Source organism: Camelus dromedarius, chromosome 3, assembly GCF_036321535.1.
Source record: "Camelus dromedarius isolate mCamDro1 chromosome 3, mCamDro1.pat, whole genome shotgun sequence".
Taxonomy (NCBI): Eukaryota; Metazoa; Chordata; class Mammalia; order Artiodactyla; family Camelidae; genus Camelus; species Camelus dromedarius.
In genome coordinates this window covers 115,367,497-115,511,675 of record NC_087438.1, presented here as the reverse complement: position 1 = coordinate 115,511,675, position 144,179 = coordinate 115,367,497, and the positions used below count along the sequence as shown (strand labels likewise).

General features: G+C 46.3%; 2 protein-coding genes across 5 annotated transcripts; one reads left to right on the top strand and one right to left on the bottom strand.

Moving 5' to 3' along the window:
* Positions 1-45,663: 45,663 nt before the first annotated feature.
* Positions 45,664-131,372, bottom strand: SNAP47 (synaptosome associated protein 47). Of its 4 annotated transcripts, none has more exons than XM_010985378.3 (6): positions 131,024-131,217; positions 119,971-120,515; positions 88,650-89,140; positions 81,170-81,294; positions 61,448-61,614; positions 45,664-45,779 (listed from the first exon to the last, which is right to left on the bottom strand). In XM_010985378.3, exons 2-5 carry the CDS (start codon positions 120,468-120,470, stop codon positions 61,468-61,470), a joined length of 1,263 nt encoding a protein of 420 aa, XP_010983680.2. In that variant the 5' UTR covers positions 120,471-120,515; positions 131,024-131,217; the 3' UTR covers positions 45,664-45,779; positions 61,448-61,467. The 4 variants fall into 4 exon arrangements, 3 of the variants coding, with proteins under 3 accessions (XP_010983680.2, XP_010983679.2, XP_031305336.1); XM_010985377.3 differs by lacking the exon at positions 45,664-45,779 and adding an exon at positions 56,916-60,915 and having other exon boundaries at positions 131,024-131,216; XR_004135992.2 differs by lacking the exons at positions 45,664-45,779; positions 81,170-81,294 and adding an exon at positions 56,916-60,915 and having other exon boundaries at positions 131,024-131,372.
* Positions 131,373-131,507: 135 nt separating this feature from the next.
* On the top strand, positions 131,508-136,679 carry JMJD4 (jumonji domain containing 4). The gene is made up of 6 exons (XM_010985374.3): positions 131,508-131,975; positions 132,264-132,429; positions 134,380-134,505; positions 134,849-135,116; positions 135,677-135,823; positions 136,254-136,679. The coding sequence occupies exons 1-6, from the start codon at positions 131,711-131,713 to the stop codon at positions 136,554-136,556; spliced, it is 1,275 nt and encodes a 424-aa protein (XP_010983676.3). The 5' UTR covers positions 131,508-131,710; the 3' UTR covers positions 136,557-136,679.
* Positions 136,680-144,179: the final 7,500 nt, after the last annotated feature.

Here is a 144,179-nt window from a genome sequence, read left to right as displayed (position 1 = left end):
TTAAGGAATGTTTTCTCCTCTTCTGTTTTTTGGAAGAGTTTATGAAGTATTGGTATTGATTTTTTCTTCAAATATCAGATATAATTTATCATTGAAGCCATCGGGACCTACACATTTATTAGTGAGAGTTTTCTAAATTACTAATTCAGTCTCTCTACTTGTTGTACATATATTCGTATTTTATATTTCTTCTTGAGTCAATTTTAAGAAATTGTTCAGTTCATACATGCTATCTCATTTGTTGGTGTGGTTGTTCTTGGTTTCCCATATAATCCTTCTTATCCTGAGTTTAGTAATCTGAGTCTTCTCTCTTTATCTTTCTTGGTCAGTCTAGCTAAATAACATTGATTCTTAATGGATGACCTATATATTTAAATTACAGCCTAAATGTCCATCAACAGGTGACTGAATAAAGAAGATGTGGTATATTTATGCAATGGAATACTACTCAGCCATAAAAACTGACAACATAATGCCATTTGCAGCAACATGGATGCTCCTGGAGAATGTCATTCTAAGTGAAGTAAGCCAGAAAGAGAAAGAAAAATACCATATGAGATCACTCATATGTAGAATCTAAACAAACAAAAACAAAAACAAACAAACAAACAAAAACAAAGCATAAATGCAGGACAGAAATAGACTCATAGACAGAGAATACAGACTTGTGGTTGCCAGGGGGGCGGAGGGTGGGAAGGGATAGACTGGGATTTCAAAATTGTAGAATAGATAAACAAGATTATACTGTATAGCACAGGGAAATATACACAAAATGTTATGGTCGCTCACAGAGAAAAAAAAATGTGACAATGAGTGTGTATATGTCCATGTATGACTGAAAAATTGTGCTGAACACTGGAATTCGACACAACATTGTAAAATGATTATAAATCAATAAAAAATGTTAAAAAAATTATCAGCAAGAGACAGCTTATAACCATTTTTCCCAATTCCTCAGATTATTCTCTTCTGTTTAATGTTGGGCTATTAATTTCATAACAGGGTTATACAGTGGAATTACTTCATGGAGAACGCATCTGGAATTTTCTCTTAACAATATGATGAATATTATGCATCCATTAATTCCCATTTTAAAGTGTTTTAATGAGAAATACATTGTACATTTAATGTAGCAGCAATTTCTATGGTGATGCAATTTTGATTCTTCTTTCATCCTTTCAATGAGAGGAGAAAATGCATCTGTGTTTCACCTTTTAAGTTTAGAGGGAAATCAGTTCTGTCATTTCAACACACTAGTGGTGTAATTTAAAAGGTTTGCTGCACAGACCTCCTCTTCTCATTTCAAGCTGCGTTACTGAGTTCTCACAAGGTTCCTGTGGATACATGTATAGACCCTATTCATGCGTATGCTAAGGAATCATGGAGTCCTGGTCGTATAAAGTCACATACAGAAATCCTAGTGTCTCTCATTTTGTAAAACTTTAAGGAATCTAGCAGTACCTCAGGGGTAATTATCATGAAGTAAAAACTCTTCTCTCTTACTTCCAGTCCCACCAGTGGGCTTCAGGACCGCTGCCCTTTAAGGCTTTCCAGACCCATACCCTACTTTCAGGTGTGTCTGAAACCTTGAACTCTCTCTCTCTCTCTCTCAATCCCTCCCCAGACCCCAAGGCTGGAACACTCACTCTTATGGATGGCCCTGACCCCTCAGACAGTCCATGAGATTGACAGAAAACAAACAACAATTTGGAAAAGAAAGCCAATATTATTTGAAAAGACAAGGGCAAGAAAGGGATAGGGAAGAAACCTGGGAAGGAAGGTCTTGTGAAAGGTAAATGAGCCCTTCACATCGTGGTGAAGAGACAAATGCAGTCACTGGGTGTTGAATTTGCCTGCAGGGCCAAGGCCTGCATTTTTAGTGGGTTGGGTGGAACAGGTGGGTAGGGCCACAACCCTTGCAGTCACACTGACCCATTCAATGTGGCTGGCAGCATTGAAGAAACATATGGATATAGCATGTTTCCATTTAATCCTTGAGCAATTTGGCCCAGATTTTCATTCCAATTTGTACTTATTTTCTATAGGTACAGCACCCAGAGGAGAAAGAAGGAGTTTGCTTTGAGCTGGAAAAGAATTGGGCTTTCCTATCTCCCACACCCACAGCTCAGTCTCCAGGATTTCATGGCCAAGTGCTCAGTGATGCTGTGCTGGAAACCAACCAAGGTCTGGATCTGGCCAGTGTATGAGGTGTCACTTTCCATATATTCCTGTCCTAGATACATGTCTCACCTCTCCTCACCTCATCTAACCGGCCCACAGAGTCTAGGGGTTATGTTTCTCTGCATGCAGTGTTCACCAACACTATCCTGCAGAGCTAGAAATCCCAAAGGAGAACTGAGGAAGAGAGGACACTTGGAAGCCCTTTTGCCACAGAACAACAGGCCAGGGTTGCCCATGGCTGCAGTTCCCACACCCTTGGGTCATCGTGATTTTGTAGCCTAGGCTGCTCTCATTAGCTCTAGGCCTCAGGACAGTGGCCTTTCTGCTTGTGCTTCCTTGCTCCAGGTAAATCCCTCCAGAGGCTTTTCCATAATCCAGACCAGAGTGTGGAGTTGTATTCCTGGGGCCAATGACCAGCGTCCCATACTTAGACCCCAAAGCAAGCTACTATCTGGAGAAAACAGTCCCTTAAGAGCTAACCCTCTTCACGATCACTAGCTTTCACCTCTCATTTCTGACACAAAACATCTGTACTATTTGGTGGCACTCACTTCACAAGAAATCCTTTCCCTGTTATCTTGGGACATAGCATGTTACCTTGGACTCTTCTTAGGTGAAGACTATAAAAACTGCTAAAAAGAGCAACAGGATACATGTGAATTTCAATCTCCTAGAAAAATTCTGAATTTATGCCTGTTGGAAAAAGGGCTCAGGGCTAACAGACAAGATAACACTTCCTTTTATTTCTCCAAGCCCCTGTGGAAAACATGAGGTGCAACCAACAAACCAGGAGTACTCATCATTGAGAGCGAAGGACGTAAGGCACGCTAAGGCGACACGCATTCATGTGCCAAGGCTTATCCACGCACTCATGTTTCATGGTGGAGACGAAGGTGCTTAAATCCTCACTTCTCAAAAATGAACGCGCTATCAAGCACAGCAGCAATCATGGCTGAAGCTGACAGGGATCAGTGCTGAGTAGAGTCAGCTGAGGCGCTCCAAAGCAATGTGAGATAGACTGGTGACAGCACCCATTCCTAGTGCCAATTTCAGAGTGAATGCCCTAGCTTCTTCCCAATGTCAAATAGAACGGGGTGATAGAATCCTTTTCCATTTTCAATTTTAAAGTGAATGTTCCTAGCTTCTCCTCAAAGTCAAATAAAACAATGATAGCATTCTTCCTATTCTTGATTTAAGAGTGAATGCTCCTAGTTTCTCCTCCATTGTCCTATGTGGTGATACTACCCTTTCCTATTCCTGATTTTAGAGTGAATCACTTTGAGCTTCTCCCCAGTGTCAGATAGAATAGTGGCAGCACCCTCACTATCCCTGATTTTAGAGTGAAGACCTTAGCATCTTCCCAGTGTTAAATAGAGCTATGAAAGCATACTTTCCCATCCTGCTTTTATAATGAATGCTCAGAACTCCTCCTCAATTATAATAATGTTTGCTGCAGGCTTTGTTGTTGGTTTTGGGGGGGATACTCTCCATCAAATTAGGAAATTTCCCTTCTGTTTCCACTTTACTAAGATTTTTAGTCATGTATTTATAATGACCATTATTAAATGTCTTCTCTATTGAAATGAGCTGCTTCTTTTTATTCTATTAATGGGATTATTATTCTAATAATGGTTCTATAATTTCTATCATTCCATTCCTGCAATAAATTAACTAAGAAAATCAAAGGCAAAGGAGTGGAAGAGAGTGTCATATGACAAATAAGTGTGTCATGGCCTAGTTTTCCACACTGAAAACCCAGAAGAATCTAAAGACAAGTTATTCTAGTGGTAGAAGAATTTAGAAAATTGGCTGAATTGAAGAACAAATATAAACAATCTTGTGTATATATATATAGAAGCAACAAACATCTGGGACACAAATTTTAAAAGTTGACAACATTTAACACACAACAAAAACATTCAAGTATTTTGAATAAACCAACAAAGGAAAGATAAATTATAAAAAATTTTGAGATGTTAAAAACAAATAAATGGTGAGATATCCAGTGTTCATGGATATGAAAGCTTGATGTCATAAATATAATTATCTTCAAAACAATCTACAGATTTAATAAAATTCTAATCCAAATTCTGGCATAATTTTAAAATGTACATTATAAATTTGTTTTAAAAGTACAATTCATGTGGAAGGATAAGGCCCAAGAATAATTTGGCAAATAAATTTCCCCCTTAAATACCAAATCTTATTATGATGCTATAATAATTAAAATTCAGTGGTGCATATACAGGAAAAAAATAGATTGGTAATGGATAATTGATAACTGAGCCCAAGATTAAAGCCTATGAATATGGACCTTTGATACATAACTGAGATAGCACAGGAAATCAGTAGGGAGAGGAAGAGTTATTCAATAAGAAGTTCTTGGAAAAGTGGCTATCCACAAGAGGAAGAGTAAAATAAGAACTCTACTTTATACCTTGTACAAAAAATAAATGTAGAAGACAAGGAAAAGACTTTAAAACGTTTGGTTTAAAATGTGGATGTTTCCAATAATAGCAGACAATGGAGGCAACTTGATGGAGAGAACTAAAATTCATGGCAAAATAGAAAAGATATCTTCATAGAAGCTGAAAATACTTAAAACATGGTGATGAACCACCAGATCCAGGGGCACAAGGAGATTCAGTAAGTTAGGCATTCAAGGCTATTTATGCCTTCAGAAATGGCAGCTAAGTGATTTTGTGTCATTTCTGACAGTAATTTGCAATTAGGGAAACAAAAGTGGGAGACCAGGATTCACCAAGGGTGTAGACCATGGCAAACCACACCTGCTTTGGGCTGAAATAAGAAGGGATTCACCCTAGGAGTGAATCAGCAATAGGACAGCTGCCCAGCCTTGAATCACACAGGTGGTTCAGGAAACCTCAAAACTGAACTTCACGTAAGTTAGCTCCAGACTGACAGTGCACCCTGTACCTAGCAGAAGCAAGCAAAATTCCAATTAGAATAATGATAATATCACTTTTAGCCTTAAATAATTTCTAAAAGTAACATTTAAATATCTTTCCAGCACATAAACAAAGATGATCCGAAACTTGAGACCATATACTATGACTGAGAACCAGAAGAAAAAGAGCCCTGAAGAGAACCCAGGATGGCAGAGTAGGAGGACATGGAACTCACTTCCCCCCATGGACACATCAAAAAATACACCTACATGGGGGAAAATCCTTACTGAAAATTAACTGGAGACAAGCAGAAAAACTCCTGTATAACGAAGGCTGTAAGAAAGATTCATATGGAATTAGATCAGAAGGGAAGAGAATGATCAGGTCAGGACCTGTAACCCTGGGAAGGACTTAGAAGAAAAGGTGGAGACTCTCCCTGGGGAGTGAAGTGTTTGAGCCACAAATTGGGTACCTGAGCCCAGGGGTACAACAAAGGGAAGATGAACCCCCTTGGCTGGTTGGAGGGCTGGTAGGACTAACCGGAGGGCAGTGGGAAGCCAGGACTCCATTTATGAAGGTTGTACAGACACTTACTTGCTCCCAAAGCAGGGCAGAGAAGGAAGATTGAGACAGAAAGTGTGCATCTGGATAACTTGTTACCTGCAACCACCCCCATGCATGCCCCAGCCTGAGCCAAATGAATGTTCCAGCACTGAGTTCCTCATGTCACAGCTCCACACTAGAGCAAGGGCTACTATGACCAAGGAAAGAGTTCAGTCAGCTGTAAGATGCTGAGGTAGCTGAAACCCTAAACAGTGTCCGAACAGGGAGAGGGCAATCATTACTAGTGATTACATAGATGGATTTCTAAGGGTGCCCAGACCACCACAGCATATACCTTGGCCTTTGCTAAATACCTACATCTACCCTTCTTGCTCCAGCAGTGCTCCCCTCTGTGGCAAGAGTACTGGTGTGGGGAGGGGAAAGGTCACACACTTAAAAGAAACTGAGCCAGCTAGGACCCAACCCTCAGGTCTTCTGCTCTCGCAACTTGAGACCTGATCCATTCCTGATATGGTGGTGACAGCCACTGAGCAGAGGGGAAGACCCGCCTCACACTTGGCTTCAGCCCTAACGCCTCCAACTTGAGCCAAATCTCCTGCTAAGGTGATAGCTTTAAGCACACCCTGTGGGAAGACATGGCTTGTGTTCATGTCAAATCCAGCTCTCCCACTAAAGACAACGGGCACACACAGACTGTATAGGGATCCTACAAGACCACCATAGGTAACTGTGTCACTTAATTTCATAGAGACAGAGAAAAAAAAAAACAAAAAAACAAAATGAGGAGACAGAGGAACAAATTTGTCTCAATTGGAAGAGCAACAGAAAACCCCTGAAAAAGCAACTAATGCACAGAAAAAAAATTTTTACCAGATAAAGATTCACAGCATTAGTAATAAGAATGATGACTGAGTTAAGGAAAAATAAATTAACACAGTGAGAACTTTAATAAGGAATAGAAAATATAAAAAAAGAACCAAACAGAACTGAAAAATACAGTAACTGAAATAAAAACAAAACACATTAGAAGGAATGAACAGCAGACTAGGTGACAGAGAAGAATGTACAAGTGATCTGGAAGACAGAATAATGAAAATCACCCAGTAAGAACAGCAAAAAGAAAAGCAAATAAAAATGAAGGCAGTTTAAGGAATCTTTGGGATAACACCAAGCATAGTAACATTCACATTATGGGGGTCTCAGAAAGAGAAGAGAGAGAGAAGACATCAGACAATGTACTTATAAAATTATGAAATATTCCCAAGCCTGAAGAAAGAAACACATATTTTAGGTACAGGGTGTACAGAGAGTCTTAAAGAGGATGAACTCAAACAGAACCACACCGAGAAAAATCATAATTAAATTGGCAAAAGTGAAAGAGAGAGTTTTAAAGGCAGCAAGAGAAAAATAGGATCATATACAAGGGAATTACAATAAGGCTGTAAGATGATTTTTCTGCAGAAACTTTGCAGGCTAGAGGGGAGAGGCATGATATATTCAAAGGCCTGGAAGGGGGAAAATTGCAACCTAGGATACTCTATTCAGCAAGACTAACATTTAAATTGAAAAAAAGATAAAGAACTTCTCAGACAAGCAAACACTAAAAGAGTTCATTAATACTAAACCAACCCTAAAACAAACATTAAAGGGTCTTCTCTAAGTAGAAAAGAAAAGACTGTAAAAATAATTAAGTATCCATAGGAAAGGAAAAATCCCACTAGTAAAGTCTGAAGATCAACCACTTAAATAATTTAGTACAAAGATTAATAGATGAAAAGTTGTAAAATCAGATATAAATACAGTGGGATAAACATGAAGATGTAAAATATAACATCAAAAACACAAAGCATGGGGGAAAGATGTTCTCTTCTGAACTAAAGACACATACACATTGAATATAAGGGGATGGAAAAAGACATTGCATGCAAATAGAAATAAAAAAGTGGGTGTAGCAATATTCAGACAAAATAAACTTTAAAACAAAGAAGGGCATTACATAAGGATAAAGAGATTAACACAAGAAGAAGATATTATACCCAATACAGCAGCACCTAAATATATAAAGCAAATATTAACAGATATAAAGGGAGAAACTGACAGGAATGCACTCATAGTAGAGAACTTTAACACCCCACTTACATCAACAGACAGATCATCCAGATAGAAAATCAGTAAGGTAATAGTGGTCTTAAATGACACAATAGGCCAGTTGGACTTAATAGATATCTGCAGGACATTCCATCCAAAAAGATACATTTTTTCCAAGTATACCCAGAATATTCTCTTCTCCAAGATAGATCACATGCTAGGCTACAAAACACATCCAACAAATTTAAGAGGATAGAAATTATATAAAGCATTTTTTTCCAACCACAAACTGAATTCTAATATAAAACCAGAAATCAGTTACAGAAGACAAATAGGAAAAGCACAAATACATGGAGACTAAACAACGTGCTATTAAAAAAAAAAACCAGTGGGTCAATGAAGAAATCAACAAGGACATCAGAAAATATCTTGAAACAAATGGAGGGGACAGACAACTTTCCAAAATCTATGGGATGCGGCAAAATCTGTTCTAATAGGTGAGTTTTAGCAATGCAGGCCTTCTTCGAGAAACAAGTAAAATCTCCAATGAACAATGTAACTGAGATCTATACAACACTTCATTCAACAACAGAAGAATGCACATTCTTCTCTAGAACACAAGGCATGATCTCTAGAATAGACCACATGCTAAATCAAAAAATAAGCCTCAATAAATTTAAAGAATTGAAATCATACATTTTATGTTTTTTAGCCAAAATGGAATAAAATCTGAAATGAATAATAGAACAAAATCTGAGAAATTCACAAATATGTGGAAAGTAAATAACACACCTGTAAATAACAAATAGATCAAAGAAAATATGACAAGGTAAGTTAGAAAACTTTGAGATGTTTTGAGGTGAATGAAAATAAAGTACAACATCACAACATATCAAAACATGACAAGTAGCTAAAGCAGCTCTTAAAAGTAACTTCATAGAGATTTTTCCAGTCAAGATGGTGGAATGGTAAGACCACAAACTCACCTTTCCTTGTGACTACAATGAAACCACAACTGAATGCTAAACAACCATCCAAAAAAGAAAAAGACTGAAAACTAGCAAAACAGATCTTCTGCAACTGGAATATAAAGAGGGAATCACAGCAGGATGGTAGGAAGGGTGTGCTCAAGATATAATTGGACCCCATACCCCCTAGGTGGGCGACCCACAAGCTGAAGAATAGTTAAGTTGCAGGGGCCCTCCCACAGAAGTGAGAGATCTGAGCCCCACATCAGGCTCCCCAGCCCAGGGTCCAAGCATTGGGAGGAGGAGACCCCAGGACATCTGGCTTTGAAGGCCAGTGGGGTTTGGCTCTGGGACCCCCATGGGGCTGGGGGAACTAGAGACTTCATTCACTTGGGAAGCATACACAGAAACTTGTATGCACCAGGTCCAAGGGCAGAAGCAGTGATTTCATAGGAACCTGGGCCAGGCCTGCGTGTTGATTTTGGGTCTTTTGGGAACATGGGGGAACGGCTGTGGCTCACCTAGGGGACATAAAAGCTGGTGGCAGACACTCCAGAAGTGTTCATCTACATGAGCTTTCCTGGAGGCTGACATCTAATTGGATCATTAGCACCAAAACCTAGCATCATCCAACAACCTGTAGGAAAGCCTCAGGCCAAACAACATACAGAGTGGGAACACAGCCCTACCCATCATCGACTTCCTAAGCCACAAAGGCCTCTAGACACAGCCCTACCCACCAGAGGTCCAGGACCAAACTTCACCCAGCAGTGGGCAGGCACGGGCTCCTCCTGCCAGGAAACCTGCGTAAGCCTCTAGTCCAGCCTCATCCAGCAGGGGCAGATACTAGAAATAAGAAAACAATAATCCCAAAGCCTGCGGAAGGAATCTACAAACACAGGTCAGACTCTACACTGGGACTGGCTGGACCCTGGCCCTTGGGTGACAAGAGAGAAGTGTACTGCTGGGACACATAAGACGTCTCCCACAGAGGGACAGCCACCTCTCCAAGGTTGAGAAACATAACTAACCTACTTAAAAACACAAATAGAAAAATAGATGATATGAGAGGGCAGAGGAATATCTCCCAGGCCAAGGCACAAGATAAAACCCCAGAAGAAGAAATAAGCGATGAGGAGATCGACAATTTATCTGAGAAAGAGTTTAAAGTAATGATGGCCAGGATGTTCAGAGAACTCAAGAGGGGTACAGATGCACAGAGTGAAGTTTTTAGCAAAGAGTTGGAAAATATAAAGAACACCCAAACAGAGTTGAAGAATAAAATCACTGAAATGAATAAAACACTAGAAGGAACCAGGAAGTGACTAAATGAAGCAGAAGAACAGATCAGTGAGCTAGAAGACAGATTAGTGGAAATCACTTCTTCAGAACAGAAAAAAGAAAAAAAGAATGAAAAGAAGTGAGAATAGTTTAAGACAACTTTGGGACAACAAGAAGCACTCTAATATTCGCATTATAAGGATCCCAGAAAGAGAAAGGACCTGAGAAAATTTTGGGAGAGATAATAACTGAAAACTTCCCCAACTTGGGGAAGGAAACAGTCACCCAAGTCCAGGAAGCACAGAGAGTTCCACACAGGATCAACCCACAGAGGAACACACCAAGGCACACAGTCATCAAATTGACAATTAAGGATAAGAAGAAAGCATTAAAATTAGTAAGAGAAAAGCAATAAATAATATACAAGGGAACTCCCATACGGTTATCAGCTGATTTTTTTCAGAAGAAACTCTACAGGCTAGAAGGGAGTGGCATGATATATTTAAAGTGATTAAAGGGAAAAACTTACAACCAAGAATACGCTATCCAGAAAGGCTCTCATTCAGATTTGATGGAGAAATCAAAAGCTTCACAGATAAACAGAAGCTAAAAGAATTCAGCACCACCAAACCAGCTTTACAACAAATGTTAAAGGACCTTCTCTAGTCATCAAACTGTAAGAAAAGAGAACAAAAAGAAGAAAAGACCTACAAAAGAATGTTTTGGCTGTTTGGGGTCTTTTGTGGTTCCTTATAAATTTTGGAATTGTTTGTTCTAGTTCTGTGAGGAATGCCATGAGTATTCTGATAGCAGTTGTATTGGATCTGTGGATCGCTTTGGGTAGTATGGCCATTTTGATAGTGTTGATTTTTCCAGTCCAAGAGCACAAGAAATCTTTCCATTTCTTTGTGTCATTTTGGTTTTTGGTTTTCAGAGTATAGGTAACCTCCTTGGATAAGTTTATTTCTAGGTATCTTGTTGTTTTTGATGCAATGGAAATGTTTATTCCAATTATAAAATTCTGGTTTTTGAAGTGGAAAAAAAAAAGTGAATGAAGGGCTGCAGATGGCAACATACCCTTCTTTCTTATGGGTGAGCTATATTCCATTACATATGTATGTGCTGCATTTCTTTATCCATTCATCTGTTGATGTGTACTTGAGATGCTTCCATGTCTTGGCAATTGTAAATAGTGTTGCTGTTAATAGCGGGGTGTATGTATCTTTCTGAATTAATTCTTATTTTGTGGTTGGCTTTATTCCTTTGATAACTATGTAAGTTTAAAAAGGTAAAGCTCTAAACGTTCTTAGAAACAATGAACAGTACATACATGTAAATTTTTTAAAATATGTGCAGTAAAAAATGTCATATTAGTTTCTGGTGTACAGTATGAATGGACTTGGAGGGCATTATGCTAAGTGAAATAAGTCAGACAGAGAAAGACAAATACTGTAAGATATCACTTATATGTGGAATCTAAAAAAATACAATAAACTAGTGAATATAACAGAAAACAAACCAACTCACAGATGTAGAGAAGGAGCTAATGGTACCATTGGGAAGAGGGAAGGGGGAGGGGCAGTATGGAGGTGGAGGGATTAAGAGGTAAAAATTATCAGGTATAAAATAAGCTACAAGGATGTATTGTGCAACATGGGGAATATAGCCAATATTTTATAATAACTATAAATGGAGTATAACTTTTAAAAATTTGTGACATTACATTGTATACCTGTAACATATAATATTGTACATCAACTATACTGCAATTTTTTAAAAATATGAATAGTAAAAAAATAAACAAAAAGGTAACTTTATAGCTTTAAATGCCTGCATGAAAAAAGCTCTCAAATCAATAATGACCTTAAGCAACAAGAAAGAACAGAAACTAAAACCAAAGCAAACAAAAGGAAGGATATGATAAAGATTAGAGGGAACCAATGAAATAAAAATAGAATATAAAATTGAGACAATCAACAAAACCAAACGTTTGTTCTTTGAAAAGATCAACAAAATTGACAAATCTTTAGCCACAGTGAAAAAGAAAAAAAAGGACTCACATTACTATAATCAGGAATGATTTACCAAAAAAGGTTCATGGGGAGATATTATGAACAACTGTATGCCAACAAATGAGATAATTCAGATAAAATGGACAGGTTTATCTAAAGACTTTCCACAAAGAAAAGCCCAGGACTAGATAGCTCCAATGGTGAATTCTACCATCATTTAAAGAAGTATTAATATCACTCATTTACAAACTCTTCCAAATATAGATTTAGAAGGAACACTTCTCAACTCATTCTTTGAAGCCAGTATTTCCCTGATACCAAATACAGACAACACCAACACAAGAAAACCATAGACTGTTATCTCTTATAATACAGACACAAAAACCCTTGGTAAAATAGTGTCAAACTGAATCCAGCAACAAATGAAATGAATTATATACCATGACCAAGTGGGATTTATGCCAGAAATTGGTTAATAGCCCCAAATCAATTAATGTAATAAACCATATTAATAGATTAAGAAAAAAGTCCACATAATAATCTCAGATACAAAAAAAGAATTTCAAAAAATTCAACACCCTTTCATAATAAAATACTCCACAAAGTAGGAATATGAAGGACTTTCTCAACCTGATAAAGAGTGTCTGCAAAAACCTCACAGCTAACATCATACTTAATGGTGAATGACTGGATGATATAAGATTAGGAACACAACAAAGATGTCTGCTCTCACCACTTCTGTTCAGCATTTTGCTGGAGGCTCCAGCCAGGGAAATTAGGCAAGAAAAGAAATAAAAAGCATCAAGATTGGAAAATAAGAAGTACTGAACAATTAAAAAGAAAATTAATATAACAATTCCATTTACAATATTACCAAAAAGAACAAAACACTTAGGAATAAATTAAATAGGAGAAGTGGCTGCTTTGTACATTGAAAGTCATAAAGCCTTCTAGAAAGAATATTTTAAATATCTAAATAAATAGAAAGAAATTCAATGTTCATGGGTCAGAAGACTTAATGTTGTTATGATGCTCCCCAAACTGATCTACAGAGTCAATGAAATTCCTATCAAAATCTCAGCTGCCTATTTTTTTTTTTGCAGAATTCAGCAAAATGATCCTAAAATTTATATAAAACTGAAGGATTCAGATTTGCCAAAACAATTTTGAAAACAAAAAGAGCCCCAAAGTTGGAAGACTCATACTTTCTGATTTTGAGGCTACAAAATTACACAAAGACAGTGTGGTGTTGGCATAAGGATACCACACACAAAAATTAGCTCAAAACGATCATAAAAACCTGAATGTAAGAGCTAAAACTGTAAAACTCTTAGAAGAAAACATGAGAGTAAATCTCCATGATTTTGAGTTAGCCAGTATTTTCTTAAATATGATATAAATCCCACCTCATTTACGGTGTATAATCCTTTTCATGTATTTTCCTTTATTAAATGCTCTTTGGGCTGTGGCAAACTTTTGATTAGTTTCCAGAGTTCTGAGAAAGTTGATTTTGACAACTTTTGATATTGCTTTATAGAGAAGTGGGTTTTCAGGGAGGTATGAGTATAAAGGGGCAGTATTAGAGCTCCTTTGTGGTGATGGAACAGTTCTATACCATGATGGTGGTTATGCGAATCTATTCATGAAATCCAGTTGCAAAGAACTACACACACACACACACGTAGGTTTTTAAAAAGGTGAAAATTGACTAAGGTCTGTAATTTAGTTCTCTGTATTGCATCAGTGTCAATTTTCTGGTTTTGACATTATACTACAATTGTAAAAGATGTCACTCTTATATGAAAGGTAGCTGAGTTACTTTGCACTATAACTGCAGCTTCCCATTAAGTCTATAATCACTTCACAATAAAAAATTAAAAAGTAAACAAATATCTTTCCCAAAAAAGCATTTTAAAATTCCTATATTATCAGAAAACAAGAAAAGTATTTTTTAAAAAAGAAAGAAAAAAAAAAGAACAGAAAAGTAAAAAAGTAAACAAAAAAGAGATAATTTTTAAATTTCCAAAATATTTAAAGTGTATAAAGTGGCAAAAATTAAAGCACACACTATTGATGGGATTGAAATAGGATTTGGTTGGACTACAGAGAAAAAAGTGATCTGCCATTTCATTACTCAGGCCTGCATGTTACCTACATGTGTGCATAAAATACATAAAATGATTAGTTTTGACTTTGTTTTTGGTTCTTCTCTGTGGGTCATAAACATATAGGCTAATCATTATAGGGAAAAAGTTTAACCTGAATTATGTAAAAACTTGTGCTTAATTTCAAGAACTAAATTAATCCTCCCAAATTAGAAAAAAATATTATTAGGAATGAGGTACCAATAATAACAGAAATCATGAAATGTTGGGGTATAAAGAATGTTGAGCCATAAATGTCATCAGAGATGGCAAATGTTTTTAGCTTTCCTCTTTAATGTTCAATGCCCCACTGCATGCTTTTCAGAGTTCATTGATTGATATACATTTATTTTAATATTTCATTACTACAAATGATGTTTTAGTGAATTTTCTTATTACATCTTCTTATTGTAATAAAATATACATAAAATAAATTTTACCATTTCAGCCATTTATAAGTGTACAATTCAGTGGCGTTAAGTACGTTCACAATGCTGTGTAACTATCACCACCATTTGTTTCCAGAAATTTTTCATCACACCAAGTAGAAACTGAGTATCCATTAAATTATTTCTTGTTACTCACTCCCACCCGCTGGTGACCTCTATTCTACTTTTATGTCTATGAATTTGCCTGTTCTGGGAAGCTCATGTAAGTAGGAGATGATATTTGTCCTTTTGTGTCTGGCTTAATTCACTTAGCATAATGTTTGCAAGATTTATCCATGCTGTAGTATGTGTCAGAATTTCATTTCTATTTAAGGCTGAATAATATTCTATTGAATGGATATACCACATCTTGTTTATCCATTCATCCACTGATGAGCAGTTGGGTTGTTTCCACCTTTTGGCTCTTGTGAATAGTGCTACTGTGAATGAACACAGATGTGCAAATATCTGTCTGTTCCCCTGCTTTCAATTCTGGGCTTATACCTAGAACAGAATTGCTGAATCACAATTCTAAGTTTAGCCTTTTGAGGAACCACCAGACCGTTTTCCACATCAGCTGCACTATTTTATATTCTCACCAGCAATGCACAAGGGTCCCAGGTTTTCCATATCCTCACCAGCACTTGTTATTTTCTGTTTTGTTTTGTTTTGCTTTATTTTTACTTTTTATAATATCCATCCCGATGGGTGTGAAGTGATATCTCACTGTGGTTTGGGTTTGCATTTCCCTAATGACTAGTGATGTTGAGCATCTTTTTCATGTGCTTGTTGGCCATTCGTGTGTCTTCTTTGGAGAAATGTCTCTTCAAGTCCTTTACTAGTTTTTCAATTGGGTTTTTGTCTTTTGTTGTTGAGTTTTAGGAGGTCCTCTGTATATTCCGGATATTAATTCCTAATCAGATATGTGATTTACAAATATTTTCTTCCACTCTCTCTTAAAGAGTCTTTTCGCTCTTTTGATAGTGTCCTTTGATGCACAAATTTTTAAAATTTTGATAAAGTCTGGCAAATGATTCTTTTGAATTTGGATTCTTAGGAAACTTCCATTGCTTCCCACATCCCAGATATATTCCTCAGCCTGACGCACCCTCCTGACTCTGGACTCCTTTCTCCAGCCCACATCCAGGCCTGACTATGTCATTTCTCCCAGTCTCACCCACCACCTCTCCTTCCTCAACTGTTCTCTTTAGCCTACCTCTCCTGTCCACATCTGGGCTATGCCATCCTTGAGGGACTCCAAGGAGACTTCCAAGCCGCTGGCCACTCTGGGTCTCACCTCAGTGGCTTGGACCCCAGCCCTACCCCTGAGTTCCCACCTAGGACTGCACCCCTCACTCCTCTGTGTCCTGGGTTGAGCACATTCCCTCCTGTGGCCCTCATCATCCTGGTGGAGGCTCATCTTTGCAACTGAACCCTGAGCTCTCTGAGGGTAGCAACCTTGGCCTGAGATCCAGGTGTTCTGCAGGACCTCACCCTCTGCTCTGCTTTGTCCCACTGCAAAACACCATGCAGTAAGACCAGCCTTATCAATGGAATGGGGAGATGGCTGGCAGCCGGGCACAGAGAGGGGCATTGCTGAAGATGTCCTACCTTGACAGTGACCAAGTCACCTCCAAAGTCTTCCAGAAAGTTAGGTGCATGCAGCCTGTTGTCATCTGTCATCTCTGAAGGATCTGCAGCAACCTCCCATCTGATTTATTAAAGTTATACAGCTGGCCAGCAAGAGAGCTGCCCCACAAGGACTCATGAGGACCTAATGTAGCATTAGCAGAGAACTTGGGGATCTCAAAGAGCAGGAAACCCTCCATCACAGGTTCTGAGGACTGAAACCCAGCTTTGAATCTCAGGATCTAGGGGTCTAGGAGAATCACACAGGCTTTGAGTCTGAAGTGACTCCCCACTGCCAAGTAGGGAAGCCACCCAGCAGTCCGAGGCACAGGGCTGTCACCAGGCCCATGGTTAGCAACGTAGAGCATCCTTGATTGCTCTCGACCATCAGAGCAGGAGTTGCCTAGCATCTGCACCCATGGAGATCAGCAAAATCCATGAGACCACGTCCTCCTGCAGCCGACACAAAGCAGGAAATACTGCAGTCACATGGCCTGACCCATCTAGAGGGGCAGGGAGTTTCTAGGACAGGACTGCAAGAGGCAGGGAAGGGCAAGGAGTCTAGGAGAGGCCTGGGGAGGCAGAGACTTCTAGAATAGGCCTGGGGGAAGGCAGAAAGTTCTAGAACAGGACTTCAGAAAGCAAGGAGTTCTAGGACAGGCCGGGGAAGGGAGACAGGATGTTCTGGACAGGCATGATTGATACGAAGAGTTCCTGGATAGCCTGGGGTTGGCAGGGAGTTCTGAATTTGCCTGGGAGGGAGTAAGGGAGAGAGAGTTAAGGAAAGAGGTGGGAATTTAGGCCACTTAAGCTCAAAGGATGGTAGGTCCTCTTTGTAACTGCCATGTGGCGACACCTCATAATATTCTTTTATGGGTGAGGGGACCATGGTGAACAGGACTGTGGAGGCTTGAACTCTGAATTTTAGGTTAGCACAGAGGTCTGGGAGGATCTGCTGAGAAGCTCTGAGAGCCGGGAGGCCCTAAGTGTGGGTCAGCCAGGAGCTGAGTCAGTACAGAGCACCATGTGCTGGCATCCAGCTGAGCCAGAGCTGCTCCAAGCTGCCCGGCACCTAAAGCAAGTCTGCTGCTGAGGCCGCTGTTGGAGGGCTCCTGCTGCACGTTCGTGGGTCAGGGCCCTTCAGCGGGAGCAGAGCAATGGGCAGACAGCACAGAGCAGAGCTCCTCTCCTCTCAGGCCAGTACACTGAGACCCGGGATCCAGGAGCAGCAGGGGACGGGCACACCCACATCAGCCATCTGCCTTTGAACTTGGGAAAATGGGAGGCAGATTCCTGTGGTCAGAGAAGCGTCGGTCAGTGGACGAGTGGAGACGGCGGCTGGCCCAGCTGACCGCTCCTGGCGCCTTCACCACCGGTGTCCGCCAGGCCTCTGTGTGTCCTGGGAGGTTGGGACCTGGACTGCGGTGATAACAAAACCCCACGACCACAGAGTGATTGTGAGGGCATCTCCTACCCCGAGGGCTGGCAGCGGGACCCGAGAGGCTTGCCGAGGCGCCAGACTGGGTTCTGCACGCTGCTCTGGTCTATGTCCTCTCACCCAGGACACCTGCCAGCGATTCAAGGGAGCCGTCAGTGACCACTGTCCCTAGGGGACTACAGTAGAGCTGTGCTGGTGACCTGTCCCCGGCTGCCCTCCGACCCCTCACCCCGGGACTGGGGAGCTCCTCTGGGCAGGGTCTTACTCCCCTCGCTGCGCTGGCCCCTCCCCGAGGGCGTTCCCGGGATGAGCATCCACTTGGTTGCGGGCAGGGGCCTGGCCAGGTGCACGCAGATGGGAATTCCGGGCTGCCTTCCGGGAGGAGCTGGGTCAGCCAGAGGTCTCAGAAGGCTGCCGCCAGCCCGGCCAGGAAGGCCGGGCAGCAGAGTTCATGGAATGTTCTCTAATCCGCCTCCCGGCCCAGCCAGGGCGGCCACGGATGAGGCACCCCCTCCCCGTGCCTCTCCATCTCCACAGCCTTGCAACTAAGACTGTCCCAGCGTCTCCACGATGAGGGAGAGGCCCCAGCCCTTGCGCCCACCAGGAGGGGAGTATGTGCAGCTACAGGCGGAAATGGATGTGAACCCACTTAGTATACAGAAGGATGCACCACACAACCAACACATCCTTTCACAGATGCTAACTATCCCAGCAACCCCCAAATAAAATCAGTTTTCCACTCTTACAAATAATGCTGCATTCTGGCACTCTCAACACGTATTCCTATGGGATGGATTTTTTTTTTTTTTTAATGCAATTGCTGGTTGGAAGGTCAGCGTGTTTAAAATTTGAAGGGCACTGTCAAATTCCCCTAAAAAGACTTTACTAGCTTAAACTCTCACCATTACACTGCCAAGGAGTTTCCTAGAAGAATCTGGGGTGCCTGACAGCACTTGCCAGCAGTGCACACAGTTGCCCATCTCAATGGCCAGCTGATTATCGCATATTATTTTATTTGCACGTTATTATTTTTAAAAAGCTTCATCACTCTAGCTCAAGAGTCAGCCCTCTGGTTTACATCTGCTTTGGGATTGCCTGCCATCTAAGAATGGTTTTATGCTTTTCAGTGAATGGGGGGGGGGAAGTAGATTATATCATGACATGTGAAAATTATATGAAATTTCAAATTTCAGTATGCATGAAAAGAGTTTTATTGAAATTTAGTCAGGCTCAATCATTTATGGATCATCCTGGCTGCTTTTCTGAGCCAACCATAGAGATGAGGGTTGTTTCTCTGCCCAGGCCTCTGGCCCTTCAGAGAAAATGTTTGCTGGCTTCTGCCACAGCTCATGAAAACCATGGGAATTTACTGTTGTTTGTAAAGGTGGATCCTTGTGTAAAGGCTGCTTCTTCCATCCCCCATGTCCCTCTCTTGTCCCCTCATCCGTTCCCCATAGGCCTGCTCATTCTAGCCCCACTGACTGTTCGCCACAGGCTTATGCCCCCCTCTCACCCCATCCCAAGTCCCTTCTTGCATCCTTTGTCTTCCTTGGCCATGTTCCCTCCTGCATCCTTCATGTCTCCTTCTGTCCTCCCATGGGCTGCCTCTTCCAATGCCATGACCCGTCTTGCACCCCTGGGCTGCCCCCCCCAGGCCCTCTCCTCTTACCATCATGTCCCCTTCTACACCCACAGATGTCCCCCATAGGCCTGCTTCTTTCATCCTCTATGTCCCTTCCTCCTCTTCCCACTTGTCCCCCATCGACCTGCTCCTTCCATCCCCCCAAGTTCCCTCCTACATCTCGGGCTGTCCCCACTAGTACTTCACACCCCCTGCATTTATGCCTCTTCCTCTGTTCATCTTGGCCCAGAGTCCCCTGTGGCCCCACAGAACCCCCTTGACTGTTCTTTCCATTTCATGGGCCTGGGTGGGTGGGGCCTCACCCTTGTTTCTGCAGAGCCACCTGGCCCCCAGCTGGCATGGACAGTGCCCCTGGGTGGGGGGACTCAGGCCGTCCCCAGGGATCTGCCTTGTGGGGGCTTTCTCTGCCCCCAGCCCTGTGTTCTGCAGGATATCCTCTCCCAGGAGCCATTCTGAGGATTCCCCACCCCACATGCAGGGCAGTGTGGGCCTCTGTCAGGGTCCATGCGGTGGATAAGCCACGAGGTAGGCTCAGATCAGGCTACCTATAATCCCCTGGAGTTGCTATCTGAGGCCAGCATAGCAGGAAAATGTCGGCAACAGTACTGGGCTTCTGCCCAGGGACCAGCCTACTCACATTTTGGACCATGCCCTCAGTGTCCCCTATCCACCCTTAGCCCCCATAAGCTCCATGCCAGACAGACAGACCCAGGACACACCTAGGAGTCCAGGAAGGAGAAGCCTGGCCCTGCAACAGACCCAGAGTGACTGCAAGTGGCTATGGGGTCCTGGGGCCAGGCGTCAGCCCCAGGTGTGGTCATCATTGCCCCTCGGGTCTGATCCATGCCCCTAAGCTCAGAGCCTGGGCCTAGCAGCTCAGTCCTGTCCCCTGCCTAAAGCCTCTGTCAGGCCTAAACCAGGCCATGGGCAGCCTTTCCCTACCTCTCACCGCACCACTGTCCCTCATCACAGGCCCCAACCCTTTCCAGGAAAGCTTGGCCAAACTTGAAGCCCCACTGAACTGTAACTCCATTACCATCCAGGCCCCTGACCCCTGTCCTGGCCCTGTCTAGACACCTGAGTGAGGCCATCCTAATAACTCAGCTCCAGTCAAGCCACATAGGAAACCAAAGATTTGTGAGAAATGAGACATATCTGACCTAAACCACCAAGTTTGGGGATGTTTTGTTATGCGGCAAATTTAACTGATACATAGTTAGTACAAGGTAGTCAGAGCTGGATTTGAGGATGTGTAGGGCTAAAGATCGTGTGGTAGGGTTAGATCAGGCAGCTGGGATAAGCCTGCATTCTTCTACTGCCGGTGGCAGGCTGCTGGGGTTACACTCCCCACACCAAGGCTACCATCTTTCCCAGAAACAATTGTAGCCTGACAGACATGTGAATTATTCCCAATATACAAGGCCTGTGTGCCCCCAAGACCTGGCATGGGAAGAAACACTCCTCACTCCTGAGTGCCCTGGCCAGAGGGGAAGCTATGACTGTACTAAAGGGAAGGGAAGCAAATGAGGGCAAGCCAGAACATCAGGTCTTACCCCAGGGTTCATGGAGACCAGACTGGTAGGTTCTGGGCAAGGAGGGCTGGGTGGGAAGCACACAGATCAGGAGCTGGGTCAGCCTTGTTGAGTGAGGAGCTTTGCCTGGACCTGAGGACAGTTACTCTGGGCAGTGACCTAAAGGAGTAGCTGTCTGCATGCCCAAGGATCCCCAGTTGCTGTCTGTGTGGAGGAGCCCTGGACATGGGTCTGCTGTGGCCCACCTCCCTGGGTCTGAGTTTCCCCAGCTCTAGAAGGAGGGCTACACTGGGACTTCCCTGGGAGATGACTTGAGGATGGAGTACGTGGCCTATGCTCCTTCCAGACGCAGCTTCCCCCTCCCACAGCTGGTTCCCATTAGAGCAGGGCTCAGCTCCCACTGGTTAAGTGAACTTGTCAAGCAAATGAGGAAACCTGATCCTTTGCTCATTCCACATTCCAGCCCTGGGAGCAGGCGGAGCAGCATGCTCCTGTCTCCTCAGCCCTGCCCTCCTGGGTCTTTATTCTCAACCAGATCCAGAGGGCAGGCGGGGACTCCCAGGAAGAGGAGACTTGGATGTGGCCCATTCCAACCAGAGAGCTATTTGGTGAACCCCCCGTCTCATGGCCCGTCTTCTAAGGCCACTGACTTTTGGCTGGAGTCCTGCTGACCTAAAACAAATGGACTGCCAGTTATTTCTCCAGCAAAGATGAGTTTATTTGGGATCAGCAAAGAATTGAAAGTCAGGGTCTGCAACCATGGCAAGCCACGTGCAAGTTCCTGCACAGCCGAGGGAAAGGAAATTGGGAGAGCTATGGTAAACAAGAAGTCTATAGCTTTCCTTTGGCTGAGTCCTTGCCAGGAAAGAAGAGGAGTCTTTCTTCTTCCTATTGGGCTGCGCTATTGTCACAAGGCATGAGAGCCCCCCTTTCTGATCTCCCAGCTCTGTTTGGTTGATATTTCTGTTTATTAATTTTTTTTACATTTCTCCCCCTTTGATCAAGATCCTTCTCTGAAAGCATTCCAGATCAAGAGTCAAGTTTTCCGGTATCAGGAGCTTTTTTTCCCTAAGTGCCAGGAAGGACCTTTCCTGGGTGTAATGTTTCACACTGGAGGGAAAGGGCACTGATTGGAAACCTACTGAGGTCACGTTCAAGTAATAAGGAGCTGTAGAAAGGAGAAATCTTGAGCAATTTTTATCAAGATAACAGACCTTGGAGATTATCTGAGTCATTATGTCATCATCAAAGGTTTGGTGACAAACTCCAAACAGACCTGGTCCAGATATCTTAGAAAAGCTGTCTCATCATATATTATCTGCTTCAGTTCCAGGAACTCTTTACTTTCAGGTCACCAGATGATGTGCGGTTCAAGTTAGTGTTTGATGCTTTCTTTCTTTGTTATATGAATCCAAGGGTCTATTCCCTGGAATTTGGTGGCACAGAGTTGGTTACAAGTGCCTGATGGGGCCTTTTTAGTGAGGCTAATGTGAGTCTTTCTGGAGGTACATTTTCCAATAGACAGAGTCTCCCTGTTCCAAGGTATGATACTTGAGGTAGTCATCTCTTGAGAATGCAGTGGGAAAAGACTGTGCTACCAGAACATGGTTATTTTTAATAGAAGCAATTAGGTCTTTGCAATATTGAAGTAGCTCTCCTTTTATCAGTAGTGGGTCAAAAGAGGCAGGAGGCGAGTACATTGGGCATCCTGTGACTATCTTAATGGGTGAGAGTTTATGAATTCCAAAAGGAGTGGGTATGAGATTTAAAAGAACCAACAGCAATGCTTTTGGCCAAGGTGTTTGGAAGGCCTCTACAAATTTTCCCTCCTGAGTCTTAATAATGCCATTAGTGTGTTCAACTAAACCAGAGGCCTGAGGGTGGTAAGCATAGTAAAATCCAACCAGTATAGACCTGTCAAAGTACCTGAGCAGTAAGATGGGCTCCTTGATCACTGTGGGTTCCAGAGGAGTTCCCCAGGTAGGGGTAATTTTTTCCAAAAGGGCTTTAGCCACAGAAGAGGCTGTAGCCGGTCTGCAAGGGAAGGCTTCAGTCCACTGTGCAAACATACAGACCATGACTAAAACATATTTATATCCACTAGATGGAGGAAGTCATATGAAATCCATTTTCCAGACCTCAAATTGTCCATTAGGTAGTTTAAAATGTCCAGGAGCGGTACCAACAGGCTTTCCTGGGTTGTGTTTTGGACAAGCAGGGCAAGTGAGGTAGGCAATTTTTGCAGCCCTGTTAATGTTTCCCCACCAACATCGACTCCTGAAGGCTATCATTTTGTCAGTAGACAGATGGTTTCATGCATGTACAGTGGTGACGAGTGGGAATTTTAGAGCCTCTGGTAGGACTGGGCTGTTATTTGGTCGGAACCAGAGTTTTCTCTTTTTATTGAACCAATAATTGTTGGATTTCCAATCTTGTTTTTCCTCTTCTGAGCCCAATTGTTGGGATTCTCTGGCCAGTTTTTCAAAGTTATCATTTGGCGCAATATTCCTTTGGACCACAGCAGAGGTTTGGCTGCAGTTTGTTCCTTTAAGTACAACATTCCTTGCAGGAGTGTCAGTAAGGTGCTTTCCCTTAGCTTCCAGAGAGTGAAGTTTAGTATGCTCCAGAATCTTAATAATAGCTAAAGCATCAGGTAAAATTGTTGTATCCAATAATTCCTAAACATAGGGGCCATTTTAAGTTTTATTTCTACTGGAAGTAAGGAAGCCACATTGCTTCCACCAATATTTCAAAGTCATGGGCTACTCTGGAAGTGTTGCTGAAAATCTGCCTCCCTACCCTGATTACTGAATTGAGACTCAAGGATAGGGTTTTGTACGAAGCAGAAAGAACAGCTTTATTTCTTTGCCAGGCAAAGGAGGTCACTGTGGCCTAATGCCTCTAAGACTATGAGTCTGCTGGGGAGAAAAGGAAGGAGGTTTTATAACAAAATTTCAAGGGATGGTGCTGGTTTCCATAGAGATCACACACAGGGTAACAAATTGTTGCAATGTTGTTCTTGATTTTGCAGATGCAATGATCTCCTTCTGGTCCCCTTCCTTCAGCTGGGCATGTTGTTTATCTCTGGACTTGGGAATCAATGACCTGTATCTCTTAATATTCTTGTGCCTGGGACAGAGGGTGCTTAGGAAGGGGGCCTGTGGAAAAGTGCTCTGAAGAAAAACTTGTGCAGATTAAAGTCAGGCTGATATATGTTTCTAGTACCAAGGCAGGCTGAGACCTGGGATCTCTTGCTGCAAAGCTTGCACAGGCTGGGACCTGCATCTCAAGCAAAAAATACAAGGAAACTATAAGGGACTAAAAAATGACTGCATGCATGCACAGCTGGGACGAATTATGGACAACAAGATACAGAAACCAGAAATCCAACTTCCACTTGGGAGGTGTCAGGAGTGAAATCAGGGTATGGCACCTGGTCCCTGCATGTAGCACCATGAAGGCGTTGGGCAAACCACCCAAGCTCCCCACTCCAGCCCAACCCTGGTTGGCAACAGCATGAGAAAAGCCACCTAAACTATTAGACAGGTAAGCAGTTACAATTACAATATGGTCACCAATGACAGAAGCATATCTACCGTCAGCATAAATACTGGCAGTTTCATCGTTGGCTAGAGCGCAAGCCCATGTAAGGGTGTGTTGGGCTGAGGTCGCCATAGGTAAAGATGCTGTCTCAATAATGTAAAAACGAGTTGCAATAGCAGATCCAGCACAATATGTACCATCGTCACCTTTTAAAGAAGAACCATCAACCATGGACCGTGAGACTCAGCTTTACATGGGGGAGCTTCAGGCAGGTCTTCATGAGGAGTTAGGATGTGGTCCACCAGCATTAAGCCATGGAGGACTTTGTTGGTGATGGAAGAAGAGTAGCAGGGTTAAAGTTATTACAATGTAAAGGTACTATGTGAGGAGAAGCTAACAGAAGGACTTCACAGGTGTGATGAGAATTCGGGAGGACTTCTACTCTATCAGGTACGAAAATGGTTAAAGGGGATCCACAATGACTTTTCTCAGTGGCCTTACCCAAAAGGGCGTTGGCAGTTTGGGCTCTAAGGCAAAGTGGGTTATCCCCATGCCACAGGGTCCAGCTGCTGACTACAATACTTTGTGAGTTGATGGTGGTCCCCTTGTTTTTTGGGTGAGAACTCCAAGGGATTGCCTTCCTTTTCATATACAAAAAAGAGAGGGAGATTCTGATAATTATGATGCCTAAGGGCAGGTGGGTTTATCAGACTTTCCTTTAGGGCCTTAAAGGTTATGTTGTTCAGTTCTCCCCCATAAAATTGGGTTGGGGTTGATATTGTTTAGTAAAACATACAGAGGTTTGGCATAAGTGAGAAATTTGGAATCCAGCTTCACCAATAACTAACTAGCCCGAGAAAACCTTGCAGTTGACCCTTAATTTTGGGTTTGGGGAAACTCAGGATACCATGAAGCCTATTAGGATCTAGGTGTACCCCTTATTCTGATGTCAGATGCCCTAAATATCAAAGCTGGGTTTGGTCAAACCGTAATTTTTCTTTGGTGACCTTACATCTCTTTAAGGCTAAAAGCTTTAATTAATGAGTGGATGCTGTCTCTCTGCGAGGAGGCTTGAGAAAAGCAATAAAGCAGATCATCCACACATTGCAATTTAGTAGAATCCCTACAGAATTTTATATCATCCAGATCAGCCTTCAGGATTCATGAGAAATAAGGACCCTCAGTAAAACCCTGAGGCATTACTGACCAGGTGAATTGTTTTTCTTCCCAAGAGAAGGCAAAAAGGTATTGGATAGCTTTATCAACTGGAGTACTAAAGAATGCACTGTAAAAATCAGTTACAGTAAAGAATTTGCTCCTGGTGGGAATGGATGCTAGTATGAGGATTAGGAACAAAAGGGTGTCAAGGGATTTAACAATGCGGTTTATTGCTCAGAGGTCCTGGACAAACCTCCACCCTTGGCTCTTAGATTTTATCAATAAAACAGGAGTGCTACAGGGGCTAGTAAAAGGAGCAATAAGGTCTTGAGTTTGTAATCTTCTATTACGGACTTTGTGCCTTAAAGAGCTTCTTTATTTATATTACTACATGTGTACATTCTGGGAAGAGATTTTGAAGGATATATTTGATCTTGATATGAATTTTGCCAAAATCTGTTGGAGATTTTACCCAAAAGTGGATGATAGTTGACTCAATAAGGACAACTGATCACTATTTCCAGTTCTACCATCAGAGACACCAAATAAAAAGTGTCAGAAGGTCATTCAACTCACCTGGTTGGTTTCTTTTATGACCACTATTTAATTCCAGAATTATTTCATCCTTTTTGGAGAAAGAAATTCCAGCATGATACTTCTTTAAGAAGTCTTTGCCTAATAAATGGGTGGGGGCTGAGGAACTAAAGAGAAAAGGGTGTGGCCCTCCCAGAAGACCTAAACAAAAGGGGATAGGTTCAGAAATAGGAACCTGATGAGGTTCAGAAGAGATCTCCACTATGTGAGCTGTTTTGTTGCTCCAAGTCAAGGGCTGCTTTATAGTAGTGGGTTAGCAGTGAAAGCGTGGCTCTGTTGTCAGTTAGAACTGGAGGAGATTCATCCCTAATCTGGAGAAGTGTTTCTCCAAGCTGATTAGGAGAGAAGATCGGGAGGAACCCTCTGTAGTTCCTTGGAGCCTCATCACTGAGAACTGGAGGGACGTTGGAAATGTTGGTTAAAGGGCTAAAGGTGCCTGAAGCACTTAAATTTGTAACAGTCTCTTTTCCAATATTATTGCTTTGCAATAACAGCAGAAATTAGGAGGGTTTTGATTTCCTTTAGGGGCCTTTATTTGCTGGAGTTGAAAATGAAGAATTTTAGCAATCTTCCTTTTTGGCGACTCATCTAGAGTGTGAAAAAATGTGTTTGCATATTAACTAAATGTGGAGTACACATAGTTTCCCATTCCATCCTGGCCTTTTTTAACTAGAAGGGAAAGGCCCTGATTCAGTCATAAATAAACGGAGTTAAAAGCTACCCCGGTGGAATCAACATCTGAAAGAAGACCAGAATTTTTTTTTAAATAATCTGAAGTCAATTATAAAAGTCATGAATATGTTCGTTAGATTTCGGTGTATAAGCCTGAATTTTGTTACAATCAACAGGCTTTGGACAAGCCCTAGGAATTGTCCAATAAAGTTGCCGAGTGATTGCCTGAGCCTGATCATATAATAGGTTAGTAGGCCGATCTTCTAGTTGTAATATTAGAGACCTTTCAAGGTTTTCCCAGTTAGCAGTATTCATCTAATACTGGGCCTGGGCTTTACTGACGAGCATATGAATTAGCTGGTGTCAGAGAAGCCAAGTTGGTAAAGTTGAATGACTATATTAACTTCCTCAGAAAATATGTGAGGATCTTTCATTGCTTTGGGAGATTCTTTGACCATGGCTTGTAGTTCAGCTTTAGTCCAGAGAATATAAAAAAAAATTAAGAATTTAGCCTGTGGATCCTCAGAAGGCTTAATTTTAAAGAAATGGACTCCAATAAATTCAGAGGAAAAGGGAGTGGAGAGAGTTTCAGAGCAAAATGAAATTCTTTGAGAGAATGAAGCTAAGGGAACTTATTTAAGGGAATCGCCTTAAAATACCAATCGAAATAGGCATTCCATTCAGTTTTGGGAATTTTAGAGCTATGGTAGTCTAATTCAGTTTTAAGAAAATTAAATTTGGGGATTTCAAAATTTCCCATAATGGTCATTGAAATTCTAAATTGCCTTTGGTTAGGTTGATTCACTTATTCAGAACTGTACATGAGGGAGGACTGTGGGGTTTTTTGTTTTTTTGTTTTTAAGTACAAAATCAGCCAAAGTCCTTGTGTGCAGGGGACAACCTCAAAATGTTTAGTTAACTGGGATCCCATTTATCAGAGTTTCTTCTCTAGAGGGAAAGAATAATTTTCAAATGGCCTACACAGATAACAGTTCAAACAGTTTAAACAGATCTGATAGCTCAGACAGCTTGCAACTCAAACAGCCTGCAGGCTTAACACCAGCCACTTCTAAGGGAACAGCTTGGTACTGGAGAAGCCAGGCTTAAGGCTCAGAAAGGACTGGGCTGAAGGCTGAATTGGCATAGTTCCAATGAACCAGCCCTCTTCAACCACCGCCACCCCTACTTCCAAAGGAATGGGTTGAAGACTAGCCAGTTCCAGGAGAAATAGTCCCCGTTCCAAAGGGAATGGATTGGAGGTTAGCACAGTTCCAGCGCAACACTCTGATTTCAAAATCAGACTGAAGTGCCAAATGAATACTCACATACAGAACAAAGCCTTAACCAGAAAGGACCAAACCTTAAAATAGATCCCAAATAAAACCTGGAGAGCTGCAAAATGCAAAGAGAGCATAAGCTCAGATCCAGGAGAAGGATGTACCTTCAAACCCCAGTGTCAGCAGGAAAAGTAGTGAACTACAATGAAGTCCCACACCTGTTTCCTTACCAACCTCAGAGCCTTCAGGGGACTTTTCTGATCCCCATGTGGGCCACCAAAATGTTGACCTAAAATAGACTGCCAGTTATTTCTCCAGCAAAAATGTGTTTGTTCAGGATCAGCAGAGAATTGGAATTTGAGGTCTGCAACCATGATGAGCCACGTGCCAGCCCCCGCAAGGCTGGGTAGGGGAATGCTTTTATAGAAGGGAAAAGGAAGTTGGGAGGGCTACAGTAAACAAAGAGTCTATGCCTTTTCATTGGCTGAGCCCTTGCCAGGAAAGAAGAGCAGTAGCAGGTCATTAGAGCTCCCTCTTCTGGTCTTCTGACTCTATTTAGTTGGGGTTTCTTCTTTTTTAAAAATTTGGTTTATTTTTTGTTGTTGTTGAAGTATGGTCAGTTTACAATGCTGTGTCAACTTTTGGCATACAGTATAATCTTTCAGTTATACATATACACACATATATTCCTCTCCATATTTTTTTTCATCATACATTACTATAAGATATTAAATAAAGTTCCCTGTGCTATACAGTAAAAACTTGTTTATTTCATATATAGTAGTATCTGCAAATTTGAACTCCCAATTTATCCCTTTTCACCTGCATCCCCCCGGTAACAAGTTTATCTGTGAGTCTGTTTCTGTATTGTAAGTAAGTTCATTTCTGCCTTTAAAAAACACCTCTTAAATATATATATTTTATTGACATATTGTCAGTTTACAATGTTGTGTCAATTTCTGGTGTACAGAACAATGCTTCAGTCATACATGAACATACACATTCATTTTCATATTCTTTTTTGCCATGTTACTACAAGATATCAAATATAGTTTCCTGAGCTATACAGCATGAACTAAGTTGTTTATTCTATATATATTAGTTAATACCTGCAAATCTCAAACTCCCAATTTATCCCTTCCCACCCCCTTTTCCACCCCTGGAACCATAACTTTTTCTATGTCCGTGAGTTAGTTTCTCTTTTGTAAATAAGTTCGTTTGTCTTTTGTCTTTCTTTTTTTTTAGATTCCACATATAATGAAATTCCACCATCATATGGTATTTTTCTGGTTTGATAATTTTCTTTTGTATTAGCTTGGTTTCTTTTTGGGTATTGTGGTTACCTTGTTTTTCAAGTATGTTAACCCCTTTCTATATCTGTTTGCTTTAGGTTGGTAGTCATGTAGCCTCAAACACATCCTAAAAAGAGTTAAGAAAAAAAAGGGAAAGAATAGAGAGAAAAAAAATCTATATTTTCTTGCTCTCCTCTCTGAATTTTTATGATTTTGATGTCTTTGTTTTTTTTTTTTTAACATCTTCATGTTTATTCTCCTGCCACTCATTGTAGTTATCGCATTTCCACTTACGTTTTTCTCATTTCTATAGCTTCCTGCTTCTTTTCTATTTAGAGATGACCTTTCAATATTTCTTTCAGAATAGGTTTACTATTGCTGAACTCTTTTAGTTTTTTCTTGTCTCTGAAATTCTTTATCTCTCCTTCTATTCTAAAGGATAGTCTTGCTGGGTAGAGTATCACAGGCTGCTGCTTTTTCTCATTCGGGACTTTGAATATGTCTCACCACTCCCTTCTGGCCAGCAATGTTGTGTAGAGAAATCAGCTGATAGCCTTTTAGGGGGTTCCCTTGTAACTAACTCTTTGTTTTTCTTTTGCTGCCTTTAGAATCATTTCTTTAACTTTGGCCATTTTAATTATAATATGTCTTGGTGTGGGTCCGTTTGGGCTTATCTTATTTGGGACCCTCTATGCTTCCTGTATTTGGATATCTGTTTCCTTCTTTAGGTTTGGGAAGTTTTCCATCATGATTTCTTCAAATACCTTTTTGATCCCCCTTTCTCTTTCTTCTCCTTCTGGGAGCCCTATTATGCATAGAATGGCACAAATTATATTATCCCATAGGTCCCTTATATTGCTTTCATTTGTTTTCATTTGCTTTTCTGTCTGCTGTTCTGATTGGGTGATTTCCATTATCTTGTCTTCTAAATCATTTATTTGTTCTTCTGCATTATTTAGTCTATTGACTTCTTTTAGTTCAGCTTTTACCTCAACAATTGAGTTTTCTTCTCCTAATTGGCTCCTCTTTATAGTTTCTTTTCCCTTTTTATATTATTCTGCATTTGTATTGATAGACTCATTTCCTTCACTGCTTTTATCACCTCCTTTTTGAGCTTAGGATCTAATAGACTGTATGGTCTATTTCATTTTTTTTTTTATTTCAGGGGACTTCTCTTGATCTTTTAATTGGGAGGGGTTCCTCTGATTCTTCATTTTATTTATATTTCTCTGACTCTATGAATTTAGGAGTAATAGTTATCTACTGTGGTCTTGAATGGCTTTTTTTTTTTTTTTCATGTGGGAGCATCCCTGTGTAGACTGTTCATGTCTAATACTTTTGTTGCAAGGGCTGTTTTTTCAGCATGGGTGGTTCCCACAGCATGTGTGCTGGCTATTACCCTTTGATTCAGGGTACGGTTGGTGTTGTGGTGACCAGAGCCTGCCCTGGTTGTTGAGCGGGACCTCCTCTTTTCTCTTTGGTTGTCACAGCCCTGACAGGGGATGGGTCTGTTTCCCTGTTATTAGAATAGAGGCTTCCAGACCCATTTCTGACCTGCATATGGTGTGTGGTAGGTGGGATTGGAAGAGGAGCTGCAGAGTCTTCCTCTGCTGGAGATGTCCACCAGCAAGTGCCCTTGGTGGTGTCATCTGTCACTTGTTATGGGGGCTTACAAAGTACACTTTGTGGATGCTGCCCTTGTCCCTGCTCAGCTGCAGGAATGTTGGCAACCTACCCTGGTGACTTCCAGACTCTGCATCTGCAGATCCACCAGGGCTGATCTACATATGTCAAGAACTAGGACCTGCTATAGTGCACGTGCATTCACAAACTTGGATACACTGTGTGCCACAGTGTCAGCCCAGACCCCAGCCCCATACACAGGCCTGCTGTTAACCCCAGACCTGCCCCCACCATGCACCAGGACTCTGTTCATTTGTCTCAGAGTTGTGGGTCCACAAATGCTCCAGCAGTGCAAATCTGCCACTGCCACCTGGGGCTTGAAGCAAATCTCAGTCCTGCCTGAGAAGTCGTGGGACCCCTGGATATGGATTCAAGTTTCAGCCTCATCTCCACCTGGGAGCTGTGCACCAGCTATTTGGCCCCTCCAGAGTAAGCCGAGAAGACCACTGTGTCTGAACCCTGCCCTTCTGCTTGTGAGAACATGCGCCAACAATGATGCTGAGCAATGCCCTCTGAACTAGTGGAGAGGGTTGTTATGTCTAGGCTGCTTTGAACGCCTCCCACTACATGCACCAGTAATGGTGCTCTTTTGGGGGGCATGTAGGCTGTTCTGTTCTGCACACACTTCCAGCCCCAGCTCACACCACACTCCAGCCATCTGAGGCTGCCTCTGCATAGTCAGCCCCAGCCCTCTCCCCAGGCTCATCCACAGAAGCCCAAGCTCCAGCACCTTGTCCCAACCCACTCCCACCTGCTCGCGTCTCAGTCCAGTGATTGCAGGGACCCTCTGTGCTAGTCTCTCTCAGTTCTGCCTGCCAGGTGGCCACTGCTTTCTATCTGAGCTCCCTTTCTGTCCCTGTTGACCTCCCCACTGGAAAGAGGAGGGGGCTCCCCAGAGTGAGGGCAATTTTCCTCCTTTGCTGCTCCTTCCCCATGGACAGGTCCTACAGCAATTTCCTTTTTTTTTTTTTTCCTACTTGGTTTTGTGAGAATTTCCTTGTATTTCTAACTGCAAGAGATGTTCTGCCAAAGTTCAGTACATATTCTGTGAGACTTGTTCCATGTGTAAAAGTAGTCTTCGCTGTATTCATCGGAGAGGGTGAGCACAGTGTCCTTCTACTCGGCCATCTTGGTGATCTCCCCCTGGGTTTTCTGTTTATTAATTTTTTAAAATTGAGTTATAGTCAGTTTACAATGTTGTGTCAATTTCCAGTGTAGAGCACAATTTTTCAGTTATACATGAACATACATATATTAATTGTCACACTCTTTTTTGCTGTGAGCTACCACAAGATCTTGTATATATTTCCCTGTGCTATACAGTATAATCTTGTTTATCTTTTCTACATATGCCTGTCAGTATCTACAAATTTCAAACTCCCAGTTGTTTATTAACTTTTTATAGCCCTGAGAGAGGTGGGGCTGCCTTCCCCCCACCTTCCAGGACCAAAGACTACCCTGTCCTCTGATCCTGACTCTGTAGATGGGGCTTCAAGTGATGTGAGAGATATATATCCATCCCCTCATCTTGTGAGGGCTCACCCAGTGAGAAGCTGCCCCAGGACCCCCAAAAGCCCAACCTACTTCTGCCTCTGGAGTTGTAACTCTGAGTGCTGCACACACCCCAAATTTTCACCTGCCCCAGCCTTTCTTTCCTCATTCTGCCAGGCTGGCCTGTGTCTGCCCCTAGCCTGGCCAAACATGAGGCATCATCTCTTTTCCAGGAGATCCAAGCTGTAATGAGCCAGGACCAAGTGTCCTTGCTTCCTGTAGAGCTCCCTGCCCAATCAACCTGGGGGTTGCTGAGTCCTCCCTCCACCACTGTGGCTGCTTGGCATTGCAGAGATGAAAATTAAAGGGACAGAGAAGGTCTGACGCTAGGAAGGCTAGTCCTCAGGTCATGTCCTGCATGCATAGCAGGGATTGTAGCCATGTTCTTCACTCATGTATGGACTGTGTATGGATACCGTGAGTGGGTGGAAAGATTGTGCCTTATAATCTTTGGGGGGGGGGCACCACAAAGGAGCCATTGGTGCCTATATGCTGGTTCTCAGTCCCCAGACTATCCCTGGAGAAGGGGGAGGCTTACACTCATGTCCCTCCAGAGTGCAGGGTCCTCGATCCACTCCCTCTGAGGCCCATGAAGAAAGCCGCCATGAGTCTTCATTCTTTAGAACAGGAAATTAAGCTTGCACCTGGCCAGACATGTTGCCCATCCTCTCAGACCTGGCCTCACTCCTCACTCTGCGACCTCTTAGTGAGGCCTGCTGGGAGAAGAGGGGGTGGGAGCAGAGGGTATTGAGCTCCTTTTCCAAGCTGGGCCTCATGCCCACTGTACACTTCTCCTCATTCCCCACCTGCCCTGGGGCACACCCCTTAGGGCTTCCTCAGCCCAGGGCCTCCTGTGGCTGACTTGGTCTGGCTGAGGAGGAAGCTGGAGACTGCTCCAGATGCTGAGGACACTTCTCCTCCATGACCAAGGGCTCTTGTAGCTGTAAGGGAGGCCCCGAGGCAGCACAGTTGGGTGGCTGGTGGCCCTGGGAGGTCCTGATCATGAGACTCAGGACCCTGGGACAAGAGCCAGGCAGGTTGTGCTGGAGGAGTGGCCCAAACCTTAGCTGAGACCGACAGGGATCCAGGAGGCAGGGCTAGCCTCAGTCCGCCCTGCCCCACACTCTGGAGCCAGCCAGGACCCCTCCTTGAGTGGGACTCTCATGGAGTCTCAGGCCAGCCATGGGGTTCTGTGGTTCTAGGTTACCTGGAACCTGGCAGGGCAGAGTCTCTTGCTCCCAAGTCCCGAGAACTCTTGATTCTCAGCTAAGGGTCACCACTGCCTAGGGATTCTGCTCAAATATCCATCTTTCCTTGGGTACCCACCTGTCTGTCGATTTCATCTGTGCTCTTGGCTTGTCCCTGTTACTGCTAAGACCAATGCCCTCAGACTCCATCTGACCCTGGTCCCATCACCTGGCTCCTAGGAGCCTACCTGCACCAATCCATAGGAATTCTGCTCCACACCCTAGGAGGCCTCACGGATGCTTTAGGATGCCCACCTTGAGGGCTGCTGGAGCCCCTGCCCTTGATCAAACATCTAGGGCATTGGTCCATTCTGGACACCCAAGTAGGCACTCAGGAGTGCACACATGCACACACACTCATACATATGCCCTCACACACTTAAACTCACACACGTGCGCACATACAAATGAACACTTGCATATGCACACACATGCACTTGTATGTGGACTTGCCCAATACACTCACACACTTGTATTCCCACCCTCATACACACGCACTCCCTTGCTCACGCTGGCATACGTGCAGTCACCTGCACACAATACACACATAAGCATTTGTACACATGCATTCATATACATGAACACATACACATTGCACACACACTAGTGTGCTTGCACAATGCAATCACATGCATACGATGCACCCGCACACACGCACAGACACTTGCATATGTGTGCATGTGTACACATATGCACAGATATGCACATGCACTTGCACCCTTGCACACATGTGATGACACTCACAGGAACTCATAAGAATCCAGGTTCAAATGGGCTCTGGCCACACCAGCTGTGCCCACCTTCACCCACACAAGCCATCCTCTTTCCTTCTCTGGACTTTGAGTTTCAGCTCCCACTATACCCTCCCTGTCCCCTCTATACGGTCAGCTGGTGGCAGCCCTTAGGGTCCAGGGCTTTGCAATGCCAAGCCCCTGATGTGATCCCCCATGGCCTTAGCAGTGGTCATTGTCTTCATATGCCTCTTGAGGGCAGGACTGTTCCAGACATATAACCCCACCCAGAAAACGCCTTCCCAGCTCAATCAGCAGTGACTCACCCTGGTTGCAATCTTCCCAGGGTCTCTGTGGGTTTGGGCCCAGGTGGGGCAGGAAAGATGGGCTCAGCCTCAGCCTAGGTCACCCTACACCACAAGCGTGGGCGGCCAGCTCAGGGTCAGACCACGGAAGTGGTCGAGTTGGGAGCTGAGCCCGCGGAGGTGGGTTTCAGAACTGGGTCTTCACACAGGCATACACAGGCTCACCAGTAAGTGCTTCATTCCTAGAGCTGGGGCCACCCCACAGCCCCAGGGCTTTGATGGGGACACACTCCTGACCAAGGTGGCTCACAAATGAGGGATGCTGGGCCTGCGCTCTGGGTCGTGAACATGGAAAAAGGACCCGAGCTTAGCCACACTCAGGAAAGGACCAGCAGCATGGAGATGGGAAGAGGGCAGGAGGATGAGAAGGAACCGGTGCTCCCCCCATTAGTGGGGCATCACCCAGGATGGACACAGGTAACACTGTGGTGGTGAAGGGCCGTCATGGATACCTGCCAGCTGCAGCTGGAGTGGACTTAGAGTGAAGCATCTTGCAGATGGGAAGAATGAGAGTCCTGGTGAGGCTGAGGGAACAGTGGTAGTTCAAACACAGGGCAGTCCCTGGCATAGGGACAGACATAGGACCAATGGGATGGAACCGGGAGTCCAAGGACTCACCAAGCATTGATGGCCGATGGATTTCACCAGGAGTGCAAAGGCCATTTGGGAGAAAGAAGAGTCTCAACAACAAATGGTGCTGGGACAACTGGATAGCCACACAGAAAATGGAGCTGGATCCCTATCGCATACCAACCTCCCCCAGTTAACCAAAATGGACTGTAGACTTAAAACTATAAAACTCATAGAAGAAAACGCAGGGGAGAACCTTCATGATCTGGGATTTGACAATGGCTTCTCAGATATGACGCCAAAAGCACAAGCAATAAAAGAAAAACAGACTTCATCAAAATTAAAAATGTTTGTGCATCAGAGGACATTAATAAGGTGAAAAGATAATGTCCAGAATGTGAAAAACTTGCAAGTCCTATATCTGAAAAGAGTCTAGCATACAGAATATATAAGGAATTCTTTCAATTCACCAGCAAAAGGAGAAACAACCCGGCTAAAAAATGGGCAAAGGACTTCAATAGATATTTTAAAGAAGATACACAAATGACCAGCAAGCATATGAAAGACTGTCCATCATTATCAGTCATTAAGGGTGTGTAAATGAAGACCACAACCAAATACTACTTTGTAACTGCTGAGACGCAGAAAGGAAGCAGAAAATAACAAGTGTCAGCGAGGATGTTCAGAAATGGGAATCTGTGTGCACTGCTGGTGAAAATGTGAAGCGGTGCATCCACTATGGGAAACAGAAGGATGGTTTCTCAAAAAGTGAAGTATAGAATTACCATATGATTCAGCCGCTTGACTCCTAGGGGACGGAGTCCCTAGGGTTGAAAACAGGGACTTGGAGAGGGCAGGTTAAAGGAGGCGATGGGTATGTCAGTCCCAGCCAGCTCAGGGGTTACCCGAGCACAAGGAAAATCCTGACTGCAGAGCCCAGGCCCGACTGCCCTGGAGACAGCGTATCTCCTCGGGCCCAAAACACCCAGAAACCCAAGGCCGGGACTGACTGTGAGCCTTGAGTCCTCCTGTGAGTCATCTCTGGTGGCCCCAGTGGTCCTGAATTACCCTCACGGGGAAAAGAGGGCAAATCCACCCTTCCGGGAAGCAGCAGTCCAGTCCAGTTTGGTGACGCCATGAGGATTTTCTAAATTATGTTTCTCGGTCCACCACGTGGGTCAGAGGAGGCCACATGACAGGCCAGGAGCTGGTCCCTGCCCTCTATTCTCCTGTCTGCCGCCCAGCCTCCAGCCTCCGGCATCTCACCTCTGCTACTCTGCCCCATGGAGCCTACCAAGTGCCCCTCTAGCATCTAGGGACCTGGGCTGGATTCTGCCAAGAGGAACTGGAATTCAGGGCAGCTTCCTGGACCCGGGGCCTGGCCTTCTCTGCCACCTCTGACCAGAGAAGCTCCAACATGTCCTCCTGAGCCAAGGCCCTCTGCCACCCACTGCCAGCCCTGTCACATCCCAGCAGTTTGTCAACACTCTGGGCATCCAGGGTTTCATGGCATGTGAATCAGATCACCCCTTGGTCAGCACCCAGAGTCCGCCCTGGTCAGGAGACCCCAGGTCTCCCTTTTCTCACTGCAAAGAACCTGACTGTGAGTGTGCACAGAGCTCCCACTTCCCATGGGCCTCTGTGCACGGGTGAGTCTGCCCTTCATCCTGTTGTTCGGGCCCCTCCCAGGACATCGCAGGTAGAATGATATGTAGGTGGAAGCCTCCAAGGACCGCACAGGCAGATCTCAGGTGTCAGCGAGTAGCAGGGACAGGAGTCTGTCTGGAGGGAGAGATTCCTGGGTGGTGGTTGGGGGGCAATCACAGGGGAGAGTTTAGAGCCTCTTGGAGAAGCAGTAAGTGGAGAGGACTGTGGGGAGGGGGTTTGTCTGTTTTAAGGTGGTCTTAGAGCACATGTGCAAACTGATGAGCTGATCCAGGACAGGGGCTGGTAAACCATGGCCCACAGGCCAAGGCTGGCTGCCCCCTGCTTTATAAATGAAGTCATATTGAAACAGCCACATTCCAGCAATTCCACTCCTGGGCATATATCCAGAGAAAAATAAAATTCAAAAAGACACCTGTACCCCAATGTTCATAGCAGCACTATTTACAATAGCCAAGACATGGAAACAACCTAAATATCCATCAACAGGTGACTGGATAAAGGAAAATGGAATACTACTCGGGCATAAAAAAGAATAATATAACGCCATTTGCAGCAATGTGGATGGACCTGAAGGTTGTCATTCTAAGTGAAGTGGGCCAGAAAGAGAAAGAAAAATGCCATATGACATCATTTATATGAGGAATCTAAAAATTAATAACAGTAATAATAAGGACAAAATGAACTAATTATTTTCATTTCTTGAATATGTGTAAGCACATTTGACTGTCTTTTATGGCTGGATTACCATGTTCTGTTGATTCTTATTTTGTAGTTGGCTTTATTCCTTTGGTAGCTATGTAAGTTTGAAAAGCTAAAGCTCTAATCTGTTCTTAGAAACAATGACCAGTACATATATGAAAACTAAAAAAAAATGTGCAGTGTACTGTTTATATGTATTTACATGCGATATAATGTGTGTGTGCAGTCGAACTGTAATAATTCTACATAATAAAACTGAAAAAGGGGTGTAAAAAGAAACAGCCACACCTTTTCATTTCTGAATTGTCGCTGGCTGCTTCTACTCTATAACGGCAGAGTTGAGTATGTACTTGTAACAGAGACCATAATCAGCTGGATTAAAATCACCAGAGCCACTGGGGAGGCTGGGAAAGATTTATACAATCTGCACTGTTCTCATTAAAGGAAACTCGTGGTTGATGGGGCTTGGATGGAAACAACCAAGTGTGACAGCTCAACAGCCTTCAAATTGTCCCTTGGGAGGCCATAGCTGTGACCCAAATCCAGCATGCTGTTTCTCGGAGAATGATGTGTACATTACTTCTCCACCTCACCTGGGCTGCTCCACCTCATCTGAGCTGCTCCACCTCATCTGGGCTGCTCCACCTCATCTGAGCTGCTCCACCTCATCTGGGCTGCTCCACCTCATCTGGGCTACTCCACCTCATCTGGGCTGCTCCACCTCATCTAGGCTGCTCCACCTCATCTGGGCTACTCCACCTCATCTGGGCTGCTCCACCTTATCTAGGCTGCTCCACCTCATCTGGGCTACTCCACCTCACCCGGGCTACTCCACCTCACCCAGGCTGCTCCCTCTCACTTTTGCTGCTCCATCTTATTTGGGCTGTTCCACCTCACTCAGGCTGCCAAATGAGGCCCTTACATGCACCTGAGATGAAGCCTCCAGCTCAATCATCAATAATTTTGGAGAAAGTCCTAGATTTTATGGCTTTTACACCCCAGTTGCTGGGTGGGGACAGACAGGCAAGGATTTAAACAAACAGGAGACCCTCAGACAGTATGAGTCCTACAAAGGCTGGCAGGATCCTGATCATGCATCTGTCCCATAAGGATCCTGTTTTACCTGAGTTTTTGCTTCTCTTCCACTCTAGCTCTTCCAGGCTGCCAGATGGCATCTAATCAGTTGAGAATTTGCACCTGTTCTGCTCTGACGTCCCAGCTGTGGTTTCTGTCCCTATCATGTGAATGCAGAGGCTGCCTGACCAGAAAAAAACAAACTCACTTAAATGACCCAAGACGCAGCGGCCCTTACTGACTTGAGAGCCAAGCTGGAAAGGCCCGGAGAGGGAAGGAACTGTCTGGGACCCCATGGCCACAGCTGGGACAGGTCTCTTGGCTGCCAGTCCTTTCTCGGAACAAACAAAGGGCAGAGATGGTGATACAGGGGGTGTCCAGACATGAGCTTCCCAAACCCTCCTCAGAGTACCCTCTCTGATTTCCAAACTGTATCTGGCCCCAAGAGAACAGCCCACAATGATTCAGCTATGGCCCTTGTAAATGCCAAAGCCATAGCATTCATCTGGGGTGTGATAGACACCAGACACGGGCTGTGGGAGCAGAGCACAGCCACAGAGGCCTCAGGAGGGAAGCCTGTTCTGTCACGCAGAGGCACTGACGTGCGCCAGGCATTGCCTGTTGCTGGTCATAGATGCAGCTCCGAGGGGTTCCTGACGGGGGGAGGTTCCTGGTGGAGGGTTCTGTGCCTCACATGGTGATGCCATGCAAAGATCCCAGAACAGGCAACCGGGCATGCAACCTCTCACCTGTGCAATGCAGGATGATCATACAGCCCTCAGCCTCGGCACATGCTGAGTGATGTCAGAGCTTTCACTGCATTATCATCATTATGCTTTCTGTTAGCTTTTATCCCTACTTCCACTGATATCACTGTCCTTTTCCCAAATTTTCCTTCTTGTAACTAATCTATTTTCTGAAATATTTTATGCAGCCTTTAGAAGCTGTTCTAAAACCTTTTGGAACAAGGTGCATTGAGTGTAGCCTGTGTACGTGTGCCTGTCTGCATGTGCCTGCATGTTTCCATGTGTCTTCATGGTTCCATGTGTCCGTGTGTTTCCATGTGTCTGCGTGTTTCTGCGTGGGACTGCAGGTCTCCACGTGTGTGTGTCTCCAAGTGCATTGCTTGTGCTTCAGTCTGTCTGCACCTGTATGTCTGTCTGCCCATGTGTGTGCACACACACTCACATATGAATAAATAACTGCATAATTACATCTGAGTTGGTGGGGGACGAAGTCCCAGAGCAACTTTCCCACATTGGTTTTAGTGGGTTGGCACATGCTTCAGGAGCCCAGCCACGCTGCCATGGAGTGGCCACCAAAGGTGACTGAGACACGACCTCCTCCTCCTGGGCCCAGTTCCATGGGAAAGAAGTTTGTGGGACAAATTCCTGAACATATAGAAATGTTGCACAACATTACAAACACACCTGACTTCATAGAAAGCCATGAAACTGGCCAGCAGCCCAGGGCAGGCATTGCTCCGCAGGGCGAGCGTGGCCAAAGTTCTCCTGATGGTTCTTGCAGTGTGGGCTTTCAGACCCACAAACCCTGTGTCTGCAATCAGAGTTTTGCCTGCAAATAACCTCCTTTTCCTTCTGTAGATTAAAAAATAACTAGAGAAGAAAACAATTTTTCCAATGTTAATTTCTCCTCTTCCTTCCCTTCACAAAGAATATCTACTAACATAGGTTTGAGAATATCACCCCAGGGCGTACTAAAAAGGAAAGTTCCAGAGGGGAGGCACACAGGCTCCCAACCCGTTGGGCACCTGGTGAACACGTGTCTGCATAGTGACCACTGCAAATGGTTCTCCAGGACCAGTTATTATTATAGGAATTGGTGTTCAACGGTCAACTCATGAATAAGATAAAAATTACGACTGAAGAAGAATCCCAGAGAGGAGATCACGGCTTTCCAGCTTGATTTCAAATCAGTCTAATGATACATTTGCTACAGTGGATGAAAAATACTGCCTGCCATATGAGTGAACAAAGTGCGCAGCCACCAAGACTTCAGCCCCTGTGGCCGCCCTGCCGCTCCCCGCTCCCCGCCTCCGGCGGTGGGGGGGGGGGGGAGCTCAGGATGGAGACGAGCAGGCTGCCCTCTGACAAGTCCTCAGCCACGGCAGCCACCTGCAGCGATGCCCCCTGAAAAGATGCAGGCTGGAAAGCATGGGATGCTGGCCCTAGACGGCTAAGGTGCTTATCAAAGGAATGGTTTCGGTGAGCCCAGATTTTTGGATCTTCCTGTACCTAGAAAAGTACTAAATTACTTAACTTGAGCTATCTGGTTTTCTTTAATTAACAGTAATCTTTTGATGTTCTGACTACCTGGTCTTTGTTACAATGACTCTTACGTATCCTGGCTCCTCCCCTGCCTCTTTGGAGCAGCCTCTACCATCCCAATCTTTAAGTTCACCAAATAAAACATAACTCTCTCTATATAAAATAAACAACAAGTTTAGCATACTGTTTAGCAGATGGAACTATATTTAATATCTTATAGTAACCTATAATGAAAAATAATATGAAAAATAATATAAGCAAAACCGAATCACTATGCTGTACACCAGAAACTAATAACATTGTAAATTGGCTATGCCTCAATTAAAAATTAAAAAAAAATAACTCTCAACTTTTCGGTTGTGCAATTTTTTACAGAGGACACTACTACGTATTTAAACTGTGACTTTTACGAAGGTAATCAAGGAAGAGGCTGTTTTACAGTCAGTATCAGCTACCATTTATTTTGTTGGTTGTGCAGCAAATTCAATATTTTGTTTTTAAGCTTGCTTTGCAATATCAAGACACCTTTAAATTAAATTGATCCAGAAGCTCCAGAGAAGGAAAACTTGGCTTGCAAAGCTCAATACAGCTGCTTGCATTTTTAATTATAAATAATAAAAGTCAGCAAGAAGCACCCATCACTTGCAAGGAATCTGGAGCCATCCCTAATCTATGCAGACATTTAGTTCCACTGGTTGTGGGTCATGGAAACACCAGAAGGGTCTAGAATTGCAGGCTGCAGTTAGCACCTGCCCTGCCCCTGCCTCAGAGAAGGACCCCAGACAGCTCTATGTGGAAGGTGGTGCATGGAAAAAAACTGGTTTCTCCTGTGAACTCAGCCTGCCCACATTCATCTGGAAATATGACACAAGCACATATTTACAGGGCCATTTGGCATTGGCCCAGCCTCCCGAGGTGACGCCACCCAGTTTCCTAGTTTGTTCCCTCCTCCACAAAATGGTTAGAGTTCCCTAAGCATTTTTTCTAGTTTTAAGCATTCCATATCCATGTATTTTTTTCTCTGTGTGTATATGTATTTTATTGAAGTATAGTCAGTTTACAGTGCTGTGTCAATTTCTGGTGTACAGCACGATGCTTCAGTCATACATGAACATACGTATATTCATTTTCATATTCTTTTTCACCACAAGTTACTACAAGATATCAAATATAGTTTCCTGTGCTCTACAGTACGAACTCTTTGTTTATCTATTCTATATATATCAGTATCTGCAAATCTCAGCCTCCCAGTTTATCCCCTCCCGCCCTCCTCCCCCTCTGGTAACCACAAGTCTGTTCTCTATGTCTGAGAGTCTGTTTCTGTTTTGCAAATAAGTTTGTCATTTTTTTAGATTCCACATGTAAGTGATATCAAATGGTATTTTTCTTTCTCTTTCTGGCTTATTTCACTTAGAATGACATTCTCTAGATCCATCCATATTGCTGCAAATGGCATTATTTTATTCTTTTTATGGCTGAATAGTATTCCATTGTATAAATATACCACAGCTTCTTTATCCAGTCATCTGTCGATGGACAGTTAGATTGTTTCCATGTCTTGGCTGTTGTAAATAGTGCTGCTGTGAACACTGGGGTGAATGTATCTCTTTGAATTAAGGTTCCCTCTGGATATATGCCCAGGAGTGGGATTGCTGGATCATGTGGTAAGTCTATTTTTAGTCTTTTGAGGAATCTCCATACTGTTTTCCACAATGGCTACAGCAAACTGCATTCCCACCAGCAGTGTAAGAGGGTTCCCTTTTCTCCACAGCCTCTCCAGCATTTTGTCATTTGTGCACTTTTGAATGATGGCCATTCTGATTGGTGCGAGGTGATACCTCATTGTAGTTTTGATTTGCATTTCTCTGATAATTAGCGATATTGAGCATTTTATCATGTGCCTATTGGCCATGTGTATGCTTCACTGGAGAACAGTTTGTTTAGGTCTTCTGTCCATTTTCAGATTGGGTTGTTTGTTTTTCATTATTAAGTTGTATGATCTGTTTATACATTCTGGAAATTAAGCCCTTGTCAGTGTCATCTTTTGCAAATATTTTCTCCCATTCCATAGGTTGTCTTTTTGTTTTGCTTATGGTTTCCTTTGCTGTGCAAAAGTTGATAAGTTTAATTAGGTTCCATTTGTTTATTTTTGCTCTTATATCTACTGCCTGGGTAGACCACCCTAGGAGAACATTGCTGAGATTTATATCAGATAATGTTTTGCCTATGTTTTCTTATAAGAGGTTTATAGTGTCTTGTCTTATTTTAAGTCTTTAAGCCATTTGAGTTTATTTTTGTCTATGGTGTGAGGGACTGTTCTAACTTCATTGATTTACATGCAGCTGTCCAGTTTTCCCAACACTATTTGCTGAAGAGACTGACTTTACTCCATTGTATATTCTTGCCTCCTTCGTCAAAGATTGATAGACCAAAAGTTTGTGGATTTATTGCTGGGCTCTCTATTCAGTTCCATCGATCCATATGTCTGTTTTTGTACCAACATCATGCTGTTTTGATTATGTAGCTCTATAGTATTATCTGAAGTCTAGGAGGGTTATTCCTCCAGCTTCATTCTTTTTCTTCAGTATTGCTTTGGCAATTCTGGGTCTTTTGTGATTCCGTACAAATTTTAGGATTATTTGTTCCAGTTCTGTGAAAAATGTCCTGGGTAATTTGATAGGGATCACATTAATTTTGTAGATTGATTTAGGTAGTATGGCCATTTTAACAATATTAATTCTTCCAATCCAAGAACACGGGATATCTTTCCATTGCTTTAAGTCATCTTTAATTTCTATACCCTCTTGGGTTAGAGCTTTTATCATAATTGGATGTTGAATTTTATCAAATGCTTTTTCTGCATCTATTGAGATGATCATGTAATTTTAGTCCTTTCTCTTGGTGTGTGGTATTACCTTGATTACTTTGCATATGTTGAACCATCTTTGTGTCCCTGGGATGAACCCAACTTGATCATGGTGTTTGATCTTTTTTATGTGCGGTTGGATTCTGTTTGCTAATATTTTGTTGAGGATTTTTGCATCTATGCTCATCAACGATATTGGCTGATAGTTTTTTTTGTTTTTTTTTTTTTTTTGGCATATACAGTATTTTTATTTTAAGCCAGCACAATCCTTTTTTAGAGAAAGTAAACACAAACCATTAATTAATTGATTGGCATTTTCATTAATTATAGTGGATCCTCCTTATTTGCAGATTCTGTGCTTGTGAATTTTTCTACTTTAAAATCTTGATTTCCTTAAACTTTTTGAAACTTATTTGTCATCCTTCAGCAAAGACCTGAAAACACAGGACTGGAGTTGGGGAGAAATGACTGATCTCCTGGGCAGGATAGTTCTTCCCAGAGGGTGGACTCAGAAATTGTCTGCCCTGTGCTCCGTCTCAGGGTAAGACTGTATGTTTCGGGGCCCCTGGCAGCCTAGGGGATGCAACATTCTCCCTCTGGCCTCAACTTCTGTTCCCCTCAGTCAGGTGATGGGGATTAAACCAGGGGCCTCACTTCATCCTAAATCCTCCTCAGCGGCCTCTCCCTCAGCCCTGTGCAGTGTCATCCGTCACTACAGGATAAGATGAGCCAGGCTCAGGAAGGGAGGATGGACAGCAGCCTCCCTTTCCTCAGTGGAAAGCTGGCCCAAAGCCTCCTTGTGGCTGCGACAAGGCACCACATACACTGCAGTGGGGAGTGGGACCAACAGCAACCGGGGAGGAACTGACCGCACTCAGGGAGGGTGGGGCTGAGAGATGAGGCTGTGAGGGTGATTCTGCCCCTTGGGGTGGGAAGCTGGCTATGGGTCCACCTGCGGAAGCCACCATCCCCATCTGGAGCCTCGGCCTGGGTGAGCTGGTGTAGCTGTCTCATTGCACGTTCCCCCCTCCCAGGTGCCAAAAGCCTGGCCAGCTAGGCGTGGCACCCTACCCTGGGCGGCAGGAGGGTGGGGCAATACTGGGGAACATGGACTCCTGCTGCCCCGCAGAGACCTTGGGGCACCACAGTTCCTGACCTTCCAGGAGAAATCCCATGTCTGATCCAGCCTCCTCAGCCCTTCCAGAGGCCAGAGCTCACCCCAAGTTTCTGTGGGCAGTGCATCAGGAACAGGGCCCCTGTCACGTGGGCCCCTCAAAGCTAGCAGCCAATGAGCCGAAGGGAGCCCCGCAGCTGTGTGCGTCCCATGCCCTTCCCAGCCAGCCCTTGGAGCCCTCTGATGAGCATGTGGTCCCTCTCCCACGGAGGGAGGAAGCTGCTGGAGTGGAGCTGGGAGAGCACAGGAAACTAGTATAGGATGCCCCCACCAAGGATCCGTGTGCCTTGCTTATTTGAGCAACACAGGTGGGAGGTTTAACACTGTGAAGCCACTTTGGCTGATGAATTTCTTTATTGCTGTGCCTCTCCAGCCGGGGAGACCACGTGGACCCTACATTCATTAAGGTCCCTCAGGTCCCAGGATTTGGAAGCACCTTCCTCGTGTTCGTGCCAAAGTCTCACATCCTGGGAAGCTCCTCCTTGGGGTGTGAAATGTCCAGGACCTGTGGCTGAGGCAGAAGACCGGGAGAAGAGTAAGAAGTTCATATAGTGTCACAAAAACCTGGTGAAAGCAACTCTATTTAGTGTCCAGTGGGTAGGACACAGATTGCTGGCCTTCCATAGTTACTGCTTGCTGTGACCCGTGACTTACACTGATGGGCCACTCAGATGGCATGATGCAGTACAAGGATTCACTGTTGTGCTCGGTCCTGAGGTGGTGCTAATTAACTGTTGCATAGGGAGTGCACAGAGAATGAAAAAGGGAATGATGACTCCTAGTTCCAGTACAACCTGGCTGTCACCAAAAGGAAGACTTCAACATTGCATGACAAGTCCGCATACTTGGATGGGAAGCCAGAGCCCACACAGCATATGCACCATATGCTGGACTGGAGTGGGCAAGGAGCAAGGTTGATCACACACATGGAGACCAAACTCAAGTCCTGCTGAGATGGCAACACTTCTGCCCAGACACAGGTTTCCATCTCCCTAAAAGATGCCAATGTGCAGCTGAGAGTAGTGGCAGCTAAGTGGCTTTGGCACGCCACCCAAAGGAACACCATTCCTTTAACTATCCTGGCTGATAATACTCACATCTCCTAATTCAGGCCCTATAACTAATGTCCTGTGGGTGGAGAGAGTTTGGAGCTGACAGCCTCAGAACCATCCCTGCCTAGGGCTGCATAGCATCTTGCGGAGGGTATGGGGGTACTTCCCGACAACAGAACAGGACATGGGTGGACTCACCCATCAGGAGGCAGAACTCCTAGTCCTGGAACTGGACACCCTGGGCCAGGCTCCTAGCCCACAACAGCACCAAGGGAGCCTGGTGAGCTACTGGTCAGAACATTCTCTCTGACTGGATCCTCTGTTCTGAAGCCAGACCAGCCCTCCGTCTTCTATCTCACAAGGCTGGTCCCACTGTGCCCTTGAATAGCCCCAGGCATGTGTCCCCTGACCAAACCTAGCCCTGGACTTGGGAGGGAAAGAGGCCAGCCCTGGACAGGGCTCCTGGTCAGTCTCCTGTGCAAATCCTGGGGACCAAGGGCTGAGGAGCAGGAGGTTAGGGAGTGAAGAGGCCACAGATCTGCTTGGAAGGTGGGAGCCTCAGCAAGGGGCTGGCAGCCTCCCAAGGTCAGCTGAAGGTTGCCGAGGCTGTGGGCAGCCTGCATGCAGACGTGCTTGTCTGGGAGGCGACACCGCGTGTGCCGGTACCGCTGTATCACCTCACTTATTGTTCCCAGAAACCCCCCTGGGGCTTCGCCGTGTCTCCCTGCCTAGGCCTGGTGTCTGGAGGGTGCGGGTCTTTTGCTCCCCTGGCCCTGGTGCTTACTGAAGACCCCTCTCATAAAGGGAGACCGCTCAGAGTCCACCCTCTTCCCGCCTTCCATACACTTCAGATTTTAGCTGCCGGGAGATGCCACCTGAGCTCTGGACCGGGCCCATCCAGGAGCCAATCCCCTGCTCTCTGACTACTGCCTGGCCCATGCCGCCCAGCCCCTTCTGCCTCGCTGAGGCGAGCAACTTACTCTCACACCTTCCCGGGGGGCTGGAGTGTGGGCTTCTGAGGGTGGGGTTCTGAGGGTGGGGCCCAGGCATCTCCACACTCAGAAGCCAGCGTGCTCAACAAATGAATGAGCAGAATACTTCTTTCTGCACAAAATGTATCTTGATCGTTTCAGCACCATCCCGATAGCAGGGCTGTATTAAAACGAGCCTCAATCTGTATCTCATTTTTATCAGACTCTAAACATAAGGAAAGAATTAAGCTTTGGAGGAGGTATCATTCCCAAATCTAAGCAGATTTTTGTTTTGGAACTTTCTCCCTTGAAAATCACGAAAGCCAATACTGACAGGCATGCTTTCCTCTGAAATTGCAGCGTAATTTATTTATTTATTCAGGCTATGTGCTCGCTGGGATGGCATCTGGAGATAAACATCTGCTTTTGGTGAGAGACGGGGATTTAGTCATGCCCAGCACATACAGCGAATTCAGCCATACAAATGCACAAAGTGCCCGGCCCTCTTTCTGAAAGAGACTGGTCAGAGGTGGGTGCCAAGCATGGAGTCCTTCCACAGGGACAGTTGACATCTTCCTGGGGGACCTTACCTGTCCCGGGCATGGGGCCCTCCTTACAGGAAGGGGCCCTAGGACCTCCCACGCCTTCCTCTCCCCAGGACCCTGTCCCAGGCCTTCTGCTTTTTGCTTCTTCGTTCCCATCACTCCATGAGATACTCCCCTGCTCAGGGACACCCCCAAGCTGGGGGCTTCAAAGTCTAGGGCAATAAAAAGTAACTTCTCCCAGCCGCACACTCCTCAGGGGTCCTCCCCTATACCACCCAACTGGACCTTATGCAATCACGACCCTAAATGGGGTTTGGTGCCAACTGTGTGCCAGGCATGCCCTTTGGGTACAAATGGTACTCCCTTGATCCCTGGTGGGCCTCACTGGAAGGGTGGAGGAGCCCAGCCACAGGAGGTTATAGCTGATGCAGCCAGACCCTAACACGGGCTCCGGCATCACCTCTGGGCCTGCCTAGGGCTCCCTCTGGTCACAGCTTTCCTGCGATGCTGAAAACAGGGAGGGGCAGATCCTAAGATACCCTCAAAATTCCTGCCTTGGTGTACACACGGTCTCTCCCAGTTATTTAATCAAGTGCTAATAAGGTACTGCTGCAAAGGGATTTTGCCAACAGAATCAAGGTCCCAGATCAGGGGACCTTAAGACAGGGAGATATCCAGGTGGGCCTGACCTAATCACATGACTCCCTTTAAAAGCAGTTTTCTCCAGCTAGCTGCAGAAGGGGGGCCTAGATTCACAGCATGCGAAGGATTTGGCCGGCAGCTGCTAGTGTAAAGATGGAGGGAGCCATGGGGCAAGGAACAGGGGTGACCCAAAAGGGCTCAGAGCGGCCCAGCTGACAGCCAGAAAGGAATTGGGGACCTCAGTCTCATGGCTGCAGGGAGCTCAGTTCTGCCAACAACCTGGATACACTTGGAAGAGCCCCAGATGAGCCCAGATGAAGATGCAGCCCAGCCAACACCATGATTTCAGAATTCTGGCCTCCAAACCTGTAAGAGAGTGAATTTCTGTTGTTTCAAGCCACCCAGTTTGTGGTCCTTTGTTATGGTGGCCCCAGGAAACGAATAGAGATGTTATTACCCGGGGGTGGGGTGCCATTCAATAGATGCTTGCAAATATGGAAGTGGCTTTAGAATTAGGTAGTGGCTTGAAAAGTTTTGAGACCCATGATAGAAGCAGCCTAAACTGCCTTGGAGAGACTATGGTATAAATATGGATGTGCAAACCTCTGCCAGCGAGTGCCCAGAAGGAAATGAGTAACATGTTATTGGAAACTGGAGCAAACTTGTAAAGTGGCAGAGAACTCAGCCGGACTGTGTTCTACACAGAACTTGTAAACAAACAAGAGGAGATTTCTAAGCAAGGTTTTGAAGGTGTATCCTGGTTTCCCTTGCCATGTGTAAGTAACATTTGAGAGGGAAGACAGAAATTGAGGATTTGGGAAATTCTCAGCCTGTTCAGATAGCAAAAGATGCTACCATTGGGAGATTCGTGGTTAGCAAAGTGTGCACTGGTGAGAAAGCCAACAGTGTGGCTGAAGAGACTGAGGGTGTGTCTCATGGACGCACTCAGCCATCTCAGCAGAAACCAGCCTAGAGATGGGGTTACCCAGGAAAGATCTATGGAGGACCTTCTTGTCTGATGGTGTGGATCTCCGTGACAAACACAGGAGACCCACAAGTTTTTGGGAGAATGTTAATCAGCAGAAACACTGCCAGTTTAGACAGAAAGAGACAGAGTGAGAAAGGGCTCTTGGACTTCTGAAATCCTACAGGCAGGAAACAGGCTGATAGTTAATGAGTTGCTGACATGTTCTGTCCTTCAAGAGAAAGAATGACTCCAAGAGTGGAGTCTTGGGCCCAGAGGGCAAAGCCTTGAATCACAGAGGATTATTCTCAGGTCTTGAAACTGAACAGAATTTGCCCTGCTGGATTTTGGTATTGCTTGGACCAGAGACTCCTTTCTTTCCTTCCTTCCTTCTTCCCTCTCTCCTTCCCTTCCTATTTTTTTTTTAAAGTAATTTTTCTTTCTTAGAGCAGTTTCAGGTTCACAGCAAAATTGAGCGTGAAGTACAGAGAAGGTATGCCCTCTCCCCACAGTGTCTCGCCACTATCAAAATCCCACAACAGAGGGGTACGTATGTTATAATTGATACGCCTACATTGACACATCATTGTCGCCCAAAGTCCATAGCTTACATTAGGGTTCACTTTTTTTTTTTAATTTTATTTTACTGAGTTATAGTCAGTTTACAATGTTGTGTTAATTTCCAGTGTAGAGCACAATTTTTCAGTCATACATGAACATACACATATTCATTGCCACATTCTTTTTCACTGTGAGCTACCACAGATCTTGTATATATTTCCCTGTGCTGTACAGTATAATCTTGTTTATCTATTCTATATATACCTGTCAGTATCTACAAATTTTGAACTCCCAGTCTCTCCCTTCCCACCCTCCTCCCCCATGGCAACCACAAGTTTGTATTCTATGTCTATGAGTCTGTTTCTGTTTTGTATTTATGTTCATTTGTCTTTTTCTTTTCTTTTCTTTTTATTAGATTCCACATATAAGCAATCTCATATGGTATTTTTCTTTCTCTTTCTAGCTTACTTCACTTAGAATGACATTCTCCAGGAGCATCCATGTTGCTGCAAATGGCGTTATGTTGTCATTTTTTACAGCTGAATAGTATTCCGTTGTATAAATATACCACAACTTCTTTATCCAGTCATCTGTCAAAGAACATTTAGGCTGTTTCCATGTCTTGGCTATTGTAAATAGTGCTGCTATGAACATTGGGGTGCAGGTGTCTTTTTGAAGTAGGGTTCCGTCTGGATATATGCCCAGGAGCAGGATTACTGGGTCATATGGTAAGTCTATTTTTAGTCTTTCGAGGAATCTCCATACTGGTTCACTTGATGCTCTATATTCTATGGGTTTTGACAGATGTATCCACTATTATAGTAGATTCACTGCCCTAAAAATCTCGTGCTTTGCCTATGCATCTCTCTCTCCCCTCCCAGTCCCTGGAAACCATTCGTCTTTTTTTCTGTCTCCACAGTCTTGCCCTTTCCAGAACATCATAGAGTTGGAATCATATAGTATGCAGCCTTCTCAGATTGTTTTCTTTCACTTAGTAATACACATTCATGTCTCTTTCATGTCTTGTCATGACTTGACAGCTCATTTCTTTTTAGTGCTGAATGACATTCCATTGTCTAGCTATACCACAGTTCACTCAGTGCTTTGGACAACAGTCATTTATCAGGTATGTCTCTTGCAAATATTTTCTCCTAGTCTGTGGCTTGGCTTCTCATTCTCTTTACATTGCCTTTCACAGAGCAGAAATTTTAGATTTTAATGACGTCTACTTTATCAGTTCTTTCTTTCATGTATCATGACGTTGTTGTTGTATCTAAAAAGGCAACACTACGCCCAAGGTCGTCTAGGTTTTCTCCTGTGTTATCTTCCAGGTATAGTTGCATCTTTTCCATTTAGGTTTATGATCAGTTTTGAGTTAACTTTTCTGAAAGATGTAAGATTCATTTTTTTTGGTGGCGAGAGGTATGTGGATATCCAGTTGTTCTTGGACCATTTCTTGAGAAGACTTTATTTGCTCCACTGTATTGCCATTTGCCCTTTTGTCAAAGATCTGATGACTACATTCGTATGACTCTCTGTTTCTGGGCTTTCAATTCTCTTTTACTCATTTGTCTACTCTTTTACCAGTGCCACACTGTCTTGAGTACTACAGCATTATAGTAGTCTTGAAGTCAAGTTACGTCGGTCCTTTGACTCTGTTCTCATTCAATACTGAGTCACCCATTCTTGGTCTTTTGCGTCTCTATACGGACTTTAGAATCAGTTTGTTGATAGCCACAGAATGACTTACTAGGGCTTTGGAATTGCATTGAATTTATAGATCAAGTTGGGAAGTACTGACATCTTGACAATATTGAGTCTTCCTATCTGTGGATGCCAAATCTCTATTTAGCTCCTCTTTGATTTCCTTCATCAGTTTTTGTAGTTTTTCTCCTATAGATCTTGTACATATTTTGTTAGCTTTTTACCTAAATATTTCATCTGGGGGAGGGGTGCTAATATAAATGACATTGTGTTTTTAATTTCAAGTGCCGTATGTTCATTGGTGGTACATAGGAAAGTGATTCGCTTTTGTATATTAACACTGTATCCTGCAACCTTGCTATAATTGTCTATTAGTTCTGGCAGTTTTTTTGCAGAGGGGACATCAGTTCTTTCAGATTTTCTACATAGACAATCATATCATCTGCAAGCAAAAACAGTTTCATTTTTCTCTTCCCATACAGTGTACATTTTATTTCCTTTTCTTGTCTTATTGCTTTAGCTAGGACTTTCGGTACAATGTTCAAAAGGAATAGTGAGAAGGAACACCTTTGCCTTCTTCCTGATCATAGCAGCAAAGCTTCTAGTTTCTCACCATTAAATATGATATTTGCAGTCGATTTTTTTGTAGATGTTCCTTATGAAATTGAGGAAGTTTCCCTCTGTTCCTAGTTTGCTGGGAGTTTTTATCATGAATGGGCATTGGATTTTGTCACATGCTTTTTCTACGGCTATTGATATGATCATGTGATTTTTCTTCTTTAGTCTGTTGATGTGATGGATTATATTGATTGAATTTTGAATGTTGAACCAGTCTTGCAAAAATGGGATAAATCCCACTTGGCCATTGTGTGAAATCAATTTATGTACTGTTGATTTGCTAATATTTTGTTGACGATTTTTGCATCTATGGTCATGAGAAATATTGGTCTGTAGTTTTCTTTTCTTTGAATGCCTTTGCCTGGTTTTGTGTTAAGGAAAAACTGGCCTCATAGAATGAATTAGAAAGTTTGCCCTGTGACCTCACTTCCTTGATGGATCTAGGAAGAGTTGTTGACTTTCAGTTTCTTCAGCCTTTAACTTGTTAGAATGGAGTATCAACTTCCCAGCTCCTCATGTGCCCGATAGGAAACAGTAACTCTTGTGACCCTTCCTAACTTCCATTCCCCAACTCCCTTTGGAGTAGGAACAGTCCATCACTGGTATCATATGCCTGTCCTACCACTGTGTTTTGAAATCAGAAAATTTGTTTTCTGGTTTCCCAGGTCAGAGATGGAGAGGAACTTTGCCCCAGGATGGATCATACCCAGAGTGTCTCCAATACTGGGATTTAGATGATTCAAGTCATGAGACTGGAGCTGATGAGATTTTGGATTTAGAGCTGTTATGGAATGGGTTGAGACTTGTGGAGATGTTGGGATGGGATGAGTGTATTTTGTATGTGGCATGGATGTGAGTTGGAGACAAACAGAGGGCAGACTGTAACAGGCTGAATTGTTGCTTCCCAAAAGATATGTACAAACTCTAATTCCAGGAACCTGTAAATGTGACCTACTTAGAAAAAGTGCCTCTACATATGCAGTTAGATTAAGAACCTTGAGACGAGCAGATCACATAGAATTATCTGGTGGATGCTAAATCCACTGACAAGTGTCCTTATAAGAAAGAGGCAGATGGAATTTTGAGACAGACATACAAGAGGAAGAGGTGATACACAAATGCAGTGGAAATGAAGAGATGTGGCTTCAGGCCACCAGAAGGTGGAGAGGCAGTACGGATTCGCTCCTAGAGCCTCTGAAAGGAACAGGGCCCTGCGGACACCTTGATTTCAAGATTCTGGCCTCCAGAATTGTGAGAGCATAAATTCTGTTGCTTCAAGCCCCCCAGTTTGTGGTATTTTGTCACAGCAGCCCCAGGAAAATCACATCCCCGTTTGCTCTTTTGTACAGTTTGCAGCCAGGCCAGCTGACTCCATGCTGTGAGGTCTAGCTAAGAGTGAAGGGCTGGGTGATGGGGAGACCCCACCCATGCTGAGGACTGCGGACTGTGAGAGCTGAGCAACAGGGAGACCCCACCCATGCATGCTGATGTTCTTGTGCTGGGCAGTGTGACAAGGGAGAGCTGAGCAAGCAGGAGTGGGTGGTGCTGTGAGCAGCTTCAGGCTAGCGTGTGACGCCAGGAGGGCAGAGCGATTACTTCACAGGACCCAGAGGTCAGAGTCGGCTCAAAAAAGATGTCTTTCCTCATGACCTGCATGCTCCAACCAGGGCACAAAGCAAGGGAGGCTTCAGGTTCAGACAAATCCTGATTTTGGGTTAAGCTGGAGGGGTCAGGACACAAGAGTCCCCCGGGCATTTCCCCCTCACCCCCCAACCCCACTCCCATGCCCAGCCATTGCTCCAGTCCCCTCTGTGACCCTCCTGTGTCAGGCAAGGCAACGTCCTGCATGGACAAGCCAATTGTAAGAATGGTAGTCTGTGAGCTTAGCAGGCAGCTGCTGCTTCCAAGAGGAAACCCATTTTCTACGAGATAGGGCATAAATGGGTGGGTCTGGGTCTGCGGCTGGTATCTGCACCCTGAGGAGCCCTGGCTCACCCAGACTGCGCCCCACAACCTGAGACATTCTCCCTTCTCCCCACACTGTCCTCTCTGTGAGCTCTCTCCTCTTTCCTGCGGGCTCACTCGCGTCAGGCAGCCAGGATCTCAGCAGGCCTTAGAGGCTTGAGTGCTGACCCTATGTGGGTGTTAAGTGTTTGTTTCCTCGCCTGTAAGAAGGGTAAACACAGCTCCCCTCTGGGGAGCTTCTGTGAGCACTCAGAGCAAGGCCAGCACACAGGAGCAGACTTGTGTTTGACTCAAGATGACTCACTTACTGGGCACTTGGGAGCGGGCCCCCAGGCTTGCCCTCTGACCCACCCCCGTCATCTCCATTCCTAATCTTCATTCCCAAGAGGCGCATCTCAACACTACCGTCACATTAGGAAACAAACCATCCCGTAGAGCATCGCTTCCACTGGAAAATGCAGCCCAAGGTCCAAACAGCTGCATCTAAGGGATCTTCCGAGTCTGCACATTCTCTGCTTGTCCTCACCTTCCACGGCCCCCTGCCCCCTTCCAGGGCATCTGCCCCGAAAGCCTCTAAAAAAGGGCCAGCCTCATTAGCCTCTCAGCACCAGATCCACGGGCTAGGCATGGGAATGGGGCAGCCACTACTGGTGGGCAGGGGCGCCCCAAACCGTGGAGGAGGAGGCCCCCCGGGCAGCAGCCTCAGGTTGTCTGTGCATCTTCAAGACGCCTGTGGGGCCTTGGCCCTCCTCCACGTACGGCTGGGTTTCTGCACCCTGCCCTTTACTCATTCTAGGGAACACGCCCCTTTCCCTAACACTCCAGCCTTCAGGAGGGACGGATGGGGGAAGTGAGTTGCCCACTATCTTAGCTCACACTTGCTCCCTCAGGGCGAGAGAAAGGGGCAAAGTCTGTGACAGGAGACAAGAGTGAAATGCAGAGGACCCTAGGAAAAAGTGCTGCTTCAGACCCGGTGGGAGAACGTGCTGGAAAGTCAGTGCGTGCCAGCGCAGCCCAGGAGAGTAGCCACTCGTGATGGGATGATGCGGGACATGGTAGTCCTTGCAAGCGAGAGGCCGGCCCGCAGAGCACAGCCTGGACCCTGGTCCTGCTCATGGCTCCCTGCCCCTGCAGCCGGGGTCTCCTCCCCTGGGCACTGCACGTGGCCCCTGGATGGCTCTCCTGGGTTGGTGAGCAGCTCCCATTGTCTTTGAATCGATACCCTCCCCACTCTGCCCCTGCGGGCCTGCTTCCCTCTGAGGAAGCTGAGGGATGAGACAGAGCAGCCCTTCTGGGAAGCGGGACCACCCCTGCCTTCAGACTGGCTGGAGGACCAGCCCTGTGGCTTTTCACTTTCAAAATGAATCAGGGAAAATTACCTCCTGGGCAAACCCACTGCTATTCCAAGTTTCCCGATGGGTGCCAAAAGCCGGAGATATTATGTGGATATGGAAATCAGTTGCAAATGTGAAAACTGACTGCAATTTGCATGTCTTTCAAGTTTGATTCAAACCCACAGCTAATAATTAAACTGGCAATAGTGAGAGGAGAGGGAGCTCCTCACAGGTGAGGCCAGTGGGCATCAGAGGTGCATCCGTGAAGTGTGGTCTCACGCCAGGGTTGATGCCCCAACCAACACAGCTGCCTCCAAGAGGGCATTGCATCAAATCGCAAACCAAACCAGAGCCCCCGCCCCAAGTGACCGCATACAGTGCGGTTTTCTGTGGTATTTGAAAATGTCCGAAGGACTGATTTTTATTTTTCCCTCTCTCCTAAAATGTGTGTGTGTGCTGATTTTGGGGGCCTTCAGAGAAGATGACTTGTGGAAACCAGCACCAGCCATTTCCCATCTCACTCCCCTCTCTCCACTGTCCCCTTTTTCTGCCTTTAAAAGGAACAGGATTGACTTTGTCTCATAGATGCGGGATGTGGGCTTCGAGGCTCTGGACAGCTGAGCACAGTCAGGAAACGAGCTGGCGGGTGTCCAGTATTTTTGCTGTAAACATCTTTGCTGTAAGCAGTTCCACCACACAACTGATTGGCTGTAGGGCAATTTTGCCGTAAGAGATAAAATAACTGTGATTCACAGTAGTCTTTGGGAGCACTAATTATCGATTCTTTAGCTGATTTAGATACAACTTGTTCTCTAATACTTTCTTTACCAAATTTATCATGAGATACTAGAAGCCTAAGGGAAAAGAAGAGTCAACGGCCTCCTAGCCCCCAAAAAGAAATGGCTATGTGATTCCTGATGAGGGTAACTGCTTTTTTTTTTAATTAATTAATTTTTTAAAAGTTTTTTTTTTGGGGGGGGAGGTAAGTAGGTTTATTTATTTATTTGTTCTTAGAGGAGGTACTGGGGATTGAACCCAGGACCTCATGCAGGCTAAGCATGCGCTCGACCACTTGAGCTGTACCCTCCCACCTAAGCTTCTTGAAAATGGTGAAAACTTCTTGCTATTTGATAATGGAGTACATGATGTAGACAGAATTTGGGTATTTGGCACAGAATCTGGTTTAGATTATTTGGCAAAATATAAGGACTGGAACACGTGATGGAACATTTAAATGAAGTCCAGACATGTATTACCATTTATACACAATAAATATATTGATAAGACATAGCATCCTTCATCTGCTCATTTTATTTCCAGAGAAATCTGAAGAGACTCAACAGTTTTTTCATATCATAAAGAACTTATATCTGACATTAGATCCTGAATCCTTAATGATCAACTTTGAGAAAGTGTCACTTTCCCTAAGACATACCCAAATACAACCATAACCATGAATCTACACACATTCAAATGTATTCAAACATTTTTCTTTTTTCTTTTGGGTTTTTTTTGGGGGGTGGGGGTAGGTAATTAGGTTTATTTATTTACTAATGGAGGTGCTGGGGATTGAACCCACGACCTCGTGCGTGCTCCACAGTCACTGTACCACTGAGCTATCCCCCCCCCATCAAACAGTTTTCATATCTCCATTTTTTTCACAATAGACTCTTTTAAAGATTTTGTCATTAATTTCTCATGTTTCATTATGTTCTTTTTGTCTTTTTCATTATGTCCTTTTTCATCTTTTATAGCGAGAATACCAAGAAGCCTCCCAGCCACGAGCCTAGGTTCAGCTCTGGCCACTGGCAGCAGTGCTATGTGACGGGCTCGGGCCATGCTCGGGCTGAGGAGGGAAGGACGCTGCCCTCCAGGGCAGCCCAGGCTGCACAACTCTGATGTGAAACCTCAAAAGGAACACACCCACCTGGGCAGGTGGCTACAGTCACCTGCAGCCTGTTCTCACAACCTGCAAGCTAAGGACATGCCTGAATTTTCAAATGGCTTAAAGAAGAAAATCAAAGTGAGAAAACATTTCACAACACATGAAATACACGTTCTAATCTCACAGGCAGTTTTATTGGGAGCATAGCATGTCCGTCTGCTCAGAAGCCCAGGCTGCCTTCATTTAACAGCAGGCCTGAGACATTTCAACAGACGTCATGATGGCTTGAAAAATGAAGTATTATTTTCTACCTGGCCTTTTATAGACAAAGTCTGCTGACCTCTGCCCTAAACAAATGAAAGATTCAGCCATTTTTGATGAAATGTCAAAGCAGCTTCATTTCAGCTCCATGTTGGTCTCACAGCTGCATCAGACGTGGGTCTTGCATTTTGCCCACCTTTACAGAGTGTAAAACTGAGCTCAAAGCATTTGGTATTTTAGGAAGTGCAAACGCCTTAAGGAGTGACAACAAACTAACAGAATCCATTCCCTCCGCCACAGGTTAAGGGGCAAACAGATTTTGGTGCTGAAATAAAGCACACGGGTGAGCTTGACCCTGTACACAAACCAATCAATGTCAGAGGGCAAGCTCCATAACAGGAAAGTAAAAAAACAAAACAGGAGACACAACAGGTCCTGAGCCAAACACTGGCAATGATGGTGAGACAATGGGATTGTGCGCCATTCCTGCCAGTCTCTTGAGGGTCTGCTCACCTGATGGGATCCACTGGGTTCCAGGCATCGTGACACTTAGTTCCTGGGCTGCCTGAGGATGGCAGGAGATCCCCAGCCTACCTGCTCCTCTCCTTCCCCCGGTATTCCCAGTGTCCGATCCCCCTCGTGCCCCTCCCGTGCCCAGAATGTGGAGGCAGAGCCGGAGCACCAAGAGTTGAGGGAGCGGTGGGAGGTGGAGTCAGTGCACCTGGGCTGGGGACCAGTGTGCTGTGGGAGTCACTGCCTGGCTTTACAGGGTTCTTGGCAACTTTGTTTCAGCCTTAGTGACTAACGGTCTGACAGATGGATTTTCTGCTACTTCCTGGAAGGGGTTATGCTTAAAAAAACTTAACTCTGGGGCCAAGGTTTAAAAAATAGCATAAAATGGCTCTTGATGGCTTTTTTTTTTTTTAACTCTCTTTAAGTCTCCACATAGACAGACCATAGTCTCTAACAATTATTCATGGGAGAGAAAAGTCCTGGAGAATAATCCTGTTGTGGTACAATGTCTTCAGTACCACACACCTGTATGCCCAGAGTGTCGGGGCTTTATGCGTTCCCAAGTGATGGATAAGGAGAAGGTGAGGCCCACAGCGCTCAGCGCTAACTCACAGGCACAGGCCACCAGCCGGGTCCCACTCCCTGCTTTCTAGAGGCCTGTTAGCAGCCGAGGTGTGTGCAGCCCTGATGCCCCATGAGTGCTGGATGGTATCTGTTTTCAGGACAAGGAGGTGCCAACGGGCCACTGAAGGCTGAGCTGAGAACCCCTGAGCGGGGTCTGCCTGGATTCAGAACAGCATTACGAATGGAACAGATTCACTTTCATTTTAGCTGCCCAGGGCTCTCCAAGCTAGATGGAGAGAGAGAGAAAATAGGCCTGGTGGTAGCTAAGTCCCTTGGCCTGTGGATCTTGTCCTGTGTGCTCCTTAGAAACATCTGTGGAGCGTGTGTGCCCACAGAGATGCTGACTGAGGGGCCCGGGATCGGTGTGTGCACGCACATGTGTTGGTGTCTTCTGAGGCCCTGGCCCGAGCCCAGTGTGTGGCCATGGTGAGAACCAGGCACTCGGCCTCGGGGAAGCTTGCTCCTCATGGGCTGCCCCGCCCCCAGCACTGCTCCAAGTTCCACGAGGACAAGGATCCAGCTGCTGCCGCCTCCGGGCATGAGCTCTCGGTAACTGTCCTTTCTGACACATCGTCACATCTGTTGCGCCCTCGCTGCCCCTCCCTGTCAAGGATAAGGAGAAGAGGCCACCCGGGGGCCAGACCGCCCCTGAAATGGGCCTGAACTTTGAGGGCCCCAACCCCTGATGTGCCAGGCACTGTCAAGGGCAGCCGCTCACACGCCTGCATTGCAGTAAGGAACCTTGAGAGAACAGGCCCACCTCTCATTTTGGAGGCTGGTAAGTACAAACCAAATGAGACGAACAGAGACTAGGGATGTAAGTTAGCAAGTTAAAAAAAGAATCAAAAGCCCTTATGAACGTGACTTTCTAGAAGGGCTACTTTCCATGTCTTCTTGGAATAGGTCAGCTTCCCAAGGCTGCACATCCCTAGACGGCCCCAAATTCATGCCCACTGAGAACCTCAGCACGTGCCCTTATCTGGAAATAGGGTCTTTGTAGATGTCATCAAGGTAAGTACCTTGCAAAGAGATCACCCTGGATTAGGTGAGCCCTGACTCCAATGACAGGTGTCCTTACAGGAGAAAGGAGAGGCAGACTTGAGACACAGAGACAAAGGAAGACGGCCAGGTGAAACGGAGGCAGAAATTAGGGTGATGTAGCCACAAGCCCAGGGACACCAGAGGCACCAGCAGCTGGCAGGGGCAGGAAAGAGCCTCCCCTAGAGCCTCCAGAAGGACACAGCGTGCTCACACCTTGACCCTGGCCTCCAGACTTGGGAGAGAGTGCATTCGCATTGCAGTAAGCCCCGTTTGCGGTACTTCGTTAGGGCAGCCCCAGAAAGCTAACACTGCACCTGTGAACTCATTCTTAAAAACATCCAGGGCTTAGGACGCAAGTGGAGCAGTGCTGCGGGGCGGCGCACGGCCTGGAGGCTCCTTCCTGGCAGGGCTGTAGGAGAGGTACTTTAAAGTACCATCTCTGGGAGGTCTCAGTGAGCCTCTTGGTGCGTAGTTCTTTGAGGGGCTACTGCAGAGCAGTCTGGGGTGGCCTGTGGTGAGAAGGAAAGGGGATCGCCCACTTCTCTACTTTCCCCTTGTCTTCCCATGAGGGGCTTTCCCAGGGACACACTAAGACACCCCAAACCAAGCGGAAAGCAGCATCAATGCATATCTTCAAAAAATGTCTTAAAATTAGCACTTGTCTTTTGTTTCTGAATAGAAATGGGGCAGAAAAGCAAAAATTACTTTTTAAAATAGGTAGTTTGTACTATTTTCATGTTTGACTAAAAACTGGGCAGTGAAAGAGTATTTATAGGATGACCTTGAGGTGACTGGACTCTCAGCTTTGGTTGGAAGATCACAATATAACCAGACACTGACCTGTCTACCAGAGGGAAATGGAACGAAAGGAAAGGCCGTGGGGTCTAGGCCGAGCGGTCCACGTAGGAGAGGCGGCTCAGGCCTGAATGTGGCCCCAGAGGAGAGATTCTGTTCACACGGGGTACGCCTGCAGTGTTCAGATGGGCAGAGAGTTAGAAATAAGTAGACCGCTTTCACAGAGACAACTCATCCTTTTATGCTTATCAAGAATGGAGAAAGGATGAAAGCGCGGTTAGCTGTGCTGCTGGAGGCCTGGGGTTGTGACCATGCAGTGGCCCCTGAGTACTGGGTGCAGCCTACCCTCAGGGGAAGAGCCACCGTGCTGCGGTGGCCGCCTCAGTAGGGCTGAGCCCCAGATCCGAATGCACATGTGCTCCTGGCTCCCCGCGCAGCCCGAGAGCGCCTTGTGGGAAGGCTGCTCACTGCGTTTGCAGGAAGAACTCCCCTCCTGTAGCTTTACCTTCAGATCCCTTGGTGCAGCCATGATTACCCCAAGCTAAGCTGCCCACCGCCCTCACAGCCGCCTTCCATCCTGAGGCAGCCGTGCACCTCCTGGGACAGGGCCCTTGGAATGACTTCCTGGGGTCTTCATTTCAAGGAAGCATGCAGGGGTTGAGAACAACATATTCAGAGAAGTGATTCTCATTAAAAGCAGTCACCTCTATGGTTTCTTTTCCTCCTATGTTAGTTTTTTCATTCGTCGATTGTGCTTGTCAATGGTTAAGGTTGTCCGGTCCACCGCTGCAGTGAGGTCGTCCAGGGCCTCATCCTGTCTCTCCAGCTCCGTCTCGGCATCCAAGGCAAGATCCTTCAGTTTCTTCAGGATCTGCAAGAGAGGCACAGATGACAGGAAGGGCTGCCTTTTCTTCTCACAAAAACAGAGACTATTTCTTTCCATCAGTTTTACAACACTTAAGAAATTCGGTGACAATGAGGGTGATGAAGACACTGAGCACAGAGCCAGAGCCTGCGGCTCTGAGCCTGGGTGCGGGTCTCAGCTCGGCCACTTTCTGGCACTAGCTGCTGGGAGATGACGTATCTGCCTTCTGGCCCCGGCTCCAGGTTATCAGCAAGGAGACTGACCACACAGCCCAGGAGGTGCACCCCTCGGGCACTGCTACATCCAGCCCATGGTTCGCTGTTTCACTTGATGCTGACAGCCTTGCTGCGGATGTTACCACATTCATGTGGAATTCCTGCAAACAGTAGCATGGCAGGCTGGCACAGGGCGGAACCAGGGACCTGGAGCCTACAACTTAGATCTGGGTTCCAGCTCTCGCCTAATCACTGTTTTCATTACTTGTCTAAACCCAAGCACCTAGGTGCAGACTAAAGCTGGAAAAACAAAATTGAAAAAGAAAAACAAAATCCTTTTTCTCTGTATGTTTGAAATACTGTATATACAAATACAAAAGGTGGAACAAAACAGCAGAAATAACACAAGGCAATGAAGCAGTTACACGACACAACCCCATGAGCCTAGTGGCAAGTGCTGGGAGACGGCCCTGGGGTTCTGCAGGGAGGAACGGGCAGCACCAGCAGGCACAGACGTGTGGAAGACACACAGAAATGCATAAACCACGGCGATGCCGCAGGGGAGGGTGGTGCAGGGGAGGGTGGTGCCCGCAGGGTGGAGGGCACAGCCAGATCAAGGAAGCTGGATGGCAGCCCCTCGCCCCCAGAGCTGGGACTCATGTCATACTTCATACAGTTCCATGAACTGGGTGAGAGCAGCCATTTTATTACAATCCTTTTGAGACTAGCTGCATTGTGAAATGTGCTTTTAATTACACAGTTACTGAACCTGGGTTTAAAAATTCAATGTCCTTAAGCTGACAGCAAAAAGAAATGATTTTACGAGAAATCTTAGTGACCAACTACTTGCAATAAATGTTAATACCTCTTCTCTTTTAGAGAAAGTTTCAGATCATTGGTTAGATCAAGAAAAAGGCACTGCAGAATCTAAATGATTAAGATGAGCCCTTGGTGCCCTGTTTACTAACTCCCAGTGGATCAACCCGCCTACAGACCCATTCAAAGTCCTCTGTCACATGGGATGGATATCAGTAGTGAACAGCCTGGGTGACTACCACAAAGGACCCCGAGTGCAATCTATTGATAACAGATCATGCTTCACACTGGAGTCGCCCCTCTCCCTAGCAGTTCCCATCAGGTGACACAGGCAAGAAAGCTCTAGGTTCCACCAGGAGGCCTGGGACAGCCCTGAGCAGTGCTACTGCCTGGGAGAGGAGGCCACTCCTCAAGGGGAGTAAAGTGCATCCCATGTGTTGTCTCAGAAGGCATGACAGTAGCCATGTGGTCAAAGGAAAGCAGCTCTGCGAACACAGTCGAAAGGGACTCCTGACCACCTGGCCCACCACCCACTGCCTGGAAGAACTGCTTCGTCTGATTAACAGGAAACAGGATAAAGGCAGGGAGATGGCCCAGAGGATAGCAAGACCAACTCCTTTCCTAAGAATGAAGAGGTTCAAATGAGATCACAAATGTGAACAAGCTGTGAAAACTATACAGCGCTATGTAAGGTGCCACCGCCAAGTCTCAGAGCCCAGCCACGCACCCCCGCTTTGCGGAGGGGGGCATGGTGACGAGGCGAGCTGAGGTCATCCATCCGCAGTTACACGCAAGTTAGTGACAGAGACAGGATTTACCCCCACATCTCTTTCCAAACAAAGCATCACTGCTGGGATCTTTGTCATGAGACAGAAGACTAAGTCCTGGTCCAAGTTAGCAGTCTCAGACACCACCTTTTTGCATCCTCTGGGAACTGGTGGAAACTCCATCAGCTGAGTCACTTGAAAAACTGGACGGAGCTCTGGAAAGTATACTGTGGGGTCAGTCAGCTCTGGAGGGGATGGGCTGGATGACCTAATACAGGAGGTCTTTTCCATCTCTTATTTCTATGATCTCATACGGCTGAGGCCCAGACAGCATAATAAAAAAGTCAGCACTCACCACCACGATAGGCAGGTCGTTCCACGCTGCTCTCTCTGGTCAACTATTCCTTCCTCGTTACCTCCACGTCAGTGTGATAATAGGGCCGTTCCATCAGGAACTTGCACAGGATGTCCCCTGGAAGCCCAGCTCTGGCCATGCAGCTGTGTCTGATCCGACACGCTTGCTTGAGGTCTCTCTCCTGTGCTGGGTGACCGGCTGCACAAACCCCCTGCAGCTCTCTCTGCACCCTCTATGTCCCTGTCAGTCATATCCAAATGTGGTCAAGTTTATTTCCAATTGAACTGTCTTTCTGGACCACAAGGTCCCCAACTGTAAACAATCACCATTTGTACATGTGCTGATGGCAGGAGACAAGTTTTCAGCAAGACAGCCATGTGTTCCCTTTAGGCAGATTGTCAGCTGTCTTGTTCTGTTCCAGTAATAACTGTGCACATAGAAAACTCGGAAACAGAACTTAGAGGAGAAAATAAAAGTCCTCCAACATCCAATTCCGAATTAGTGCCTGTCAGATAAGCAGTGCTGATAACGTGGCGCAGCCTTTCTCATCCCAACGTCCACACGCTCTCAGAGAAGAGCAAAACTGGGGATTAAAGCATATGTATACGTGGTTCTGTTTCCTGGGTTCCCATCCCCCAGTTATCCTATAGAAGGGTAGGAGTTATGGGACCCTGAGATGTGCCCTAACTATTCTGTTAATCTTCAATCTAACTCTTTCACAAACAAGGCTAAGAGGGGGTGGGCAACTTGCCCGAGCTCCCGGGGTCCAGCTCCTGGTGCGGCCCTGACGTGACCACTGCATGGACAGCAGATGTCATGACGAGGACGCAGAGGTCACATCACTGAGACACTGACAGAAACTGCACAAGACCCTTAAAAATTGGCAAAAGGGCTCTCACTAGGGATGGGCAGTCTATTCACACACCCAAGGGAGGCCACGCCCCAGAACCTGGGCCAGCTCTTAGAGCCCCGGGCAGCTATGGCAAGGTGTGCCGTGTAAGGAGGGCCACCCCTGTAATTTTAAATTTTCTGATACTCACATTTTAAAAAAGTGAAAAGTGTGATTAATTTTAATAACATAGTTTATTTAAACCAATCAACCCCGTGTTATTATTTTAACATGAAGTCAATATAAACAATTATTATCATTATTATTTATGACTAGTATGAATGTTATACTTAAGGGACATCTTGACTCGGACCAGCTGCTTTTTAAGTGCCCGGAAGCCACGTGTGTGGACAGCACAGGGCCACATGGCCTCACGACAGCACTTCCATCAGGGGCCCTCTGTGTGACTGACCCTGTGTGTCGTACGCTTCCATCAGCGATCTTTCCCTAGAGCAGGAGTCAGCTGCCTCTTCCCCAGCCCAGAGCGGAACAGTGGCCAGAGCGAGACAACCTGCACTCCTGAGTCTGTGCACGGCGCTCACAGTAGTAAGAGGTGTGCAGAGATTCAGTCTGTGAGCTGGAGCGGCTGGCACGCCTGCAGAAGCTGAGCGTTCCACTGAGCGTGCAGTCCAAATAAAGGCTGGTTCCTGTTGAATTTTATTTGGGAAAAGCTTCACCAAATGATGGCCTTAAGAACAGCACTCAGTCTCCGCAGCCTGTTGAGCCCCGCGGTCACCCTGCCAAAGCTGCACTGAAACCAATCAACACGGCGAAAACACAGGTGAGCTCCTTACAGCTACTAAGTCTGCAAAGAAAATCACTGAGTAAACGCTCAGACTACTGGTTCCCCTGGAATATGGTCCAGTGTCTTCTTCCTTTAAGAAAGGGACTGAAGTAATTAAATGGCAATTAAATTAAATCTTGTGCATTCCATATAACATGGGATGGAAGGAATGGAGTATATAAAGTCTGGCCAAAACAGCTGTTACCTCTGTGGCCTGGCATGACAAGCTGTCTCGCCACCAAATGTGCCGTGCCCTAGCCCCGGAACATCAACGGGCCTCGCAGACGAGCCTTCACTCGGCTCCCAGTCAAGGCCCAGGGTCAAAGAGACTCCTCCCCAAGTCTCTACTCCACTAATGAACAGCCCCAGGAGAAGCTATTGTTGCAGCCACATTTGTAACTACACAGAAGTTAGCTGATTAAGAGTGCACTGAGTTTTAGGTGAAGCTAACTTTTATAAAGTCCAAAGAAATGTGCAGTGCACATCAGCACAAGTAAGACATAAAAGCACATGTGCTAGTGCCTCTGGGAGCAGAACCTCGAGGAAAACCACAGACACAGCCAGTGCTTTGCTGCTCAGGGGCCGCAGGCCCTCAACAAAGCCGGTGCAGGAGGCCCGGCCGCCCACAGGCAGGATGCTGGGCTCGCTCACCAGCGTCAGTAGCTGGGAAGGGGGACAGCCGACATGACTCAGGCAGGAAGTGGGGGCACCATGTGGGCCCCAGGACAGAGTGGGGAGGGCCTCCTGCATTGGCCACATGTTATTAGTGACCTCCATCCCTGCAATACCACAGACTCATAACAGCGGCACAAACACTGGGTTGACATAAGAGCAGATATGGGACATCTTAGTCTCCCAACCATTTCCCTTTTGTTTATAAAAACAGAAAAGAAATTATAGAGAAACAGCTCATCCCATAGAGTAGGTCCACTTACAAAACCAGACGTCATAACTGTCTGCCTCATGCCAGCGACCAAGGTGTAAAAGTCGGGAGCAGAGGCCCCAGCTCTGCTGTGAGCGACACCTCCAGGGGGCTCTGAAATGTCCAGTGTGGGCTCCCACTGTGTCACTGTGTCAGGGAAAGACACGGTCCGCACAAGTGCAGGCCATAACATTTCTGAAGTGCCTGTAGTATGCTAGTTGTTGTCTCAGCTGATAGTCTGAAAACAGAAAATGCCCCACTCTACTTTATGACAAAACTCCAGGATTTAGAGCATTAGAATATTAACATTCACCACCTAAAGTGAGTTGGTATTAGCTAGCCTGTCTGCCCTGATCTTGTTATTAAACTGACCCACTAAAAACCGAAATTTTCTTGCAGTGAGAAATTAGCAACCGTTTAAGAATAGGGCTGGGATAAATCAAGCTGTCTGCAGTTCTACCAGTTGGGGCCATTAATATGCTACAGAGAAGGTGAAGAGGGAAAAATTGGCTCTCTCTCAGCCAAAGCTCTGGAGGCTGTAAAGAAGGTTCTAGGCCACAATCTGTCACATTCAGCACTTACAGAGCCCCCTTGCATCCCCCCTGTCCCCTCTGCTGCATTCCTGGGGGCTCTGAGGTGATCTGTGCATGAACAGGGGCAGTACAGGGTTCTCTTTTAAGGAGCCCCCCGCATGGGAATCCCCTCCTCATGACCCCCTCTCAGAGCAGAGGGTGGAGGAACTGAGCACAGACTTGCCTTGTGCACCAGCATGTGTCTGCACATCCCAAGTCTGCAGGGGTCTGTTGGCCCTCAAAGTCTGACTAGCCTCCAGTTACAAACAGCCCTGATGGCCCACAGCAAGAGCATGGCCCCTCTCACTCAAGGTCTGGGAAGGGAAAGCACATGTGAGCACCTCCCAGGACTAGAGCGGGGGTCCTGGGAACCAACGTGCCATCAGACCAAAAACAGAGCTTCCCAGTGATGAGAACCACGTCTTTAAGAGGGCAATGGAATCCCAGCCAAGTGAAGTGCTCAAGAAACTGGAGGTTCGTCTTACAATGTGGAAGTAGATGCCTCAGCAGGGACATTCTCAGAATATGGAACATACAGAAAATGCATTAAGTTTGGGGCTCTTCAGAATTGACTGGGTCAACAGACATTCGGGGCCCCACTGATACATTTGTTTAGAACTTGCTATGCGCCAGAATTCTGTTCCATGTGGTACAGGCCTCATCCTCAGGTCATCCCCGTGCAAGCCTCGAGGCAGGACCCTGTTCTGTAAAATATGGCAGTAGCACTTTTTTGGGGAAATGTGCAGTTTGATGAAGGCCACACAGCTAATGCGCCAAAGGCACTTACTGGCCACCAGAAGTCATGCTTCCAACAGCCCTCGGCCCTCATGCTGCAGATGAGGTGGACAGGCACGGGCTGCCCACGGCCACGCAGCTGAGCTGCCTCCCCAACACTGTGTTCACGCATTAAGTCCAATTTTACATTTAAAACCTGCACAAAACCAACGTACCAGTCTGAACCCAAAATCACCTAATACCTGCTATTTTTAAAAGTTAATTTAAAAATGTTGGTAATGGGTAAGATATCTGGATAGAAGATCAATAAGGAAACAGACGGCTTGAACAACACCATAGACCCACCACACCCAACAGCGGACACGGAACAGCCCACCTGCAGCAGCAGCGCACACATTCTGCTCAAGCACACGTGGCACAACCTCCAGGACAGACCACACGGGAGACCACAAAACAAGCCACACGCTTAAAAAGACTGACGTACCAGAAAGCACCTTCTCTGGCCATACTGGAATGAAACTAGAAATCTGGGCAACTAAAAAATTCACAGACATGTAGAAATCAAAAACATACTCTTGAAAAAAAAAAAAAGAAAAGAAAAGAAAAACACACTCTTAAACAACCAGTGGGTCAGAGGGAAATTCTTTGAGACAAATGAAAAGAAAAACACAACAGACTAAAACACTAGCAAATGGAATCCAAGTAGGATTTATCTCAGAATACAAGGGTAGTTCAGTGTTAGAAAAGCAACTGATTAACACATTATTAGAACAAAGAGAAAAAAAAACACATAATCAACTCACTTGATGTGGAGAAGGCAATAACAAAAGCCAACATCCTTTCATGATAAAAACTCAGAAAACTAGGACTACAAGAGAACTTCTTCAACATAATAACAGGTACTTACGAACAATTCAGCTAATAGCAGACTCAACAGGGAAAGACGGAAAGCATTTCCCCTCGGGTCAGGAAAAGACAAGAACGCCCACTGTCACCACTGCTACACAGTCTGCTACTCACTGCAAGTCCGAGCTGGAGCAATTAGGCAACTAAAAGGAATAAAAGGCACCCAAATCGGAAAGGAAGAAACAAAACTATCTCTATTTGTAGATGACATGATCCCATGTAAAGAATACCCCCAAAATTCCACAATTAACATGGAACTAATTAACAAATTTGGTAAAGTATAAGATACAAGATCAACATAAACACACCTGCTCTGTGTTTCCAAACAGCAGCAATAAAGGATCAGAAAAAGAAATTAAGAAAATAATCCCATTTCTAGTAGCATCCAAAAGAATAAAATACCTAGGAATACATTTAACCAAGGAGGTGGAAGACTGAAAATTATGAACTATGCTGAAATAAATTAAAGACTACCTAAATAAATAAAAGACATTCTGCGTTCCTGGATTGCAAGGCAATATTGGCAAGAGAGCAATACTTCTCAAAGCGATATACAGATTCAACACAACCCCTATCAAATTTCCAACAGCTCCCCTGCCCTTTTTCTTCCTCAGAAATGGAAAAGCTGACCCTCAAACTCATGTAGAATTGCAAGGGGCCCCAAATAGTCAAAACAACTTGAAAAAGAAGAATGAAACTGGAAAACTCACACTACGATGTTACAGTAATAAAGACAGTACGGCACCAGCGTAAGAACAGACACACATAGACCAATGGAACAGAATGGGGAGTCTTCAGAGAAACCGAAGGATCTATGGCCAGTGGGCTCTGACAAGGGAGCCAGGTCTACGCAACGGAGCAAGAGTAGTCTGCTCAGTCAGCAGCGTTAGGACAACCGGACACCCACATGCAAAAGAATGAAGCTGGACCTCACTTCATATACAAGAACTAACTCAAAATGGATCAATGACTTTCCGAAGAAAACACAGGCAAACTTCAAGACCTTGGATTTGGCAATGAATTCTTATATATGCCACCAGAAGCGTGAGCAAGGAAAGCAAAATGGATAAATGGGATTTCATCAGAATTCAAAACTTCTGTGCACCTGTTGTAGTAGAAAGAATGTGACTGGCCTTTGTCCTTGGCTCCTGGGAGATGGACTCTAAATCTTTGGACTCTTCCAAGTGCCTTTGTTACCCATGAGCCCCTGGGACCACATCTGAGTTTAGGCTCCTAGACAGTTTCAGGATGGAAGCTGCCCATGCTTCAAAGACCAGCCATTTGATTGGAGGGTAGGGACTGTGACCTCAGGGGGAAGGAGGGAGACTGGTGACTAAGCTCAGTCACTTGACCAGTGATTCCCACAATCATGCCTACATAAGGAAGCAATAAAAACTCTGGACACTTGAGGCTCAGTGGAGCTATCTGGTTGTTAAACAGGTAAAACCCATTACCTGTAAGACAGGTTAAAAATGTGCCAGGAGGGTGATGTGTCCATTCACTGGGAGAGAGCACAGAAGCTCTGCACCTGGGACCACTCAGACCTCGCCCTCTGGGTCTCTTCATCTGGCTGTTTCCTGGTCTGATTTGGATCTTTCATAATCATGACTAGAATGCTCTCCTGAGTTCTGTGAGTTGCTCTAATGAATGATCAAACCCAAGAGGTGTCATGGGAACCCCCCCCAGATTTGTAAGCAGCTGGTCCGAACTGCAAGTGGCCTTGGGACACCACTGTGACTGGTGTCTCAAGGAGTCTGTGTTGGGGACTAGGCCGTTTAACGTGCGGGGTCTGCTCTAACAGTGAGTGGTTAGTGCCAGAACTGAATCATGGTATACCAGCTCGGGGCTGGTGTCAGAATTGCATCAAAGGACATTATCAGGAAAGCCAAAAAGAAAAAAAAAAAAAAAAAACCTACAGAATGGGACAGTCATTTGCAAGCCAGCTTTAAGGGCTTAATATCCACAATGCAAGGAACTCCTACAACTTAACAAACAAAAAGACAAACAACCCAATTAATAAACAGGGAAAGAACTTGACTACGCATTTCTCCAGACGCACGGATGGCTAATAAGCACATGAAATGATGCTCAGCGTCATCAGCCATCAGGGAAATGCAAGTCAAAACTACAATGAGGTACCACTTCGTATCCACCAGGATAGAATAATTTTAGAATTTTCAAAAGAGAAAATAAATGTTGGCAAGGATGTGGAGAAAGTAGAACCCTCATACACAGCTGGTGAGAATGTAAAATGGTGCAGCTGCTGAGGAAACAATTTGGCAGCTCATCAAAAAGCTAAACAGAACTGTCCTATAGCCGAGCGATTCCAGCCCGAGGTGTACGCCCAAAGGAACTGAAAGCAGGGGCTCAGATACCCGTACATGAACGTGCAGGGCAGCTGTGTTCACAACAGCCAAGAGGTGGAAACAGGCCGAGTGACCATCAATGATGAATGTAAACAAAACGTGTATAACCATCCAACTATTGTTCACGGAATTACGAGTTCAGGTGAGTTGGAGAGATCAGAGGTGCCAAGGAAGGAGGCAGAATGTGGAGTTAGTGCTTCACCGTAACTGAGTTTCTGTTTGGGGTGACGAAACAGCTTTGGAAATAGATGGTGGGGATGGTTGCACACATTTTGAATGTAATTACTACTACTGACTTTTACACTTAAAATAGTTAAAGTGGCAAAATTTATATTATATATATTTTACCACCATAGAAAACAAGGTTGTAATACAAATATGCTGCTACAGCCAGGCACTCAATAACAATACAATCAGACACTTGATTTCAAGATGTGAGGTTCATTTAAATGCTGGTGGAGACCGCAGGGAAATGTCCCAAACAAGAACAAGCTCTCCTCTCGATCAAGATGCCTGAGCGTCTCGTTTTGGCCTCTGGCATCCTACCTTCTGCCCAGCCAGGCAGCGGCTCTGGAAGTTGCTCACTGGGATGCTGGTGTTTTCTGGAACCCCGTCCTTGGCACAAGACCTCAGAGCTCCTTATCTGGCAGCTTCCTCCCTGTCCACAGTTCCCGAGGGCAGCGGAAGAGACGGAAAGCACCCCCGGGATTCATCCACATGGACATCTGGACCTGAAGGGCAGACGCCCCCTCCAGGCAGCGTGGGTTCATGCCACAGCTTCCATGTGAGGGGGTGTGGCGCGTCCGCCCAGCACCTCTCTCGTGGGCAGAGAGCACAGCCCCTGCTGACGGGCCCTCCTACCCCGACAAGCACCGCCCACACACCGTGGGCCTGGGCTGGAGCGGAGACCACAGCCAACATGACGGGAGGCCTGAGGCTGCTGTGGAGCAGAGCTGGTCATCTGGGGCAATCTCACAGGGCAGCAGTGGGAGGCACAGGAAACCACAGCAGGCAGGGCTGGGCTGGGGCACCACGTGTCTGTCCAAGCAATGCTCACGCTCACCAGTGACCCTAGTTAACCAACCGGGCAGACAGGAAAACCATGAACGAGTATTTCAAAGGAAGGCATGGCATATTCCTGCAACTCGGCTTTCATTTCTTTGAGGTAGATTCTACGTTAGATGGTAGGTACTGGAACATGTTACAAGTCAGTACCCTTGTTTCTCTGAGGTAGAGACCCAGGCCGGGGGAGGGGAGCAGCCTCCCCAGGACTGCAGAGCTGCAGGCGGGACCAGTGCGAGGACGCACTTCCTAGTCCAGGGCTCATCCCAGGACACACGTTCTCTTACTGAAATGCCCACTATGTGTGGACAGCAAGAGTTACTAGGAACCTCGTCCCGGTTACCAAGTCTCTTCTTATGGTTTAACATTTAGAAATGACATAGGATATGATGTCAGGAACACTTATTAATAACTCACAATTAAAGTACCATACATTTAAATACATAACCTAGCTCATTGTTAATCTCTGGATGGGTATCAAAGCCGTAAATAAAAACACAACTTTCTAACTGTGCCCCGGAATTAATGAATGAAATAAACAGTCTGAAACAGATTTAGAAGGTAGCAGAGGATAGTAACAGAACCTGAGGAGAACGGGTTAAAATCTGAAATTATCCCACCACTCCCTGCCTAAACTCTTTCAATGATTCTCAACTGCTTACAGCACAAAATCCTGGCAGGAAGGTACTGAAAAGTTAGTGGCCACATCCAGCTCTCTGTCCCCAGACCCCCCCACAGAGCCTGCTCCAACAAAGGTGCCTGCAAGTCCTCCCCGCACTGGTCGGTGGTCCTGCAGGCTGGAATACATCGCCCTTGCCTTTTCACTGTTGAGGGCCTAACCGTATAGCCATCTCTTCTTCCTAAGACGCGTCAGTCCTGGAATGTGGCCTAACCCACAGCCACAGGGGATGGCAAGCACCATGGACCCACCCCTTGCTCATGATCTCACGACTTTGTCCTGACAGTCATCAAGGAAACCCAGGTCTGTCATCTCTCCAAACAGACAGTTAACGCACTGAAGCCAGGGCTAAACAATTCATTTATTCAGGTATTTATTTTGGGCCGAAGAGTACTGTTAAACACAATTCTTTTACATAGATTAGTTATGCAAGAAATGACCGATTTTTTTTTTTCCCTGACTAGGAGAGGAGACAGATTAATCAGGACAAATTTAAATACCTGGAAACAGAGTATGGGGGAAAAAAGCAGAATGGTGGAGTTACTGAAGGTGAAATGTATTCCATAATTTCTAAAAAAGAAAGAAAAAAAGAAAAGAAGGACATGAATTTCTTAAGATAGCTTCACAGCAAGCAGAGAACTGCCCTAGAACTATTTCAGGAAGGCTCCAGTGAGTTTGCCTGTCCACGTGGAGCGTGGCTCCGCTAAGCAAGCAGAGTGGGCAGACACACAGAATCTAAAGCGCAGGGCCTCGCTCATTTCCCCAGCGCGGACAGCTACAGAGACGCCTTTTCGGTAAACCTCTCCATGCCAGCTGACTGGCTATGTTTTCTAGTCAACAAACCTTCTGATTGGGGTGATTGAGTCACCTCATTTTCTTTTCATTTTTGTGCATTTTTGTGTTTTATTGTTTATAAAGGTATCACATACAATATAGGCAGACTAAATGCCTGAATATAATCAAACAGAAAGTTCAAAACTATGACCTAAAAATTTGCCACGAGTCCACACTCTGTGCGTCCCTCTTTATGGGAAATGACGAGAGCGTCCTGTGCAAGCCTCCCCTCACTGCTGTCCCAGAGTTCACACAGCGCTGGTCCCCGCAACCAGGCTGGTGCCTGATAAACCAGGAGATGAGACCTGGGCCAGCTTTTTCTCTGAATCCTTTTGGCTGAAAGAGGGAGGCAGGATGAAAAAAACACCAAACACAGGGCAAGACAGAGAACTGGAGATTAAGAAATCAGGAAGACACTTTACATATTCTAGGGGTGGAGCCTGGCCGCTTGTGTTTGACACTTCCAAATGCTGTATCAAATGTTTGGTAGCCAAAGACTTGGTAACGAAAGAGTAGCAGTTCTGAGGCAGGAAAGGTGAGTGCATCAAACACTGGAAAATGATTCGAGAGACTCTGCCAAACCCATCTCAGGGACTCTGATTCCTCTCCCGGCCGTCTGCACCACGTGCCCTCCCACAGCGGAGGGTGGACGGCCACAGCCGCAGCAGCCGGAGCCACACACCCGCTGCAGGGGCCCAGCACGCAGGGGGCGGCCGCACAGCCCTGAGCATGGCTGTCCCTCAGGGAAATCGTGACTGATCTTCTCTCTGGCACCCCAGATGCAGTTTAGGTCACCGAGACCCATTTCCACATGATGACTTTAATAGCGTCTGCACTGAAACCACAGATGAATGGAGGCAGATTTTCCTGCATTTTCGTTCCCCCCGGAAATTTAGCTCATTCCTACTTAGGCCTGAGCTTCAACTACACAGCTCAGAATTCTTCTCTAAATATGAAACATGTGTTTTACCTCAAAAAGACAATCTCTTAGGAAACCAGGTTCTCCCTGCAGGGAAGGAGAACGAGGCAGCTACCTAGCACGAAGCCCTGCCCCTCCTGTGCATGGGGCTTCCCGGCCCAGCTGCTCAGGGATCACCACTTCCTCTGTCCTGAAGCCAGCATCCTGATTCATGACCACGGCATCCACTGTTCCCAGCATGCAAGCCACAGGGCCCACTAAGACTTGTTGATGACAGTCAGAATCAACCACACAGACACACTCTTTCACGGGAAAGAAGGGCAATCTCAGTGGTCACCGAGGAATCTTATTCTACTCATTGCTGTTGGTGCATTCATCCTGACCCCTTGCATTCCACCATGGCTTTTATGGGAAGGGCACATTGGACATGGTGGTAGAGACTGGGTATTTGAAACTGGAAGGGTCCTCTCCAACTACATGTCCACCATCAGAATTAACAGATAAAATTCCCATATTTCCCATGAAAAAGCCATCATATTGCTTCAGCCTCAACACAGCTCTGGGACACAGAAGAGCTCATCTCAGCCACAGACGCTTTTGTTGGAGGGTGGGGGGTCCAAGATCCTACCAGCCCGAGGCCTATATGCGCTCTCATTCACTCTCAGGAGGACAGGTACATGTGTCTTTATAGTACGAGGGTTTCTCAAGCCCCAACGCAGAGATCTACAGTGTTCTGGAGTCAATAAGCCTATCAAAAGAAGTGATTAGTTATCAGTTGATTTTTCAGTAGAAACCCTTCAGGCCAGAAGGGAGTGGCACCATATAAGGGAAAAACTTACAACCAAGAATACTCTATCCAGCAAGCCTTTCATTTAGATTTGATGGAGAAATCAAAAGCTTCACAGATAAGCAAAAGTTAAAAGAACTCAGCACCTCCAAACCAGATTTACAACAAAGGTTAAAGTAACTTCTCTAGTCATCCAAGCACAAAAAAAGAAAAAGAAAGAGAAAAAATAAAAGACCTACAAAAATAAACCCAAAACAATAAACAAAATGGCAATAAGAACATACTTATTGATAATTACCTTAAATGTAAATGGATTAAACACTCCAACCAAAAGACACAGACTGGTTGAATGGATACAAAACCAAGACCCATATATATGCTGTCTACAAGAGACCCATTTCAGAGCTAGAGACACATGCAGGCTGAAAATAAGAGGACGGAAAAAGATATTCCATGCAAATGGAAACCAAAGGAAAGCTGGAGTTAGCAACACTTATATCGGACAAAGTAGATTTTAAAATAAAGACTGTTACAAGAGACAAAGAAGGACACTACAGAATGCATAAGGGATCAATCCAAGAAGAGGATGTAATAATTGTAAATACATATGCACCCAACATAGGAGCACCTCAACATATAAGGCAGTTGTTATCAGACATAAAAAGAGAAATCCCTTACACAGTGACCATAGCACAATAATAGTGGGGGACCTAAACACCCCACTTACATCAATGGACATATCATCCAGACAGAAAATCAATAAGGAAACACAGGCCCTAAATAACACATTAGACCAGACAGACTTAATTGATATCTATAGAGCATTCCATCCGAAAGCAACAGAACACACATTCTCCCCAAGTGCACATGGAACATTCTTCAGAACTGACCACATGCTGGCCCACAGAGCTAGCCTCAGCAAATTTAAGAAAATTAAAATCGTACCAAGCATCTTTCTGACCACAAGGCTATAAGGCTAGAAATCAACTACAAGAAAAACACTGCAAAAACTTTAAACACGTGGAGGCTAAATAATATGCTACTAAACAACTAGTGGCTCACTGCAGGAATCAGAGAAGACATCAGAAAATACTTTGAGGCAAATGAAAATGAAAACACAACAATCCAAAACCTCTGGGACACAGCAAAAGCAGTTCTCAGAGGGAACTTTATAGCGATACGTTTACCTCAGGAAACAAGGAAAATCTCAAGTAAACAGCCTAATCTTATACGTAAAGTAGCTGCAAAAGGAAGAACAAACAAACCCCAAAGTTAGTAGAAGAAAAGAAATCATAAGGATTAGAGCAGAAATAAATGAAACAGAGACTAAAAAACAAAACAAAACAACAGAAACTAAAAGCTGGCTCTTTGAAAAGCTAAACTAATAAACCTTTAGTCAGACTCATTAAGAAAAAAAGGGAGGGGGCCCAAATTAATAAAATCAGAAATGAAAAAGGAGAAGTTACAACCAATACCACAGAAATGTAAGGGATCACAAGAGGCTACTATGAGGAGCTAGATGCCAACAAAAAGGACAACATAGAAGAAACGGACAATTTCTTAGAAAGGTACAATTCACCAAGACTGAACCCGGAAGAAATGGACTGTATGAACAGACCAATTACCAGCACTGAAATTGAATCAGTAATTAAAAAACTCCCAACAAACAAAAGTCCAGGACCAGGTGGCTTCACAGTGGAGTCTACCAAACATTTAGAGATGAGTTAACACCTATCCTTCTGAAACTATTTCAAAAAATCGCAGAGGAAGGAACACTTCCAAACTCACTCTGTGAGGCCACCATCACCCTGATAAGCAAAAACAGACAAAGATATCACACAAGAAAGAAAATTATAGGCCAATACCAGTCATGAATATAGATGCAAAAATCCTCAACAAAATACTAGCAAATTGACTCTACAACACATTAAAGGATCACACACCATGATCAAGTGGGATTTATCCCAGGGATGCAGGGATTTTTCAGTATCCACAAATCAATCAGAGTGATACACCACAGTAACAAGTTGAAGAATAAAAACCATATGATCATCTCAACAGATGAAGAAAAAACTTTTGATAAAATTCAACATCCATTTCTGATAAAAACTCTCCAGAATGTGAGCACAGACGGAGCATACCTCAACATACTAAAGGCCACATATGACAAACCCACAGCTAACATCATACTTAACGGGGAAAAGCTGAAAGCACTTCCTCTAAGATCAGGAACAAGACAAGGATGCCAACTCTTGCCACTTTATTCAATATAATTTTGGAAGTCCTAGCCACAGCAATCAGAGAAGAAAAAGAAATAAAAGGAATCCAAATTGGAAAGGAAGAAGGAAAACTGTCACTGTTTGCAGATGACATGATACTATACACAGAAAATCCTAAAGAAGCAGCCAGAAAACTACTAGAATTTATCAATGAATTTGGTAAAGTTGCAGGATACACAATTAATATACAAAAATCAGTTGCATTTGTATACACTAACAATGAAACAGCAAAAAGGGAAATTAAGGAAATGATACCATTAACCATTGCACCAAAAAGAATAACATACCTAGGAATAAAACTACCCAAGGAGGCAAAAGTCCTGTACTCTGTAAACTGTAAGACACTGATGAAGGAAAGGGAAGATGACATAAGCAAATGGAATGATATACTGTGTTCTTGGATTGGAAGAATCAATATTGTTAAAATGGCCATAGTACCCAAGGCAATATACAGATTCAATGCAGTCCCTATCAAATTACCAAAGACATTCTTCACAGAGCTGGAACAAAAAATGTTAAAATCTGTATGGAAACACAAAAGATCCCAAATACCCAAAACAATCTTGAAAAAGACCAGAGCTGGGGGAATCATGCTCCCTGACTTCAGACTATACTACAAAGCTACAGTAATCAAAACAGCGTGGCACTGCCACAAAAACAGACACAGATCAATGGAACAGGATAGAAAGTCCAGAAATAAATCCACACACTTATGGTCAATTAATCTACAACAAAGGAGGCAAAAATATACAATTGAGAAAAGACAGTCTCTTCAACAAGTGGTGCTGGGAAACTGGACAGCTACTGTGAAAAACTGAAATTAGAACATTCTCTAACATGATATACAAATATAAACTCAAAATGGATTAAAGACTTAAATGTAAGACCAGATACTATAAAAGTTCTAGAGGAAAACACAGGCAGAACACTCTCAGACATAAATCACAGCAATATATTTTTTGAACCAGCTCATGGAAATAAAAGCAAAACTTAACAAATAGGATCTAATTAAATTTAAAACCTTTTGCACAGCTAAGGATACCATCAACAAAATGAAAAGACAATCTATCAAATGAGAGAAAATATTTGCAAATGAAGCGACCGACAAGGGACTAATTTCCATAGTAAACAGCTCATACATCTTAATATCAAAAAAGCAAGCAACCCAGCCAAAAAGTGGGCAGAAGACCTAAGGAAGCAATTCTCCAATGAAGACATATAAATGGCCAACAGGCACATGAGAAAATGCTCAGCATCACTAATTGTCAGAAAAATGGAGATCAAAACTACAATGAGGTATCACCTCATACCATCCAGAGTGACATCATTAAAAAGTCTACAGATGATAAATGCTAGAGAGTGTGTGGAGAAAAGGGAACCCTCCTACACTGCTGATGGGAATGTAGTTTGGTGTAGCCACCATGGAGGACAGTATGGAGGTTCCTTAAAAAACTAAAAAAAGACTTACTCTGTGATTCAGCAATCCCACTCCTGGGCATATACATGGAGAAAAATGTAATTCCAAAAGACACATGCACCCCAATGTTCATAGCAGCACTATTTATAATGATGAAGGCATGGAAACAACTCAAATGTGCATCAATGGATGACTGGTTAAAAAAGATGTGGTATATATATGCAATGGAATACTACTCAGGCATAAAAAAGAATAAAATAATGCCATTCAAAGCAACATGAATGGACCCGGAGATCATCATTCTAAGTGAAGTGGGCCGAAAAGAGAAAGAAAAATGCTATATGACATCACTTATATGTGGAATCTAAAAAAAAAAAAAGAACTACTTATTATTTATAACTTAAATGATTGATTTCTTAAATATGTGTAAGCACACTTGATTGTCCTTTATGACTGGATTACTGCATTCTGTTGATTCTTATTTTGTGGTTGGCTTTATTCCTTTGATAATTAAAAAGCTAAAGCTCTAAACTGTTCTCAGAAACAGTGAACAGCACAGATATGCAAACTAAAAAAATACATGCAGTATATTGTATAAATGTATTTACATACAATATATTGTGTATGTGCAGTCAAATTGTAACAACTCTACCTAATAAAACTGAAAAATGAAAAGAAGTGATTAGTAACCTGCAGAATCTGCTCGTTGTCACTAGAAAGCAGCACTTCTGTGTGTCATTACTAAAAGTGATTAAGTTAGATCAGAAGGGAAAAAGTGACAGATCATGTATATTTCAAATACCTCATAGCAAAGATGAACACTTTTTCCCAAATAGGAAAAGACAGAACTTATAGGAGTCTGTGCCTACAAAGACACATAAAAAATGTGTTTAAAAACAAGTTTCAAAGACACACGCATGCCTTGATGCAAGTGTGCAGTCCACCGAGGAAACAGTCTCTCCAAGATGGAGCCCGAATCTCACGGCACCTCTAGAGCTATGAACTGACCTGCAGGAAGCCCAGGGCAGGGAGCCGGCAGCTCACCACCAGGGAACCAAGCCAGGAAGATGCAAACTACAAAATCTCGACAGAGAAACAATTTAGTTTTTTCACCAAATAAACTGCAAAGGAAAAAGACCAGATAGTAGAGGAAAGCTACCCATTAAAGGCACTTCACTGAGGGCAACGTTTGGGCCTCATGAGGATTCTGGTTGGAACAAACATGCAACAGATTTTCCTAAATGAGGTGACTAGGGAAATCTGAGCACTGACTCGATGACTGATGATATCAAGGAATTTACTTTTTCCTTTTTAAAGGTCAGCATGGTATTGTGTTGATTTTTTAAAAAACAGTCTTATCTTTTAAAGCTACATACTGAAATATTTATGAATGAAATGATACACCTAGGTATCTGCTATATAATTATTAAAAAAAAAAGCCACTGTGTTGTCCAACATTTTTTTAAATTTCTTTTTATATACTTTCATTTATTTATTTTTATTGCAGGGGGTAATTTAGGTTCATTTACTTATTTTTAGAGGAGGTACTGGGGATTGAACCCAGGATCTTCTGTGTGCTAAGCATGTGCTCCTCCACCTGAGCTATGCTCTCCCCCTTGCCCAACAGTAACACAGGAAAATAAGTTGAAAAATCTTTCTATCATATATTACTTAAACTTCACCTTCCTGGTCAAAAAGTGGCAAGCTGCCTCAAGAACCCAGTGTTGAGCACTTGAGAGAGATCTGAGAGAGCAAGCACCCTCAACTGTACACACACAGGTGGTGTGCACACACAGCACATATTCAGGCACTGCACATGCACACACGGCACACACACAGCATACACTTACAGGTGCTGCATACATGTGCACACACAGCACACATACCACACACGCATACATGTGCATATGTCACACACCCACAGCCCCCACACATGCCAGACCCACATATGCATGTGTGTGCGTGTGGCATGTACACAGCACACATGCGCACACATACACACATGTACAACAGGTGGAGGTGGCTGCCAGGACTACTGTGTGCACAGGAGGGCTGTGCGTCTGCATGACACAGAATGCTAGGACTCAGATGGGTGCTGCCCTTTCTCTCCTTCTCCAGCCACAGGTAGCTGAGCAATTCAGATGCATAGCCTAGCAGTTCCTTGTAGGTGAGAGGCAAGCATAAACCAGTGGAGAGTTGTTTTCAGGCAGGAAAGAGAAATGAGTCACCTGGAGGTGGCACCACGAATGCATGTTACCTGTCTCAGTTCCTGGGCGTCCCCGTCGGAAATTAACAGCTCGCTCGTCTGTAGCTGAAGTGACCTGTCTTCCTGGCTCCCTGAGGAGGGCTCGCTGTGCATGGCATGGTCCGTCCGTCCAGATGCTGAAATGGAAAGTCAAACAGCAGTGGCATCTTCCAGAAGGTGTGAACAACGCAAGAGCACTCAGAACTTTACAAAAAGTGGTGTTTAAGACCGTCAGAGCTCTTTGGGTTGACGAAGTATTTTCATAGGCATCTGCTGGTTTCATGCCTCTGCCCTTGCTGGGGCAGTGGGTGTGGTGGGTCTGCCCCCCCAGCCTCTGCTAAGCTGACTGCATGTGAAACCTGCCTGAACTTTGCCTTCTACCCTAATCCAGGGCTGCTTCCTTACCCGACACTGATCAGAGGGTGCGACACTGTAAATACTCAGGGTCTAGCTCCATAACTGAATTTTAGAAGAAAAGTCCTTTATCCAGGAGTCTTTTTTTTTCTCTGGAGAAGATTATAGATTTGGAGTATGAAACAATACTTGTTGAACCCTGGTGAAATGTACATGAAATACACTACTAGGAACTGTAGTGCCATCTGATTGTCCCATGAAACACTGTGGTTCTAGAGAGCACGGAAATGGTCGGGTCAAGCAAAACTGAATGTGGAGTGTGCTGAGGTTGGTGTGAGCCAGAGAACTGGATGTGGCGAGGCACTGCTCAGGGGTATTTTTGCTCACACACCAGCTCCTGGGGAATCTCGCTAAGGAGCAGAAGGGCAGCTTGGCGAGAAATGGTGATAATCATTTATTTAAAGAGCTGCCTCCAACTGCAGCCCTGGTACTTTGCGGCCCAGAGAAGAACAGATTAGTCTGTTGCCTCTTCTCCATAATACAGGCCACCTCAGGTATGTCGTATGGCTATGTTTATTCATCAGGACACTGGGAAGCAGCAAGCACACTGGGCTGAGAACCAGCAGTCTGGATTTCTGCACCAAGTCTTTTCAGCAGCCTTCTCTGCGTCAACAAAATGGGGGGGGAGCACAGGTGGGACCCCCACTTCCTTCCTAGGAGCAGCTGATAAACACACTGTGAGGAGAGGAAATCCATCTCAGCATAAAGTCCTCACTGGGCCTGAAAAGCAGAAGCGCATGCGGTACCTCCAGGACGTGCCAACCGCGCAAGTTCGTCCTCCTGGGGAGAGACCAGCCACCTCCAGCGTGCACACAAACATCCCCTTGATTCTTACTTCTTAAAAAAATTCTTACAAATTAACACTTCCTGAGAGTGCCTGGCTGAGCAAAGAAGGCCTGGCCTCACCTCGGATAAACGCAGGCTGGAATGAGGACAAGAAAGCACGTTTCTTGCAATCCTAGAGAGAAGTAGGGCCTAATAAGCCAGACAGAGTGAGTTCAGGAACCAGCTGATGTGAAGCCAAACCTGCATGGAGGCAAGACCCCAGGGTCCCACACCTGTGGGCCGACCCCTCCCCGGGCCCATCTCCCCAGGGAAGGAGGCCCTGTGAGAGCCTTCACATCCTGTAACAGTGCGCCACCGTGAGGAGACGACACAGGACAGCGGCATCCTCACGTGCGCCTCGGAGGGCTGAAGACGTCTCCTAAGACAGAACCCTTAGCACACGCCATGCACTCACACGTGCTTTCCTGTGCTGTTCTTTACGTAAGAGCTGCTTGTCTGTACCTCAGAAACTGACACAGATTGTAAACTGACTATAACTCAATAAAAAATAAAATAAAATTCTAAGCTAAAAAAAAAAAGCCGGTTGTAATCAACCAAATTGTTTTCACAGCCTGTGTTCTAGAATCTCCAAAGCGCCACCCTCCTCCAACACGCTTATTAATTAGCACAGAATTCTCCATCGCACACCACTCATTGCTGCTTTGTCTTCCATGATCTAAAAATGTCACTCAGATGGTGCGTAATGAAAAGCACTCTTCCAGAACAGCAACAGAACACTCAGCATCAGAGCTGTGCTGGACAACATGATGGCTGGAACAGAGTCTGCATTCTACCAGTTATTATTAGCCTACAGGAAAGGCCAGCTCAGCACACGACGTGAAAATGTTACTAGTGACAACGTGATGGCGAATTACACTTCACTCGTCTACGGCAACAGTGGTTCTATGGCCTGATGGGTGAGAGCAAACCCCTCCCTCAGCCTGTGCCCCCTTCCTAACTCTGCTCCCTGACCCTGCAGACTCCTGTTCCAGCCACTCTGCCCACCCTGCACCCACCCGGTACGTGTCGTGCAGACAGATGTCCCCCAGCTCAAGTATGGAGGAGGCAAGTTCTCCTCTTGGCCCTTCCATCAGAAGCAATCTTCCCTCGTCTGAGCTGGTATCATTCAGTTTGCACACCTTTGACAGCAACGTCTGTGGTACTGCACTGCTTTTTTTTTTCTGTATCTTTTCAACCTGGGACCCCCCAGCTAGCTTCTCTGAGAGCAAGCCGTGCATCTGATTCACACTGTGCTCCTGTTCTCTCACTCTGGTGTCCATTTTAACACCTATTATTACAGAGACATACTGTCTTTGAATGTTTAACAAAAGGGATTGCTTAAACAACCAGAAAGCCAAAATTGAGGATTTTTCTTCCTGGAATACACTAATCAGGGATGTTTTACGCAACGAGCCGTGGGATCAGCAGGTTCCTGGCGAGGCTCGGCCACTCCCAGGCCTCTGTGCTGAGACCTGAGTGGCTGACTCAGTTACTTCAGTGCTTTGAAATATCTTCTGAAACAAATTAACTTGGCTCAGTATTAGGTGATTTTTATCTCAAAAGTCATTAGTTATCTCAGTGAAACAAAATAAGCACAAACTGCTCAAGCCACATGGGAATTTAGAGATGATGCCACTTTCCAAGAACAAGGAGGCATCTGGGGGAAACCTGAGCGCGGGCTGGGCTGGCGGGGCCGGCGCCAGGACACCCTTATGCATCAGACACAGACTCCAGACTTCACCATAAGTGCTGCGCAAAGACCACCAGGACCTGGCCTGAGAGCAGAAAAACCGCTCCAAGCCGGTCCAGCCATGGGCAAAGCTCTCTCCTTGTCTCTGGGCCCCAAACACTCCACTGATGACACAGGAAAACGGCAGCTTTACCCAGGGATGGACCCAGAAGCTTATATAACCAGGGTGGAAGCCCCTTCAGAAAAAACACAAAATGCCCCAAGTCCTCAACACAACAGGGATTATAAGAGAGAGAAAGCTGAAATGGAGAGACAGCAATCTCCACCGACTACACTTTAAAAAACTTAACTTCACAAATTTACAAAATTATATGGTGTGCAGCTTAGACTCACGGGGCCTTGGAAGGATCAAGCAGATGGGGGCCACGCAGCCCCCAGGGGTCTGTCGGTCGTCAGGGGGTCACATCCTACTGCCCACATGGGGCCTGTCTGTAGTCAGTGAGTCAGTGCAGTGGTGCATCCTGGTGACCACATGGAGGGGTCTGCTGGTGCTCAGCCTCAAACCCATGTCCTAGTGACCACATGGAGTCTGCTGGTCAAGCGTGGTGCCATATCCCAGAACCAGAACTTCACTGCTTCAAAAGATGGTTTTAAATTAATGACCCTGTACAGAGGCTTCAATGCCCCAGAAGTTTACCATCACACAGAGATGCGAGTGCCTTCTGGTTACCCAGGTCTGTCCTTGGTGCTAGAGGTGGGGTGGGAGAAGACAGACTTGGGTCCGATTCTGGAGCACACGTCCCAGGGTGGAAAGCCAAGCAGCAAACCCAAGGGCGGTGGCACCAGAGGGCACGTGCGAGGCGAGATGCCTGCAAGGTCCATGAGCGGGTGACCAGAGTCCTCCTATACCAGGTGAAGGCCCCTCAGAAGGTACAGTTGGCAAACGGCGAAAACAAAAATCAGCACAAAAAAACTCTTAAAACATGTTATGCACAGCCCTTGCTCTCATATGATAAGAGCACCATGGCCTTCCTCCCGAAACTCATCGCCCTAGTGGATCATGAGGCAACACGAGACAAAGTCCAACTGGGGTAGGGTCTACAAAAACCTGACCACCACCCCTAAAGCTCTTCCAGATCATCAAAACAAGGAGTATCAGACAAACTGCCACAGTCAAGAAGAGTCCAAGGAGACGAGACGCCGAAATGTCACGTGGGATCCTGGATGGGATTCGGGAACAGTAAAACATATGGAAATGTGGATAAAATACGGACTTCAGTGAATAGAGACGTATCAGGGCAGGTGCACTAGTTGTGACAATGAACGACACGAACGCAAGGTGACATTTACATTAGGGGAAACAAGGTGTGGGAGACAGGGGAACTGTCTGCACTATCCTCTTTTTCTCAAGTCTGAAACTACTGTGAAATTTAAAAGATTATTTTAAAGCTGCTCTGCAGAAAAACAGCAATCTGTAACTTCCCTACGATGAAATCTGTCCACCTGAGCCATTTCCAGCTCTTGAAGCCCAGGGGACTTCCTCCTCCCCCAGCTGCTGGCCGGGCCACCCCAGGCCCTCACCTGTCCACACTATACGTTACTACACAGCTCTCTGGAAAGTTCTTCTAGACACTGACTCCTGGCAAACACTGGTCCCCTGTTACTAGACCGCCACCTTCTGGCCACACTTTTTACCAAAATAGCTCATCAAGGAGAAGAATGTATTTGTGAGATTTCAAAGTCATGGTTTCCACCTCCACTGCTTCTGTAGTTTCCAACGTAGAACAGTAAAAACAGAGGTGCCGACAGACACAACGAGAGAGGCCACAGCGGGAAGGACGCTCTCATCACCGGGCTGACAGCACTGTGAAGGTCCAAGCAAATTAGATACCATCTTGCTGACTGAACTCAGCATGCTGGCTTCTTTCAAACATAGCTCCTTGTCACCTGTGTCTCTCCAAATTCACAGCTGTAAGGTACACCTGCCTCACCCAGGCAGGGCGGCCTCACAAGGGGAGGATGGCACTTCTGGCTCGGTCTAGATTCACACGTGCTATAGAAATCCTACCCAGAGGCTAAAGTTAGCACTGAGATGAAAATCCATCTGTCACCCTGGATGTGGCTCAGCTCATTCCACACACATACAAGCTCTTACTGTGATGGGTGAGGCCATAGTCCCCAGTTACTCAATCCCACTCGAATCTAGATGTTGCTGGGAAGGTGTCTAGATGTGGTGAAAGCTCACCATTGGCTGACTTTAGGTAAGGGAGTCTGTCCTAAACAATCTGGTGGGCCTGGTTTAATCAGTTGTAAGATCTCAAAAGTGTATCTGCAGCTTCCCTGAGGAGAAGGTGTTCAGCCTGTCGTCAGCAGCCTCAGGTTGTGCCTAAGAGGCCCATTCACTTCTTCCTGATGGGTGGCCCTGCACAATCCACACTCACCCAGCTTCCTGCAGTCTCACCACAGCTGCAGAGGTGCTGGCACTCACACCCTGCTCCTCTCCTGCCCCATCTGCCACCTGGATGCTCAGGGTCAGAGCCCAGCAACCCACCTCCCGCGGGCCGGCACCCACAACAGTGAGGCCCAGCAAGCGTGTGCTCTTCTTACTTGTACAGTGCGGTTTTCTGCACCACACGGTCCGTGCTTGCGTTGCCATCTCATCTGTAACACTCTGGACCATTTCTCTCGCTGAAACCATCATGCCTGATGCAGAACCCACGGAGGCGGCAGAGCTCCACAGCCAAGGGCTGCGGGTTTTACTGTATTTAGCTTTGTTTTCAGGATTATGGGCACCTGGTGCCACGCCTGGCACAGACGGATTCTCCAAAAGCAACAGCAAAAGCAATGGCCCACGGTGCTCTGCATCTGGTACCACCAGCCAGGACCTGCTAAGGCCCCTCTTAGAGAAAATCAGCCACAAGGGGAACTCAGAGACCTGGGGTATCAGAGCGGCTGCCCGGGCTAGGCTTGCAGATGGCCTTTCCTGAAGGGTCTTTCTGCTCAGGGTCTCATGTTGGCTGGTACAGTCCTCCCTTCTTGTCCCTTTTATACACCAGCCTCTGAGTCCTGCCTTAAATGACGAGCCAAAGAAAAATGTGCAAATGCCAGGAAAGTAAGTTTATAAATTTGTACATTAACATTTGCAATATTTTGACACCTAAGGGACCAGATCTATTATCAAGTATATTTCTTTTTGAAACCTGAAGCCATCTAGAGTAACATTAAAATATTCATGTGTTAGAGAAACAGGTTACATATTGGAATTGAAATCAATCACTAAAGAGGATAAAAGAAAGGAACTGGAATAGTAACAAACACATTTTTTACGTTAAACACTCCAGCAACCAAAGTTAGTAAGAAAAGGCTAACACTTGTTAGAAACATCACTGTAACACAGAAGTAATGTCACCTGTGGTGCTACTATTAGGAAATAGCAGGTACTTTGTGACTTGGGGATTTCTTATGTAGGGCTCAAAAAATAAATTTAAGGGGAAGACGGGTGGACTTGACCGCAGCAAAATGAGAGATTTCTGTAACAGAGCTGGCAGTCTGCAAGAAGTACCGGTAGCCTCTCAAGTCAAAAGGGATAAATACCTAGAATGAATAATGAACTCCTGCAAATCAGGAAGAAAAAAAAAAAAAAAAAGACAGCCCAATAGGACAAATAAAACACAAAAACCAAAGCAACAAAACCCCCCAAAACAAAACCAGAACAGGCAACCCACACAGCAAAACCTGAGGCCTGGGACCAAAAAGTAGATAAAAGGCATCCGATGCTCCATCTCACAATCAATCAAAACTGATAATAAAAATACCACCAAGATGTCACTTGACATCCATCAGAATGACAAAGCTAAGAAGTCAGATAACACCAATTTACCTTATGCTCAGGAGGAAGCTGAGACCTGGGGACGTGTCCACACACCCTGCCGCCCACACTCGCGCCCAGGGCCATACTCAGCTGTACCCTCCATGTCCCACAGAGACCTGCAAGAGGACCTGACAGTCACACTGCCAGGAAAAGCAAGAGTTTCACGGTATCTTGTGGATGCTACAAACACGATGCTGCGTACTTTCCACAAATCTCAGCACCCAAATGTACATCTGGAAGGTGGGCTGGGAAGACCTCGATTAAATGCCAAGAAAACCACGAGTGATGCGGGGTCGGGGTGGAGGGATTGGAGACACACCAGAGCAGGCAGGGATGATGCAAGTTAAGACCCTGAAGTGCTGGTGCTCAAATCAAACAGAGGAAAGGGGTGAAGACACCTAACCTAGAGCCTTCCTTTGTTCTGAAAGTCACCCAAACCATTTCTGACTTATTTGGGAACCCACAAAGCTCTCAAGTGTATAATAAGCCTGAGTGATTTGAGATTCACAGGGCAAGTACTAAGGAAAACGGTCTGAAATTATTTCTCTTTACAAGCAAATGGGCGGGTGCTAGTGAGCTGAAGCCAGCAGCCGCTCCACGTGACGCATCACGGTGGGTACCGATCATGGGCGCGCCGAGCGTGGCTGTGAAATGAGCGGTCTTGCGCACAGGGTGTTCTGATGATCACTCACCTGCAAGCCAGACTGAGTAGCCCTTCTCTGCTGGGGAAGCGGTTGCAGTGCTTCCGAACATCCAGGCATCCTCTAACAACTCGATCTTCTTGCTGAACTGCACTTCCAAAACGGGGATAACCTCTGGCATCTTGGCAGATATCAGACGATAAGCTATGTCTGGCTTCCCAATGAACCGCTGACGGATGCTGACTTCATAAGGTGTGTGAACCTTGATGTCATCTACATCTTCTCTTTCAAATCTGTGCATGAGCAAGGAGTCTGAGTCGTGGATTTCCAACCCAGAAACAAGGACGGTGAACTTTCCTGGTTTAACCCGAGATTCTGTTCTTTGGGAAATAACAGCAGGAATTCTGATCACTATCCCTTCTCTTCCAGAAGCTTTGGAACTAGCCACGGAGGCGCCCGCGCTGCGTTTTGTTTCTGATGGCACCTTCCAAAGCCTGGAGCTAAAGGGCCACCAAGAAGGAGATTCCAGCTCTGTCAGCAACCTAAAAAAGCAAACGAAACATAGAAACTAGTCAATCAGTTGTTATTTATTTTTTGAAAATTGCTTTGACTTTTATAAAGAATGTTACCTTTTTCTAGTTTTCTTTTTCACAAACACTTTTTTCCACCTCAGAAAGAGCAGAAATTATCATCCCTGTGCTTTAGAGAAGAAAACTAAGGCCAAGAGCAGTGGGATGTTTCGCCTGTAGATACACAGCTAATCCGAACTGTAGACACACAATTGAAACACACAGCTTCTGACTAGAATGTTGCTCTTTTCTCACTTGACCTGGGGTAATTCTGGCCAAAATAAATTTTGATCTTAATCTCTACAAAACTGTCTAATAGCACTTTCTGCAGTAATTTGCATTGCCTAATACAGTAATGGGGCAGGTGGCTGCTGAGCACCTGAAATGCAGCTGCTGCAATGATGAACTGAGTTTCAAACTTAATTTTAATGTGGCTAGTGGCTACCATATTGGACAGCACAACTCTAACCCCTAATAGCATCAAGAAATACTATCTAAAAACCCAATGAAAGAGGAAAAAGTAGAAGCAGGAAAGGAAAAGCAAAGGAGTAAAGATCAAAGGGAATAAACAGAAAACAAGAAACAACAAGGTGGAATTGTCTCAACCATATTAGTAGTCGAACTAAATGTAAGTGGTCTAAATTCTCTAATTAAAAGGCACATTGTGAGTCTCGGTAAAGAAGCAAGACACAGCTATATCCTGTTTACAAGAAACAATGTTAAATTCAAAGACACAGATACACTGAAAGGAAGGGAATTGGAGAAAAGATATGCGAAAAGTAAACATTAAGACATGGGGCGTTACTGGGGACAAAGAGGGACAATGTTTAATAATAAGAGGGTTAATCTAAAAGAAAATTTACTGATAGTAAATACGTATGTATCCAATAACAGAACTCCAAAATTCATTAGCAAAAACTAAAAAAAATAAATAATCATCATTGTAGATTTTAACAAATTTCTCTCCATGATTCATACATCAGAAGATAAAATTACTACAAATATAGAAATTTTAAACAACCCTATTTAACCAACTCAACCTGACTGATATTTACAGAAAACATCATCCAAATGGTGAGTGTACACTCTTTTTAAGTGTATTCAGAACACAAACAATAACAACAAAGAGTATAAAAGAGTGGACAAGATGGCAGAGTAGTGAGACCCTGAGCTCACCTCCTCCCATGGGCACACCAAAATTACAACTATTTTCAGAGCAACTATCCTGCTGAGAAGGAACTAAAGACTAGCAGAGACGATTTTCCACAACTAAAGATATTAAGAAGGAACTACGATGAGATGGGTAGGAGGGGCAGAGACGCAGTATATTTCATGGCCCACATCTCCAGGTAGGCAACGTACAAACGGGAGGATGATCACAATTGCAGAAGTTCTCCCCGTGGAGCGAGGGGCCCAGACCCCACATCAGGATCCCCAGTCCAGGGGTATTACGCTGGAAGATGAGCCCCTATAATGTCTGACATTGAAGGCCAGTGGAATTTGTAAAAGAGAGAGCTGGAGGGCTGTAGCAAGCAGAAAGTCTGCCCTTAAACAACACAAGCAAAATCTCAGACGCTCCCAGACCCAGCACAGAGGGAGTAATTTGAAAGGAGCCTAGGTCAGACCCACTTTTTGAACTTGGAGAAGCCTGACAGAGAGGTGGGAGGCCAGCAGAACTCCCCTTGGGGACACAGATGCGGGTGGCAGCCATTTATGGGAGCCTGTTCTACCACCCTGGAGGACACTGGTGCTGGCAAGGGCCATTCTGGAGTCGAGACTCTCTGCACCAGGACCAGGCCCCGTCCACCAGCAGGCTGGCAGCAGTCCCTGGGCACCCTGTACGGAGCAGCCAGTCCCATGGGGAAACAACTCTGCCTGCCACCCCCAGACCCATGGCCCTGTAGCCAGCCACACAAGGACCTGGCACTGCTCACCAACAGACTGGGGCCAGCCCTGGGACCCCAGGTCCTACAGCCAGCCACACTGGGACTGGCCCTGCCCACAGGCAGGCCGGCATCAGCCCCAGGAGTTCCAAGGCCCTTGCTCCACACACTAGCAGGCCAGCACCAGCCCTGGGACTTGCCGGCACCTACAGCCAACAGTCCCAGGACCCCCCAGGCCCAAAGCCAACTGCACAGTGAGTGGGTTACCCACCAGCAGGCTGAGACAAGCCCTAGGAACCCCTGCGGCCACTCAGTCGGCAGCTCTGGGACCCAGACTTGCCCATCAGTGGCCAGCAGACTCTGCATAAGGCAAGGCTTGGCAGCAGCTAACTGGGCGAAGACCAGCCCTTCCTGCCTGCGCACCCACAGCAGCTGGCCCAGCCACGACAGAAGAACCCGCTCACATGATGAGGGGGGCACCCCTAGATTATGTAACTCAGGTGACCAGAGCGGGGTGTGCTGCTGGGCACCAAACAATGTCTCCCACACAAACCTAGTTCTCCAAGATCAGAAAACATAACCGATCTACTTAATTCATAGAAATAAACACAGAGAATTAGGCAAAAGGAGGCAAGAGAGGAATATACTCCAAACGAAGGGAAAGATAAAATCCCAGGAGAACTCAGTCAAGTGGAGATAAGCAATCTCCTAAGTAAAGAGTTCAAGGTAATGATCACAAAGAAGTTCAGCAAACTCAGGGAAAGAATGAATGATCATAGCAAGGAGTTTAAAAAGATTTAGACAATATAAAGAAAAACCAAACAGAGATGAAGAATTCAGTAAGTGAAATTTGAAAATATACTAGGAGGAACCAACAGTAGAACATCTAGATGATACAGAGGAACAGATCAGCGATCTGGAAGACACAGTGGCTGAAGTCACCCAAGCTGAACAGAAAAAAAAAAGAAATTTTAAAAAAGCAAGGGCAGTTTAAGATACCTCTAGTCTTATGCCACAACACTGTGAGACTAGAAATCAAGTATAAGAAAAAAAAAAACTGCAAAAAACACAAGCACATGGAAGCCAAACAGAACGCTACTGAAAACAAATGGGTTACAGGAGAAATTAAAGAACAAATTAAAAAATGCTTGGAGACAAAAGGAAACAAAAACACAACAATCCAGAATCTATAGGATGCAGCAAAAGCAGTACTAGGAGGGAAATTTATAGAGATACAGGCCACTTCAGGAAACAAGAAAAAGCTCAAGAGAATCACCTAACTTTACACTTGAAGGGAGGAGAAAATGAAGAACAAACAAAACCCAAAGTTAGAAGGAAAGAAGTCATAAAGATCAGAGTGGAAATTAATGAAACAGAGACAACAACAAAAAAAACACACAATAGAAAAGGTCAATGAAACTAAGAGCTGGTTCTTTGAAAAGATAAAATTGATAAACCTTTAGCCAGACTCATCAAGAAAAAAAGGAGAGGACCCAAATAGATAAAAACAGAAATGAAAAAGGGGAGGTTACAATTGAGACCACAGAAATGCAAAGAATCATGGAAGATTACTACAAAAAATCATGCCAATAAGATGGACAATCTAGAAGAAATGGATAAATTCCTAGAAACATACAATCTTCCAAGACTGAATCAGGAAGACATACAAAATATAACCAGATCAATTACCACTGATGAAACTGAATCATTAAAAATAAACAAACAAAAACCCAAAAAAACTCCCAACAAACAAAAGTCCAAGACCAGACGGCTTCAGAGGTAAATTCTACAGAACATTTAAAGAAGAGTTAATGCCCATCCTTCTCAAAGTATTCAAAACGTTAAAAAGGAAAAAATGCATCCCAACTCATTCTACAAGCCCAGCATCACTTGATACAAACCAAACAGATGCTTCAAAACAACAGAACTACAGGCCAATATCACTGAGGAACAGAGATGTAAAAATCCTCCACAAAATACATTCAAAGAAAACTTAACAACATACTGAAAGGACCAAACTCCGTGATCAGCTGGGATTTATCCCAGGGATGCAAGATGGCTTGATATCCACAAACCAGTCACTGTGATGCACCATATTAACAAATTAAAGACCAAAAATTGTACGAGCATCTCAACAGATGCAGAAGAACCTTTTGACAAAATTCATCACCTATTTATGATAAAAACACTCAACAAAGCAGGTATAGGGGGAACATACCTCAACATAATAAAGACCACGTAAGACAAACCTACAGCCAACATCGCACTCGGCAGTGAAAAGCTGAGCGCATTTCCTCTAGGATCGGGAACAAGACAAGGATGCCTGCTCTTGGCACTTCTCTTCTTTGAAGAACTGAGTTCTTTCTCTATTCACCATATCCTGGATTGAGTCCTGAAGAAGCCAGAACCCTGGATAAGCAGACAAAAATAAATACATAAAAGGAAGGCTGCTCTCTCTACCCTATGGACAAGGGGAAACCTGCTGAGAGAGAACTTTCAGTCAATAACAGCTCTACTCCAGCCAAATTCCCCCCAGAGAAGTGCAGCCCACTACTGCCTTCATCAGCAAACACCACAGAGGAGCCTCGACATGGACACTCACCCAGCTGCTCTCAGGCTACGTCCTTCCCACTAACTGGGACAGAGTCAGAGAAGGCCATGTGAATGGCCTAGATGCCCACCCGCACCTAGCTGCGCTGAGGGGAACGTCTCTCAACTAGCGTGGTGTCAGAGGAGGCCATGCGAGGGGCCAGCAGTATAAGGGAAATCTTACAAGTCAGTAGAGGCCAAGAGGGGATGGTGACAAGACAATTCTCATCCTCCCAGTTAGGGCAGTGTTGGCAGAGGCAGATGGGGAAGCCTGAAATTCCACCCCTAGTCAGTAGTAGCAAATGTCTTTCCCATCTCAAGGCATAAATGAGGGCCAGGTGGGCAATCTGGACTCTCACTCCCATGTAACAGTAAAAAACAATTAGCTTCTAACTCCCAAGAGCACTATGTCAGGGGAAGACCTGCTAAAATAGAAGATAATGCCAAGAGTTTCCTTTAAGATAATACCCCAAATGTCCAGGATACAACGAAAATTCACCACCAGACCAAGAACCAGAAAAATTTGAACTTGAGTAAAAAAAAGACAAGCAACAGATGCCAAAACCAGGAAGAAATTGATAGGATACCTTGACAAGGATTCCGAAGGGGCCATCATAAAGATACCTCGACAATTATGAACATGCTGGAAACAAATGGAAACACAGGAAGTCACAGGAAAGAAACAGAAGACACAAAAGTAGTATCACACAGGACTTTAAGCACTGAGAAATACAGTAACATTAAACAAAAAAAAGTCTGGACGAGATAAACTGCATGCAGCATAGTTTGACAGATAAAAGAATCAGTGAAATTAAAGATCAAAGGATAGAAATTACCCAAACTGAAAAACAGAGAAAAAATTAAAAAAAAAAAGAGTCTGAGTTTCTGAGTGATTAAAATGAAAGATCTAATACTTATATCATTGGCATTCCAGGAGGAGATGAAAAGAATATGGGACTGAAAAAGTGTTCAAAGAAATAATGGCTGGCAATTTCCCAAATTAGGCCAAAATACATAAACCCTTAGATTAAAAAAAAATGAATAGTCCCACACATAAAGATATACTAAATAGACAAAGGAAAAACCCTGACAGCAGCAAGAGAGACAGGAAACCTTATTTATATAAGAAAAATAATTCAAATGACAGTGGATGTTTCATCAGAAACCATGGAGGCAGAAAGAAGGTATATAACGTTTTTCGAATGCTGCAAGAAAAGAACTGTCCATTCAAAATGCTTTATCCAGTAAAACTATCCTCCAGGAATGAAGAGGCAATCAAGCTATCCTCAGAGGAAAGGAAACTACAGAGAATTTGCTGCCAGCAGGTCTGCCTTAAAAAAAATGCCTCAAAGAAGTGGCTGGATTAGAAAGGAACTGATGAGGACAGGAATCCTGGAATATCAGGAAGGAGAGTAGAAAAACAGAAAAGGAAATACAGGGAAATAAAATAGACTTGCCCTCTTTTCTTGAGCTTGCTAAAATATGTATGATGCTTGAAATAAAACAGTACAACCTTGATGTGTTATCAAAGAATGTATGACGTTAAGATGACTGTGTTATCTTAACATAATTTATACAAATCAGATGAAGAGACACAAAGGTAGGTAAAGTTTCTATACCCAACTCAAACTGGTAAAATGTTAACAACAGTAAAAAGCGATGAATTATGTTTATATAATGTAATACCTAAAGTGACCAATGAAGAATCTATATATTTTTAAAATTTTTTGTTGAAGTACAGTTACAATGTGTCAATTTGTGGTGCACAGCAAAATGTCCTAGTCATGCACATACATACATACATCAGTTTTCATATTCTTTTTCATTAAAGGTTATTACAATATATTGAACATAGTTCCCTGTGCTACACAGAAGAAACTTTTTAAATCTATTTTTATACATAGTGGCTAACATTTCCAAATCTCAAGCTCCCAAATTTATCCCTTCCCACCCCCTTTACCCCGTAACCATAAGATTGTTCACTATGTCTGTGAGTCTGTTTCTGTTTTGTAGATGAGTTTATAGTGTCGTTTTTTTTTTTAAGATTAGCCATATGAGTGGTATCATGTGGTATTTTTCTTTCTCTTTCTGGCTTACTTCACTTAGAATGACAATCTCTAGGTCCATCCATGTTGCTGCAAATGGCATTATTTTATTCCTTTTATGGCTGAGTAGTATTCCATTACATAGATATACCACAACTCTAATGAAGAATCTATATAAGGAGATACATTCAAAACATATAATCACAAAGCGATTCTGAAATAATATTCAGGTAACCCACAGGAAGGCAGAAAAAGAACCAGAAATGAACAACAGAGGGAACAAATAACACAAAAAATAAAATAGGAAGCTTAAGTCGCTTTATAACACATCATGGTTAAGATGGCAAAACTCTCCCAAAATGATCTACAGCTTCAATCCAATTTCTATCAAAATCCCAGCTGGCCATTGTGCAGAAATTGGCTACTTGATACTAAAATTCATATGAAAATGCAAGCAACCCAGAAGAGCCAAAACAATCTTGAGAAAGAACAAAGTCTGTGGATTTCTACTACTTGATTGCAAAATGTACTACAAAGCTATAGAAATAAAGATGGTGTGGTACTGGCATAAGGTGACACATATGGATCACTGAAATAGAATTCAGAGTTCAGAAACAAGCCTTGACATTTACGGGCAACTGGTTTTCAACAAGGGTGACAAGACAATTCAATGGGGAAACAAACAAGTCTTTTCAACAAATGTTGCTGATAGAACTGGATATCCACATCCCAGAAAAAGAATTTGGACTCATTTCACATATCATTCACAGAAGCGAACACAAAAGGAATCACAGACCTAAATATAATAGCCAAAACAATAGAATTCTTAGAAAAAAGCACAAGAGTAAACCTTTGTAACCTTGGACTAGGCAATGGATTCTTAGATGTAACACCAAAAGAGAAGCAATAACAAAAGATACATTAGACTTCATCAAAATTCAAAATTTTCATACTTCAAAGAACACAAGCAAGAAAGTGAAATGACAATCCACAGAATGGGAGAAAATATTCGCAAATCAGGTATATGATAAAGAGACTTGTATCCAGAATACATGACGAACTCTTACAACTCCGTAATAACAATTTAACCTTTAACCATAAAAAATGGTCAAAGGATTTGGAAATAAAAACACATATGAACAAAAAAACACAGGAGAAGATGCTCATTATCATTAGGAAGTGAAAATGACTGCCACAGTGAGATGCCACTTCACGCCCGCTGGGATGGTTATAATACGAAAGACAGGCTAAAACAAGCACTGGCGAACATGCGGAGAAAACGGAGCCCTCACACATCATGGCAGGAATGCAAAGTGGTGCAGCTACTTTAGAAAACAATCTCTCAGTTTCTCAGCATGTTAAACGGAGACCCAGCAATCTCCCTCTCAAGGAAAATGAAAATATATGTCCATACAAACATCTGTACATGAGTGTCCACAGGAGCACTCCTCATGGTAACCGCAAAGTAAAAACAACGTGTCCATCAAAACCGGTAGTGGGCGAACAGCATGTGACAGACCCATACAGCAGAGTTCTTGTTCAGAAATATACAGGAATGTACTTTATCCTCCAACAGGGATGAACCTCACAAACAACAACGCTAGGTGAAAGAAGCCAGGCACACATTAATTCTCCAGAAAAGACAAACCTAAACAATACAGACAGAGAGGAGATGGGTGGTGACCTGGGCTAGGGTGAGAACAGAGAGTGACGGCAGACGGGCTTGAAGCAACCTTAGGGGGTGATGAAAAGGTCCTAAAATTGGATTATAATGATGTTTGTCCAACTGTAAATTTACTAAAAATTACCGACTGTGCACATAAAGCAAGTGAATTTTTTGGTACGTAAACTAGAAAGCTGTTCTAAAAAATCTACACAGACACATTAGAGTGAAAAAGAGGACAACAGAAAAACATCTTCAAAATGCTGAGCTCAATTTGGTTCAATTGTGAAGAGTGAAATTATCATTCAGAGTGTAAAATAAAGGTATTTTCCAACATATAAAGATTGAGACAATACTACTTACTAGTAGATCCCAATGAAAACACAATCAGATCAATTATTTCCCTAGCAAACTCCCGTGATCAAACCTGGGTCACCAGCTTGTCTTCATTTCATTTAAAAAGAGCCACATGTGACCTGTGTGCTTAACTGAACAGGTTCCATTTTTGGATTCAAACTCCATCTTGTGCTGATAAAGCAGGAACTAAACTTAACTCTTGAACTGGGCTAAGGCGGATGGCGAAACACACGACTGCTGCGTTCACATTTTTAAGATAAAATCTGGACACCCTAACAACAGATTTCCTGGTAACCTATGCAAAGTGCTCAGACACCCAATGAAATGTAAACTGTGACTGTATCTTCCAACCATAATTTTAGACAAAAAACTGAGGTGATGATTCTAAACTCTCCTCTTCTTGCTAATGAAAACCTCTGACTTTTACCCCTCAGTGGGACAAAGTTTAGGTTGCTACCTGAATCTGTGCTCCCTGAGTTGCAATTCCAAGACACCAAATAAATTCTTTTGCTTATTTTAGCTACGCCCCCTTTCTTGGTTGACGTACATAATACCAAAAAGTAGGACGTGTATAACTCAGAATTTTATTATTATGTAAATAAATTCTGTTTTCTAAAAATTCACTGTGTAGTCCTATTTTACCACAGAATGTGAAGTGGTAAAGGTCTGACTGGAGAATCGCATGGCTGCTGAATGAGCTGTGGGCAACCAGGGCTGGGAACTTCCTCCCAAGAGGCTGCTGCACACACATTCCCTGGAGGCTGACCTTGCTGACGAGACTTGCTCTTTCTCTGTCTTCCCTTTCTGCTGCTCTGTAACGTGGGCTCCACCTGGAATCTGTCTGCAGAACATTCCCACAACGTGGTTATATTTAAAGATGTAACTAAGAGTCACATAAGCTGTCAAGGAACTCATGATATTGTACAATTTAAGGTTTACAATCTTAGACATTGCTCCTTGCTATATTATTGGATTAAAAATGTCACAACATGCTCAAAGATGGGACAGTTTAAAGTTCAGTGAGACACTGAGCTTTCCCGTCAAGACGGCAGAGTAGAAGGACCCCCCGCTTGCCTCTCCTTGTGACTACAACAAAACCACAACTGAACAACAATTAAAAAAAAAAAAGACTGGAACCTAGCAATAAAGATCTTCTTCAACTGGAAACACACAGAGGGAGCCACAGCAGGATGGTAGGAGGTGGGTGCTGGTGATATAATTGGGCCCCATACCCCACCGGGTGGCTAGCCCACAAGCTGAAAGATAATTAAGTCACAGAGGCCTTCCCATAGAATTGAGAGTTCTAAGCCCCATGTCAGGCTCCCCAGCCCAGGCTTCTGGCATTAGGAGGAGGAGGAGACCCAGGACATCTGTTTTTGAAAGCCAGTGGGGCTTAACTCCAGGAGCTCCATGGGACTGGGGGAAAATAGAGATTTCATTCCCTTGGGAAGTGTACACAGAATTTCACATGTGCCAGGTCCAAGGGCAAAGGCACTTATTTCATAGGAACCTGGTCCAGGCCTGCCTCCTGGTTTTGGAGGGTCTCCTGGGGAGGCAGAGAATGGCTGCAGCTCACCCAGGGAACATAAAAGCTGGTGGTAGACATTCCAGGAGTGTTCACCTACATGAGCTTTCCTGGAGGCTATCTTCACTGGATCATTAGCACCAAGACCTCGCCCCACCCAGCAGCCTGTAGAGAAGCCTCGGGCCAAACAACACACTGGGTGGGAACACAGCCCCACCCATCAGCAGACTTCCTGATCCTTTAGATAGGGCCCTACCCACCAGAGGTCCAGGACCAGGCTTCACCCAGCAGTGTGAAATAGGAAAACAACAATCCCAAAGCCTGTGGAAGGAGCCCACAAACACAGGCCAGACTCTACACTGGAGCCGGCTGGACCCTGGCCCTGGGTGACAAGAGAGGACAGCACTGCTGGGATGCATAGGACCTCTCCCACAGAGGGCCATTTCACCAAGGTCAAGAAACATAACTAACCTACCTAAAAATACAAATAGAAAGATGGACAATATGAAGCAGCAGAGGAGTATCTTCCAGGCCAAGGCAAAAGATAAAATTCCTGAAGAAATAAGTGATGAGGAAATAGGCAATTTATCTAAGAAAGAGTTTAAAGTAATGATGTCCAAGATGTTCAGAGAAATCAAAAGGAGTATAGATGGACTAAGTGAAGTATTTAGCAAAGAGCTGGAAAATACAAAGAATACCCAGAGTTGAATAAAATCACTAAAATGAGTACCATACTAGAAGGAACCAAGAATAGACTAAATGAGGCAGAAGAACAGACCAGTGAGCTAGAAGACAGATTAGTGGAAATCACTACTTCAGAACAGAAAAAAGAAAAAAAGAACGACAAGAAATGAGGATAGTTTAAAAGAACTCTGGGACAACATGAAGCGTGCTAACATTTGCATTATAGAGGTCCCAGAAAGAGAAAGGACCTGAGAAAATTTGTGAAGAGAAAATAACTGAAAACTTTCCCAACTTAGGAAAGGAAACAGTCATCCAAATTCGAGAAGCTCCAAGAGTTCCACACAGGATCAATCCAAAGAGGAACACACCAAGGCACACAGTCATCAAATTGAAAAAAAAGTAAGTACAAGGAGAAAATACTAAAATGATCAAGAGAAAAGCAACAAATAACATACAAGGGGACTCCCATAAGGTTATCAGCTGATTTTTCAGCAGACATTCTATAGGCCAGAAGGGAGTGGTACAATATATTTAAAGTGATAAAAGAGAAAAAACTTACAACCAAAAATACTCTATCCAGAAAGGCTCTCATTCAGATTTGATGGAGAAATCAAAAGCTTCACAAACAAGCAAAAGCTAAAAGAATTCAGCACCACCAAATCAGCTTTACAACAAATGTTAAAGGAACTTCTCTAGTCATCAAACCATAACAGAACAAAAAAGAGAGAGAAAAAAAAAAAAAAAAGACCTACAAAAGATTGCTTTGGCAATGTAGGGTCCTTCATGGCTCCATATAAATTTTGGAATTGTTTGTTTCAATTCTGTGAAAAATGTCATGAACATTTCGACAGCAGTCACACTGGATCTGTAGACTACTTTAGGTAGTACCACCATTTTGATAATATGATTCTTCCAATCCAAGAGCACAAGATATCTTTCCATTTCTTTGTATCATCTTAAATTTCCATCACCAATGTTTTACAGTTTTCAGAGTACAGGTAACCTCCTTGGTTAAGTTTATTTCTGGGTATTTGGTTGTTCTTGATGCAATGGAAATGTTTATCCCAGTTACAAAATTCTGGTTTTTTGAAGTGAAAAAAAAAGTGAATGAAGGGCCACAAAAAAAGATCCTTTTTTATCAGTGAGTTGTATTCCATTGCATATATATGCTACATCTTCTCTATCCATTCATCTAGTGATGCGCACTTAAGGTACTTCCATATCTTGGCAATTATAATAATAATGCTATTAATAGTGGGGTGTATGTATCTTTTTGAATTAATGTTTTTGTTTTTCTCAGATATATGTCCAGGGTGGAATTGCTGGGCCACATGGTGGTCTATTTTTAGGTTTTTGAGAAACCTCCATATTGTTTTTTTTATAGTGGCTGCACCAATTTGCATTCCTACCAACAGTGTACAAGGGTTCCCTTTTCTCCACATCCTTGCTAACATTTGTTATTTGTGTTCTTTTTTATGACGGCCATTCTGGTTGGTCTGAGGTGATGCCTCATTGTGGTTTTGATGTGCATTTCCCTGACATTAGTGATGCGGAGCAGCTTTTCATATTTCTGTTGGCCATTTGCACTTCCTCTTTTGGAAAAATTCTGTTCAGTTCTTCTGCCCATGTTTTAAATGGGTGGGTTGGTTGTTTTAATTGAAGTACAGTTGATTAAAAAAATTAAGTTCAATAGGATTCTAATTGCAATGGATTGAAACCCATCAAAAATTTAAAATCCATAAATTCAAAAGGACATAAACATAACAACTGAACATCTTTTGAAGATGATAAAGAACAAACTCATTACCTTGAAAAAACTGCTAAATACAGAAAAGCAGCAAACATCTAAGAGATGTGCCGTGGAATGAAATGGTACAAAAGTGCAGCATCTATTCATAAAAGCCATTTAACTAGTGACAGCAGGGAAGATGGTGGAATAGGAAGCTGCAGGAATCTGCCCCTCTAGCAAAACGACTGAACTGGCAGAAACTGTCTAAAGCAAGTGTTTTGGAACTCTGGGTCAGGGAGAACATTTGGAGCATCCAGCGGGGACTTTGAAGGAGAAACCAGTAAATTTAAATTTCTGCTCTCAAGCAGTAGCAGCTATCATCCACCATCCACAGCAGCTGGCAGCTGTGGGACAGCAGCAAGTATTCCTAGTATGGCCTGCTGGAGGCAATAAAGATCTTTCCTCCAAAAATCTGAGTTGTGAGTTCTGACTGGCACTTCTGATTGCCGAGAGGCTGGCACAGAGGTTTCTACCATGAGCTGAGGTGGCTTTCCAGCCAGAACATTTAACAAGACAGACCTATTTCTTTTTCCCTTCTTGGGAGCTTCAGTGACCACACATAACAAAGAATACACGCTTTGCGAAAATAGTCTGGAAAAGTCACAAAATGTCAGTTCCAATCCTTAACATGCAAAGGCCAACGATCCCTGACACATAAGAGAGTTAGATTACCAGAGTGTTACCAGTCAGCTTGGGCTGCCACAGAATGCATAGCTTAAGCAACAGATATTTACTTTCTACAGTTCTGGAAGTTGCAAAGCCCAAGATCAGGGCACCAACAGATTTGGGTTTTGGTGAGAGTTCTCTCCCTGGCTTGCAGATGGCCAGTTTCTCTCCAGCCTCTTCCTCTTCATAGAAGGACACTAATCCCATCATGGGGGCTCTACTCCCATGACCTAATCTAAACTTAATGACCTCACAAAGGCCTCACCTCCTAATACCATCATATTGGGGGTTAGGACTTAATACATAAATTTCAGGGACACAAACATTCAGTCCATAACAGAGTTACCACAACATAATATTTAGAATGTGTAGTTCTAAAGAGAAGATTATAAAACATACAAAGAAAGAGGAAAGTATAGCCCATTCACAGAAAATTTTAAAAAACTGATAGAAATCATCTTTGAAGAAGCCCTGAAATTTGAATTATTAGATAAAGATATACTAACTGTCTTAAATATGTGCAATGAGCTAAAGGAAACTATGGACAAAGAGCTGAAAGAAATCAGAAAAACAAAACAAGAATCTCAGTAAAAAGACAGAAATTACGAAAAGGAACCAAGCAAATTCAAGAGCTGAAAGGTACAATAACTGAAATGAAAAACTCACTGGAGGGAGTCAACAGCAGATCTGAGCAAGGAGAATAAAGGAGTAGCAAATTTGAAGGTCACACATTTGAAATTATCCAGTCTGAGTAGAAAGAAAAAAGAATAAAAATGAACAGAACTTGAAGGACCTATGGGACGCCATCAAGCAGATCAACATGTATTACCGGAATTTCAGATGGACAAAAAAGAAAGGTGCAGAAAATCTATTTGAAGAAACATTGGTTGAAAACTTCCCAAATCTGATGAAAGACAAGAATGGACACATCCAAGAAGCTCAACAAATTTCAAGTAGGATCAACAAAAAGAGACACATTTTAGTCAAATTGTTGAAACCTAAAGATAAAAAAGAGAAGACTGACTTGCCACAAGTCAGTAATTCACAGTAAAAAGTAGTCTACTGTAATCAACCAGCCACCACATAGCTGGCTGAACACCCTGGAGAATGGTGCCACATTAGAGACCAGGTACTGATCCCTGCTGCTATCAGACTGGGCATGCAACAGTAGCTATAGCCAAGCTGGTCTCAATAAATAGAAGTCCATGTTGCTGAGCCCAAACATGACCTCCATCCCTGTCACCACGGCCACTTTGTTCACGGGCCCATCGGGCAATAACAGGACAGACTGGACAAAACAGGCTGACTAGGATCCAGAGAATGGGTCTTCCTATCCATTTGGTTATTACAACCCTCTTCTGCTGAGCTCTGGTGAACATTCACGTGGGACATATCTTCACCTTTTTGCCCATTCAGAGAGATCTATGCATACACTTCTAGACCTCTTTGTCATGAAATTTCCCAATCAGCTTTCTTCCAGTCCCTGAATGTCCAGCCAAACCACTGGCCACAGACAATCAGTATACAATTCTGTGTCTGGCCATTGCCTCTTCCAAGCAAATTTTGACCAAAGTACTACTCATCAGCCACCAATCCCAGGAGAGGACTCCAAACAGTTCTCCCCATATCACCTTAGTATTGGAGTCACCATGAAACACAACACGGTCAAACACTGGATGGAGTAACACTTTATTAAGCTTTATTCACATAGAGGAGACAGAGCAAGATCAGCTCCAATAGTGGGCACTGGTCCCTCATGGCCAGCAGGTCCCCCTAGCAGCCAATGCACAGCAACCAGCCTATGCACATCCTTCTAGTGCCATAGTGGAGGGACCCCTCCCCCTCCCCACGGAGTCTAAAGTACTGAAAGCTGGGGGTGCGCCTGAGGGCCGCTAATGTACACACTTAAGCAGAACAAGAGAACTGGTGGAGATCATAACAGCTTAAACTATTTATTCCCCCACAATATAATAAGCCTGGCATAGGCTGTGTGGGCTCTTTATCTCTTGGTAAGAAAGTGGTCCAGTCCCAAGGCCCATCCTTAGGACGCCAAGGCGGGGTAAAAAGACTGCATGCGGCAAGACCGCCTCTCCTAACACAACTGAAAGACCAGGAGCACTGCCTGCAGTTCTGCCCACTGAAGGGTTTCCCTTCATCGTGTCCTTCAGGATGTCCCAGAGAGGAACTGTCATGCCACTACTGTCCACTTCTGGGTAGTGGCCTGCATATTGCACAAAATCCTCTGTAAACCAGGCCCCAGTGTTTCCTCCTTAGTTGACTGTAGGGCATTCCCCAGTAGGGAACGCACTGTAGATGCAGGCTGGGAGAGAGAAGGCAATGTAGTAGGAGTGGGGCCATGTCATTTGGGCCAATTCTTCATGCAACTTCAACTGTGCCTTCAGGGCCTGTTTGAGCTTGATCTTTTATATCCCACTTCCATTTGATGATGGCATGTTGCTAAGCATGCCCAACTTCGTGGCTTGGTGGGTCAGATAACACCCACTTCATGATGGACAGCTCAGGTCACATGGTAGCTTGGTGGCGTATGGTTAAGTATTCAGTCTCTACTAAGGCCCAGTAGCAGGCCAAGAGCTGTTTCTCAAAAGGAAAGTGGTTTCCTACAGAGGATCGAGGGCTTTATGCCAAAATTCTAAGGGCACGCACTGTGATTCCCTAAAGAGGTCTGCCAAAGGCTCCAGAGAGCTCCTCTATCTGCCACTGACACATCCCACCACTGGATATGCTGGGTATGACGGCCCAAGTGGGAGGGCAGCTCTGTGTTAGTCTGGATCCATTTCAGAGCCTTCTTTTGTTCTAGGTCCCACTCAAAAGCTTCAGCTTTCAAATCACCTGGTAAATGTGCCAGAATAACACCACCAGATGAGAAATATGTTGCTTCCAAAATGCTACGAGGCCCACTAGGCATTGTGCTCCCTTTCTGTCTGTAGGAAGAGCCATATGCAACAACTTATCCTTCACCACAGAGATACTTCAATGAGCCACACATCACTGGATCCCGGAAACCTTCACTGATGTAGGAGGCCCTTGAAATTCTGTCAGATTTATTTCCTACCTTCTGATAGGCACACATCTTATTAATGAGTCTAAAGTAGTTGCTACTTCTTACTCACTCAGTCCAGTCAGCATTAATATCATGGTATCCTGTGGAAAAGAAAGGCATCGAGATCTCTGTGAACTGAATTAAGACACAGGGCTGAAAAGTCGGTATACTCTTGAAGGAAGACTGTGAGGGTGCACTGCTGGCCTTGTCAGCTGATAAAAACTGCTTCTGGTGGTCTTTACTAAAAGGGGTGGGGAAAAGCACGTGCCAGATCAGCTGCTGCATACCAGGTATCAGGATGCGTTAATCTTCTCAAGCCATGAAACTACATCTGAAACAGCAACTGCAGTTCCGGTCACCACTGACTAAGTCTGAGACAATCCACTGTCCTCCAAGATCCACCTTTCTCTGCACAGCCAAATAAGTGAGCTGAGTGGAGACACGGCAGGACTCACTATCCATGCATCCTTCAAGTCCCTGAAGGTGGGACTAATCTCCACAATCCCTCTAGGGATGCACAATTGCTTCTGGTTTACTATTTTTCTAGGTAGAAGCAGTTCTAGTGGCTTTCACTTGGTTTTCCTACCACAATATCTGTCACTCCAGGGATTAGGGAAACAAGATGGGGATTCCACCAGTTGCTGAGTACTTCTATTCCAACTAGATGCCCCAGAACTGGGAAAAATAACCACAGGATGGGTTTGGGGGCCCACTGCACCCACTGTGAGACAAACCTGAGCTAAAACTCGACTGATCACTTAACCTCCAGAAGCCCCTAGGTGGGTCTCCTAGGATCAGTGTCAGTTCAGAGCCATTGTCCAGTAGTCCCTGAGGAGTCTGATTACTTTTTCCCCCAGTGCATGGTCACCCAGGTAAAATGTCACAGATCTCCCTGAGGAAGGCTGAGAGAAGGATTAACAGCATAAAATTTGGCAGCACACTGGGGTCCTTTCACAAGGGTGTTGCAGGAAAATGGGACGCTAGAGGATGGTCACATCACAGGTCTCAGGCACCTAAGTCCCTGGGAAGCTCCCCACCAAGTAAGAGTCCTTGGCTTCGCACAGGGAAGAACTCAAGAGTGAGCCATGGTGAAGTGAAAACAAGTTTATTTACAGAGATACATATTCCATAGACAGAATTTAGTCTGTCTCAGAAGGGAGGGTGGCCCTGCAGCGCAGGAGGCATTAGTTTTTATGAACTGGGTAATTTCACAGCCTAACAACCACTTTGGGGAAGGGGCGGGGACTTCCTGGATTGGGCCACTGCCCACTTTCTGGCCTCTTATGGTCAGCCTCGGAACTGTCATGGTGCCTGTGGGCTGCATTTAGCATACTCATGTACTACAATGAGCATAGAATGAAGCTCAAGGTCTACTGGAAGTCGAATCTTCCACCATCTTGGGCCTAGTAGATTCTAACCAGTTTTTGTCATATCTTCAATGGCTATGTCATTCTTTTAAAGGTTGTGCCCTGCCCCCTTCCCTCATGCCTCAAGAGGGAATGAATGACACCTTCCCTGTCATTCAAGGGGTCTGGGCCTGTAAAATGGTTCAAGTCTGGAAATCAACTGAGGGGCCATGACTTTTTAAAATTCAAGTTAGATGCTTATTCATATAACCGAGAACTCTTCTGCTTACATAGATCAAGTAAGAATTGAGTAGACTGCCCATCTATTTCTATTCCAGGGACACACAACTAACCAGCCAACGCCACCGGTCTCTGGGCATCAGGCTACCCTGATTGCTGCTTTGACTCTGCTGTCCATTACAATAACCGTCCCCACTTGTCTTTGGTGATTAAGTGCTACCACTTAGCCTTGCCACCCAGGATCCAATTATCCCTGCTGCTCTTAAGGATCCCAGCTCAGCGGCAGCAGTTCCCACTGTAATTTCTGATCTACCGAGAAAATCTACCACACGACTCTTCAAGGATGCTGGCACGCCCCTTAACAGTTTACTTCTCAGTCATGGTAAAAGGTGTGTCCTCTTGGACTCTGCCAAGGTGGGTAAGCAGGTCTCACATCATGAAGCTACTCTATCATTCCAATCCTCATCAGTCTGGGACCCTTCCTCTGGAGTACACCAAGGCAGTTCTGACATTTCAAACTCCAATGTAGGCCACCTTTCAGTCCACATCGCAGTCAACCAACAGAAACTGCTACAGCCTTTCTAACTCCTCGAGCCATAGCACCAAGTCAAGGATCTCTGCTTAATGGGCACATTTTGGTAACCTTGTCCTGATCCAACTTTATATTCCTTTCACTACTACCCCAACACCCTAGATATCCATTCCCACACACATTCTCCCGATTTCTGTCTGTATAAATTAGAAAATCATGCAGTTCTTTCAAAGTGTAGCGCAATGCTTTCTGGGTCACACTGTGTGTCTCATCTTTTGGAATCTTCTGAGACTTGAGTCTAACAATACACCTAGAAGCAAAGGGTGTTGGGGAGTAGGTCTTGAGGACAATCTCTGCATTGTCTTGCAAAGTAATTACCTCGGGGGAGGCCATTACACCTCAGATAGGGGTGTAAGGGTTTTTACTGGCAAAGACTCATCAGAATTGAGGGGCTCTATTTTCCCAGTTTAATCAGGATCTTCCCATATTTTCACGTTCCAATTTTCAGGATCCCATTTCTTTCCTATCGATGCCCTTGGTGTAACAGCACACACCATGTGAAGTTGGGATTTCAATTTACATTATAATTCAGCCACTGATAGGCTGACGCTCTGGATCCGGCTTTCAGAAATCTCAGTGCTGTTGCTATGGGAGCTAAGGTTTTCTTTCAGGGCACGTACAGAAATGTTCAAGTCCTCATGGGGCACCCTGAACTCATCCTTCCCTTTCTACACGTTGTCCAGTGGAGTCAGGGCAGCCAGCCAATCTCATTACACTCATTAGTTTGACAGAAGTGTTATCAGGTATCAAATACATGGTCACGCAGTGCCCTGCCTCTCTGAAATATCTGGCTAGGAGCAGCCCGGGACGGGATGCCATGTATCACCACTGCCACACCACCAGTGCCCTCCACACCGCCGGGGGAAGAGTTACTAGTTTTCCTTGTCTCTAATCAGACCAGAGATTCCAAAACTTGTAGAATTCAGAACTCCCTCTTCACTCTCAGTACCAGACTCTTTATCAGTCAGGGTTCTCCAGGGAGACAAAGCCACCAGGATACACACACACACACACACACACACACACGCACGCACACACACGCACACACACATACACACACACACAGACAAATGTGGAGAGAAAGAGAAATAAAAAGGGAGGGGGGCAGAAAGGGAGACAGAGAAGGAAGAAAGGAAGAAGGGGCAGAGAAACAGAAAGAAAGGGAGAGGAGGACCACATTTTGCGAGGACTCCCGAAGGCACTATGACTGCTTAAATTTTGAACTGTCATGGGAAGAGGACCAGATGTTCTCAGACCACAGGTTTCAAACACTATGACCACAAATAGCCCTTTACAGCAGAACCAAAACCTTCACAGTCCAGGCTTTCCCATACAAGACCATTCACAACATCCTAAGACAAGGCTACCCATAACATCCCAAGAGAGCAGCAAATAGGGCATTCCAGAAGCAGTGGCAGGCTGCTATTCAAATAGAGCATCTGGAGAACAGAAAATAATTCTTGGAAATTTAAAAATATGATAACAGAAATAGAAAGTGTCGACTGGAAAAAAAAAGTACAACCTAAAAGTTGAGAACTATATTAGGTGGACTTTCTGAGGACTTCAGGCCCCGGAGGCAGCCTTTCAGATAGCTCTGAGGGACTGCTCTGAAGAAGGGAGTGGGGAGCCAGGATAAACGGGATTCTGCAACAAGGACCAGGCAGTCGGAACATCAAAAGACTACTGGTAATTAAAGAAAGCCAGGTTATCCCAAGTTAATGGACTTGGTGCTTCCCCATTTATGGGAAGATGCAAGAGTCTGGGCTCACTGAAATCAGTCCTCCGATGTGCACCTCCTCCACCACGGGCCGCAATCCTGATCTTCCCCGTCCCGAGCCCCCTCAGGGGGCGCCATCGGGGCGGCTGTAGGGGCTGAGGGCCTGGCAGTGGGCATGGCTGCCCCCATCCTGCGTTCCCCGAGGCTCTCCTTTGGGGGCTGCGGCACTGGCTGATGCAGCATCCTGTGTTTGCCGACATGGCAGGCGACATTTTTCATTCACCAAGGGTAGGAACATAAAATTCAAGAAGTCAGAGTAGAACAAAAGGCCAAGGAGAAAGGAAAATGAGAACAGTATTAGAAGGTCAGTCCAAGAAGTCAGATAACAACAAAAAAAGAGGCGTTCTGAAAGGAACACACTTTAAAAACCGAGGGAAAAAGATCATCAGAGAAATAACTGAGGCAATTTCCCAGCTCCGACGGACAAACTGAGGGCTACCACAGCAGACTGCAAAGGCCTCGCACCGAGGAGCGTCCCGCACCACGAGAACACCGCTCTGGGCACACCGGCCCGCCGAGCTCTGGCTAAGTCACCCCGAGGCTGCGGAGCGTGGGGCCCTGCGTGCACCCTCCCTGTTCATGTTGTCATATTTTAACTCTATATTTTTCCTGTAAAACACTTTAAAAACATCTTATAAATGACAATCTGCTGTATACATCTCTTTGCAACTTGCTGTTGGTTTTTTAAGCACTGCTTTGGGATTTATCCAAGTTGATGTGCATAGATCTAACACATAATAGTTAACATAAAAGAATGAGTCTATTTTGTGACTAAAACACAGCTTATCCTCCTTAGCTTATCCCATCCTCCTTCAGAAGCAAGTGACTGCAATTGTTCTTTACTGTCCACAGTCCTTTAATGAATGTTCACATCCACACACGCTGTGCATAAGTGCCAGTGTGTCTCTAGGACACACACCGGAAAGGGAAAGGGCACGGTCATGGGGTGTGTGCACCTCTGGCTTCACTAGTTTTGACAACTGCTCTAAGTGGTTGAACTAATTTATATTATTGACAGAAACATCAGAGTTCTCATCACCCCAATTCTTAACCAACAGCTGGTGCTGCTCAACTGATACTTCCCTTCATCACGAGGGATGCTGAAATCCTTTTTGCAGTTCATTGGTCTTTGGGGATTTCTCATTTGTGAGGCACTGTGGCAGAGATGAATGGTCCCCAGCATCCACTCTCCTCTTCTTCGTTTCCTAATGGGACACGTGAGTAATCTCTCACAACGACCCAGCTTCTCTGTTCCTAGGTGTAGCTATGTGATTCAGTCCTGCCAGCAGGATATGAGCAGAAGTGATATGTGCAACTCTGGGGTCATCTTCTTAAAGATAAGACTGCGTGCCCTGGCCTCCCTCTCTGTTCCCCCTTCCCTGGGAGTGAGGGCCACCAGCAACTTTTGCTACAGTGATGCTGCCATGTGATAAGATGGGAGATTCTCTAGCTAATGCGTAGCCTTAGGTGATGACCTGAAGCAGAGCTTTCCATCTGCCTGGGACACCTTCTTTCCTTTGGACCCTTATATGGAGGGAAATAAACTTCTCGCTTATTTCAGCTACAGTATTTTTGGATCTGTTATAGCAGCTCATTAGCCTAAATGCCAGTCAACAGCCTTTATAAAGTTTTCTGTTGAGTTCTCTTTTTCTCATTTTGTCTTAACTAGCTGGATATTAACCCTTTGTTGGGATACGGGCAGATATCACAAATATTTTCTCCCAACCTCAGGTTCATCCTTTTGCTTTCTCTTTTGTCAAAAGATACAAATCACCTGATCATTCTCCTAAAGAATTACACCAACTGCCGCACCTCACGAGCAGTGGGACAAAATGCTGATTCACTGTCCTCAGGTGGTTCTGTGTATTCTTTTAATCTTTGTTAATTTGACATTGAAACCTAGATGTTCGTTATCTTAATGTGCATCTCTTTGATTTCCAGTGCATATGAACAGTCTTCTGAAATTCTAATCTCTATATTCTGATACGTATTGAAGATACATTAAACATCCCTGACGTACTTTACACACCTCATAGTCAGTGCAGTGCTTCTCAAAGTGTGGTCTTTGGACCCTGCAAGGGAGCCTGGGGGGTCAAAATTGCTTCCTCCAGCGCCACAACGCCATTTGGCTTGCTAGCTCTCATTCTCTCATGAGTGCAGAGCGGAGTTTCCAGAGGCCACACGACCTGTGACATTAAGCAGACTGACCGCAGAAGCAGGCAAGAGAATGCAGCCGTCTTCTAAGCCTCACCTTAAACAGACGAGCAGAAAACTCACACGGTGCCACTCCTCTCACTGACCATGCTTTGCTTTATGAAAGTTACTTTTCATTAAAAAATGTTATCTATGTTACTACATCATTGGTTTATCATTGTACTTTCAAAATGAATAATTATTTGATTTCTTAGTTTAAAAAAGCATACGGTACAGAACCACACAGATCCTGGGCCCTAGACTAGGCTTTGCCCTGTGAGGCCCCCGGGGGGACCTACTTTCAGATCAGCTCCTAGAACTAGAATTTCTGAGTCAAATACTTTGAGGCTTTGGATACATACTGCTGAACTTCCTTCTTTCTCAGTATTCATTCCTACCAACTTTTCTCAGGTGAATTTAAAATTTCAGCTTGGGGCAGCACAGAGTGGAAGAGGAAGACGGCGGAGCAGAAAGACCCTGAGCTCACCTCCCCTCGCACAAGCACATCAGAATCAGAACTATCTGCAGAACAGCCATCAGTGAAAAGACTGGAACCTACCAGAAAAAAATCTTCTGCAACTAAAGACATAAAGAAGGCATCACAATAAGATGGGTAGGAAGGGAGAAATCGTGATATAACCAAATCCCATACCGCCCTGGGTGGGCGACCCCCAAACTAGAGGAAAATTACAAGGCGGATGAGAGCTTTGAGCCCCACATAGGTTCCCTAGCTCGGGGGTCCAGCACCAGGAAGAAGAGCCCTCAGACCGTTTGGCTTTGAAGGCCAGTAGGCCGTACCTGCGGGAGCCCCTCGTGGCTGGGGGAGACAGAGACTCCACTCTTACAGGGCACACACAAAACCTCATGCCTGCCAGGACCCAGGGCAAAAGCAGTAACCTGATAGAAGCGTGGGTCAGATCTACCTGTTGGTCCTGTAGAGTGTCTCCTGGAGATGTGGGAGGCTGGCCGTGGCTCACCCTGGGGGCACAGACACTGGTGGCAGACATACTGGGGTACATTCAACCCCAGGAGCACTCCTGGCGGCTGACAGAGTGGATCATTAGCGCCAAGAATCGGCACCAACCAACAGCCTCCAGTAGGCTCCAGTACCGGGACACCTCAGGTAAAACAACTCCCCAGGCAGGAACACAGCCCCACCCATCAGCAGACAGGCTGCCTTGGACTTCTAAGGCCCACAGCTGGCTCTAGACACGTCCCTAGGCATGGCCCTGCCCACCTGAGGGCGAAGACACAGTTCCACCTACTAGAGGGCAGTACCAGCCCTCCCGCCAGGAAGCCTGCTCAAGTCTCTAGAACAGTGTCACGCCCCAGGGAGCAGACACTAGAAGCAAGAAAACTACAATCCCGCAACACAGGCCAGACCCTGCCCTGGGACCAGCTGGGCTCCGGCCCTGCCCACTAGCAAGACAGCGCAATCTTCAAGACACCCCGTCCCCCAAACGAACTGTGTCAGGAACCAGACCCCCTCCCCCAACCAACAGTGTGAAATGAGTTCCAGGATCCCTGGGCCCTGCAGCCAGAATCCAGCAACCAGCTCTGCCTGCCAGTAGTCCAACCAACACTAAGCCCAGGACGTGGCTTCAGCTGCCAGTGGGCAGGCAACAGCCTCAGATTCCTCAGGACCCTGACTCTGCCCACCCGTGCGCCATCACTAGCCCCAGGACCCCCAGGGTTCTGCAGCCAGCAACCACGCACACGGGCCCTGCTAAACAGCAGCCAGCACCATCCGCACAAAGGCGGGGCCCACAACCAACCAGACGAGGGGCCAACCAAGCCTACCAGACAACCTATAGAGTCAGCGAGCCGTAACAGAAGGACACATGCAGCCCCCTTAGGGGAAGCCCTAGAGCATGTATCTTGGGTGGTGAGAGGGGAGTGCACTGCTGGATGCATAGGACGTCTCCTACAGAGGGCCACGTCTCCAAGGTCAAGAAATGTAACTAACCTGCCACATACACAAAAATACAAATAGTAACATAGACAAAATGAGGCAGCAGGGGACTATGTTCCAGACAAAGGAACAAGATAAAATCCAAGAAGAAAAACTGAGTGAAGCAGAGATAGGCAATCTATCTGAGAAGTTCAGAGTAATGATTGCAAAGATGATCAAAGAACTCAGGAAAAGAATGGATGCACAGAGCGAGAAGTTTTACATCTTTAACAAGGAGTTAGAAAATATAAACACAACCAAACAGAGATGAAGAATAATGCAAATGAAAACTACACTAGAAGGAATCAGTAGTGGACTAAATAACACAAAAGAATGGATCAGGGAGCTGGAAGACAGAGTAGTGGAAATCACTACCTCAGAACAAAGAAATGAGGACAGTTTAAGAGACCTCTGGGATGACATCACACTAATACTTGCATTATGGGGGTCCCAGAAGTAGATGAAGACAGGAAAGGGCCTGAAAAAACATTTAAAGAAATAATAGCTGAAAACTTCCCTAAACCTGGGAAAGGAAACAGGTACCCAAGTCCAGGAAGTGCAGAGTCCTCACTGGATTAACCCAAAGGAGAACAAACGAAGGCACATGATCAAAACTGCAAAAATTAGAAATAAAGAGAGAATACTAAAAGCAGCAAGGGAAAAGCAACCAGTAACATGCAAGGGACTCCCGCAAGGCTATCAGCTGACTTCTCAGCAGAAACTCTGCAGGCCCAAAGGGAGTGGCGCAACATATGGAAAGTGACGAAGGGGTAAAACCTGTAGCCAAGAACAATCCCACAGCACGGCGCTCATTCAGATTTCATGGAAAATCAAAAGCTTCACACACAAGCAAAAGCGAAAAGAATTCAGCACCATGAAGCCAGCTTTACAACACATGGTAAAGGAACTTCTGTAGGCAAAAGAGAAAAGGCCACAACTATAAACAAGAAAATTACAAAATGAAATAGCTCACCAGTAAAGGCAGGCACACAGTAGAGGCAGGTAAACATCCACACAAAAAGACGTAGGGTGGTTAAAACACAGGAGTAGTAACATCACCTGTATCCACAATAAGCAGTTAAGGGATACACAAAACAATTAGATGTAAAACAATAACCACGGCTGGCTCCTTCTCAGCTGGATCTTCTGCTGCTCACACTCCTCCTCCTGCTCCCCACCTGTGCCCCTTGTCAGCCCACCACGGTATGGCTTCAAATAAAATATAAAGGCAGTAATCATCAGGGGAGGAGAGTATACATGCAGGGTACTTAAAACACATTTGAAATTAAGAGAGCAGCAACTTAAAACAATCACGTACATGGAGAGACTGCTAAGCAAAGCCTTACAGTAACTGCAAACCACAAATCTGTAATAGATATACACACACACAAAAATCCAAAATAACACTAAAGATAGTTATCAAATCACAAGATGACAAAAGAATAAAGGAGGGGAAAAAGACCTACAAAAATATCCAAAACAATTCACAAAATGGCAGTAAGAACAGACACATCAAAAGTTACCTTAAATGTACACAAGCTACATCATCAAAGGACACAGACCAGCTGAATGTATACAAAACTAAGACCTGTACATACACTGCCTACACGAGACTCACTTCACATCTAGAGACATGCACAGACTGAAAGAGGTGATAGAAAAAGGTATTCCACGCAAATGGAAATCAAAAGAAAGCTGGAGTAGCAATACTTGTATCAGAAAAAACAGACTTTAAAATGCTGTTCCAAAAGACAAAGGACACTACATAATGATCAAGGGATCAATCCAAGAAGATAGAACAATTGTAAATAAATATGCACCTAACACAGGACACCTCAATATATAAGACAAATATTAACAAACATAAAAGGGGTGGGCTTTAACAGCCCACTTACATCAATGGGCAGATCATCCAGATAGAAAATCAATAAGGAAACACAGCCCTTAAATAACACATTAGACCAAGTAGACTTAATTGATATTTACAGAGCATTCCATCAGAGAGCAGCAGAATACCTACTCTTCTCAAGTGCACGTGCAACATTCTCCAGGATATACCACATACTAGTAGAGGCTACGAAACAAGCCTCTGTAAGTTTAAGAAAATTGAAATCATATCAAACATCTTTTTGGACCACAGCGCTATGAGACTAGAAATCAATTACAAGAAAAAAAAAGGCAGAAAACACAAAAACGTGGAGGTTACACAATGTGCTACTTAACAACCAATGGATCACTGAAGAAATCAGAGGAAATCAAAAAACACCTAGAGACCAATAAAAAAGAAACCATGGTGATCCAGACCTGTGAGGTGCAGGAAAAGCAGTTCCAAGAAGGAAGTTTGTAGTGGTACAAGCTTACCTCAGTAAACAAACAAACAGAATCTCAAGTAAACCACCTAATCTTACACCTAAAGCAAAAAGAACAAACAAAACTCCAAGTCAGCAAAAGAAAGAAATCATAAAGATCAGAATAAACGAAATGGAGACTTAAAAACCAATAGAAAAATAGAAAAAATTCTCTGGAAGCTACAATCTCCCAAGACTGAACCGGGAAGAAATAGAAAATATGAATAGACCAATTACCAGCCCTGAAATTATATCAATAATTTAAGACCTCCCAACAAACAGAAGTCCAGGACCAGATGGCTTCCCAAGGGAACTCTACCAAACATGTGGGGAAGAGTTAACACCTATTCTTCGGAAACTATTCCCAAAAATGCAGAGGAAGGAACACTTCTGAACTCATTCTATGAGCTACCATCACCTGATACCAAAACCAGACAGGGTCATCACACACACACACACACACACACACACACACACACACAAACTACAGGCCAATATCACTGAACGCAGATGCAAAAATCCTCAACAAAATACTAGCAAACCAATTCCAACAATACATTAAAAGGGTCATACAGGATTTACCCCAGGAATGCAAGGATTTTTCAATATCCACAAATCACTCAATGTGAATTCACAAATTGAAGACTAAAAGCCATATTATCATCTCAATAGATGCAGAAAAAGTTTTTGATAAAATTCAACATCCATTTATGATAAAAACTCAGCAGAAATTGGGCACAGAGGGAACACAACTCAACATAACAAAGGCCGTATGTGACAAACCCTCAGCTAACATCATACTTAGTAGCCAAAAGCTGAAAGCACTCCCCCTAAGATCAGGAACATGACAGGGAGGCCCACTCTCACTCCTCTTCTTTAAAGCAGTTTTGGATGTCCTAGCCACAGCAATCAGAGAATAGAAACAAATGAAAAGAATCCAAATAGGGAAGAAAGAATTAAAACCGCATGTTTGCAGATGACGATACTACACACAGAAAATCCTAAAGATGCCAACAGAAAACCACTAGAGCTCATCAGTGAGTTCTGTAAAGTTGGAGGATACAAAATCAACATACAGAAGTCTGCTGCATTTCTACACACTAACAACAAATATCAGAAAAAGAAATTGAGGAAACAATCCCATTTACCATCACATCAAAAAGAATACAACACCTAGGAATAAACCTACCTAAGGAGGTAAAAGACCTGCACTCCAAAGCCTGTAAGATGTGATGAAAGAAACTGAAGATGACACAGGTAGGAAGATACACCATGTTCCCTGGATTGGAAGAATTAATATTGTTAAAATGGCCATAAAATTCAAGGCATTCTACAAATTCAATACAATTCCTATCAAATTACCAATGGCATTTTTCACAGAACTAGAACAAAAATTTTTAAATCCAGAGTTTATTTGGATATATATTTATATCCAAATATTTCCAAATATTTATTTGGATATTGAGTACCCACAACAATCTTGAGAAAGAACAGAGCTGGAGGAATCATGCTCCCTGACTTCTGACTATACAACCAAGCTACAGTAATCAAAACAGTATGGAACTGTTACAAAAACAGACACACAGATCAATGGAACAGGACAGAAAGCCCCAAAATAAACCCATGCACTTATGGTCAATCAGTCTTTGACAAAGGGGACAAGAATATACAATAGAGAAAACCATCTCTTTGATAAGTGGTGCTGGGAAAACTGGGCAGCTACATGTAAAAAAGTGAAATTAGAACATTTTCTCACACCATATTCAAAAATAAACTCAAACTGGATTAAAGACCTAAATGTAAGACTGGATACTATAGAACTCCTAGAGGAAAAAAATAGGCAGAACAATCTTTGACATAAATTGCAACAATATTTTTTTGGACCCGTCTCCTAGAGTAATGAAAACAAAAGCAAAAAAAAAAAAAAAAAAAACAAACAAACAAACAAACAAAAAGAATTTAATTAAACTTAAAATCTTTTGCACAGCATTGGAAACCACAGCAAAATTAAAAGATTACCTACAGAATGGTAGAAAATACATGCAGATGATGCAACTGACAAGGCATTAATATCCAAAATATACAAACAGCTCATACAGCTCAATACCAATAAAACAACCCAATCGAAAAATGGACATTAGATCTAAATAGACATTTCCCCAAAGAAGACATCCAACAGGACAACAGGCACATGAAAAGATGCTCATTTAGTGATGTGCTAATTAGAGAAATGCAAATCAAAACCTGACTGATGTGTCATCTCACAATGGTCAGAATGGCCATTATCAGAGAGTCTACAAATAAACGCTGGAGAAGGTATGGAGAAAAAGGGAACTCTCCTACAGTGTTGTTGGGAACGTAGTTTGGTGCAGCCAGTATGGAAAACAGTATGGAGATTCCTCAAAAAACTAAAAATACCATGTGATCCAGCAGATGATTTACCGTATGATCCAGCAATCCCACTCCTGGGCATATATCAGAAGGGAACTCTAATTCAAAAAGATACCTGCACCCCAATGTTCACAGCAGCACTATTTACAATAGCCAAGACATGGAAACAGCCTAAATGTCCATTGACAGATGACTGGATAAAGAAGTTGTGGTATATATATATATATATATATATATATATATATATATATATATACATACAATGGAATATTGTATATATTACTCAGCCATAAGAAAGTATAAAATAATGCCATTTACACTAACACGGATGGACCTGGAAATCATCATTCTAAGTGAAGTTAAGCCAGAAAGAGAAAGAAAAATACCATATGACATCACTTATATGTGGAACCAAATAAAAAAAAAAGACAAAAATGAACTTATTTACAAACAGAAACAGACTCACAGACATAGAAAACAAACTTACGGTTACCAGGGGTGGAAGGGAGTGGGAAGGGATAAATTGGGAGTTTGAGATTTGCAGATACTAACTACTACATATAAAATAGATAAACAACAAATTTACACTTCATAGCACATGGGACTATATTCAGCATCTTGTAGTAACCTATAATAAAAAAGAATATGAGAAGGAATATACGTCTGTATGTGTATGACTAAAACATTATGTGGTACACCAGAAACTGACACATTGTAAACTGACTCTACTCCAATTTTTAAAAAATGTAGCAACATGGATAGACCTAGAGATGATCATACTAAGTGAAGTCAGTCAGTCAAAGACAAATCATATGATATAACTTGTATGTGGAATCTAAAAAAATGAAACAAATGAACTTATTTACAAAACAGAAGTAGACTCACTGACATAGAGAAGAAACTGATGGTTACCAAGGGGGAACAAAGGGGGACAAATCAGGAGTCTGGAATTAAGAGATACACACTAACATGTATAAGACAGATGAAGTACAAGGACCTACTGTACAGCACAGGGAACTATATTCAGCATCTTGTAATAAACTCTAAAGGAAAAGAATCTGAGAGAGAACACACGTGCACGTATAACTGAATCACTCTGCTGCACACCTGAAGCTAACATAAGACTGTAAATCAAACATACTTTAACTAACAACAGTATGGTACACACTGGTGTATATAACCCATGTAAACAAAAGCTCTCCGGGTCCTCAACTTTTACAAGCGGGGAGGGGCAGTCCCCGAGACTAAAGGTTTGGGAGTGGTCGGGGCAGCACCAAAGACGGCAGCTTCTGAGGCTAAAATGCTTCCGCTCAAACCTTGCTCGTCCACAGCTGTGTAAAAGAAATAGGTAAACTATGCTAGTGAACGTAGTGTGCGTGACCTTGGACAACTTACCTGACCGCGCAGCCTCACTGTACCCGTGGGTAAAAGGATGTGAAGAACAGCACATTCTTCTTGGCTTGCCTGGTGATTAAATGAGGCAATCCTCACTAACACTGACAACTGCACTCAGCACACACCGTACCCTCAGTAAACACTGGCCCTCGTTATCTGTACACCCAGAGCAGCCTGCCCAAAGTCAGCGTCCCCCACTGGGGCCTAATCTGCATTGTCAGAATGCTGAACGCACAGTAAACGTGGGATGACGGAGAAGAGACCACACCACAGCCATCCAAGGGTCGGGCCAGGGTTACAGGGCTTACCTGTCAGCCACGTCCAGGTCAGACTCCATCTTGTCCAGGCCTCTGGCTATGCTGTCGAGCTGCTCTCCCTGATGGTGGAGGACTCTGGTTGTGTCTTCCAGACGCTTCTGGGAACAGGCCATCAGACAAGTCAGCTCCTTGCCCTTGGTCGCGGGGGAGGAGGAACCCTCGACAGCAGCTCCAGGCTGGGACAGCAGCAGCTCTCTCCAGAAATGCTCGATGATGCTGAAAACAACATTTCGACTAGGCTGCAAGGAACTGAACCAGTGCTTGACGTGGTCCTTCTCCAGGATGGTGATAGAACTGAAGATAAAATGAGAAGCCTCTTTCTTGATCTCAATTATACTAGAAAGCGGAAAGTTGACAAGAATCTCTCCAGTTTTATCAGTCATAAATTTTAGTGAGAGAGGAGTTAATGAAAGTTTTCCAGGGATCCATCGCTTCTCAAGTTCTAAATAATAAGAACATGGCCAGGTGTGGACGCAGATGTCTCTGCTCATCTGGTTCCTGGGTCGGTTTGCACGTTGGCCAAGGCCACTCTGCCTCTGAAGAAGAGGGGACAAATTAGTGGGTGGGCGAGACTAAACGTATCATCACACTTGGACTAGAGAAACCTGGACACCGACAGCAGGGGTGTGACTGGGATTCTGAGCACCAGAGACTCCAGCACATGGCCAGGTCTGCCCGGCAAAGGCTTGACACCACTTGTGACAGGCGGGATGAAGACCTTGCCTTACCAAGCAGAGGCGAGGGCCAGGACCAGATCTGTGCTTGTCCCCAGGGATCAAGGCCCCCAGAGCCCCCAGATGGCCCACACCCACCAGAGCACCCGCATTGGGACCAGGGTCCAAAGATGGACGTGACTGAAGGAAGGAATTCACTGGAAACCATCGCCCTAGAATTCTTCACAGGAAAGCCATTCTGGCTGGGATGACCCCCATCAACTACACACTACATACAAGTTTCTAAACATTTTCCTCTTGAAATTTTTATAAATTTACTTATGTTATAGAGAAAATAATCCTACAGACAAATCTTCCCCCTTTTTGTAAGCCCAACTAATCTTATAGAGTTCTGCCTAGTTATATAATTATGTATACATACTTTTATAGACACTTTTACAAAGTTATATGTATTGAGATGTACTATTTATATCTACAGTTTGCATTTATCAATGCACTTTTAAAAGTAATGATTCAAAATGTAGAATAGATGGACAGGATTATACGGTCTGGCACAGGGAAATATATACAAGACCTTATGGTCGCTCACAGCGAAGAAAATGTAACAATGAATATGTGTATGTTCATGTATGACTGAAAAATTGTGCTCTACACTGGAATTTGACACAGCATTGTAAAATGATTATAGCTCAATAAAAAATGTTAAAAACAACAACAACAAAAAAGACATGATTGACAGGCTTGAAACAACCCTGTAGAACGCTTAGTTCAAGTAAATATAAGACCAAGAAAGGGCGAGGGCCTTGTACAGAGCCAGTCCAGAAGCTCATGACATCAGCGTGGCCGGAACTAAGCCTGGAAACGCCTGAAGTTCAGTGCCCTTCCCAGGAGAGGTCCCCCTGCAATCAGGCATCCCTTCTACTTCTTCTTTCCTTCCTTTCTTTTCCTTCCTTCTTTCTCTCCCTCCCTTCTTTCTTCCTTCCTTCTTCCCTCCTTCTTTCTCTCCCTCCCTCCTTTCTTCCTTCCTCCCTCCTTCTCTCTCTCCCTATTCTCTCTCACACACAAATGTTAATTATGACATGACCTCACTCACAAAAATAGAAGAAATATTATCTCTAAAAACATTGACATGTGTGGGCTTTCAAAGAATGGGCACAAGGATTGGCTGCGTTTGTTCAGCAGGTTTCACGCTCCCCCCACGTGCCAGGCTGGGCTGCAGGTAGAAAAGAACAACAATGACACAGTCCTTGCCTCAGGGAGCTCAGAGTCCATCGGAATTCTACGAACTTCCTCACTGAGCTGTGTTCTGAAGACTCGGATTCCTCAGTGTCATTACCGTACTGGGCACTGCCTCAGGCAACACAAGGCCAGACAGCAAAAAAAGGCAGTACCCGCCCCTGAAAACTTGTACTGAACTGAGATCCCGAACTATACAGAAGCACAGTGATTTGAGATTAGGTAACGTACCGTCAAATATGAAGTGAGTTAATGCAAACAAAACCCCAAAGCTCTCAGGGCTGGAGGCGTGGTCAAGAAACGTAAGGAAGTCTTCACCGGCCCACAGCAGCAGTCGAATTGGTCCCCTGCCACTGGGACGCCAAAGTGCCCCCACTGCCACCACGGCCTTCCTTCCAGAGTTCGAGGGCCCCCACCAGCCCCTGCCTCCCCCGCCTTGTGGGGCTGTGTAGGCCTTGCGTCTCCTTACTGTGCCTGCTCAGCGGCAGGATGACCACTTGCTATTTGACTGCAAGCTCGCAAAGGGCGATGACCAGGTTTTACTCATAATCCTAACTCAGGAAACGCTTTGTGACTGAAACGAACAGGACAGACGCTCACGGTTTATGGTGTTTGCCCAGCGGAGACCCTCAGCACAGCTGAAGCCAATGCTGCAGGCTGGCCTCAGCCCACCGCTTAGAGTCCTGCCGGTGGTGGCCTTAGTTAAACACTGTTGGAGACAAACCGCACTGACCTGGTCCTGGCCAAATCAATCAGAGCGGTTGATGGATTGGGGAAAATTCACTGAAGCCAAGATGATATAGAAACAAGGTGTAGACATTACTGGGAGGCAGTTCTCCATGGTGTTTCTCCATACCTTATGTCCATTTTTGTCCCAGACTATCTTTCATGGAACTGTGGACAGCGTCCCCCTCTTGGTTGAAAGATGTTTCCTGACCAGGATAACAGGTGGGGTCCCCTTGGCGGCAAGAGGCTGGCAGGTCTGCTAGCAGTCCCCCACAAGCTGTGATACAAACCCAAGGTATGTGCGGCACCCACCGGGGACGGGCAAGGGGAGCAGGTGCACACATGACACTGCGGGGCCATGGTAACAGGCCCTGTCTCTCTGGCCGAGGGGCTCCTGTCTCCTGCCACGGCTACCAATCTGTGCCAGGCTCACTCCTCAGCCTGCAGTAAAGTCCCAGACGCTCCACGGTTCCTGACAGTGACATGCACCAGAAAGACCCTCCTGCTCTTGGGCATGGGTTCTTCATACCAGAATCTTCCTATTAAAACTAAATGTTTAGGAAGCAAACTCCAAGAACCCCCTCTATCAATGAACAACACCCAGGATGTTTCTACTTGACTTAAGGGAATTACGAAAACTTTCCCCAAACTTTTCTACTTTAAAAATAAGTATAAGAAAATCTCAGGAACAAGAAGTCAGAATAGTGGTTCTAACTGGGGAGGAGGGAGGCCCTGTGGTGTTGGAATGTTCCATTTCTTGCTCGGGGTGTGCCCATTTTGTGTTAATTAAAGATTTGTGCATTTTCTGTTCTAATGATTTGTTCATTTTTCGCATTAATACTTCAATGAAAGACTGAGTATTTATTAACAATATAAAATTGTATTAAAAATTAATAATGAACTTACACATGAGGTACATACCAAACCTGCATCTCAGCCGAGCAGTGAGCACAATTGCAGAAACGCCTGCGATCACCGCCTCGGGCAGCAGCGCAGCTGGAAGGCTACACGTGCGCCTCTCCTGGGGACGCGGCAGGTGCTGCCGCTCACCTGTGTCACCCCGGCTGCCCGCCCCTCTGCCTCCGCTTCCCGATCTGCAAGTGAGGATGACAACGGTACCTGCTACCCCACACTGCGGGTGTAAAGCTTAACTGAACTGGTATTTGAAAGGAGCTCAGGAGAGTGTCCGGCACCTACCAGACGCTGCATGTGTTACTGCAAGCACCACGAACAGCACACAGCCTGCACAGAACCGACCCAGCTCGTCGAGCAGGACTTGAGGAGCTTACAGTCTCCTCAATCCCGTTCCTTTAACGACCCCTAGAGCATCGCCATGCCCAGAACCTGCCATCTAATCTCATTCACTGACTGATCAGAGTTGAAAGGACCTGGTCACAAACACAAACAAACAAACATGACAGTGAAAAAAGAGGAGATGAAGGAAGAACGTGCCCAATGTAAACAAAATTAAGGTTAAAGCAAAGCAACCTGATTCCAAAACATAAGAAATATATTTAACCCTTACAGCAATCAGAATGAAGTGTTCCCCAAGTCCTTCCTAGAACTTAATCACAAAAGTGAGGGCAGGCCTGAGCTTCCCAGGTGCGCATCCCGCCAAGCAGCTCCTGTCACTCATGCTACAAACCAGCCCCGCGTACCAGCTCTGCTCACTACGAACACCTAAAATTTGGGCAAGCCTAAAAGAGAGCTGCCATATTAAGCCTGAGAAGTTTGTCATCATTGCAAAACAAAACATGGAACTTGGAAGTAATAAATACAAAGACATCAGGGCTGGAAGGCTCACAGAGGTCATCTACCCAACCCGCCACACTTACAGGCAAGCGAGCACAGCCCAGCCACGGCGGCAGCAGTGGCAGAAGTCCACCGACAGCCTGGCCAACACTCTTGCAGGAGTATTAGCATCTTCAAGTGTTTTGCATTAGCTTCAATTCTGACAAAGTAATGGCCTTAGAACCTACATATTTAAGGAGTTACAAAATCATGCAGGCACAAGAGGGGTATGGACGTAAGGAGACAGAACACACACACTTAAAGATAAGCAACAAGATTGCATATTCTTATACTGAAAAGGACAAAGAGTAAGTGGAAAAAGGACTGCTCCAGATGAAGACCACACGGAAGGCAAGCCCCCTCCATGGAGGATGTAACAGGCCTGGGGCAGGAAGAAGCAGAGACTTCCTGCTCTCAGGCCCGGTGCCACCTTCTCAAGCATCGGTTCACATGACCACCCTGCGTCACAGAGGAGCCTGAGGCTTATGGGGTCAGAAACCTGCTCAAAAAGACAGGAACCCAAGAACCCGCCTTCTTAGCCAGCATGAAGATGAATGCCGGGCCAAGGGAAACCTCAACACTGAAAACACACTGAGCAAACAAACAACCTCGTGCCCTCAGCTCAGCATCCTCTGTGAAGGAGCCAGGAGACCCATGCTCCTATGTCACTGGGAAGCTAACGAAGATCTCCTCACTGTTGAAAACTCCTGACCTTCTCTGCACAGAAGACTGGCGTCATCCTTTCGAGGGGCTCTGCCCGTGAGATCTCTGCACACACCCCCCGGCACACCCTGGAGCGTGGGGAAGCTCACCGCGTGCGGCAGAGCAGCTGGGAGCGCACCTTCCTCCGGAACCACAGTCCACGCGAGACAAAAGGAACCGCGAGGCCGAGGTGCCTTCATCGGACCCTTCTCCCTAGTGAGGGGAACACTCAGCCAGACACTGGAAACAACGTCAGACAGACTAGCGTGTGGCTGGCCCGGCCCGCTCACAGGACAGGGCAGTGACGTGCACACCTGCGGCGGGCTACGACCCACACACCTGCCGGCCCCCACGAGCCGCGAGGCCCCCAGTGAGCCACTCGCCCAGCCCGCCAGCACTGCTCAGCCGTCAGGCCGCTCGGCAGTCGTTCAGACGTGCGTAACAGAGAAGGCCTCCACTCTCAGAATTAGGGGCGAACTCACTCCATCAATTTAACCACGGGTTCCAGTGTGTCCACGGCCAAGACAAACGTCGGAGGCAGGTACGTCGGGCCCCGCCGCTGCAGTGTGCTCGCAGGCCCGGTCAGCACTTGAAACCAGCTGGGCCCTGGTCCTTCTGGCTGAAAAGAGCCTCCTGCCACTTGGCCGCTCCCCGTTTGCCATACACCATCCCCAATACCCCAAAAGTACCGAAGAGGGGTCATATCTTATTTACCTCTGCTCCCCACACTTCGAAAGTTTGATTTAGCCTGGAAATTGAATTTATATTAACAATTGCCTGGCCCGAGCCGTCGTTCCCGAGCTTGTATTCTGGGAGGTGCTCCCTGAGCACTGCGTGAGATTATGCACACACTCCTCAAAGAATCACCGAGTCTGGCACTGCAGCATCCAAGGAAGCACGCTGAAGTTCCAACTCCAGCTGTGCCACATGCTTTACGACTGTGGAAAAGTTACTTCATCTTCTGGGCCTCTGTTTAACCAATAAATTAACTAAAACATCTAAGGACAAAAATCAGCTCTGAAATATTCTAAAATTTCAAGAAGAGAGAAAAGTAAGAGGAAAGATTTAAGAGAAGCACAAAACACTTCTCATTACAGCACCATAGACAAGAAACAGGAGAAAAGTGCTCAGGTGTCACAGTCACCGAGGAAAAGGCACAACGACCTCGGGTCACCTGTGGCCACAACTGTTCCTACCACAGATTTCCATGCAGCTTTCCCAACAGACCAGAATAAATGAGGATTCCATGGACAGGCCAGAGCGAGAACAACACTGCCGTGTGTACTGCAGAGACCCAACCCACACACGGCCTGTCCCTCAGCCGAGGACTCAGACACTGCACCTGTCCTGTCCCCGGGGGCTTGCCTTTCCTCTGGTCCCCCTGTACAGTGTGCAGGAAGCAGTGTCTCTGCTCCCTCAAAGGCCAGACTCATGCACCCTGGATCTCAACCTCCTCCCTCTCCGGCAATGTCAACCTGTCCATCCTTCCGCCACCAGGGGAGGGCACGCTTTTTCTGACAATGGCCAGGTAGTAAATATTTTACGCTTTGTGACCATGTGGGCTCTGTTACACTGCTCCACTGCTTTGGCAGAGCAGAAGGAGCCAGAGACAATACGGAAATAAAGGGGTGTGGCTGTTCCATTAAAACTTCATTTATAAAGCAGGGGGCAGCCAGCCTTGGCCTGTGGGCCACGGTTTACCAGCCCCTGTCCTGGATCAGCTCATCAGTTTGCACATGTGCTCTAAGACCATCTTAAAAGGGACAAACCCCCTCCCTACATCCCCACAGTCCTCTCTACTTCCTGCTCTTCCAAGAGGCTCTAAACTCTCCCGTGATTGCCCATCCCCCATCACCCAGGAACCGCCCCCTCCAGACAAACTCCTGTCCCCACCGCGCACTGACACTGCTCTGCCCCGGCCCCCAGGGAGCCAGATCCCACGCCCACGTTTACCCTAACCTCTGTTCAGCACAGCTGCCCCACTCCTGAGAGACGTCACATCCTGGCTTCCTGGATACTATGCTCCCCTGGCCTCCCACTCCCCAAGGGCCTGTTTTCAGCCTCCTCTGCTGGTGCTTCCTCGTCCACCTGACTGCTGACTGCTAGAATGGCTCAGTCTCGGCCTTGGTCTTAATGACTACTCTCCTCCCAAGCGAGTCAACACAGTTTCACGGCGTTAGTATCACCTCCAGGCCGATGCCTCCCAAACCTTCCCCTCCAGCCCAGACTCTCTGGGACTTGAGTACTGACGGGGCCTCTCTGCCTGACCATCCAACGGGCACTTCCAACTTAGCAAGCAACTCCGTCTGCTCCTGCAGCTCAGTGAAGGCACTGCCAGGTGAGTTCTCCTGGATCCCCCTTCCTCACCCCTCCCAACGAGCCATCAGCCAGTCCTGGCAGTCGTACCTCCCATCTGCCCTCTGCTTCCCCATCCCCGCAGACACAACACTATGCAAAGGTGTCATTACTCTCCTGGACAGCCTCCCAACTGGCCTGCTTGTTTCATTCTGCCCCCACCACACACTGTCCATCCAGCAGCCGATGTGACAGTTAAAAAGCAAAATTAGAAAATGCCACTCTTCTGCTGAAACCCTTCCCCACGTGCCTCGAGTAAAATCCAAAGTCCCCACCCCAGCCATGCAGGCTTTACTAACTACAGCCTCACCACCCAGCCCCTCCTCTCTCCTCTGTTCCTGCCTCAGGGCTCCCCACCCTGCTGCTCCTGGGACACTAAATGGCCAGCTCCATCTTGCTCCCCAGGTCGCTGCTCCAGTGGCATCCTCTCCCCCGTAACAGACCCTTCTCTGACCACAGCACTCCCCTTAACTCCACAGAGCCTGTGACTGTGCTTACATGGTGCCAACTCGGCGACACACTGGAGAAGGCAAGCAACACAAGGAGGGTGCCCTGTGCACAATGCCAGCACATCACAGGAACCCAGTAAGTATGTGCTGAGTGAACCACATATGACACGAAAACATCAACCGTGTCCCCTTTAAACAGTTTTCTTCCTTCTACACGCTGACCTCGGTCTCTGTTCTAAGCTAAGTTCCTGGAGGCCTTATTCGGTCTTCACCTGCTGTAACCTGGAACCCGCATCTCCCAGTGAAAAGACCCGTAGACTCGTGCTGCCCCTGTGGGTAGAGCTGGGCTAGGGAGAGGAGGTAACGGTAAGGCACCCCAGGAGTGTTTGAGGCTGGTCCACACAGTGACGCTCCCGGGAAAGAAACAAGTGGTCCCAGGGACTGAACTCCTAACACACGGCAGTTAATATAATGGGTCTCTCTTAGCACTGGCACAGACCTGTGCCCTGGAGTAGACACAGTATCAGGTAAACACCCTATTTTTAGTTAATTTCCAAAGTAACAGACCAAGCGACATTTTACACACCTTCCAGTAACTCCTGACCACAAGAAGGCTTAGAGTCAGAACAGTGGGAGCAGTGTCTCCAGGCACCAGTGGCCAGTCTTTTCCATTACCTTCACCTCCTGCTCCTCAGAGGCTCCCACTCTCAACCTGGGAGGTTCAAACGTGCCGTTTGGGGGTGTTCCATTGCAATCGCATGGCCTATTCACATGGTACACACTGTCTTTCTAACCTCTCAGAGCAGAGAGCTAGAATTTCGTTATTCCCACTGCATTTCCAACAAAGTGCTGACTTTTGATCCCCTCTCCTACCATTTCCCTTTTCTGGCCCTCTGTGGGGTATGTCCCACCCCAGGTTCTGACTCAGGTCTGGGTGGGGCCCAGGAGTGCGCAGTGCTCAACAGTTCCCAGGTGACGCCAGGGCTGCCGTCTAGGGGCCTCGGAGGGATACAGTTCCAGTTCCAACTCTGATCATGCTCCTTAAGCTGAAGCCTCATGTGCACAGTGCAGGTAACGCTGCCAACATCAGAGGGCCACTGTGTGAACGAGGACAAATACCACACAAAATGTCTGGCCCAGGGCAAATGCTCAAGAAAGGAGACTTCCTCTCCAACTCAGAGTTACTGGGTCAGTTGTCCCAACAATCCTGGGGAGCGTGTGGACCTGCTGGCCTAAAACCTCTCCTTCCTTACAAAACTTAGTCTCAACCACAGAGCTTCAGGAGCTGAAATCCTGGGGTTCCTCTGAGGCAATGACTACCTGAATTTCCTATCTCCCCTATGAGGCAAACTTTGAGCCATAGTTCCCAAATCTTAGACAACTGTGAAAACTCTGCTTCCCACACACTTCCTATTTGCCTTCCATGATCTCAACTTACAACTTAAATCAAGTAATTGAGGAGCTCCTGGTCAACAAGCAGCAAGAAGCTGACCATGTACCATTAATCTTTTTTAAAAAGCTAAAAGCAGAGAAAGCTTACATACATAAACTTGCATATATGTAAAATAGAGAGACCCTGTGTCTATGTGTGTGCAGAGAGGGAGAGAGAGAAAAAAATTAACATGTGGTGAAAAAGAATATGAAAACGAATATACGTATGTTCCTATATGACTGAAGCATTGCGCCGTACACCAGAAATTGACACAACATTGTAAATGGACTATAGTTCAATTAAATTTTTTTAAATTAAAAAACAGAAAAACAAAGAAATAAGTGCCTGGAAGGATAACTCTGTATCAAGAATGAAAAGTGCTCATCTCTTGATGGGATTAAAGGTGACTCTTTTTCTCTATTGTAGCTTCCCAGAGCATTCTCACTTTCTGCCCCACACTGGCCCAATGAAGAATTCCACAGCCTGACCACATGAGGCACAAGGAGCCAGACTGGGAAGGGAGCACAGTGCACACTGAGTCACACAACCCCTCACACTGGTCTGCTTGCCACAAACTCGCCACCGCCTGTCCTATCTAGCCCATGTTCTCAGCTCCCACTTTTGGCCCCCTCCTCTGCCTGGACTCCAGACTCTCCCAAACTCACTGTCTTCCTAGTCTTCCCCTCCTCTGCCTTTCCCCACTTCTGGTCCTCGCTGTTGTCCTGATGCATGAGCTTCATATCCCTGGGAACTACTCTTAGCAAGCTCCTCTCCAAAGCTCAGGGCCTCAGTATCCTCAGAATCTCCCTTATGACACCTATAGGGGTAAATAAACAAGATTACATCTTCACTGCTTACTAAAGAGGAGGGAGTTGCCCCTCCCCTTCCCTTTGGCTATTTCCTTTGGTCAGGAATGAAACAAACTCAGTGTTCAGATTTTACAAGGCACAGTCACCACCTGCTGACTCAGAGATGCAAACACACACCTCCAGAACTGAGGCAGGGGTCGCTCGTGCATCTATTTTACCCTCAAGGAGACAGGAGACAGCGGTGGGGGTGGGGGGTGGGGGTCATACCTAGTCTTTCTTCTGCTTCTTGTGTGTGAAATGTCTGAAGTTCTGCCCACCTCTGTACTCTCCTGCAGATGCCTAGCATGCATGTAATCTGCCCATACAATAACAGACCTATTTTCTTCCTTCCATATTGATGTGGGGAGGTTTGTGTTGGAAGGACATCTATTTCTCAAACATGCTGAAACCCTGACGTGTCACCCCCACCCAAGTCCCCCTCTGATGGCCCCCCATTTCAGGTCTGCTGGTGTGCACAGCCTCATGTCCCCACCCCTGTCCCCCACACCTGCACGTCAGAGCATCCCTAGTCCCCCAGCATGTCCTCCAGGTCCCACCAACCTCTCCTGGCCCCCAACATCCCCCTTAGCCCCCAGCGTCCCCTCCAGGCCCTCAGCATCGCCTTAGACACCCAGCATCTCCCAGGACCCCTCCTTTGGCCCTTGTGCCTCTTTGTTAGCCCAGCCCACATGCCACCACCTTCTGCGTCCTTGGAGCACTGGAAAGAGGAGGGGTCCTCACCCAGGCATTAGCGGCGGGAGAAATTGTGCTGAGGGACCAGCGGAGGGGCTTGGGACACAGGCCCAGCTGCAGACTAGGGACACCGCTTACCTGAGTCACTGGGGAGGCGCGAAGACAGCGAGACCCGGGGCCCGCACCGTTCGAAAACCTCTGAAGCGGGGCGGACCCGGCGCGGGGCCCAAGGCACCGTAGCCCCTCAGTGCCTGCGCCAGGTGAGGGCCGCTGCCTGTGTGAGCATGCGCCCGGGGCCCGGCGCGCGGCGTTTCGGCTCCGGCGGGAACTGCGCCCGCGGAATCTTGGTTCCCCCCGACTGCGCCGGGACGACTGCGCCGGGACGACTGGCCCGGGACGACTGCGCCGGGACGACTGGCCGGGACGACGCGCCGGGACGACTGCGCACTACCGGTTCCTGTACTTCGCCTTCTTCGTGCTGGCGGGCGCTGGGCGCCAAGCCGCGGATGCCCAGAGCGTCTACGCCGGTACTACTTTTAGGAAGCACTTCCTTTTTCACCTCCCAGTTTAAAGAGCAGAGAAGTGGAAATCCGGAAGCCGGATTTTGGGCCCCCGCTCTCCGCCGGGCCGTGGCCGCTGCTCCGCCCCCAGCGGCCCCTCCGGTCCAAGGAGGCTCCTCTGGCCGCCCGGCAGCCCCCCACCTTGTCCGCAGCAGCTCCTCCGAGCCCCCCCGACCCTTGCCCCATTCCCAGCAGCCCTCCCGACCCCCCGGCAGGCCCCCACCCTACGCGCTCCGCGCCCCACGGAGGCGGGGCCTGGCTCGGGATGGACAGGGACACGCGCGTGTTCGCCGAGAGCCACTTCCGAGGGCTTCGGGGGCGCCTACCCGGCAGGGTCTGCCCCAAACTGGACCGCGTGGACTTCATCGAGAAGCCAGACGCCTTCTCCTACGCGGACTTCTTCAAGGGCTACCTGCTCCCCAACTTGCCCTGTGTTTTCTCCAGCGCTTTCACCGAGGACTGGGGCAGTAGGAGGCTCTGGGTGACGCCCGGCGGAAAGCCCAACTTCGATTATCTGCTTCAGAACTATGGTGAGGAGCGCAAGTGCCTGGGCAGGGCAGCGACATCATGGACTAGCAAACACAGGACTAGAGCCAGTGTCCTTTGACTCTCGCCCTGCTAAATTCCCTTGGGTCAGACTGTGAGGGCGCTAATGAGGTAAGCCGCGGAAGGCTTGAGGGAGGCAGGGCATGAGTCGGTCCCCAGAAGAATTCATCTGGAGACGTGTGTACCAATGAGTTGGAGGGCGGACAGGGTCAGGGAGGATGGACAGGCTGGAGCACTCTCAGAAAAGTCTGTGCCTGACCCTTGCCTTTCAGGAGACCTGGTTGTACCTGTTGCAAACTGTGGGGTCCAAGAATACAACTCCAACCCCAAAGAACACATGCCCCTCAGAGACTACATCAGCTACTGGAAAGAGTACATTCAGGGGAACTACTCCTCTCCACGGGGCTGTCTCTATCTCAAAGACTGGCATCTGTGCAGGTAAAGGAGCCTGGAGCACTGGCCCCAGCACTGCTTTTCCTGCCCTGAGTGAGTCCTGGCTGCACACAGGGGAGCTCGTCTTTTCCCCAGCTAAGAATTTAATTAGTATAAAACCCGCTCTCTTCAGAGTGGTTGGAAGTGTCATTCTGTCCCGTCGTGGCCATTTCACCGTGCCTGGACAGGGCTGGCTGCTGTGAGGAGTGTGGGCCTGGCAGTGGCCCAGATGGGCTGTGCTTGCTACCTTTTTTTTTTTTTTTTTTTTGGTCACATTTGCCCATAACTGTCCTTGTCAGCTTCATCTAAAAAATCTAACTGGCACCATCTAGCTTTTGCCTGTCCTCTCGGATGCTCCTGGGATCAGCCTGCCCTCTCCCAACCTGCTTCTCCAAGTCAGGCTTGCTCTCATCCACCTTGGCTGCTGCCAGTCTCCAGACTAGCTGCCCCAGCTCAAATCCCGCACCCTGCTGCTAGACTCACTGAAGTCCCAAAGATCTTTCCGGCAGGACTGTGTCCTGCCCGTTTAAGGTCTCCATTGCTAACAAGCAATGAGGCCAACACTTTAACGAGGCCTTCTGAGGTCTGTCCCCGTCGACCACAAACTTCTTCCTCCTGAGGAGCTTGAAGGACGCTGCTTTAAGAAACCTCTCGCTTCCTTGGGCAGCTCCACGCCTTCTGCTGGCACTCATACTCTGAGGTGGCCCTCAGAATTTTGTGTCCCTCTTCCTTGCCAGGGCTGTGCTTTTCACTAGCAGAGAGGGGATCACAGTCAGACCCCCACCTACTGGCACCACCTGGCACAGAGTGGGTGCTCCAATAACGAATGAGTGAACAGTCAAATTCTTGTTTTGCTCAAGCAGGAACTAAGACTCAAAAAAAAAAAAAAAAAAAAACTTAGATCCTAGTGAGTCCCAAGATGAATCCGAGAGTGCACGAGGGGCACGAGCATCCTGCTCAAAGCTTGCCCTGGGTGCTGTCTGCCACACAACTGCTTGCTTGGCAGAGAGAGCCGGACCAACAGACAGTGGGTGAGATGCAGCCAGACTCTGGTCCTAGAGCTCAGGAGCTCGTTCCAGGAACGCAGATGAGCTCAGAGACGCAGACGCTCACGCGCGGTGAGTTCGGGCTTCAGATAAGCTGTGAGGGGTTTTCAGGTGCAGGTGTGTCACAGGGGGCACATTTAGCCTGGAAGCGCGTTCATTGTTTATTTGAATTTCAGTCTTGATGGGGTGCCCTGCATTTCCTTCGGCAACCCTAAAATAAAAGGTCTGGATCAGGCAGGCAGGGGTGGCCACAGGGGAGTTGATACCTGAGCCTTGTTTTGAAGGATGAGCAGGCGCCTGTCAGTGCACAAAGACATGGCAACAGAGGGCCTGCACAGTGTCTTAGGGAACTGCGGGTGACTTGGTGCTGAGGCTCCCCCGCCACGGCCTCTGACTGCGAGTGACGTGGGACCGTGCTGTTGGCAGAGCTGCACCTCTCCTTGGGCTAACTTAGAATGCTCCTCTGTTTGGGAGCCCATTGGTTGGGTTGTGGGGATGGACTAGGGAGTGAGAGCTTGAGAGACGAGGTACAAAGGACCTTGGTGTACATGCCTGTGAATCCACTTGGCAGAGTCAAGGTCCCTGGTGTGGGTGAAAAAGTAGAGGAGGCCCCCAAAGTTGGGAAACCAGCATGACGCAGACAATGCATTTAGAACCAGAGGCTGAAGGCCTGGAGCGCGTCTGGGAGGGGCCCAGAACGGCTGGGTCACTGCCTGTGCGTGTTGGCTAGGCTGTGGCTGGATGGCCTGATGTGGCCCACTCAGCCTGGCAGTTGGCGCTGGCTCCAGAGGCAGGTCAGCATCATTCACATAACTTCAAACCTCTCAGGGTCTCTCATGGCCTCAGGACCTGGGTGCTGGGAGGTGGGCTGGCAGCGCCTTCGGCTGCAGCCTCACGCCTCTTTGTGAAGGGACTCCTCAGCGGAGGACGTGTTCACCCTGCCCGTGTACTTCTCGTCCGACTGGCTCAACGAGTACTGGGACGTCCTGGACGTGGATGACTACCGCTTCGTCTACATGGGGCCCAGCGGCACCTGGTAACCGCCTGTCTGCTCCCACCGCCGTCCTGTACCCTGACCCCCGTCACCCTCCTGTTCCTGCTGGTGTGTCGGTCCTCGGCCAGAGCCTCTCAGATTTCCGTCAGCCAGGTCATGGAGGTGGCTGCCAGGTCTGGCATTCCTAAGCCCACTTACCCTCTTTGCTCTGTGGCAAGAGCCCAGGCACCTGCTCTGGGGTGGGGGAGGTCTGGCCCTCCCACCTGGCCCACAGGCCGGGTCTGAGAACTGGGGACCAGTGAGGCCTCTGAGCGTGGCCTGTGTAATTCAGAAGGCGCACAGCCCATATTTGAGCCACAAGACACCAACAGGAGCTCTTGTGCAGGTCACCGTTCCACGCCGACATTTTCCGCTCCTTCAGCTGGTCTGTCAACATCTGCGGGAGGAAAAAGTGGTTCTTCTTCCCACCGGGGCAAGAAGAATTCCTGCGGGATAGCCGCGGTGGCCTGCCCTACGATGTGACCTCCCCCACACTCCTAGATGGCCACCTACACGCCAGGCTCGATCTCTGTAATCCACCACTGGAGGTCACACAGGAGGCTGGCGAGATGGTGTTTGTACCCAGTGGGTGGCACCACCAAGTCCACAACCTGGTAGGGTGGGCCCTCCCTGCCCCACATGCTGTGGTCCTGAGGGCTCAGGGAGACAGGCCACAGGGCTTCCCCACTCAGCTGTGCCCCGTGGCCTGCCAGGTGGCCCTCCTCATCCTCAGTGCCTTCCTAGACGCCTCCCTGCAGCGAGCGGGGTGAGCCTGCCCCTCCTGGTCCCACAGAGTGGGCAGGCTGTTCCTCTGGGAGAGCCCAGATGTGGGACACGGCAGGCCACGGGCAAGGCTGGTCCTGCCTGTGGCCACGCTGGCTCCTGCACGCAGCACTGCTGAGGGCCCCCAGCCTCTTTCCCTCCCTCCCGTGTTGCTTTCCTGGGCAGCAATGGGCAAGGGGTCTACAAGCCATGGGGTTGTCCCAGCCCCCGGGGAGCCCCACTCTGGGTTAACTGTGGATTCAGATGATCACAGCCCCGGCTCCCTCTTCCCTTCTGGCACCCATCGGGAGATGGGAACAGCCCTTTCCAGCTTGAGAAGACCTCAGGACATGGGGAGGGGACAGTGCCCCCTGTGGGCTAGTGGGGACAGCCTGCGCCCTGCCCTTTCCAGGAGGACACCATCTCCATCAACCACAACTGGGTCAACGGCTGTAACCTGGCCAACATGTGGCACTTCCTGCAGCAGGAGCTCTGCGCGGTGCAGCGGGAGATCATCGAGTGGAGGGACACCATGTCCGACTGGCACCGCCACTGCCAGGTGGGACGGCTGGTCTGAGCAGGAGCGGGGCGTGCGGAGAGGCTCACCGGGGCTACAGTGGGAGGACGGGTAGGGGCCTCACCAGGGCTGAGGCCTCAGCGGGGGGAGGGTGTGGAGGAGCCCCCAGGACAGCCTGCGGTCCCACGGGAGGGTGTGGTCTCCTAGGGCCAGAGCTACAGTCTTTGGGAGGGTGGGGGGTGGCCACCGGACCTGCCTCTGTGAGCGAGAGTCTGGGACCGAGGCAGGTCACTGGGCCTTCCAGACTGCAGGACTCAGACGCGCTTGAGTCCGGCCCCTGGGTGTCTTCCTCCATCCTGAGGGCTAGGCCGTGCCCAGGGCCCTTCATAGCCTAAATTCTGTACAAGGTGGGCAAGAGCTTGCCCAGAGCCGTGCGTGAGTGGCGGCTCACCGGCCGCTCTTTCTGACCCAGGTCATGATGAAGTCGTGCTCCGGCATCAATTTCAAGGACTTTTATCACTTCCTCAAGGTCATCGCTGAAAGGAGGCTGCGCTTCCTGGCTGAGGGTGTGGACCCTGGCCAGGTGGGGGGTAGCAAGGGCTGTGGGCTGGGCCCCCAGCAGGCCGCTTTTGACGTCGGCCGCATAGCTGAGGTGCTGGAGTGCGTGGTGGCCCACGCTGACTTCCAGAGAGTGGACACCAGTGCGTTCTCACCACAGCCAGAGGAGCTCCTGCAGCAGCTGGAGGAAGTCATGGCCGCCACCGTGTCCCTTTAGTGCGGGTCATGAGAACTGGCTGCAACATGTCCTGGGGGGACGCTGGAGGCACCAGTGTGGAAGGCATTCACCCTGCTCCAGAGTCCCTTCTAGCAATAAAGCTCTGTTCTGTGTGGCCCAGGACATGTCACCTCTCCACTGAAACTTGTCACCTCAGTGTCTCAGGCACAGTGTCTGCTTTTTGGGGTCTAATACGTCCTGTCTGTTGGACCTTGATGCTTGTGCAGAGGGTCCAGGTTCCTTGTGAGGCCCAGCCAGGACTGGGCACTCTGGATCCATTGAGAGGGTGGGTGAGGAGGCGCTGTTCACTTGGACCCACAGCGAGGAGGCTGGGAATGTGCTGGGGATTTCGAAGTGGGGGTGACGTGGCTGGGTTTTCTTGGTTCCCCACCCCCCGGCCTTCTCTCAGCAAAGGCCAGCACCCAAGCTGATAGGCCTCCCATCCTTAGCACTGCAGGGCAGGTGGCTTGTCTCGCAGGGCCCCCTCTGCCCTAGCACCACATCCTTGCCTAAGTCCCACTAGAGCAAGGCCCCCAGGGTGGGGGGAGACACTCGGGCCCAGGTCAGCCCCAGGACCCAAGGCCTGTATCTCTGTCCAACACTAGACAGTATTTAAATACAGCCCGCCCTCCCTCCACTGGCCGGTACCTCCCTCCTCCCCCACAGGATCCTGAGCCAGAGATGTCTCTTGGTCAGGGCTCTAGGCAGATCTCACGCGCTGTCCCGCATGCAGGCCCCCCAGGTGTCACAGGTACATCATGCAGCTGCCATTTGGGCCTTGTTGGCAGCAGGTAAGCAAGACAGAGCACCAGTGAGTTCATCGTCCTCATGCTCACCGCAGCACCGCCTTCCCCCTCTGGAGACCCCAAGCCCGCCCTTGAAGCTGCGTGCGCAGTGAGGGAGAGGGTCTTGTGCCAGTCCCGCAGGCCAGGTGGGACCCGAGAGGCCGGCTGGAACCCGGGCCTCTTCCACACCTCGTACACCTGTTCAGCACCATCCAGCGTCTACTCCTTGCACACCCCTTACTCGCCATTTAACAAAGTGATTTGTGCACTCATCCTGCCCCATCCAACTTCCAAACCTAGCTTCTCACACCTGAGCCAAACAAAACTCAATCACTGCACACTATTCTAGTTTTTAAACTCTGCACACTTGCGTGGGCCATGCAGTTTCTACATAAGCCTTGCACACCTGTGTGCTGCTACTCAGTCATCAGTTTCAGGGATCTCCAGAGAAATGGAACCAACAGAATAGGTGTATGTGTATAGAGAGAGAGGGAGAGAGGGAGAGAGAGGGAGAGAGGGAGAGGTGTTGGGGGATGGCGAGTGTGAAGTCTGCAGGGCAGGCTGGAGACCCAGGGAAGAGTAGACACTGCAGTCTTGAGGCTGAAGGCTAGACACTCAGGCGGGGTTTCTGGGTTGCAGCCTGAAGGCAGAATCACTTTGGGGAACCTAGGTCCCTTGCTATTAAGACCTTCAACTTACTGGATGAGGCCCACCCACACTGTGCTGAATTAAATATGTCACATATAAAAGATGCCTTCACAGCAACGTCCAGACTGGCTAAATTTAGCCAAACAACCTGGCACCATGACCTGGCCACACTGGCACATAAGGTGGAACATTGCAATTACCCTCTGCACAGTCAGTGGTCAGTCTGCTTCAGCCAGTGCCCACTTCCCACAGGCCCGCTCTGACGCTCAGCGACGTCTGCCGGCACACGCGCTGTGTAGTTCAAAAGCCAGCGTCTGGCATTTCCAGTTCACTTCACACTCTGCACACCTATTTGCCTTTCAGAGTCACTGTCTACACACTCCATGTGCAGTTCAAAAACCAGTCTAATGCGTGTGCGCCCTGATTTCGCTCCAGCACACTCCTGCAGCATTTAACAATTGCTTCTCCCATGCTCACCACCAGGCTTTCTATTCTCACAACCCACTGTGTGCTATTCGGCCATGTCTTGTTGCACACTCACTGCAAGAGGCACTTTGAACACTCACTGAGGCCAGGTTATCAACCATTCTTCACTATCCTGCTCCTTCTGGCTTCTCCTGCATCCCACCGTGTACCATTTGAGAGTCAATGCTCGCACACTCACTGCAAAACAACCACTCTTTGCCCGTTTGTGCTGATTTATTAGTCTTTCCCTGCACATTAATTCTGCAGAATCCAAATTCCACTAAGCCATCAATAATCAACTCCATTACAATCTCTGTGTGGCGCAACAATCATTTGCTCCATTTTGCTCTTTTCTGTGTCTGCTTCTTGCACACCCATTTGCCTTCAACAATATCCTTGCACAATCACTTGGGGCCTGGCAGAGGTGAGCCTTGCTGTGTGTCTGAGTGACACCTATAGCCATTGAGGAGGAAAGGGTAACTCAGAATTGCCCCACCATTTGTCTATCTCTTGCCCTTACAGGCTGTGTATTCTGACAGGGTGCAGGCTGAAGGCTGTGTAAGGTCCTGGGACCTCCTGCTGTGCCTGGTGTTAACCCTTAAGCTTTCAGTCCTGGGAGAAGGCCCCGGAGGGCGCTTGGGTGAGCTCAGGGCAGTGTGTGTTTCCCACCTGGGTTGGAAACGCTCCGGTGTCTGACGGGGAGAGCTGTGTCTGTGCCGCCCACGTATCGCTGGTCCTGGCGGTACACCCCCTCCCCGTCCATCTGGCTGCATCTTTCCCCTCCCTGCAGGAAGGATTTACATCCCTGTGACATAAACACAGGACGTTCACCGGGCCCCACCCAGCCAGAGGAGGGTGACCAGGGTGTACCCGACGGGGGACAGGTGGCATCTAGGGCATGTCTGGGTTAAAATGGTTGCACAAGGCGTTGCGGGGGTGCGGGAAATCCCTGTACACAGGCAGCAGGGACACTTACAGAATGACACCCAGCTGTAGCCCTAAACTCTGCATCACAGATCTTTCCCCTGGATTTAAAAAAAAAAAAAACAAAAAACAAAACAAGGAAAGGAATTCTGAGGTCAGAGGAGTATTCAAGTTCAGGTGAAGTGCTGACCTTGGGAGAAGGGGGACTATGATGGAAAGCCCTGTCTGCCCTCAGCCTGGTTGCCAGTAATCTTACTCTGGCTTGTTCTTTTCCACGTTGTATGTTTTTGTCTTGTATACGTTTCCCCCACTTGGGCTCGTGGAATTGCAGAGTTTGATCTACAGTTTTCCCAACTGGTGGTCAAAGGACACCTCAGCAGGAGAAGTAGAAAGCTTCTCTTCCTCTGAAGTGTAGAAAGGCAGCCATTGTCCGGGGGCGGGAAACGGCCCGGGCAAGGGTTACTTTTAAAGATGCTCAGATTTCAGCGGCTGCTGCTGTGCCTGTGCAAGTGCCTTCAACCTCTGAATCCCCTGGGTTCTGAGGCGCTGCCTCAGCTCCTCGTTCAGCTTAATGACACTGAAATAAAAGTTTCTGTGGAAGGTGGACGTGGGCACGTCCTTCAGAGAAGGCTGGCCTTTCTCACTTCTGCACACAATAAACTAATGACCCTGCAAGACACTGAATGAGGACTGAGCGTGTCTATCTCATATTAAACACAAGAAATGAAAGAACACAAAACCACATCTCCCAGGCTGTAGCGAAAGTGGGATTTTGATATAATTTTCAAGTGCAAGTTTTGCTGTTTACAATAATAGTAAACTTTAACCTTTTATACAAAAAAATCAATCACCCTCTCACCTCCTCTGAAATCTCCCCTTCCCACCGGCCCCACCTCCTGTGGTCTCACAAAGTCCTTGATGCCTGGCACTTACAGTGGCACCAGGTAACCTCAGTGGGACTCGGCTGCCCCTCCTCACCTGGTGAAGAGCAGGGTATGTGAGGGGGGGGGCCTCTCCTTTACCAGGGGGGGTGCAGTGCAGGGTGGGGAGGTAGATAAGACTCTGACTCTCAGCTGGCCTTGAGCATGGAGTCTCTGAGATCCCATCTAGCCTGAGAAAGGCTGGAGCGGTAGGAGACAGGGCCAGGACCCCTAGGAGGGTCACGGGCAGGTGCTGTTATGACATAAGAGAGCTGCCGTTGTCAGACCCAGAGAGTGAGTGGGTGCTCTAGGCTGCCTGTGGGCCCAGATGGTGATGACCAGCACCTGTGAAGGAATGAAGGAAGTGTACAGGGGGCAGCACCTGGCAGCAGGCAGGGCAGTATGCCCACTGGCAGTGGTCCTGAGCTAAGGTTAGCTAGTCCTCTGGGTCCCAGAGAGCAGAAGGCATCTAAGGCAGCAAAGTGGTCCACAGGAGTCTGGGGCCAGCCTGTCCACTGTCAGGAATCGTGCCCGGCCAGAGGGGAGGGTCAGTAGTGAGCCAAATCCGGGGGGTGGTCTGGGCTGGCAGGTTGGGAGCGAGGTGCCTGGCGAGCCCGGGCCACTCCCCGCGGAGAGGGGGCTCCTGAGGCTGGCTATTGCTAGGAGTTAGTTAGAAGGTACCCTTTGTGAAAAAGAGCAAAGTAAACCTAAAAAATAAACGTTAGAAAAGAACGTAACAGAGATACCAGAGCTGGCTCTAGCTCTCATGACGCGCTGGCTCTGACCCTGGAACTGGAGCTGGGTCTGGATCTGGACACGATGCGAGGACCGGTGCTGAAGTCGGCTCTGGCTCAGAAGCAGGTGCTGGGGGGGCTCCAGCTGCGGCTGCCACTGAAGCAGCTGGAGCTCGAGGTGCGGCTGGATCTGATGGTGGAGCTGCTGCTGTCGCTGGTCACGGACCTGGCGCAGGGCTGCGAGGCGTCTCTAGCTCTGGGCTGGCTGTGTCTCTGCTCTCCGAATCGGTTCCGGGTGTAAAGCGCGCAGTAGCTCTAGCTCTGGGGCTGCTGCCGGGGCTGGTGCTGGACCAGCTAAGGCTGAAGCTGGCGTGGGAGTCAGTGAGAGAGCTGCGTCCGTCTCCAGAGTTCTTTGTAGAGCTGGTGCTGGTGCTGGAGTCGGCGCTCCAGCTGGTTGCAGTTCTGGAACCGACACTGGCCGTAACTCCAGCTCATGCCGGAGCTGGCTCTGGTTCCGAGCTGGGGCAGAAGTTGACGCTGGTGTGCGCTCCGGCTCATGACTTAGCGCTAGAGCTGGAGCTGGTAAGGCTCAGAACTTAGTGTGGATCCTACGTCTGTAATTACCTTGGGAGGTGGTTCTAAATCTGCAGCTGATGCTAGAGCAGTTGCCGCAGCAGACACGGAAGTGGATCATACACAGCAGTCCCTGTCCTGGAGCTGGTGCCAGAGCTGGTGGTGGAGCCGGCTGGAGCTCAGGGGACGTGGTGGCCCCGACTCTGGAAGCAGCCCTGGCGGTGGTACCAGAGCTAGCTCTAACTCAGGGGGGGCTGGTACGAGAGCGGGTGCTGAAGTTGCTTCTAGTTCTGGATCTGGCCCTGGATCCAGCCCTGCAGGTGGTGCTCCCTCCAGCTCTGGCAAAGATGCTAGAGACGGCGCTAGCTCCAGAGAGAGTTCTAGAGCTGGTCCTGGAGCTGGCTGGCCTCAGATGTGACTCTGAAGGGAAATTGTTACCGGAGCTGCCCTTGGCTCTTTTCTGGACCTGGCAGTGAGGCCAGCTGTAACACTGGAGGTGGTGTGGAGCTAGCATTTAGTTTTAGGATTTGTACTGGAGCTGGGCTAGCTCTGGAGTTGGCCCTGGAGCTTGCTCTGTGCTGGGAGCTGGTGCTGGCTTGGGATGTGGCTGTAGCTCTGGAGCCAGATGGCCCTTGAGCTGGTTCTAGCTCTGGAGCTGGTGCTGGAGCTGATGTGATGCGAGCACAGAGCTGGGCTAGAGCTGACTGGACCTCTGGAGCAGGTACTGCCCCCACATCTGGAAGTGGCACTGGAACCAGAACCAGAAGTGGCTTCGGCTTGGGCACTGGTGCTGGAGTGGGTGCGAGCACTGGCCGTGCAGCTGACCTGCCCTAGAGCGGGCATTACAGCTGCCCCTGGAGCTGTCTAACAACACAGCTACCTATCAGTGCCACCGCAAAAACGTAAAAGACCCCAATTGCTGTTAAGGGAAGTTCAAGCCCAAGGTCCACATCCCAGGAAGGGTTTCCAAATTGAAGTGCACCAGAGGAGTAAGCTGGGACTGCTCTCTGCTCGTCTCTGTGGCCCAGCCGCATCCCTCTTGACAGCAGCCCCTCCCAGCCCTCCTGACCCTCTGGCTCGGACTCTGGGCTCCAGAGCTCCAACTGCGTGGTGCTCCAGATCCAAGTGAGGCGTGTTGAACTGTGTGTAGTCCATCAGCCTCTTGGGAAGAGAAGTATGGAAGCTGACAGACACCCTCTGGTGACTAGTCCAGACTGGGGCCCAGGATTGATGATAAGGCACTGGGGGAAGGCAGGAGGGCAGCAGAGTTAGAGGAACCCCCTGTCAGAGGTCCGAAGCAGCACCCACACAAACCTCTTACCCCAAACAGTCCATGCTGGGAGGTCCAGCCCTTCCATTGAGGAGGGAGAGCCCTCCTCCTGAAGCAGGAAACTGAAACAGATGCCCACTTTCCTTCCCCTGCCTCACACACCCCTCCCTAGCCTAGCAAGTTACTCTTGAGGAGAGCCAAGATGGGACCTGGAGGGCTACTGTCTACCTTCAGGATCAGGGCCTGACTCCCAGCTTGCCTCTGCAAAGGCCACCAGCTCAGCAGGAAGGGTCTGCCCTTTCCCAGAGCTCACTCCTGTCCCCTGTTCCATTCAGGGGTTTGGGATCCCCTGGGTCCCAACAGACCCTGCCAGCTTTCAGGGACAAGAGGAAGCATGGATGTTGAGAGGAGAATCACCCAAACACCCCCTTCCAGGCAACGCACGGACTCTGCCCCCACCCCTGCAGCCCCAGCCTTTCAGGCCGCCAAACTCGCTATGCTAGGCCTAGCCACCGCCCCGTGAGCAGCCGTGACGTGGGGCCTGAGCGAGCAGTCAGTGAGCACCGCTGCCCGGCAGCACTGGCACCATCACAGACCTCCACTCCTGGCTTTCAGGTCACATGACCCCTCCTTGGGGAAGCCTTCTCTGACCCCTTCACCCCTCTCCCCAGACAGATGTGGCCCATCTGAGTGGCACTAGACTTAACAACTTGCTTCTAACTGCAAGTACTACAAAAGTGATGGATATCACTTGCCAGATGCAGTTATAAGAAGTCTGTGGTTTCCATCTCGTTCACTCACTCCTGTGTACCCCCACCCCTGTCTTTTAATGTCTCAATTTCTCTGTCTCTCAATCTATCTCTGTCTCTGTCTCTCTTCCTCTTCCCTCCATCCCTCTCTGCCCACACCCTTCTTTAATAGAAACGGCAGCCCAGAGCCTAAGGGAATGTAACTGATACCTTGGACAGACAGCCAGTCAACCCAGCAGGTAGGCATCCTGGGCTAAGTTCAGGATGCCTGGGATTGACAAATGGTTGGCCTGGCAGCTAGGCTCTCAAGGCCAAGTTCAGGACACCCAGGATGGACAGCTGGTTGACAGCAGCTTGTCATGTGAGGCAAAATTTGGGATGCATAGGACCCCTTATATGAAGAGCTAGTCAACTTGACAGCACAGCACCCAATGTCAAGCCCAGGATACCCAGGATGCCCAGGACAGACAGGTGGCTGGCCTGGCAGCCTGGTGCCTGAGGGAAAGTTCAGGACACATGGGATGGCAGGAATGAACAGCTTTTCCCAACAGCCTT

What these genes read in the sequence shown, in the direction of transcription:
- SNAP47 (XM_010985378.3), bottom strand. Translation starts at nt 120,470, where the DNA reads ATGAGCAGAGACATCTGCGTCCACACCTGGCCATGTTCTTATTATTTA. An exon ending in GACCTGGACGTGGCTGACAG is followed by an intron (nt 89,141 to 119,970) that starts GTAAGCCCTGTA and finishes TTGCTTTTTTAG; the next exon opens with GTTGCTGACAGAGCTGGAAT. An exon ending in ACGCCCAGGAACTGAGACAG is followed by an intron (nt 61,615 to 81,169) that starts GTAACATGCATT and finishes CCTCTCTTGCAG; the next exon opens with ATCCTGAAGAAACTGAAGGA.
- JMJD4 (XM_010985374.3), top strand. Translation starts at nt 131,711, where the DNA reads ATGGACAGGGACACGCGCGTGTTCGCCGAGAGCCACTTCCGAGGGCTT. An exon ending in TTATCTGCTTCAGAACTATG is followed by an intron (nt 131,976 to 132,263) that starts GTGAGGAGCGCA and finishes CTTGCCTTTCAG; the next exon opens with GAGACCTGGTTGTACCTGTT. An exon ending in ACTGGCACCGCCACTGCCAG is followed by an intron (nt 135,824 to 136,253) that starts GTGGGACGGCTG and finishes TTTCTGACCCAG; the next exon opens with GTCATGATGAAGTCGTGCTC.